At 45.1% G+C, this 144,179-nt stretch overlaps 5 protein-coding genes across 6 annotated transcripts; 1 reads left to right on the top strand and 4 right to left on the bottom strand.

Moving 5' to 3' along the window:
- Positions 1-78,134: 78,134 nt before the first annotated feature.
- Positions 78,135-79,127, bottom strand: LOC147985203 (uncharacterized). The gene is made up of 2 exons (XM_087541464.1): positions 78,355-79,127; positions 78,135-78,216 (listed from the first exon to the last, which is right to left on the bottom strand). Exons 1-2 carry the CDS (start codon positions 79,125-79,127, stop codon positions 78,135-78,137), a joined length of 855 nt encoding a protein of 284 aa, XP_087397590.1.
- A 153-nt stretch (positions 79,128-79,280) lies between these two features.
- LOC147985202 (uncharacterized) lies at positions 79,281-80,710 on the bottom strand. The gene is made up of 2 exons (XM_087541463.1): positions 79,640-80,710; positions 79,281-79,546 (listed from the first exon to the last, which is right to left on the bottom strand). Exons 1-2 carry the CDS (start codon positions 79,917-79,919, stop codon positions 79,281-79,283), a joined length of 546 nt encoding a protein of 181 aa, XP_087397589.1. The 5' UTR covers positions 79,920-80,710.
- Positions 80,711-106,349: 25,639 nt separating this feature from the next.
- LOC125537413 (uncharacterized) lies at positions 106,350-108,531 on the top strand. Its single transcript, XM_048700730.2, has 4 exons — positions 106,350-106,597; positions 106,674-106,766; positions 107,510-107,883; positions 107,998-108,531. Exons 1-4 carry the CDS (start codon positions 106,505-106,507, stop codon positions 108,188-108,190), a joined length of 753 nt encoding a protein of 250 aa, XP_048556687.2. The 5' UTR covers positions 106,350-106,504; the 3' UTR covers positions 108,191-108,531.
- A 494-nt stretch (positions 108,532-109,025) lies between these two features.
- Positions 109,026-114,876, bottom strand: GHR1 (Leucine-rich receptor-like protein kinase family protein). 2 transcript variants are annotated; one of them, XM_087543961.1, is made up of 4 exons: positions 114,510-114,876; positions 112,913-114,212; positions 110,002-111,552; positions 109,026-109,867 (listed from the first exon to the last, which is right to left on the bottom strand). In XM_087543961.1, exons 2-4 carry the CDS (start codon positions 113,982-113,984, stop codon positions 109,284-109,286), a joined length of 3,207 nt encoding a protein of 1,068 aa, XP_087400087.1. In that variant the 5' UTR covers positions 113,985-114,212; positions 114,510-114,876; the 3' UTR covers positions 109,026-109,283. The 2 variants fall into 2 exon arrangements, with proteins under 2 accessions (XP_087400087.1, XP_048556686.2); XM_048700729.2 differs by having other exon boundaries at positions 114,602-114,876.
- Positions 114,877-116,942: 2,066 nt separating this feature from the next.
- Positions 116,943-117,524, bottom strand: LOC147985201 (AP2-like ethylene-responsive transcription factor TOE2). Its single transcript, XM_087541462.1, has 2 exons — positions 117,300-117,524; positions 116,943-117,242 (listed from the first exon to the last, which is right to left on the bottom strand). Exons 1-2 carry the CDS (start codon positions 117,522-117,524, stop codon positions 116,943-116,945), a joined length of 525 nt encoding a protein of 174 aa, XP_087397588.1.
- Positions 117,525-144,179: the final 26,655 nt, after the last annotated feature.

Genomic DNA, 144,179 nt, shown 5'->3' with positions numbered 1-144,179 from the left:
ATGACATGGGGACCAGCCAAGCAGTCGAAGAAGAGGTAACTATCATTTCATCCGACTCAGAGCCTTTGCCAAGACAGAAAATTCGACAGGTAACCCAGAAAGTAAGCTTTTCACACCCCTTAGCTCATTTGGATCCTCACTTTCTTTTGAAGCAACAGCAGCACGAGAGCCGGTGACAAACTTGGACCAGTGGAGGTGCAGAGTTATCGTCCGGCTTACCAAATACTCCAGCTCCACGGAAACGTCAAAATGAGGTCTTTCCAAACTTACTCTTTTTACCCACTGGCGGGTCTCATTCGCCAGCCACTTAATCCTTCCGATTCAAACTATCGGGAGGTTTCTCGCTCTTCCTCCGGCGACTCATCTCAAACCCAGCTGCCGGCTTTCAAGACTTCCCCTGGGTAACATCACTTTTATTCTATATCTCCTTATGCTCTTATACTTGTATTGATCCCTAATAACCTATGCAGTGGGCAAGCAAAGCCTAGCAAGAAGGCAAAGGTGACCAAGCGGGTTGAAGATCCTAAAGTCCATGAACCGGAGCAGCAAGTCCCAGCATCAGACGTTTCTGAAAAACAACCAGAAGAACCTGACCATGATGCCCCGCCAGAAACTCCCGATCTCTCCCATGACCAAACAAATATCAATGTTTTGAACACCGAATCATCAAGCCCACTTAAACCGTCAGAAGAGCATAATGAAGATGTTATGATCACTGGCAGCAGCTTCAAAGAACCAGGGCAACCTACCATCTTGGCCAAGCACTCCGCCAAAGAAGAATTCATTGAAAAGCGGAAAGTGAGATTCGACATTACTGATTATTCTCAACTAAGTGTCAGTGAAGTATTCTCTGGTTATCTCAACAAAGTACATACCAGCCGTGACCTTGAGATTGACATGGTGAAGCAGATGCACCAGAAATATGAGGTATAAATTCTGGCTTAAATACATTATGCATATCCTACCAGCCCCCAAGTCTACTGTGTATAATAGAATTGAATATGTTGTAGACTTAAAATAGCAATGAGTATAAAGCATCTTTGACAAAAAAACTTCAAAAAGTCGTCTTTCACTTAAACCGGATTTTAATGATCAACATTGCATCCGTAGCCCCCAAGGGCCGGTTTAATCAGCATGAATGAACCGGTACTTATCATTGTTTAAAGATCAAAACTTACTCATGTAGCCCCAATGAACCGGTTGTGGTTGTCTGCGGCACTGCCGGGTCATCATAAAGTAGTAACGAAATATGAGCAAATATGCATTAGCCCCCAAGTGCTAAGTAGTGTTGCTTGCAAAGTGCTTGGGACTTAGTCATATTGTAACACCCCAAAATTCTAAATTTTGGAATGTTATGATAAATAGATAGATTTGATTGATTATTTGATTGATTGACTGAAAGTGAGTGAAATTCGAAGCTTTTGAAAGTTAAATGAGAGGGAATAAAAGGACTTTCCCAAAATTTCACATTTGCATTTTATGATCTCCTGAATTCAAATTATTTTCAACTACAAAACCCTAGAGAGAAGATTATATGACTTCTTCCATTTAATTAAATGAAAAGGGTTTTTGAAAATATTTGAATTCCATTTGGAAACATTTCCAATTCAGAAATTTTATGCAACTCAATGATTTTCATGAGAGAAGATAAAATGACTTCTTCAAATACATGAAATATGAGTTGGAAGTTTCAAAGAAATCCAATTTAACGTCGTTTTGAAAATAAATTTCAATTTGGATGTAAACATATGGATTATTCATTTGCATTCTTTATTTTTATGCATTTTGTTTTATTTGATTTGGTGATCCAGAAAACCTAAGCAACTCAAGGGCCAACATGAGAGAGTTGGGGTTTTATTTAAAATTCATTTTGAACTTAATTCAAATATGAAACTGGATCTATTTTGACCGTATTAAATTCTTTCCGATTATTTCTCAAAATAAAATAAAGAGAGAGGATAATAGGACTTCCTCAAAAATACTTGAGAAATATTGGAAAAGTAATTTAGAGTCAAAATAATTTTATTGGATTTTTATTCGGATTTTATTCAGAGTTTATTTTATTAGTTTAGGAAAAAAAATGCATTTTTCAAATATTAATTTTGGTCCGGAAAAATGTTCACTTAGTCGTAAATATTTTTAGAAGACCATAGAAAATTATTTCATAATTTTTGGACTCCGTTTGATATTTCTTTTCTTTGTTTTACCTCTTTCCAAATTAAAAAAAAGTGAACCGACCTACACAGCGTGCCCGGGCCGGACTCCTCCCACCCGAGGCCTTTATAAGCCGCCCCCGGGCGCTAGTTTTGCACCTCGCCCCGCCCTTGCCCTGTAGCAGCGCCGCCGCCGCCGCCGGCGGTGATCGCCGGAATAGTGAAGGTAATATATATATATATATATATATATATACATATATATATATTGATAGGGACCTATCCGCAATTATTTTTGTCACAGATTAGTCCCTGATCTTAAAACCTTCGTATCTTTTTGCTCGTTTGTCCAAACGCAGTGAAACCAACGCCTAAATCTTTGTCTCGAGCCCCTCTAAAAATTAAACCAACTTGAACAAGATTTTGAAAACTTTTTGAATCTGTTTCAAACAGATTTGATTCGAAACTTCTTTTGATCATATCTTTTTATCCGTAACTCCGTTTGAGTTGATTCTTTTTGCAGATTAAAGCTCTTGACCTAAACTTTCTGATAAGGCCAAATTCACATAATTTTGGTACTGTTAGAAATTGTTTTATGTTGCAAGAGCTATTTTCTTGGTTTTAATGTTTTCCGAATCGACTTCTTCGATCTTTCTAGTCTTTTGAGTGATTGCTTATGTGTGGTTACTATTGCTTGATTACGATAGATTGACCGGAGTTTGACGAGTAGAGCTATTAAGATTTTTGAGTGTGAATCATCTTCATCAACATTGCAAGCAAGTTCACACTTTGATCATACCTCTTTCATACCCAGTTTTTATTGCATTAGATCAAACCTCAAACATTGCATGATTAGGATCTAATTAAATTGTGGGATGGGAAGTAGTTGAGGTAGTACCTGTTACCTGTTTATTATCAAACCCTTGGGAGTTACTATTACGTTATGCTTACATTGCCATGCTATGCTCGTAGACGTGGATTGGGTTTTGAGAGTATTCATGACAGATGTGAGATTTTTAATTAATGGTTTACTTAAGGTGGCAACTTAAACACACATCTGGGTGGATTGGGGCACCTGGGTAGACCAGGATTGCCTGTTTTTTTGGAACACCACCCAGGCTCAAAGGGATCATGAGATTATTCATACTAGAAACTTCTGTGTGCAGCCACAAGCTACTATGGGCTCTAGCATAGTTGACTAAGTCATGCGAACTCTTACAGTGGTAGACTAGCAGATGTAGGGGATGTAGGTGGTACGGTCTACCCGATCGTAAGGTGCTAGCACTTCTGAAAGACTATGTCTCGGTCATCCGTTTCTCAAACACCATGTAGTGCGAGAAATCCAACGGAGGCGATCGAGTCTTGTGGGGAAAAGTGCGCAACCTCTGCAGAGTGTATAAACTAATCATGATTAGCCGTGTCCCCGGTTATGGACGTCTTGAGTATCTAGTACCTGGATTATCATGTGAATCCCATCAAGTTACTTTAAATGGATATTGTTGGGTTTTAATGATGATGCTTAATTGGGATTGAGAATGCTGTCCACCATTCTCAATGTTTAACAACCACCATGATAGTTAAATAAAATTTATTCCTTTGCAGTAGGGAAAAATTGGCTTTTCGCAAAAACCTTATAACCCTAGAGCTTTTCCACCAGCCATATATGCATGTAGTGATAGCCATTATTCATCATTGCTCTACAGTGTGAATTTGCCAGTACATTCAATGTACTGACCCTTTGTGGCTGCAACGTCTCATGTTGCAGGATTATCTTACGACGAATAAGTGATACGTTAGGGTTACGATTTCTACACTCAACTTTGCCGTTGGTGTTGATGGGAATCCACAACCTTGTTACTTCTGCTATTTGGATCGAGGTAATAGTATTTACGTTATTTTATACATGTGATTTACCTCTGTTATAAATCCTCGAGTACTGTGTGTGTCAGCATACCGATCCAGGGATGACACTTAAGCACAGAGACTTGATCCATTCGGATCGGGTCGCTACAAGATGGTATCAGAGCACATGTTGACTGTAGGACGTGACCCTAGAAACTGGCAAGCCCATAGAAAGGATTTTCTCTAAAACTTTCTTTTTCAAAAGGATCTTTTACCTCTCTTCTCTTCTGAGCTTATTCGAATATTCTCTTTAGTGAGACTATACCCTTTCCCCCTTTTGACCACACGAAGATTCGACGGATGAGACCACTTCAAGAAGTATAAGATATCGGACAACTAAGACCATTTGGAATGAAGAGGATTTTACCATACATTATGATAATGGAAACTACAGTGGTTGAAGACTCCGAAGACTTGGAGATTTGAAGGATCTGAAGAATTCCCAGATTTTTATGGCCTAGGAAGGCTACCCTTATGGAACTTGGCAGACTATGGAAGTTGTCAATACCCGAGATCAAGGTGTATCGGAGAAAGACCGGAGCATGTAGAGTTAAGAACTCAAGGATTTGTCAAGAAAACCCTAAGGCAGGAGATATCAACTATGGAATGATAGCTCATGGAAATGACAAGAGCAGAAACACAGCTATCCATGAAGTTATCTCCCGCTTATGCTATTGTCACCATGCTGAGTTAAGCATGTATATGCATGGAAGGATTGGATGGTAGAAGGCTTATGGAGCACCCATCAGCAATATGAAGTTTTAACCTTAGCCGGTGTATCACCAAGATCTGGAGTATTACATCAAGAAGTTAAGATGGAGCCACAAGAAGCCGTATTTGAAAGGAAGCATTTCGTAAAGAACTCGGGACCTAGAAGCTGAAAGTAGCCAAGCTGGAGGAGCAAAACCTCGAGATACAGGAGATTAGTCAGGAACGGAAGGACCGTAGTGCCATGGTTCATGTCAAGGATGTTGAAACCCGGAAGGTTGGAACACAACTCCAAAAATATTAAAGGAGGTCATGAAAGACTTCGCGTCAACAGAGATGATCTAGCAAAAAGGACTTGAGAAAGACAAGCATGATCGGAACAAGCCATTGGAGGCATGAACAAGACTTGAAGAGTTTGGCGGTTTTGAAGATTTATTGACTTTAGAAGACCAAACCCCTGTTATACCTACGTTAAATGCGACGTTTGTGAGCTGTCATTTGTTTGTTGTTTTCCGACAGCCACAATAAAATCTACCTTTTCAAAACTGTTGTTTGTATTGTGTGTATCCCTCTCGACCTCTCTTATCCCACCCCAAAACCCATGGACCCAATAGAGGATGAATAGAGATGAACCCATATGTTTTTGGACCAAGGACTCAACTGGAGACGGGCCGATGGATTCAGAACATGGAGGATCACATGGAGAATAACACTATAGCCAGAAAGGACATGGCCCAGCATGCTATTCAGTGCTTTGTAAGAGTTGTTGCTACTTGGTGGAGGATGTACCAAACCATCAATGGATGGCAAAGAGTAACCACTTGGGAAGAATTTAAGTTGACTCTGCAAATATCTCGTCTTGTGTCCCAGAAGTTGAGGCCTTATGGAAAGGATATGGAGAAACCTTGTGCAGACAAGCTTTGAGGAGAAATAGGACACAACCATAAAAAAACAAGGACGAATACCCTCATAATTAGAGGATTAACAAAGGAGTTAGCCGAGGATCTCAGGGAACTTCAGTTGGAGATTGTTCCCAAAGGTTTTGTTGCAGTAATGGAAGTTCAGTCTACATTGTTGGGAAAGATCCGTGAAGCTCAGAAGGATGACAAAGAGATTGCTGATGTAAAAGAGAGGATGAGCAAAGGAAAGGCCAAAGGTTTTCGTAAGGATGAGCACGACACCTTATGGATCGAGGACCATGTATATGTGCCCAACAATGCAAAGATCAGGAAGTTAATACTTCAGGAGGCTCATGACTCACCATACTCGATACACCCCGAAAACACCAAGATGTATTTGGATTTGAAGGAACGTTTCTGGTGGACGGGGATGAAGAAGGATATTGCCGAGTATGTAGCCGTATGTGATGTATGTTAGAGAGTGAAGGCAGAGCATCAAAAGCCAGCCGGATTGTTACAGCCTATGCCGATACCCGAATGGAAGAGGGATAAACTTGGCATGGATTTTTTTTACCGGAATTCCTAGAACCCGAACGGGACATGATTCTATCTGGGTAGTAGTTGATTCGCTTGACCAAAGTGGCTCACTTTATCCCAGTAAAAACCACCTATACAAATGAGAAGTTGGCCAAGATATATTTGACCAGGATCGTATGTCTGCATGGAGTTCCGAGGACCATCATATCAGATAGAGGAACAAAGTTTACCTCAAAATTTTGGAATCAGCAGCACCAGAACTTGGGTAATAGGCTAGAGTTCAGTACACCCTTTCATCCGCAGACAGAAGGATAAATCGAGAGAGTCAAACAGATTCTGGAGGACATGTTGGGAGCTTGTGCATTAGATTATGGATCCAGTTGGGATAATAATTTTCCTTACACGGAGTCCTCATACAACAACAGTTACCAAGCCAGTTTGAAGATGGCCCCTTTTGAAGCTTTGTATGGGAGAAGGAGCCAGACACCGTTGATGTGGGATGAAGTTGGAGACCGTCAGTTGTTTGGACCAAATGTGATCAAGGAGTCAGAAGAAAATGATAAGTTGATTCGAGATAAACTGAAGGTAGCTTAGTCCAGACAGAAGAGTTATGCAGACTCAAAAATGCAAGGAGGTAGTCTATGAAATTGGAGACAGAGCATGTCTTCGTGTGTCCCCTCTGCGAGGAGTTAATAGATTTGGATTTAAGGGAAAGTTAGCCCCGAGATTTGTAGGACCATACCGAGTTTTGGAGAGTATGGGACAAGTGGCCAACAAGTTGGAGTCACCCGAAGGACTGTCAAGAGTTCATGATGTGTTTCACGTTTCCCAGTTGAAGAAGTGCTATGCATGAGATTTTAGTAATTAGAGGACCAATAAAGTTAGCATCCTTAGTACTGATTGGATCTTATGAGTTGTTACTCTGTGAAGGAAGATTTTGACCGTTTTCGAGGATATGAGAAATATGGTCTATGGATGAGTTTGTGTCATTTTAAGGGTGGTAGTACCCTGTGAGGACACTTGACCCATGGAAAGGAGAATTATATACCACGAAGTGGATTTTTGACAAAATAAGAATGAGTCTTGTTTCGGTATGTGGGATATTCCACGAGAAGGAAGAGATGAATTACTATTGGATATAAAGGAGGTATGATGTTGGAAATATGGATCAATGGAAATTCCATGATGAGTCTGAGTAATCACGTCTTAGTTTGGTACCAACAAAAGGAAGGAAGACAGTACAACTGGATGCATTTTAGTATACTAGGAAGCTGGAAGTTGGATGTTGGATTAGAGATCCATTGCCCCGATGATGAGTTCAAGGTTTGCAAGTGATGAGATGGGCCATAACCCACAGGCCCCAGAACCTGCCAAGAAGCAAGCACACTCTTGCTGAAGGAAAAACCCTGGAAGGAGTTACGTTTTATCAATAGACAATCTTATAGGAATTACGCAAAACCTGAGAGTTGTGAAGGAACGATAGATGGTTGTTTGGCTTGCAGAATCTATGGATTTATCCGAACTTGGTTCGTTGACAAGAGAAATTCTGAAATGCTTGTGAGGATGACCGAGTGTTAGAATGCGAGATTCGCTAAACCATATACAAGGTAATGATTTGGGTGCGGGATGGATTGATCACCACACCGACTTACTCTTATTATTCGCCTTGCTATGTGGGATGGTAAATCTGAGTGACTTACCTATAGTAAAGAGACGATGATCAAAACCCTGTTTAAACTTAGAATGGTATAAGTATTTTCCCTTGTACACGGCAGTTGTTGCCAACCGTAGGTTATACGGTGAGGTTCATCCCAAACCCATTTCCTGCAGGAGAAACCATAAATTGTTGACCACCATGAGATATCGATAGTTGTTTAGTTTTGGCGCCAGACCCGTCAGCTAAGAAGACCCAATCTCGGAATAACCTTACCAAGAGGAAAGGACAGAAGAATTGAGGAAAAGGTTATGCCACTACCGGAAGAGCCCAGAGAAGGAATTTGCCGAGAATCTGAGAAGACCGGCCCCGTCAAGAATAAGGATGGAGTATATGATTATTGATGGGACCGTAACAATGTTTCTAAGGGTGGTAGCACCCCAGACCCCCTGTGATTATCGATGGATTTTGAGAAGACCCCAAACCAACCTATTTATTTCTAGCCTCTCCGAATCTCGAGGATGAGATTCATTTTAAGGGTGGTAGGTTTGTAACATCCCAAAATTCTAAATTTTGGAATGTTATGATAAATAGATAGATTTGATTGATTGTTTGATTGATTGACTGAAAGTGAGTGAAATTCGAAGCTTTTGAAAGTTAAACGAGAGGGAATAAAAGGACTTTCCCAAACTTTCACATTTGCATTTTATGATCTCCTGAATTCAAATTATTTTCAACTACAAAACCCTAGAGAGAAGATGATATGACTTCTTCCATTTAATTAAATGAAAAGGGTTTTTGAAAATATTTGAATTCCATTTGGAAACATTTCCAATTCAGAAATTTTATGCAACTCAATGATTTTCATGAGAGAAGATAAAATGACTTCTTCAAATTATATGAAATATGAGTTGGAAGTTTCAAAGAAATCCAATTTAACGTCCTTTTGAAAATAAATTTCAATTTGGATGTTACCATATGGATTATTCATTTGCATTCTTTATTTTTATGCATTTTGTTTTATTTGATTTGGTGATCCAGAAAACCTAAGCAACTCAAGGACCAACATGAGAGAGTTGGGGTTTTATTTAAAATTCATTTTGAACTTAATTCAAATATGAAACTGGATCTATTTTGACCGTATTAAATTCTTTTCGATTATTTCTCAAAATAAAATAAAGAGAGAGGATAATAGGACTTCCTCAAAAATACCTGAGAAATATTGGAAAAGTAATTTAGAGTCAAAATAATTTTATTGGATTTTTATTCGGATTTTATTCACAGTTTATTTTATTAATTTAGGAAAAAATGCATTTGCCAAAGTATTTATTTTGGTCTGGAAAAATGTTCACTTAGTCGTAAATATTTCTAGAAGACCATAGAAATTTATTTCATAATTTTTGGACTCCGTTTGATATTTCTTTTCTCTGTTTTACCTCTTTCCGAATTAAAAAAAAGTGAACCGGCCTACACAGCGTGCCCGGGCCGGACTCCTCCCACCCGGGGCCTTTATAAGCCGCCCCCGGGCGCTAGTTTTGCACCTCGCCCCGCCCTTGCCCTGTAGCAGCGCCGCCGCCTCTCGCTAGCGCCGCCGCCGCCGGCGACGGTGATCGCCGGAATAGTGAAGGTAGAAAAAAATATATTTTTTTGACAGGGACCTATCCGCTATTATTTTTGTCGCAGATTAGTCCCTGATCTTAAAACCTTCGTATCTTTTTGCTCGTTTGTCCAAACGCAGTGAAACCAATGCCTAAATCTTCGTCTCGAGCCCCTCTACAAATTAAACCAACTTGAACAAGATTTTGAAAACTTTTTGAATCTTTTTCAAATAGATATGATTCGAATCTTCTTTTGATCATATCTTTTTATCTATAACTCCGTTTGAGTTGATTCTTTTTGCATATTAAAGCTCTTGACCAAAACTTTCTGATAAGGCCAAATTCACATAATTTTGGTACTGTTAGAAATTGTTTTATGTTGCAAGAGCTATTTGCTTGGTTTTAATGTTTTCCGAATCGACTTCTTCGATCTTTCTGGTTTTTTGAGTGATTGCTTATGTGTGGTTACTATTGCTTGATTACGATAGATTGACCGGAGTGTGACGAGTAGAGCTATCAAGATTTTTGAGTGCGAATCATCTTCATCAACATTGCAGGCAAGTTCACACTTTGATCATACCTCTTTCATACCCAGTTTTTATTGCATTAGATCAAACCTCAAACATTCCATGATTAGGATCTAATTAAATTGTGGGATGGGAAGTAGTTGAGGTAGTACCTATTACCTGTTTATTATCAAACCCTTGGGAGTTACTATTACGTTATGCTTACATTGCCATGCTATGCTCGTAGACGTGGATTGGGTTTTGAGAGTATTCATGACAGATGTGAGATTGTTAATTAATGGTTTACTTAAGGTGGCAACTTAAACACGCATCTAGGTGGATTGAGGCACCTGGGTATTCCAGGATTGCCTGTCTAGGCACCTGGGTAGACCAGGATTGCCTGTTTTTTTTGGACCGCCACCCAGGCTCAAAGGGATCATGAGATTATTCATACTAGAAACTTCCGTGTGCAGCCACAAGCTACTATGGGCTCTAGCATAGTTGACTAAGTCGTGCGAACTCTTACAGTGGTAGACTAGCAGATGTAGGGGATGTAGGTGGTACGGTCTACCTGATCGTAAGGTGCTAGCGCTTCTGAAAGACTATGTCTCGGTCATCCGCTTCTCAAACACCATGTAGTGCGAGAAATCCAACGGAGGCGATCGAGTCTTGTGGGGAAAAGTGCACAACCTCTGCAGAGTGTATAAACTAATCATGATTAGCCGTGTCCCCGGTTATGGACGTCTTGAGTATCTAGTACCTGGATTATCATGTGAATCTCATCACGTTACTTTAAATGGATATTGTTGGGTTTTAATGATGATGCTTAATTGGGATTGAGAATGTTGTCAACCATTCTCAATGTTTAACAACCACCATGATAGTTAAATAAAATTTATTCCTTTGCAGTAGGGAAAAATTGGCTTTTCACAAAAACCTTATAACCATAGAGCTTTTCCACCAGCCATATATTCATGTAGTGATAGCCATTATTCATCATCGCTCTACAGTGTGAATTTTCCAGTACATTCAATGTACTGACCCTTTGTGGTTGCAACGTCTCATGTTGCAGGATTATCTTATGACGAATAAGTGATACATTAGGGTTACGATTTCTACACTCAACTTTGCCGTTGGTGTTGATGGGAATCCACAACCTTGTTATTTCCGCTATTTGGATCGAGGTAATAGTATTTACGTTATTTTATACATGTGATTTACCTCTGTTATAAATCCTCGAGTACTGTGTGTGTCAGCATACCGATCTAGGGATGACACTTAAGTACAGAGACTTGATCCATTCGGATCGGGTCACTACACATATAAGCCGTTGTAGGAAGAATTCTTTGTTAGGCATTAGCCCCCAAGTGCCAAGTGTTGTTGCTTGCAAAAGGCTTGGGACTTATATTTCTGTAACCCAGATATAAATGTGTTTGTAACTCTGTGTTTGTACAGGATGCCACTGCTGAACTTCAATTACAATTGGCTGATGCAAAGACCCGACTGGAGAATCAAGAATCTGAGACCCAGAAAGTGGATTCAAAATTCCAATTTAGCATGGCTGAAACGGAAAAGCTGAAGACTAGTTTTGGGGCTGAAAGAAACGCCTGGGCTGAGGAAAAGACTACTTTGATGGAGCGGGCTAAAAAAGTTGAAGCGGCTCTTCAAGAGGTGACCACTGAGCTTACCAGTTTAAAGCACCGTGTATCCCAGATGATTTCTGCTATCTTTGGTGAGTCATCGTGTTAATAATGAAATTGAATCTCTTCCTTGATGGTATAAATCGCCTCTAACCAATTCATAATTATTACTCAGGTCCCAGGAGCCGCAACCTTGACCAAGAGATGCTTGTGAAGCTCAAGGATGTTTATACACTTGTTGAACAACTATATAGTGGAGCTCGGCGCACGCTAGCCACAATTTCTCCAACAGATCAAGGACCCAATCTGCTGAGCGACGTCTTGAAGAAATTGTCAATTCTGCCTGCGAGGATTCAAGAGATAAAACGGTCATGTGCAAGAGTCGGCGCCGTGACGGCCTTGAGCCGTGCCAAGGCATAGGTACCAGAGCTAGACTCGGCTGAGGTAGCTACTAGGTATCCAAGTTTCAAAGAAGATGGCCCTTCTTTTGATCAAAAAGACTTCGCTGCCTGTGTGAAGGAAATACGTCCTATGGCGACCCTGATTGCTGATGAGACAAATCTATCAAAATTTCAGCCGCCTTATGATGCAGAAAATCAGAAGAAGCCCACGCTGGCTTATAAAGTGATGGATCTGATTCCCCCAATCCATAAGCATACTTCCGCCCCTGAAGTTGACCCGTCCGATCTTATAGATGATGAGGCTGAATTCCATGCCTTACGTGGCATTGATTGGTCGTGACCAAACTTCCAGACGGCAGAGGAGGACAAAGAATCGGAGAAGGATGATCCAGAAGCTGCAAGTCGCCAAGACCAAGAAGATTAATCCGCTGGGCGGTTCAAATATTTGAACTTCGGAAAACACTTGATCTTTTTGGCTCACTGAGTCATGTAATAGGCCAGTGAAACTTTGATCTGTCATGCCATCATGCACGTTTTTGGTTTGTGCAACACTTTTTGATCCGCCATTTGGGAATATTACCACTTTGTACTTATGGTAACGTCCATTGATGCAGATGAGATTTATCATTACCCTGCACACAAGTAAATCACAATTGCCCTGGCGGTTTACTGCAGGCAGGTCATAATACCCCATATAAAACCGCTGGTGAAAAACAATTCATAACCAGAGTCGGTATAATCATGATGATAAAAAAGAATATCATACCTATGATATGTGATTAAAAACTGCCGGCTTACCATTGTAGTAAGGGTGATAACTCAAAACTTAGAAGACGATACTTCCAAGTATTTAATATCATCATATACTGGCGTCTTATACAGCAAGGGGTAGCAATGCTATGTTCTCTTAGGTGAAGACACCTATGTTTGAACAGGAAGCCCCCAAGTGTTTTGTAAGCATGGCGTAGAAGACGATACTTCCAAGTATTTAATATCATCATATACTGGCGTCTTATACAGCAAGGGGTAGCAATGCTATGTTCTCTTAGGTGAAGACACCTATGTTTGAACAGGAAGCCCCCAAGTGTTTTGTAAGCATGGCGTATGAACCAGACCAAGAGGGACATTTACAACTATCCTTTAAATATGAGCAAGAAGCCCCCAAGTGGTTATAACCTGGTTTGAAAACCAGTTCCTGCAATATAAACCAGTATATCCATGCATATATGATGCATGTTATGATGATGTAGTGATGATGCAATATATGATGATGTATGTGTATGATGACAGAATACTTCAATGAAACTAGCATGATAGCCACTGGAGTACTCATAGCTATGCTTCAAATATGAGCAGGAAGCCCCCAAGCGGTCTGTGAGCATAGCGTATGAACCGAACCAAGAGGGATATTTACAGCTATGCTTCAAATACGAGCAGGAAGCCCCCAAGTGGTCATAATTGTGACATTGCGCCGATCAAGAGGGATTATTCACAGCTATGCTTCGAATATGAGTAGGAAGCAACCAAGTGACCATAATTGTGGCATTGCACTGATCAAGAGGGATTATTCACTGCTATGCTTCGCATACGAGCAGGAATGTAACACCCCGGATGTAACTTTCCCAATTTGTACTCCACTCTTGCCGTTTCGGCGTTAAGTTACATTTATTTTCTCGGGTTCGGGTCTTTGTCTCCATGTGTTGTGTCATTGTCTGGAATCTCATATCATGTCATCATGTGCATTGCTTTTGCATACGTGTTCATCTCATGCATTCGAGCATTTTCCCCGTTGTCCGTTTTGCATTCCGGCGCTTCGTTCTCCTCCAGTGGTCTTTTCTAGCTTTCTTTCGTGTGTGGGGATTAAACATTTCCGGATTGGACCGAGACTTGCCAAGCGGCCTTAGTTTACCACCGGTAGACCGCCTGTCAAGTTTCGTATCATTTGGACTTCGTTTGATACTCCAACGGTTAACCGAGGGACCGAAAAGGCCTCGTGTGTGTTGCAGCCCAACACCCCTCCAATTTGGCCCAAAACCCACCTAAACCCGCTCCATCATCTAGAGCGTTCGATCACGATCGCGTGGCCGAAAACCGCACCTCATTTGGACTCTCCTAGCTCCTCCTATGCCTATTTAAAGACCCCTTCCCCGAAATCTGGATCTCCCTCTCCGAAACCCTAAATTTCCACCTCACGCGGCCGGACATGTCCGTTCCGGCCGGACGCACCGCCGCCGCCGCCCGCAGCCACTGAGGGGCTGCCACGTGCCAAGCCGCCGCCGCCACCGCCCGCGGCCCGCAGTCGGCCCTCCCCGCCACCCGACCGGGCCTCTCGCCGCCCCGCCGCCTGAGGGAGTCGCGTCGCCCCGCGCCTCTCTTCCCCGCAGCAGGTCACCGCGCCGGCCACCGCGCCCCTCGCCGATGAGCTCCGCCGACGCGTCCCGACGCCGGCGCACCGCTCCGTCCCGCGCGCCTCGCCGCCTAAAGCCGCCGCGGCCGAACCCCCGCCTCCGCCGGCCGCCTCATCGCCGGTGGGAAGCCCGGCCGCTCCATCCGCGCCCGCCGCCGCCGTTGTCTACAGTGTCTCTGGCGAGATCCGACGCCGCCTCGGGAAGCGTGCAAATCTGGATCTGAAGATATTTCTCGGTTGACTTTTGTTCCTAACCCCAGTCCAAGTGACCATGTTCGTAGCTCCGTAACTTTGCATCTGTAGCTCTGATTCATCCATATAGCATATCAAAATGTTCATCTCAGAGAGTACATCATTTCGTTCCATTGCATCATTTTCATTTGAGTTCATCTTGATGCCCGAAATGCTGTTAGAAGAGGCCTACTTGAGTTAATTGTCAGATCTGCTACTCCATTTAGGTTTTTGTCATTTTTGCCATGATTAATGTGTGCATGCTATGCCCATGAGTTCTACATATGTTTTGTTGAGGGTTTTGCCATCTTTCCATAGGTGCAACCCATGTATTTTTGTGATGTGTGTGTGGACTAGTGCAAGCTTGCAAAGTGGTGCACTTGCTAATTCTGTTTTCAGGGACTTAGCATTTCCACTAAGTCCTTGATCTGTTTAGCTCATGATGCCACATGTTCTTGTTGTTTCCTAGTGATCCGTGCCTCTTTTGAGGATGATCAGTAAGGATGTTTTGTTAATATTGTAGTGCTCTATCCATCCATGTCTTTGTTTGCAATTATGGAGCACCCTAGCTTGAGTCAATCGAGCTCTACTTTTGCTACTTTGTGAATCTGGGCAGATTGTCAACTTGTTTGCAATTTTGCTGATGATGTTGTAGTTGATCCGTGAATGCTATGCTATTGTTCTTGCCATGTCTAGCTTGCATTTTGTGCCTTCTTGATGGATGTATGCTTTTCTTGCCATGACTTGCACCGTAGTGAGTGCATCGAGCTCGTAAACATGCCTACTTGAGTTATGTTTCAGCATGCTCCAGTTTTCACTAAGTCTGTGATCTGATTATGTTTTTGTTATGTTCACATGCTTGCAATTGTATTTTATGATCCCTTTTGGCTCAAGGTCACTAAGGGACTTTTGTTAAGCTCTTTGAGTAGCTCCATGCCATGCTTTACTTTGCCATGTTCAGGTCCTGTAGCATGTAGTTTTGTTGCTCCGAAGAGTGCTACCTGATCTGAAATTCCAGACTAGTGTTAATTTCACTAAGTCTGAGATATGTTTGCCATATGCATTTTTGCCATGCTTGTTTGAACCTGTTAATGGATGGATTGGCCGTAGCTCAGTGCTAGACTTTTGTTAAGAATCTTGAATGCATCCCTTCCATGTATTTTGTTGTCATGTTTGGTTGCTGTAGCATGTTCATCTCATTGCATTTAGATGCCTACTTGCTGTAAATCGCAGACCGGTGCCATTTTTGAATCGCTTGCCATTTCCAAACCGTAACTCCGTTTCCGGCGTTCTTTATATCGTTTTCAAGCGATTTCATCTCATCTTTCTAGTGGAACACTTGGATTTCCAAGTTGAGGCCAGGTTCATGCATTTTCTATCATATCTTGCATTTTGCATCCCGCATCGCATCCCGCATAGCATATCATCATTGCATCATCTTGTTTGATCCTTGCACGTGGTTGATTGTGTTCCGTTTGTTTGTTTGTCTTGTTTGGGTAGAGTCGGGAGACGAGTTCGCTAATGAGGAGCCCATTGAGTTTGATTTCGAGGATCCAGCCAACTCTGACAACTGTGCAGGCAAGATGATCATACCCTCTAAATCACTAGTATCTTTGCTATGCTAGTCTGCTCGCTCTTTTGCTATGCCATTGCTACGATGCCTACCACTTGCTTTCAAGCCTCCCAAATTTCCATGTCAAAACTCTAACCCACCATTGTCCTAGCAAACCGTTGATTGGCTATGTTACCGCTTTGCTCAGCCCCTCTTATAGCGTTGCTAGTTGCAGGTGAAGATTGGAAGGCCGTTCCTTGTTGGAAAATTTATTTACTTGTTGGGATATCATTATATTATCTTGTTATCTTAATGCACCTATATACTTGGTAAAGGGTGGAAGGCTCGGCCTCTCGCCTAGTGTTTTGTTCCACTCTTGCCGCCCTAGTTTCCGTCATATCGGTGTTATGTTCCTGGATTTTGCGTTCCTTACGCGGTTGGGTTATAATGGGAACCCCTTGATAGTTCGCCTTGATTAAAGATTTTACAGTAATGCCCAACCTTGGTTTTACCATTTGCCACCTAGCCTCTTTTCCCTTGGGTTTCCGGAGCCCAGGGGTCATCTTATTTAAACCCCCCCTGGGCCAGTGCTCCTCTGAGTGTTGGTCCAACCGAGTAGACTGCGGGGCCACCTCGGGGCAACTTGAGGGTTGGTTTTACTCGTAGGATGTCCCATCTGAGTGTGCCCTGAGAAAGAGATATGTGCAGCTCCTATCGGGATTTGTCGACACATTCGGGCGGTGTTGCTGGTCTTGTTTTAACCTGTCGAAGTGTCTTGAATTATCGAGATACCGAGTCTGATCGGAACGTCTTGGGAGGAGGTCTATTCCTTCGTTGACCGTGAGAGCTTGTCATGGGCTAAGTTGGGACTCCCCTGCAGGGATTTGAACTTTCGAAAGCCGTGCCCGCGGTTATGGGCAGATGGGAATTTGTTAATGTCCGGTTGTAGATAACTTGAACCTTAACCTAATTAAAATGAATCAACTGAGTGTGTTACCGTGATGGCCTTTTCTCGGCGGAGTCCGGGAAGTGGACACGATGTTGGAGTAATGTTTGCGCAGGTTGCTCTCTAGTTTCTCGCTCGTGCTTTGCCCCCTCTTCTCGCTCTCTTTTGCGATTAAGTTAGCCACCATATTTTGCTAGTCGCTTGCTGCAGCTCCACTTATATTTACCTTGCCATACCTATAAGCTTAAATAGTCTTGATCGTGAGGGTGCGAGATTGCTGAGTCCCTGTGGCTCACAGATTACTATTACACCAGATGCAGGGCCTGATGATTCCGCTCCAGGAGACACGTTTGAGCTCAAGTGGGAGTTCGACGAAGACTCTCAACGTTACTATGTTGCCTTTCCCGATGATCAGTAGTGGTGCCCAGTTGGGGGTGATTGGGACCGTGTCCCGTGTTGGGTTCTCTTTTATTTTGGCGCCGTAGTCGGGCCATGAGTGTTTGGATGATGTAATGTTATTTATGTACTTGATTGACGTGGCGAGTGTAAGCCAACTATGTTATCTCCCCTTTTATTATTATATTACATGGGATGTTTGTGAAGATTTCCTAACTTGCGACATATGGCTTCAATGCGATTTTGTCTCCAAGTCGTGCCTCGACACGTGGGAGCTATAGTCGCATCGAGGGTGTTATAAGTTGGTATCAGAGCCTTCCCCGACCTTAGGATCCCCATTGCTTGATCGTTTTTAGCGGCCGAGTTGTGTCTAGAAAAATGTTTTGAGTCATCTAGGAATTATATATCGGAGAGTTTAGGAATTCTGTTTACTTCCCAGTCTCCTCATCGCTCTGGTAAGGCATCCTGATGTAGAGTTTTGACTCTTCTCTTCTCAAATTTCACTAAAAAAAAATTTGGATCACGCGGGTATCTTGGAATCGTTCCGATGGTGTTATGATGAGAACATTGTCTTGGTGCCTCCTGTCAGGGGTTTACTAGAAGTGTCCCGGGGAGTTGAGCTCTGAGGTGTTGTCATCATAATTTTATCGTTGCAGTTCTGGAATACCTGAGTTTAGTACGCCGACATCGAAAATCTCTTTTGTGCAGTTCGTTGGTGAGATAACCTCGACGCCACCCAGTACTGGGGCGGGAGTTCGGGAGTATCGCCATAACTTGTATAACGGATGCTTTTCGAAGGTTGAGGTAGTTGGTTTCCGAAGGTTTCTTGGTTATGTGTTGAAGGATGGATACAGCTGGATGTAGGATTTGCTAGATTTGGGTGAGATATTATGCTTCCCCTGTATCCCCAACACCTGATTGCATAACCGGAAAGGTTCGGGAGTTTCATAGGTGGGAATTCTAGTAGCTCTAGTTCTTCTTCCACGGATATTGGTTTGAGATTGGGATTTCTTACCGATTATTCGTTCTTGATCCGTACCTTGTTGATTTATTTCTCTACCTTAATTCTACGTGGCTTCTCAATTTATGGATATGTGACCATTTCAAGAGGAATGCATTCGTTCATTTTGTTCGGATGTGAAGACTATATGTTGCAATTTTCATTCCGTTGGATTCAGCTTCAATATTTGTCTGTCAATGTGCTAATGGTGGTCAACCTCTTCAGGATGGCTCCTCCAACGCGCACGACTCCGAATCCCGATCCGCCACCACCTCCACCTCCTCCGGAGGCATGGCAAGCTGTGATGGCCGCAACCAATGCAAACACACAGTTGATCATGCAAATTCTTCAAGAGCGCAATCAAGGCAACCAAGGGAATCAAGGCAGCAATCAGAATCACTTTGCTACACTCAACCAGTTCCTTCCTAATGGGCCAAAGACTTTCAGCAATTGTGTTGAGGCAACCGATGCTGACGATTGGCTTGTGGATCTGTGCAAGCATTTCGAGTGCAGTAACGTCAGGCATGAGGACTTTGTTAAGTTCGCTTCCTTCCAACTCAAAGATCAAGCTGCAGAATGGTTCCAGCAGTACAAGGACTCCAGAGGTGGACGTGTTATCACTTGGGATGATTTCCGTTGAGATTTCCGAGCTCATCATATTCCTCAAAGCATGGTTGAAAGCAAGCGTGAGGAATTACGCAATATGAAGCAAGGCTCTTTGTCTGTCTATGACTACAACAAGTTGTTCCAGAAGCTCGCCCGCTTTGCCAAGCAGGACGTCCCTGATGAGAAGAGCATGATATATCAGTTCAGGGGTGGTCTCAGAGAAGAAATTTAGCTAGCTCTTGTTCTCTTTGAGCCCTTGAGATACGATGAGTTCTACAACATGGCATTGAAGCAAGAGGCTGCTCAGTTGAGGTGTGATGCTTCCAAGAAGCGAGTCAGAGATGTTACTCCTTCTTCCTCTACTCAAGTGGCCAAGCATCAGAAGTTTTAGCTTCCTCCTCCTCCGTTCCGTCAGCCGTATCAGCAGAAGACCAAAGGTGGCAGTGGTTCTTCCCACCCACCCAACCCTGGCTTTCAGAACAAGACTTCGTCTCAAGCTCCAAGATCGAGTGCTCCGTATCACCGTCCGCTTTCAGAGGTCACGTGCAACAAGTGCCAACAGAAGGGTCACTATGCCAACAAGTGTTTCAACCAGAGGCGTCTTCCTCCTCCTCCTCCTATCAGATCGGCAAGTACAGCTGTGGTCAAGCATAACCCCAAGTATGCCAAGGTCAATTTGATGAATGCAGCTTAGGCAGAGGACTCGTCAGATGTCATCATGGGTAACCTTCCTGTTAACGATGTTCCTGCAAAAGTTCTTTTTGACACTGGTGCATCTCATTCCTTTTTGTCATGCCCTTTTGCATCGAAGCACAATGTTGATACTGAGATTATGCCCAAAGTTATGCAAGTTGTTTCTCTCGACAAGCTCTTGACTTCTAGTTTGGTTGCTCCCGATATCTCTATCACATTGGGTGATTACAAGTTTCTCTCTTCTCCGGTGGTTCTTGGTAACTCGTATATTGATCTTATTCTCGGGATGGATTGGCTTTCTAAGCACAAGGCTCATCTTGATTGTGCTGCCAGGCAGATTCAATTGACTCATTCGTCTGAGGATGTAATTGTCTGTGCCGCTCGGGATAATACCATCTGTCTGTTTTCTCTCAATGAGAAGGGTGAATTGGATGCTATATCTCAAATTCCAGTCATTTGCGAATATCAAGATGTCTTTTCGGAAGAGCTTCCAGGAATGCCTCCGCACCGGCCAGTTGAATTCGTTATTGATCTTGAGCCTGGCACGGAACCTGTATGAAAGCGTCCTTACAAGCTCGGACCTGAAGAGTTGAAGGAGCTGAAGAAGCAACTTGATATTCAAGAGAAAATGGGTCTTATCCGGCCTAGTTCTTCTCCGTGGGGTTGTGGTGTTCTTTTTGTGAAGAAGAAGGATGGAATGGACTGACTTTGTGTTGATTACCGTCCAGTGAACAAGAAGGCCATCAAGAACAAATACCCACTTCCCAACATCAATGAGCTGTTCGAACAACTCAAAGGTGCTGGAGTATTCTCCAAGCTTGATCTCCGTATGGGTTATCATTAGATTCGAATCCGTGAGCAAGATATCCCCAAGACGGCTTTCAGGACAAGCTTTGGTTCATATGAATACAATGTCATGTCTTTTGGCCTCGTCAACGCTCCTCCGACGTTTTCTCGCATGATGAACTTCATCTTCAACGCCTACACCAATGACTTCGTTTTGGTCTATCTCGACGACATTCTGGTTTTCTCGAAGAACAAGGAAGATCATGTCAAGCACTTGCGTTTGGTTCTTGATAAGCTCAGGGAACATCAGTTCTACGCCAAGTTCTCCAAGTGTGAATTTTGGCTAGATGAGGTTCTTTATCTTGCTCATATCATCTCTGCCAAGGGCATTGCCGTGAATCCTGAGAAGGTGTCTGCAATTGTGAATTGGGAACCTCCTCAGAACGTGAAGCAACTCCGTAGCTTCCTCGGTCTTGCAAGCTATTGCCGAAGATTCGTTGAAAACTTTTCTAAGATCGCGAAGCCTCTCTGAAATCTTCTTCTGAAGCACGTCAAGTACGTTTGGTCTCCGGAGTGTGATATTGCTTTCAACACTTTGAAAGAGAAATTGATCGCTGCTCCAGTTCTCACTCCGCCTGATGAATCCAAGTCGTACGAGGTCTTTTGTGATGCCTCTCTCCAAGGTCTTGGCATAGTATTGATGCAAGAGAAGAAAGTTGTTGCTTATACCTCTCGCCAGTTGAAGCCGAATGAAAAGAACTACCCCACTCATGATCTCGAGTTGGTGGCAGTTGTGCATGATCTTTTGACTTGGAGACATCTTCTATTGGGAAGAAAAGTGGACATTTTCACTGATCACAAGAGTCTCAAGTACATCTTCACTCAGCCTAATCTCAACCTCGGCAAACTCGATGGGTCGAAATGATTCAAGAGTATAATCCGAGTATTGAGTATACTCCAGGCAAGGCCAATGTGATTGCTGACGCTTTGAGCAGGAAAGCTTACTGCAATAGTCTGATTCTCCAGCCTTATCAACCCGAGCTTTGTGAAGCTTTCCGCAAACTTAATCTGCAAGTTGTTCCTCAAGGTTTCCTCGCCAACCTTCAAGTCTCTCCTACCTTGGAAGACCAAATTCGCCAAGCCCAGCTTCTTGATGCTATGGTGAAAAAGGTGAAGATTGGGATTGCCAAGAGTCAGTCCAAGTACAAGTGCTACCACCTTGACGACAAGGATACTCTCTTCTTCGAGGATCGTATTGTTGTACCCAAAGGTGAACTTCATAAAGTGATCTTGAACGAGGCTCACAATTCTCTTCTCTCCATCCACCCTGGGAGCACGAAGATGTATCAGGACCTCAAGCAGGCTTATTCGTGGACTCGAATGAAGCGCGAGATCGCTCAATTCGTGAATGAATGTGATGTCTGCAGAAGAGTGAAAGCAGAACACCAAAGGCCAGCAGGTCTCCTCCAACCTCTTGCCATTCCAGAATGGTAGTTTGACCACATTGAAATGGACTTCGTGACTGGGTTTCCAAAGTCCAAGCGTGGCAATGATGCTATATTCGTTGTCATCGACAAACTCACCAAAGTGGCTCATTTTCTGCCTATCAAAGAGTCGATCACTGCAGCTCAATTGGCGGAACTCTATACCTCTCGTATTGTCTCTCTTCACGGTATTCCACAAGTGATCTCTTCAGACCGTGGCAGCATCTTTACATCCAAGTTTTGGGATTCTTTGCAGAAGGCCATGGGCACCAACATCCGCTTCAGCACAGCTTTCCATCCTCAAACTAGCGGTCAAGTTGAGCGTGTCAACCAGATTCTTGAAGATATGCTCAGGGCTTGTGTGATCTCCTTCGGCATGAAGTGTGAGGATTGTCTTCCTTATGCTGAATTCTCCTACAACAACAGTTTTCAAGCAAGTTCGGGCAAGGCCCCATTTGAAATTTTGTATGGCAGGAAGTGCCATACCCCTCTCAACTGGTCTGAAACCGGTGAACATCAGCTTTTGGGTAATGACTTAATCACAGAGGCAGAAGAAATGTGCAAAGTCATTCGTGATAACCTCAAAGCAGCCCAATCCCGCCAGAAGAGCTACTATGATAGTAAGCACCGTGATTTGGCTTTCGAGATCGGAGATCATGTTTACCTCCGCGTCTCTCCTATGAAAGGTACTCGTCGCTTCGATATCAAAGGGAAGCTTGCCCCTAGATACGTGGGACCTTTCAGGATTGTCAGCAAGAGAGGCGACCTCGCCTATCAACTCGAGCTTCCTTCAAACTTTGCAAATGTTCATGACATGTTCCATGTCTCTCAGCTTCGAAAGTGCTTCAAGACTCCTGACCGCACCGTCAACTTCGAGGACATTGAGCTCCAAGAAGATCTCTCTTACCGTGAGCACCCCGTTGCTATCCTTGAAGAGACTGAACGCAAGACTCGCAACAAGTCAATCAAATTTCTCAAAGTCAAGTGGTCACACCATTCCGACTGTGAAGTTACCTGGGAACGCTAGGATCACCTCCGTTCTGAGTACACGGCATTCTTTCAGTCCTAGATCTCGGGACGAGATCCTTTCGTAGTGGTGGAGTGTTGTAACACCCCGGATGTAACTTTCCCAATTTGTACTCCACTCTTGCCGTTTCGGCATTAAGTTATATTTATTTTCTCGGGTTCGGGTCTTTGTCTCCGTGTGTTGTGTCGTTGTCTAGCATCTCATATCATGTCATCATGTGCATTGCTTTTGCATACGTGTTCATCTCATGCATTCGAGCATTTTCCCCGTTGTCCGTTTTGCATTCCGGCGCTTCGTTCTCCTCCGGTGGTCTTTTCTAGCTTTCTTTCGTGTGTGGGGATTAAACATTTCCAGATTGGACCGAGACTTGCCAAGCGGCCTTGGTTTACTACCGGTAGACCGCCTGTCAAGTTTCGTATCATTTGGACTTCGTTTGATACTCCAACGGTTAACCGAGGGACCGAAAAGGCCTCGTGTGTGTTGCTGCCCAACACCCCTACAATTTGGCCCAAAACCCACCTAAACCTTCTCCATCATCTAGAGCGTTCGATCACGATCGCGTGGCCGAAAACCGCACCTCATTTGGACTCTCCTAGCTCCTCCTATGCCTATTTAAAGACCCCTTCCCCGAAATCCGGATCTCCCTCTCCGAAACCCTAAATTTCCACCTCGCGCGGCCGGACATGTCCTTTCCGGCCGGACGCACCGCCGCCGCCGCCCGCAGCCACTGAGGGGCTGCCACGTGGCAAGCCGCCGCCGCCACCGCCCGCGGCCCGGCCGGCCCGCAGTCGGCCCTCCCCGCCGCCCGACCGGGCCTCTCGCCGCCCCGCCGCCTGAGGGAGTCGCGCCGCCCCGCGCCTCTCTTCCCCGCAGCAGGTCACCGCGCCGGCCACCGCGCCCCTCGCCGACAAGCTCCGCCGACGCGTCCCGACGCCGGCGCACCGCTCCGTCCCGCGCGCCTCGCCGCCTAAAGCCGCCGCGGCCGAACCCCCGCCTCCGCCGGCCGCCTCATCGCCGGTGGGAAGCCCGGCCGCTCCATCCGCGCCCGCCGCCGCCGTCGTCTACAGTGTCTCTGGCGAGATCCGACGCCGCCTCGGGAAGCGTGCAAATCTGGATCTGAAGATATTTCTCGGTTGACTTTTGTTCCTAACCCCAGTCCAAGTGACCATGTTCGTAGCTCCGTAACTTTGCATCTGTAGCTCTGATTCATCCATATAGCATATCAAAATGTTCATCTCAGAGAGTACATCATTTCGTTCCATTGCATCATTTTCATTTGAGTTCATCTTGATGCCCGAAATGCTGTTAGAAGAGGCCTACTTGAGTTAATTGTCAGATCTGCTACTCCATTTAGGTTTTTGTCATTTTTGCCATGATTAATGTGTGCATGCTATGCCCATGAGTTCTACATATGTTTTGTTGAGGGTTTTGCCATCTTTCCAGAGGTGCAACCCATGTATTTTTGTGATGTGTGTGTGGACTAGTGCAAGCTTGCAAAGTGGTGCACTTGCTAATTCTGTTTTCAGGGACTTAGCATTTCCACTAAGTCCTTGATCTGTTTAGCTCATGATGCCACATGTTCTTGTTGTTTCCTAGTGATCCGTGCCTCTTTTGAGGATGATCAGTAAGGATGTTTTGTTAATATTGTAGTGCTCTATCCATCCATGTCTTTGTTTGCAATTATGGAGCACCCTAGCTTGAGTCAATCGAGCTCTACTTTTGCTACTTTGTGAATCTGGGCAGATTGTCAACTTGTTTGCAATTTTCCTGATGATGTTGTAGTTGATCCGTGAATGCTATGCTATTGTTCTTGCCATGTCTAGCTTGCATTTTGTGCCTTATTGATGGATGTATGCTTTTCTTGCCATGACTTGCACCGTAGTGAGTGCATCGAGCTCGTAAACATGCCTACTTGAGTTATGTTTCAGCATGCTCCAGTTTTCACTAAGTCTGTGATCTGATTATGTTTTTGTTATGTTCACATGCTTGCAATTGTATTTTATGATCCCTTTTGGCTCAAGGTCACTAAGGGACTTTTGTTAAGCTCTTTGAGTAGCTCCATGCCATGCTTTACTTTGCCATGTTCAGGTCCTGTAGCATGTAGTTTTGTTGCTCCGAAGAGTGCTACCTGATCTGAAATTCCAGACTAGTGTTAATTTCACTAAGTCTGAGATATGTTTGCCATATGCATTTTTTCCATGCTTGTTTGAACCTGTTAATGGATGGATTGGCCGTAGCTCAGTGCCAGACTTTTGTTAAGCATCTTGAATGCATCCCTTCCATGTATTTTGTTGTCATGTTTGGTTGCTGTAGCATGTTCATCTCATTGCATTTAGATGCCTACTTGCTGTAAATCACAGACCGGTGCCATTTTTGAATCGCTTGCCATTTCCAAACCGTAACTCCGTTTCCGGCGTTCTTTATATCGTTTTCAAGCGATTTCATCTCATCTTTCCAGTGGCACACTTGGATTTCCAAGTTGAGGCCAGGTTCATGCATTTTCTGTCATATCTTGCATTTTGCATCCCGCATCGCATCCCACATAGCATATCATCATTGCATCATCTTGTTTGATCCTTGCACGTGGTTGATTGTGTTCCGTTTGTTTGTTTGTCTTGTTTGGGTAGAGCCGGGAGACGAGTTCGCTAATGAGGAGCCCATTGAGTTTGATTTCGAGGATCTAGCCAACTCTGACAACTGTGCAGGCAAGATGATCATACCCTCGAAATCACTAGTATCTTTGCTATGCTAGTCTGCTCGCTCTTTTGCTATGCCATTGCTACGATGCCTACCACTTGCTTTCAAGCCTCCCAAATTTCCATGTCAAAACTCTAACCCACCATTGTCCTAGCAAACCGTTGATTGGCTATGTTACCGCTTTGCTCAGCCCCTCTTATAGCGTTGCTAGTTGCAGGTGAAGATTGGAAGGCCGTTCCTTGTTGGAAAATTTATTTACTTGTTGGGATATCATTATATTATCTTGTTATCTTAATGCACCTATATACTTGGTAAAGGGTGGAAGGCTCGGCCTCTCGCCTAGTGTTTTGTTCCACTCTTGCCGCCCTAGTTTCCGTCATATCGGTGTTATGTTCCTGGATTTTGCGTTCCTTACGCGGTTGGGTTATAATGGGAACCCCTTGATAGTTCTCCTTGATTAAAGCTTATACAGTAATGCCCAACCTTGGTTTTACCATTTGCCACCTAGCCTCTTTTCCTTTGGGTTTCCGGAGCCCAGGGGTCATCTTATTTAAACCCCCCCTGGGCCAGTGCTCCTCTGAGTGTTGGTCCAACCGAGTAGACTGCGGGGCCACCTCGGGGCAACTTGAGGGTTGGTTTTACTCGTAGGATGTCTCATCTGAGTGTGCCCTGAGAAAGAGATATGTGCAGCTCCTATCGGGATTTGTCGACACATTCGGGCGGTGTTGCTGGTCTTGTTTTAACCTGTCGAAGTGTCTTGAATTATCGAGATACCGAGTCTGATCGGAACGTCTTGGGAGGAGGTCTATTCCTTCGTTGACCGTGAGAGCTTGTCATGGGCTAAGTTGGGACTCCCCTGCAGGGATTTGAACTTTCGAAAGCCGTGCCCGCGGTTATGGGCAGATGGGAATTTGTTAATGTCCGGTTGTAGATAACTTGAACCTTAACCTAATTAAAATGAATCAACTGAGTGTGTTACCGTGATGGCCTTTTCTCGGCGGAGTCCGGGAAGTGGACACGATGTTGGAGTAATGTTTGCGCAGGTTGCTCTCTAGTTTCTCGCTCGTGCTTTGCCCCCTCTTCTCGCTCTCTTTTGCGATTAAGTTAGCCACCATATTTTGCTAGTCGCTTGCTGCAGCTCCACTTATATTTACCTTGCCATACCTATAAGCTTAAATAGTCTTGATCGCGAGGGTGCGAGATTGCTGAGTCCCTGTGGCTCACAGATTACTATTACACCAGATGCAGGGCCTGATGATTCCGCTCCAGGAGACGCGTTTGAGCTCAAGTGGGAGTTCGACGAAGACTCTCAACGTTACTATGTTGCCTTTCCCGATGATCAGTAGTGGTGCCCAGTTGGGGGTGATTGGGACCGTGTCGCGTGTTGGGTTCTCTTTTATTTTGGCGCCGTAGTCGGGCCATGAGTGTTTGGATGATGTAATGTTATTTATGTACTTGATTGACGTGGCGAGTGTAAGCCAACTATGTTATCTCCCCTTTTATTATTATATTACATGGGATGTTTGTGAAGATTTCCTAACTTGCGACATATGGCTTCAATGCGATTATGTCTCCAAGTCGTGCCTCGACACGTGGGAGCTATAGTCGCATCGAGGGTGTTATAAGTTGGTATCAGAGCCTTCCCCGACCTTAGGATCCCCATTGCTTGATCGTTTTTAGCGGCCGAGTTGTGTCTAGAAAAATGTTTTGAGTCATCTAGGAATTATATATCGGAGAGTTTAGGAATTCTGTTTACTTCCCAGTCTCCTCATCGCTCTGGTAAGGCATCCTGATGTAGAGTTTTGACTCTTCTCTTCTCAAATTTCACTAAAAAAAATTTTGGATCACGCGGGTATCTTGGAATCGTTCCGATGGTGTTATGATGAGAACATTGTCTTGGTGCCTCCTGTCAGGGGTTTACTAGAAGTGTCCCGGGGAGTTGAGCTTTGAGGTGTTGTCATCATAATTTTATCGTTGCAGTTCTGGAATACCTGAGTTTAGTACGCCGACATCGAAAATCTCTTTTGTGCAGTTCGTTGGTGAGATAACCTCGACGCCACCCAGTACTGGGGCGGGAGTTCGGGAGTATCGCCATAACTTGTATAACGGATGCTTTTCGAAGGTTGAGGTAGTTGGTTTCCGAAGGTTTCTTGGTTATGTGTTGAAGGATGGATACAGCTGGATGTAGGATTTGCTAGATTTGGGTGAGATATTATGCTTCCCCTGTATCCCCAACACCTGATTGCATAACCGGAAAGGTTCGGGAGTTTCATAGGTGGGAATTCTAGTAGCTATAGTTCTTCTTCCACGGATATTGGTTTGAGATTGGGATTTCTTACCGATTATTCGTTCTTGATCCGTACCTTGTTGATTTATTTCTCTACCTTAATTCTACGTGGCTTCTCAATTTATGGATATGTGACCATTTCAAGAGGAATGCATTCGTTCATTTTGTTCGGATGTGAAGACTATATGTTGCAATTTTCATTCCGTTGGATTCAGCTTCAATATTTGTCTGTCAATGTGCTAATGGTGGTCAACCTCTTCAGGATGGCTCCTCCAACGCGCACGACTCCGAATCCCGATCCGCCACCACCTCCACCTCCTCCGGAGGCATGGCAAGCTGTGATGGCCGCAACCAATGCAAACACACAGTTGATCATGCAAATTCTTCAAGAGCGCAATCAAGGCAACCAAGGGAATCAAGGCAGCAATCAGAATCACTTTGCTACACTCAACCAGTTCCTTCCTAATGGGCCAAAGACTTTCAGCAATTGTGTTGAGGCAACCGATGCTGACGATTGGCTTGTGGATCTGTGCAAGCATTTCGAGTGCAGTAACGTCAGGCATGAGGACTTTGTTAAGTTCGCTTCCTTCCAACTCAAAGATCAAGCTGCAGAATGGTTCCAGCAGTACAAGGACTCCAGAGGTGGACGTGTTATCACTTGGGATGATTTCCGTCGAGAGTTCCGAGCTCATCATATTCCTCAAAGCATGGTTGAAAGAAAGCGTGAGGAATTTCGCAATCTGAAGCAAGGCTCTTTGTCTGTCTATGACTACAACAAGTTGTTCCAGAAGCTCGCCCGCTTTTCCAAGCAGGACGTCCCTGATGAGAAGAGCATGATATATCAGTTCAGGGGTGGTCTCAGAGAAGAAATTCAGCTAGCTCTTGTTCTCTTTGAGCCCTTGAGATACGATGAGTTCTACAACATGGCATTGAAGCAAGAGGCTGCTCAGTTGAGGTGTGATGCTTCCAAGAAGCGAGTCAGAGATGTTACTCCTTCTTCCTCTACTCAAGTGGCCAAGCAGTAGAAGTTTTGGCTTCCTCCTCCTCTGTTCCGTCAGCCGTATCAGCAGAAGACCAAAGGTGGCAGTGGTTCTTCCCACCCACCCAACCCTGGCTTTCAGAACAAGACTTCGTCTCAAGCTCCAAGATCGAGTGCTCCGTATCACCGTCCGCTTTCAGAGGTCACGTGCAACAAGTGCCAACAGAAGGGTCACTATGCCAACAAGTGTTTCAACCAGAGGCGTCTTCCTCCTCCTCCTATTAGATCGGCAAGTACAGCTGTGGTCAAGCATAACCCCAAGTATGCCAAGGTCAATTTGATGAATGCAGATCAGGCAGAGGACTCGTCAGATGTCATCATGGGTAACCTTCCTGTTAACGATGTTCCTGCAAAAGTTCTTTTTGACACTGGTGCATCGCATTCCTTTTTGTCATGCCCTTTTGCATCGAAGCACAATGTTGATACTGAGATTATGCCCAAAGTCATGCAAGTTGTTTCTCCCGGCAAGCTCTTGACTTCTAGTTTGGTTGCTCCCGATATCTCTATCACATTGGGTGATTACAAGTTTCTCTCTTCTCCGGTGGTTCTTGGTAACTCGTATATTGAAATTATTCTCGGGATGGATTGGCTTTCTAAGCACAAGGCTCATCTTGATTGTGCTGCCAGGCAGATTCAATTGACTCATTCGTCTGAGGATGTAATTGTCTTTGCCGCTCGGGATAATACCATCCGTCTGTTTTCTCTCAATGAGAAGGGTGAATTGGATGCTATATCTCAAATTCCAGTCATTTGCGAATATCAAGATGTCTTTCCGGAAGAGCTTCCAGGAATGCCTCCGCACCGCCCAGTTGAATTCGTTATTGATCTTGAGCCTGGCACGGAACCTGTATGAAAGCGTCCTTACAAGCTCGGACCTGAAGAGTTGAAGGAGCTGAAGAAGCAACTTGATATTCAATAGAAAATGGGTCTTATCCGGCCTAGTTCTTCTCCGTGGGGTTGTGGTGTTCTTTTTGTGAAGAAGAAGGATGGAACGGACCGACTTTGTGTTGATTACCGTCCAGTGAACAAGAAAGCCATCAAGAACAAATACCCACTTCCCAACATCAATGAGCTGTTCGAACAACTCAAAGGTGCTGGAGTATTCTCCAAGCTTGATCTCCGTATGGGTTATCATTAGATTCGAATCCGTGAGCAAGATATCCCCAAGATGGCTTTCAGGACAAGCTTTGGTTCATATGAATACACTGTCATGTCTTTTGGCCTCGTCAACGCTCCTCCGACGTTTTCTCGCATGATGAACTTCATCTTCAACGCCTACACCAATGACTTCGTTTTGGTCTATCTCGACGACATTCTGGTTTTCTCGAAGAACAAGGAAGATCATGTCAAGCACTTGCGTTTGGTTCTTGATAAGCTCAAGGAACATCAGTTCTACGCCAAGTTCTCCAAGTGTGAATTTTGGCTAGATGAGGTTCTTTATCTTGGTCATATCATCTCTGCCAAGGGCATTGCCGTGAATCCTGAGAAGGTGTCTGCAATTGTGAATTGGGAACCTCCTCAGAACGTGAAGCAACTCCGTAGCTTCCTCGGTCTTGCAAGCTATTGTCGAAGATTCATTGAAAACTTTTCTAAGACCGCGAAGCCTCTCTCAAATCTTCTTCAGAAGCACGTCAAGTACGTTTGGTCTTCGGAGTATGATATTGCTTTCAACACTTTGAAAGAGAAATTGATCACTGCTCCAGTTCTCACTCCGCCTGATGAATCCAAGCCGTACGAGGTCTTTTGTGATGCCTCTCTCCAAGGTCTTGGCGTAGTATTGATGCAAGAGAAGAAAGTTGTTGCTTATACCTCTCGCCATTTGAAGCCGAATGAAAAGAACTACCCCACTCATGATCTCGAGTTGGCGGCAGTTGTGCATGCTCTTTTGACTTGGAGACATCTTCTATTGGGAAGAAAAGTGGACATTTTCACTGATCACAAGAGTCTCAAGTACATCTTCACTCAGCCTAATCTCAACCTAAGGCAAACTCGATGGGTCTAAATGATTCAAGAGTATAATCCGAGTATTGAGTATACTCCAAGCAAGGCCAATGTGATTGCTGACGCTTTGAGCAGGAAAGCTTACTGCAACAGTCTGATTCTCCAGCCTTATCAACCCGAGCTTTGTGAAGCTTTCCGCAAACTTAATCTGCAAGTTGTTCCTCAAGGTTTCCTCGCCAACCTTCAAGTCTCTCCTACCTTGGAAGACCAGATTCGCCAAGCCCAGCTTCTTGATGCTATGGTGAAAAAGGTGAAGATTGGGATTGCCAAGAGTCAGTCCAAGTACAAGTGCTACCACCTTGACGACAAGGATACTCTCTTCTTCGAGGATCGTATTGTTGTACCCAAAGGTGAACTTCATAAAGTGATCTTGAACGAGGCTCACAATTCTCTCCTCTCCATCCACCCTGGGAGCACGAAGATGTATCAGGACCTTAAGCAGGCTTATTCGTGGACTCGAATGAAGCGCGAGATCGCTCAATTCGTGAGTGAATGTGATGTCTGCAGAAGAGTGAAAGCAGAACACCAAAGGCCAGCAGGTCTCCCCCAACCTCTTGCCATTCCAGAATGGAAGTTTGACCACATTGAAATGGACTTCGTGACTGGGTTTCCAAAGTCCAAGCATGGCAATGATGCTATATTCGTTGTCATCGACAAACTCACCAAAGTGGCTCATTTTCTGCCTATCAAAGAGTCGATCACTGCAGCTCAATTGGCGGAACTCTATACCTCTCGTATTGTCTCTCTTCACGGTATTCCACAAGTGATCTCTTCAGACCGTGGCAGCATCTTTACATCCAAGTTTTGGGATTCTTTTCAGAAGGCCATGGGCACTAACATCCGCTTCAGCACAGCATTCCATCCTCAAACTAGCGGTCAAGTCGAGTGTGTCAACCAGATTCTTGAAGATATGCTGAGGGCTTGTGTGATCTCCTTCAGCATGAAGTGTGAGGATTGTCTTCCTTATGCTGAATTCTCCTACAACAACAGTTTTCAAGCAAGTTCTGGCAAGGCCCCATTTGAAATTTTGTATGGCAGGAAGTGCCATACCCCTCTCAACTGATCTAAAACCGGTGAACATCAGCTTTTGGGTAATGACTTAATCACAGAGGCAGAAGAAATGTGCAAAGTCATTCGTGATAACCTCAAAGCAGCCCAATCCCGCCAGAAGAGCTACTATGATAGTAAGCACCGTGATTTGGCTTTCGAGATCAGAGATCATGTTTACCTCCGCGTCTCTCCTATGAAAGGTACTCGTCGCTTCGATATCAAAGGGAAGCTTGCCCCTAGATACGTGGGACCTTTCAGGATTGTCAGCAAGAGAGGCGACCTCGCCTATCAACTCGAGCTTCCTTCAAACTTTGCAAATGTTCATGACATGTTCCATGTCTCTCAGCTTCGAAAGTGCTTCAAGACTCCTGACCGCACCGTCAACTTCGAGGACATTGAGCTCCAAGAAGATCTCTATTACCGTGAGCACCCCGTTGCTATCCTTGAAGAGACTGAACGCAAGACTCGCAACAAGTCAATCAAATTTCTCAAAGTCAAGTGGTCACACCATTCTGACCGTGAAGTTACCTGGGAACGCGAGGATCACCTCCGATCTGAGTACCCGGCATTCTTTCAGTCCTAGATCTCGGGACGAGATCCTTTCGTAGTGGTGGAGTGTTGTAACACCCCGGATGTAACTTTCCCAATTTATACTCCACTCTTGCCGTTTCGGCGTTAAGTTATATTTATTTTCTCGGGTTCGGGTCTTTGTCTCCGTGTGTTGTGTCGTTGTCTGGCATCTCATATCGTGTCATCATGTGCATTGCTTTTGCATACGTGTTCATCTCATGCATTCGAGCATTTTCCCCGTTGTCCGTTTTGCATTCCGGCGCTTCGTTCTCCTCCGGTGGTCTTTTCTAGCTTTCTTTCGTGTGTGGGGATTAAACATTTCCAGATTGGACCGAGACTTGCCAAGCGGCCTTGGTTTACTACCGGTAGTCCGCCTGTCAAGTTTCGTATCATTTGGACTTCGTTTGATACTCCAACGGTTAACCGAGGGACCGAAAAGGCCTCGTGTGTGTTGCAGCCCAACACCCCTCCAATTTGGCCCAAAACCCACCTAAACCTGCTCCATCATCTAGAGCGTTCGATCACGATCGCGTGGCCGAAAACCGCACCTCATTTGGACTCTCCTAGTTCCTCCTATGCCTATTTAAAGACCCCTTCCCCGAAATCCGGATCTCCCTCTCCGAAACCCTAAATTTCCACCTCGCGCGGCCGGACATGTCCGTTCCGGCCGCCGCCCGCAGCCACTGAGGGGCTGCCACGTGACAAGCCGCCGCCGCCACCGCCCATGTCCCGGCCGGCCCGCAGTCGGCCCTCCCCGCCGCCCGACCGGGCCTCTCGCCGCCCCGCCGCCTGAGGGAGTCGCGCCGCCCCGCGCCTCTCTTCCCCGCCGCAGGTCGCCGCGCCAGCCACCGCGCCCCTCGCCGGCGAGCTCCGCCGACGCGTCCCGACGCCGGCGCGCCGCTCCGTCCCGCGCGCCTCGCCGCCCAAAGCCGCCGCGGCCGAACCCCCGCCTCCGCCGGCCGCCTCATCGCCGGTGGGAAGCCCGGCCACTCCATCCGCGCCCGCCGCCGCCGTCGTCTACGGTGTCTCTGGCGAGATCCGCCGCCGCCTCGGGAAGCATGCAAATCTGGATCTGAAGATATTTCTCGGTTGACTTTTGTTCCTAACCCTAGTCCAAGTGACCATGTTCGTAGCTCCGTAACTTTGCATCCGTAGCTCCGATTCATCCATATAGCATATCAAAATGTTCAACTCAGAGAGTACATCATTTCATTCCATTGCATCATTTTCATTTGAGTTCATCTTGATGCCCGAAATGCTTTTAGAAGAGACCTACTTGAGTTAATTGTCAGATCTGCTACTCCATTTAGGTTTTTGTCATTTTTGCCATGATTAATGTGTGCATGCTATGCCCATGAGTTCTACATATGTTTTGTTGAGGGTTTTGCCATCTTTCTAGAGGTGTAACCCATGTATTTTTGTGATGTGTGTGTGGACTAGTGCAAGCTTGCAAAGTGGTGCACTTGCTAATTCTGTTTTCAGGGACTTAGCATTTCCACTAAGTCCTTGATCTATTTAGCTCATGATGCCACATGTTCTTGTTTTTTCCTAGTGATCCGTGCCTCTTTTGAGGATGATAAGTAAGGATGTTTTGTTAATATTGTAGTGCTCTATCCATCCATGTCTTTGTTTGCAATTATGGAGCACCCTAGCTTGAGTCAATCGAGCTCTACTTTTTCTACTTTGTGAATCCGGGCAGATTGTCAACTTGTTTGCAATTTTGCTGATGATGTTGTAGTTGATCCGTGAATGCTATGCTATTGTTCTTGCCATGTCTAGCTTGCATTTTGTGCCTTCTTGATGGATGTATGATTTTCTTGCCATGACTTGCACCTTAGTGAGTGCATCGAGCTCGTAAACATGCCTACTTGAGTTATGTTTCAGCATGCTCTAGTTTTCACTAAGTCTGTGATCTGATTATGTTTTTGCTATGTTCACATGCTTGCAATTGTATTGTCTGATCCCTTTTGGCTCAAGGTCACTAAGGGACATTTGTTAAGCTCTTTGAGTAGCTCCATGTCATGCTTTACTTTGCCATGTTCAGGTCATGTAGCATGTAGTTTTGTTGCTCTGAAGAGTGCTACCTGATCTGAAATTCCAGACTAGTGTTAATTTCACTAAGTCTGAGATATGTTTGCCATATGCATTTTTGCCATGCTTGTTTGAACCTGTTAATGGATGGATTGGCCGTAGCTCAGTGCTAGACTTTTGTTAAGCATCTTGAATGCATCCCTTCCATGTATTTTGTTGTCATGTTTGGTTGCTGTAGCATGTTCATCTCATTGCATTTAAATGCCTACTTGCTGTAAATCGCAGACCGGTGCCATTTTTGAATCGCTTGCCATTTCCAAACCGTAACTCCGTTTCCGGCGTTCTTTATATCGTTTTCAAGCGATTTCATCTCATCTTTCCAGTGGCACACTTGGATTTCCAAGTTGAGGCCAGGTTCATGCATTTCTGTCATATCTTGCATTTTGCATCCTGCATCGCATCCCGCATAGCATATCATCATTGCATCATCTTGTTTGATCCTTGCACGTGGTTGATTGTGTTCCGTTTGTTTGTTTGTCTTGCTTGGGTAGAGCCTGGAGACGAGTTCTCTAACAAGGAGCCCGTTGAGTTTGCTTTCGAGGATCCAGCCAACTCTGACAACTGTGCAGGCAAGATGATCATACCCTCGAAATCACTACTCTCTTTGCTATGCTAGTCTGCTCGCTCTTTTGCTATGCCATTGATATGATGCCTACCACTTGCTTTCAAGCCTCCCAAATTGCCATGTCAAAACTCTAACTCACCATTGTCCTAGCAAACCGTTGATTGGCTATGTTACCGCTTTGCTCAGCCCCTCTTATAGCGTTGCTAGTTGCAGGTGAAGATTGGAAGGCCGTTCCTTGTTGGAACATTTATTTACTTGTTGGGATATCATTATATTATCTTGTTATCTTAATGCACCTATATACTTGGTAAAGGGTGGAAGGCTCGGCCTCTCGCCTAGTGTTTTGTTCCACTCTTGCCGCCCTAGTTTCCGTCATATCGGTGTTATGTTCCCAGATTTTGCGTTCTTACGCGGTTGGGTTATAATGGGAACCCCTTGATAGTTCGCCTTGATTAAAGCTTTTCCAGAAATGCCCAACCTTGGTTTTACCATTTGCCACCTAGCCTCTTTTCCCTTGGGTTTCCGAAGCCCAGGGGTCATCTTATTTAAACCCCCCCTGGGCCAGTGCTCCTCTGAGTGTTGGTCCGACCGAGTAGACTGCGGGGCCACCTCGGGGCAACTTGAGGGTTGGTTTTACTCGTAGGATGTCTCATCTGAGTGTGCCCTGAGCAAGAGATATGTGCAGCTCCTATCGGGATTTGTCGGCACATTCGGGCGGTGTTGCTGGTCTTGTTTTAACCTGTCGAAGTGTCTTGAATTACCGAGATACCGAGTCTGATCGGAACGTCTTGGGAAGAGGTCTATTCCTTCGTTGACCGTGAGAGCTTGTCATGGGCTAAGTTGGGACTCCCCTGCAGGGATTTGAACTTTCGAAAGCCGTGCCCGCGGTTATGGGCAGATGGGAATTTGTTAATGTCCGGTTGTAGATAACTTGAACCTTAACCTAATTAAAATGAATCAACTAAGTGTGTTACCGTGATGGCCTTTTCTCGGAGGAGTCCGGGAAGTGGAGACGGTGTTGGAGTAATGTTTGCGCAGGTTGCTCTCTAGTTTCTCGCTCGTGCTTTGCCCCCTCTTCTCGCTCTCTTTTGCGATTAAGTTAGCCACCATATTTTGCTAGTCGCTTGCTGCAGCTCCACTTATATTTACCTTACCATACCTATAAGCTTAAATAGTCTTGATCGCGAGGGTGCGAAATTGCTGAGTCCCTGTGGCTCACAGATTACTATTACACCAGATGCAGGGCCTGATGATTCCGCTCCAGGAGACGCGTTTGAGCTCAAGTGGGAGTTCGACGAAGACTCTCAACGTTACTATGTTGCCTTTCTCGATGATCAGTAGTGGTGCCCAGTTGGGGGTGATTGGGACCGTGTTGCATGTTGGGTTCTCTTTTATTTTGGCACCGTAGTCGGGCCATGAGTGTTTGGATGATGTAATGTTATTTATGTACTTGATTGACGTGGCGAGTGTAAGACAACTATGTTATCTCCCCTTTTATTATTATATTACATGGGATGTTTGTGACGATTACCTAACTTGCGACATATGCCTTCAATGCGATTATGTCTCAAAGTCGTGCCTCGACACGTGGGAGCTATAATCGCATCGAGGGTGTTATAAGGAAGCCCCCAAGTGACCATAATTGTGGCATTGCGCCGATCAAGAGGGATTATTTACAGCTATGCTTTGAATACGAGCAGGAAGCCCCCAAGTGACCACAATTGTGGCATTGCGCCGATCAAGAGGGGTTATTCACAGCTATGCTTCGAATTCGAGCAGGAAGCCCCCAAGTGACCATAATTGAGGCATTGCGCCGATCAAGAGGGATTATTCACAGCTATGCTTCGAATACGAGCAGGAAGCCCCCAATTGACCATAATTGTGGCATTGCGCCGATCAAGAGGGATTATTCACAGCTATGCTTCGAGTACGAGCAGGAAGCCCCTAAGTGACCATAATTGTGGTATTGCATCGATCAAGAGGAATTATTCACAGCTATGCTTCAAATACGAGAAGGAAGCCCCCAAATGACCATTGGTAGTAAAAAACCTTATTATCCTTTGAGATGAAATGAAGAGAGACCCTGTATTAGCAGGGATGCCATCTTTATTATAATCATCATAATATATATACATTGGCAAGATATGTACATTGTAAGAGCCAGCGGCTCAAGTGTAGTAAGGCCGAAGATGAGCAATATTCCATGGCCAACGGGTCTCCTCCTCCGACGTGTGTGAGTCCTTGTGGTCTCGAACATCGACAAGGTAGTATGATCCATTGTTTAGATTCTTGCTGACCACGAAAGGCCCTTCCCAAGGTGGGGATAACTTATGCATATCAGTTTGATCCTGAATAAGCCAGAGCACCAAGTCACCTTCTTGAAAGGTTGTGGTCTTAACCCGGCGGCTATGATAACAACGCAAATCTTGCTGATAAATCGCCGATAGAGCCTCCACGAGGTCACGCTCCTCATCTAATAGGTCAAGTGCATCTTGACGTTCCTTTTCATTATCAGCTTCAACGTAAGCCGCCACACAAGGTGAATCGTGATGGATGTCACTGGGGAGAACCGCCTCTACTCCACAGACCATGAAAAAAGGTGTGTGACCCGTAGATCTGTTGGGGTGGTATTAATGCTCCATAACACGAAAGGTAACTCCTCCGCCTAACAACCCGGCGTCCTCTATAAGGGAGCCATAAGCCGGGGCTTGATGCCTTTCAGGATCTCTTGATTAGCTCTCTCGGCTTGACCATTAGACTGGGGGTGAGCCACTGATGATACATCAAGCCGGATGTGCTCACGTTGACAAAATTCCTCCATGGCACACTTGGATAGATTAGTGCCATTATCAGTTATAATACTGTGGGGAAAACCAAAATGTCACCTTTTTCATGAATTGAACCGTCGTTGCCGTGTCACATTTACTGACTGGCTCTACTTCAACCTACTTTGTAAACTTATCAACCGCCACCAGGAGGTGCATCTTTTTGTCCTTGGACCTTTTGAAAGGCCCAACCATATCAAGCCCCCAGACTGCAAACGGCAAAGTAATTGGAATCATCCTCAATTCTTGAGCCGGCACATGAGCGTGAAAACTTCTGACAACCGTCACATCTACTGACTAGATCCTCCGCATCAGCATGCGCCGTCAGCCAATAGAACCCATGACGAAAAGCCTTGGCTACAAGAGATTTAGACCTGTCATGATGACCACAATACCCTTCATGAATCTCTCGTAGAATCCCACAACCTTCTTCAGGAGAAACACAGCGTTGAAACGCCCCTATGACACTACGATGATGCAATTCTCCATTGTCAATGGTCATTGACTTAGACCGCCGGGTTATCTGTCTGGCCAAAGTTTCATCCTCAGGTAACTCGCCCCGGGTCATGTAAGCCAAATAGGGAACTATCCAATCAGGAATAGCATGAAGAGCCGCCACCAGTTGTGCCTCTGGGTCAGGAATAGCAAGATCCTCCTCTGTAAGCAATTTGACAGAAGGGTTATGTAGAATATCTAGGAAAGTGTTAGGTGGCCCCGGCTTATGCTGAGACCCTAACCGGCTTAAAGCATCAGCCGCCTCATTTTTCCTGCGATCAACATGTTCAACTTCATAACCCTGGAAGTGACCTGCGATAGCATCGAACTCTCGACGATAAGCCGCCATGAGTGGATCTTTAGAGTCCCAAGTGCCAGAAACTTGCCGAGCTGCCAGATCTGAGTTGCCCAAGCACCTCACCTGGCTATATTCATCTCCTTAGCCATCCGAGTGATGAAAGTTGTCTTCTCCTGGTCCTTAACTACCATCTTGATATGATGATAACCAGAATAAGCATCCAAAAAACTCAAACGCTCACAACCCGCCGTAGCATCAATAATCTGATCAATACGTGGGAGAGCAAAGGGATTAGCTGGACAAGCCTTATTTAAGTCTGTGTAATCCACACACATACACCAAGTGCCGTTCTTCTTAAGCACCAGCACCGGGTTAGCCAACCACTCAAGATGAAAAACTTCAACAATGAAACCAGCCGCCAAGAGCCGGGCCACTTCTTCACCAATGGCCTTACTCCTCTCTTCATTAAAACGGCGAAGAAACAACTTGAATGGTTTAAAATTTGGATCAATATTAAGAGTGTGCTCAGTGAGTTCCCTCGGTACACCTGGCATGTCAGAAGATTTCCATGCAAATATGTCCCGGTTAAGGATGAACTCGATGAGAGCGCTTTCCTATTTCGGATCCAGATTAGCACTGATGCTGAACTGCTTGGATGAATCGCCAGGAATGTAATCAACCAGCTTGGTGTCATCTGCCGACTTAAACTTCAAGACCGGATCATGCTCCGTAGTTGGCTTTTTCAAAGAGGTCATATATGCCGGGTCAACATTGTCTTTATAAAACTCCAACTCCTCTGTTGCGCAGACAGAGTCAGCGTAAGCAGCGTCACCTTCTTCACACTCCAAGGCTATCTTGCGACTCCCATGCACTGTTATAGTGCCCTTGTGACCCGGCATCTTTAGCTGCAAGTAAACATAACAAGGCTTTGCCATAAACTTCGCATAAACCGGCCGCCCAAACAGAGCATGATAAGGGCTCTTGATCTTAACCACTTCAAAGGTCAGCGTCTCAGATCTGGAATCGTAATCATCTCCAAAAGCAACCTCCAGGGCTATCTTACCAACTGGGTATGCCGACTTACCAGGCACCACACCGTGAAAGACAGTGTTCGACGGTTTAAGATTTTTATCAGTCAATCCCATGCAATGGAAAGTTTCATAATAAAGGATATTGATGTTGCTACCTCCGTCCATGAGTATCTTAGTGAATTTATATCCTCCAACCTGAGGCGCCACCACCAAAGCCAAGTGACCCGGATTATCAACCCGAGGCGGGTGATCCTCATGACTCCACACAATGGGTTTTTCAGACCAGCGTAAGTAACGGGGAACTGCCGGCTCAATGGCTTTCACAGCCCTTTTATGGAGCTTCTGATCCCGCTTGCATAAACTTGCGTTGAAGACATGGTACTGCCCACTATTCAATTGCTTCGGGTTACTCTGATACCTAGATTGTTGTTGCTGATTCCCCTAATCGGACTGTTGATGATAACCACTCTGATTGCCTTGATTGCTTGGGTGACCCTGGAAACCGTAATTAGAACCGCCACCACCATAACCCGGACCATGAGAGCCGGAACCTGAGCCGCCGCCCGGCCCATGATTGTTCTGGAAAAAATTTGCATTTTTGAACTCCTTCATAATTCGGCAGTCTTTCCAGAGGTGACTGGACGGTCTTTCCCACGTACCATGCTTTGGGCAAGGCTCATTCATCATCTGCTCAAGATTGATAGTGCCCCCTCCTCCCCGAGGCGGTGGCTTTCCCTTACGACGCTGACCATTATCCTGTGTGTTGGTGTTGGCCACAAAATCTAAATTACCATCTGCTTTGCGCTTTCCATTGCCCCCCTGACTCGCCGGGTTATGATGCTGGCCCTTGGTGTTGTCACTCTTCTTTACTTTTCTCATCTTTTCATCATTAGACTCGGAGTCCTTGGTACTATCAGAGTCGGCGTATTTAATCAGAGCTGCCATCAGTTCCCCCATGTCATTGCAGTGGCGCTTGAGTCATCCTAGATTCTGTTTAAGAGGCAAAAAAACGGCAATTTTTCTCCAACATTAGGACCGCTGAGCCAGCATTAATGTTATCCGACGAGTGCAAGATGGCTTTGACCCGGCGCACCCAATGAGTCGTTGACTCGCCCTCTTCTTAAGCATATGCATCCAAATCCACAATTGACATGGGCTGTTTGCACGTATCTTTGAAATTATGGATGAACTGGCCCTTTAACTCAGCCCACGACCCAATGGAATTGGCAGGCAGTCCCTTTAACCAAGTAAGGGCCGTCCCCTCCAGCATCATGGTAAAGTATTTGGCACAAGCAACATCGCTAACTTCCAGCAGCTCCATGGCCATCTCGTAACTCTCAATCCACGCCTCGGGGGGTTAGTCGGCTGTGTAGTTGGGTACCTTATGAGGTCCTTTTAAATCCTTGGGCAGACGCTCATTACGCAGAGCCGGCACTAAACATGGTACACCCGTGCTTCTAGTGGCCGCGCCTGCCTCCACCGAAGTTGTCAGATAAACCGGATATGGTTGATGAGTCGCGTACTAAGCCGCTAGCTCAGCCTCCCGACATGCTCTATCCTGATCCATTAGGGCCTGAGTATTACGGGGAGGGTCATGTCCACGGGGCGGTTTACGACACTGCTCACTGCTTGACACCACCGGGGAGTCCATGTGTCTGCTATAACTCCGGCTTGGGCGAGGGGTTGAATGGATTCTCTCACGTCTGTAAGAATAATCCTCCTGCTACACCAATGCTGTCTAAAGAAGCTCTCTAGCCCTCCGTGTTTCAATCGCAGCCGGAGATTCGCCTTCAATTGGGAGAGCCGCCAATCATGACGCCGCAGCAATCACGTTGTCCAAAGGGTTAGAATAATGAATCGGTGGCGTCGGCACATGTTATGGCGGGATATTATTCTGACGAGATGGGTCCGTCATGCGTGGCTGAACCGGTGCTCCAGTCCCAGGTGCAGCTACTTCCCGGTTTACCCCTGGCAGGTCACTGGTCCCTGCACCATGTGTGTTGAAGACGTTCCTCGCCTCGTAAACCAAGGGCAGACAACTTCAGTGCCTTCTCCTCACGACGTCATTTGAAGCATTCTGATCCAATGAAAGCCGGAAGGAATCAGCCTCGATCCGTTGTGCATGAGCATCGAGAGCAGCTCGCTCCGCAGTCATCCTTGCGTCCTCAGCTGCCAAATCTTCCTTGGCCTGAGCTATCTCATCCTGCAGCTTTGCAACTTCCGCGTTATGCTGAGTTTGATTTGCCGGGTTAACCTCTGCTGTCAACAATGTTGACAAAGTGTCCAATAAGTCGGGATAGGACCTGAGCTGGCGGGCGCACAGGGCCTCCTGCCCCGAATGCGTCACCGTTGCTGACTGGAAACCATCGCCGCTGCAGTCGAAGAATTCTGCACTAATTGCATACCGGCCATGAAGATCGCAACCTGGTTCGGCAGCTCATAGGGGTCTGCAATACTGTCACCATCAGAACAGCCCCCAAGCCCGTCGTCTTGCAGCTGATACAATGAAGTAGTCTCGCCTGTGGATGACTCACCATCGGAATAGATGGTCGTCTCACCACCAGACATGGATCCTTCCTCAAATTCCGCCCCATGGATGAATCCAACAAAGGTGTGCTTCACGGCGGTTTGAACCCGGGTGGGTCGTGCACGCTAATCCCTCTCGATGATTTCAGTGCAGATGTCCGGCTCATGGCCCGGTTCACGGATCTTGCCGATGAAAACATGAATTCCGCCGAAGGGGACCCGGTACCCGTACTCAATTGAGCCGGCCTCGGGGCCCCATCCTGCATCGTTGATGTAGAGCTTGCCGCGGTGACTCTTGGTCATCCGGCCCATAGTGTATCCCTTGATCCCTTCGAAGTTGCCCTTTAAGAACTCAAAACCGCCATGCGCTGGCCCCACGGTGGGCGCCAACTGTCGTGGAATTGTCATGGTAGATGTCCTAGCAAAAGGACTTAGTCATGGAGCCATTGCGACAGGGTTAGCTTAAAGGGGTTAAACGGGACAAAGGACACAAAGAGTTTATACTGGTTCGGCCCCTTGCGATGAAGGTAAAGGCCTAATCTAGTTTGAGGTGGTATTACTTATGTCTCGATTACCAGGGAGCGAAAATACTTGACCTAGCTTTCGATCTGTTGTCTCTTTCCCTAAACCGCCGCAGGGTCGTCCCTTTATATACTCAGGTTGACGCCATGCGGTTTACAGAGTCCCGGCCGGTTCATAACAACGTGACCGGCTCAGTGACCAAATACACATGCCTTACAATACAGGTCATACATATATGGTGGCTTACACCTATGGGCTTTAAGCCGCCTTTGGGCCTTGGGCTCTTAACAAGTCATCTTCATGAACCGCCATCTTCAATACCTTCATGGGCTTTTGTTATAGTGAACCGCCGTTGGTATAAACCGGCCCCTCCTAGGCGTGTCATACCTAATAATTATATCCCCAATAGCGGCTATCTTTAATTTCTGACCTTCACAAATGATTTGAGCAGATATGGGTATATCTACTTGATGAAACATAAGTCTGAAACATTTGAAAAGTTCAAAGAATTTCAGAGTGAAGTGGAAATTCATCGTAACAAGAAAATAAAGTTTCTACGATATGATCGCGGAGACGAATATTTGAGTTACGAATTTGGTCTTCATTTGAAACAATGTGGAATAGTTTCGCAACTCACGCCACCTGGAACACCACAACATAATGGTGTGTCCGAACGTCATAACCGTACTTTATTAGATATGGTGCGATCTATGATGTCTCTTACCGATTTATCACTATCGTTTTGGGGTTATGCATTAGAGACATCTGCATTCACATTAAATAGGGGACCATCTAAATCCGTTGAGATGACACCATATGAACTGTGGCTTAGCAAGATACCTAAGTAGTCATTTCTTAAAGTTTGGGGCTATGATGCTTATGTGAAAAAATTTCAACCTGATAAGCTCAAACCCAAATCGGAGAAATGCGTCTTCATAGGATACCCAAAGGAAACTGTTGGGTACACCTTCTATCACAGATCCGAAGGCAAGATATTCGTTAAGAATGGATCCTTTCTAGAGAAGAAGTTTCTCTCGAAAGAAGTGAGTGGGAGGAATGTAGAACTTGATGGGGTAATTGTACCTTCTCCCGAATTGGAAAGTAGTTCATCACAGAAATCAGTTCTAGTGATTCCTATGCCGATTAGTGAGGAAGCTAATGATGATGATCATGAAACTTCAGATCAAGTTACTACCGGACCTCATAGGTCAACCAGAGTATGGTCCGCACCAGAGTGGTATGGTAATCCTTTCTGGAAGTCATGTTACTAGACCATGATGAACCTATGAACTACGAGGAAGCGATGATGAGCCCAGATTCCGCAAAATGGCTTGAGGCCATGAATCTAAGATGGGATCCATGTATGAGAACAAAGTGTGGACTTTGGTTGACTTGCCCAATGATCGGCAAGCCATTGAGAATAAATGGATCTTCAAGAGGAAGACAGACGCTGATAGTAGTATTACGATATAGAAAGCTTGAATTGTCGCATATGGTTTTCGACAAGTTCAAGATGTTGACTACGATGAGATTTTTTCACTCGTAGCGATGCTTAAGTCTGTCCGAATCATGTTAGCAATTGCCACATTTTATGAAATCTAGCAAATGGATGTCAAAAATGCATTCCTTAATGGATTTTTAAAGAAGAGTTGTATATGATGCAACAAGAAGGTTTTATCAATCCTAAAGGTGCTAACAAAGTGTGCAAGCTCCAGCGATCCATCTATGGACTGGTGCAAGCATCTCGGAGTTGGAATATATGCTTTGATAAAGTGATCAAAGCATATGGTTTTATACAGACTTGCGGTGAAGCCTGTATTTACAAGAAAGTGAGTGGGAGCACTACAGCCTTTCTGATAAGTATATGTGAATGACATATTGTTGATCAAAAATGATGTAGAATTTTCTGGAAAGCATAAAGGAGTGTTTGAAAGGAGTTCTTCAAAGAAGGACCTCGGTGAAGCTACTTACATATTGAGCATCAAGATCTATAGAGATAGATCAAGACGCTTGATATATTTTTCAATGAGTACATACCTTGACAAGATTTTGAAGTAGTTCAAAATGGAACAGTCAAAGAAGGATTTCTTGCTTGTGTTGCAAGGTGTGAAGTTGAGTAAAGACACAAAAGCCGACCATGGCAGAAAATTGAAAGAGAATGAAAAGTCATTCCCTATGCCTCAGCCATAGATTCTATAAAGTATGCTATGTTGTGTACCAGACCTATTGTGTACCTCACCAAGAGTTTGACAAGAGGGTACAATAGTGATCCAGGAGTGGATCACTAGACATCGGTCAAAATTATCCTTAGTGGAATAAGGATATGTTTCTCGGTTATGGAGGTGACAAAAAGTTCGTCGTAAAGAGTTACGTTGATGCAAGTATTGACACCGATCTGGACGACTCTGAGTCTCAATCTGGATACATATTGAAAATGGGAGCAATTAGCTAGAGTAGCTCTGTGCAAAGCATTGTAGACATAATTTTTTTAAAAAAATACATACGGCTCTGAATGTGGCAGACCCATTGACTAAATTTCTCTCACAAGCAAAACATGATCACTCTTTGGGTGTTAATCACATCGCGATGTGAACTACTCCCTCCGTCCAATAATATAAGAACGTTTTTGGTACTATATTAGTGTAAAAAATGTTCTTATATTATGAGATAGAGGGAGTAGATTATTGACTCTAGTAAACCCTTTGGGTATTAGTCACATGGAGATGTGAACTAATCACATAAAGATGTGAACTATTGGTGTTAAATCACATGACAATGTGAACTAGATTATTGACTCTCGTGCAAGTGTAAGACTGAAGGAAATATGCCCTAGAGGCAATAATAAAGTTGTTATTTATATTTCCTTATATCATGATAAATGTTTATTATTCATGCTAGAATTGTATAAACTGAAAACTTGATACATGTGTGAATACATAGACAAACAGAGTGTCCTAGTATGCCTCTACTTGACTAGCTCGTTAATCAGAGATGGTTGAGTTTCCTAGCCATAGACATGTGTTGTCATTTGATGAACGGGATCACATCATTAGAGAATGATGTGATGGACAAGACCCATCCATTAGCTTAGCACTATCATCGTTTAGTTTGTTGCTATTGCTTTCTTCATGACTTATACATGTTCCTATGACTATGAGATTATGCAACTCCCGAATGCCGGAGGAACACTTAGTGTGTTATCAAACGTCACAACGTAACTGGGTGATTATAAAGATGCACTACAGGTGTCTCTGATGGTATTTGTTGAGTTGGCATAGATTGAGATTAGGATCTTTCACTCCGATTGTCGGTGAGGTATCTCTGGGCCCTCTCGGTAATGCTCACGGGATGATGCATTACGAAACAAGTAAATAGACTTGTTGGTAACAAGATTGAACTAGGTATGAGGATATCGACGATCGAATCTCGGGCAAGTAACATACCGATGACAAAGGGAACAACGTATGTTGTTATGCGGTTTGACAGATAAAGATCTTCGTAGAATATGTAGGAGCCAATATGAGCATCCAGGTTCCGCTATTGGTTATTGACCGGAGATGTGTCTCGGTCCTGTCTATAATGTTCTCGAACCCGTAGGGTCCGCACGCTTAATGTTTGATGACGATCAGTATTATGAGTTTATGTGTTTTGATGTACCGAAGGTAGTTCGGAGTCCCGGATGTGATCACAAAGATGACGAGGAGTCTTGAAATGGTTGGGAAATAAAGATTGATATATTGGACGATGTTATTCAGACACCGGATGAGTTCCGGGGTCACCGATATATATCGGAGTGCCGGAGGGTTATCGGAAACCCCGGGGGAACTAATGGGCCAACATGGGCCTTGTGTGAGAGAGAGAGAGGAGAGGGTCCTAGGGCTGCCCCCCTTGAGGAGTCCTAAATGGACTAGGAGGGGGCGGCGCCTCCCTCCCTTTCCTTCTCCCTCTCTCCCCCTCCTTCCTTCCCCCTCTCTTCCCTTGTTGGAAATCTACTAGGAATAGGATTCCTATTCCTAGTAGGAATCCTACTTGGGGCGCGCCCCATGAGGGCCGGTCGGCCTCCCCCTTGCTCCTTTATATACGAGGGTAGGGGCACCCTAGAACACACAAGTTGACAGTTGTCTTAGCCGTGTGTGGTGCACCCCTCCACAGATTTCCACCTCGGTCATATCATTGTAGTGCTTAGGCGAAGCCCTGCATCGGTAAATTCATCATCACCGTCATCACGCCGCCGTGCTGACGAAACTCTCCCTCGGCCTCAACTGGATCAAGAGTACGAGGGACGTCACCGAGCTGAACGTGTGCAGATCACGGAGGTGCCGTGCGTTCAGTACTTGATCGGTTGGATTGCGAAGACATTCGACTACATCAACCGCATTTCTTAACGCTTTCGCTTTCGGTCTATGAGGGTACGTGGACACACTCTTCCCTCTCATTGCTATGCATCTCCTAGATAGATTTTGCGTGATCGTAGGAATTTTTTTGGAAATACTGCGTTCCCCAACAAAGATGACTTTTCTCCCATTAACTTTGATAGACCTTTCTTGAACACCGTTAATGCTAAAATAGATTGTGAGAAACAAACTGTCGGTGTTAGTTTTGGTGATGAGTCTCATGAGTTTAATTTTTCTAAGTTTAGTAGAAAGCATCATAAGGTAGAATTGCCTAGTGGGGATGAAATAATTTGTCTTGCTTCTATAGTTATGCCTCCTACTGATCCACTAGAAAAATATTTGCTAGACCATTAGAATGATATGCATATGCATGATAGAAATTAAAAAGATAAAAAAATTATTTAAACAACGTCCTCTGCTAAATAGAATTTTCCTATTGAAACTTTAGGAGGTCCTCGTCCACCTAAAGGTGATCCTATGTTTGAATTAAAACAATTGCCAGACACTTTGAAATATGCTTATCTTGATGAGAAGAAGATATATCCTGTTATTATAAGTGCTAACCTTTCAGAACATGAAGAAGAAGGATTATTAAAGGTTTTGAAGAAGCACCGAGCTGTTATTGGGTATACTCTTGATGAGTTAATGGGCATTAGTCCCACTCTTTGTTAGCACAAAATTAATATGGAGCCTGATGCTAAACCCGTTGTTGATCACCAACGACGTTTAAATCCTAAAATGAAAGAAGTGGTAAGAACTAAAATACTGAAGCTTCTGGAAGTAGGTATAATCTATCCTATAGCTAGTAGTAGATGGGTAAGTCATGTTCGTTGTGTCCCTAAGAAGGGAGGTATTACCGTTGTTCCTAATGATAAGAATGAACTTATTCCACAAAGAATTGTGACTGGCTATAGAATGGTAATTGATTTTAGAAAATTAAACAAAGCTACTAGAAAAGATCATTACCCTCTACCTTTTATTGATCAAATGCTAGAAAGATTGTCAAAGCACACACATTTTTGCTTCCTTGATGGATATTCTAGTTTTTCTCAAATACCTATCTCACAACCTAGTCAAGAGAAAACCACCTTTACTTGTCCTTTTGGAACTTATGCTTATAAACGTATGACTTTTGGTTTATGTAATGCACCTATTATCTTTTAAACATGTATGACTGCTATATTCTCTCATTTTTGTGAAAAGATTGTTGAGGTTTTCATAGGTGATTTTTCCATTTATGGAACTTCTTTTGATGATTTCTTGATCAACCTTGATCGAGTTTTGTAGAGATGCGAGAAGACTAATCTTGTCTTGAATTGGGAGAAGTGTCACTTTATGGTTAATGAAGGTATTGTATCGAGACACAAAATTTCTGAACGAGGTATTGAAGTGGATAAAGCTAAAGTTGATGCAATTGAGAAAATGCCATGTCCTAAAGATATCAAAGGTATTCGTAGTTTCCTCGATCATGCTACTTTCTATAGGAGGTTTACTAAAGACTTCTCTAAAATTTCTAGGCCTCTTACGAATCTTTTACAAAAGGATGTTCCATTTGTTTTTGATGATGATTGTGTAGAAGCCTTTGAAACACTTAAGAGAGCCTTAATTTCTGCACCTATTGTTCAACCACCTGATTGTAACTTGCCTTTTCAAATTATGTGTGATGCTAGTGATTATGCTGTTGGTGCTGTCCTAGGACAAAGAGTTGATAAGAAACTAAATGTTATTCATTATGCTAGTAAAACTTTAGATGGTGCTCAACACTACAAAAAAAGACACATCCGTGACATTTTGGGCCGAACGATTTTTTTCTATCATGCTTATGACACTTCTATGACGATAATTGTGACAAAACCCGGTATCATCATAGATGTGGTGGGCTCCTCTTCTATGACAGAAAATCATGACAGAAAATGGGCTTTTTGTCCTGGGCAGGCTGGAGACGTAGCTGCATGAAATTCTTTGGGCCGTCCATGAAGGAAAAAACCTTGGTAGAAGCAAGGGCGAGGAAAATATCGGGGAGTTCTCGGTTACGGTGGGTGGTCGGGGCCGAGCGATCACGGAGGGATTGCGCGTTTCTCTCGTGCACGTACGCGCGTGGGTGTGAGGCGTTGGGCTCTAACTGAACCTGAGCGAGGCGTTTGCCTACTGAACCCGAGTGATTGCATTGGCTACGCATTTCTGAACCTGAGCGATCGATCGATCCTTGGCTGTTAACTGAACCCGATCGAGTGATTCCTTCGCTACTACTGCCAAATGAAGCCGATCGAACCTGCTGCCTCTTGATGAACAGTGAACGTTGTTGGGTGTTGGTTGAACGAGTTGAGGCGTACGTGGTTGGGGTTGGATGAACAGTTCCCGGTGGGGGTTGGATGAACAGGACCCTAGGCCGTTGCCGCTGGATGAACAGGACCCCGAGAGGAGAGCCGCCATAGCTGAGCTGGTTGGGTGTGGATGAACAGGACCTCGTGGAGGGCTGGTTGAACAGTAGCCGGTGGAGGGCTGGACGAACAGTAACCCATGGGTGACCAGTAGCTAGTGGAGGCAGGAGGAAGACGCGGTGGATGAACAGTGCATGTGCAGGCTGAAGGAAGTCGACGGTGGGTGAACAATAGCCCATGGAGTCCCGTTTTGCGATAAGCCACACCCCTCCGATAAACAGGACCCCCGTTTCGACCGTAGCGCTGCAACACAAGTCGGTTTCCTCCGTGTTGCGGTACGCCACACCCCTCCCGATGAACAGGACCCCTGTTTCGACCGTAGCGCTCCAACACAAGTCTGTTTCCTCCGTTTTGTGGTATGCCACACCCCTCCCGATGAATAGGACCCCCGTCTCGACCGTAGCCGGTCGAATAGAAGGATGTTTCCTCCGTACTACGGTACGCCAGACCCCGTTTCGGTTGTTCCATCCAAGCCAATTGGCTCCCATTGAACATGACGCATTCCGACCCAGTCTATTGCCTCCCGATGAACAGGACATTGTTTCTCCATTTCAACCCAGCCGGTTGGCTACCCGATGAACAGGACGCCGTTGCTGCCATTCGTTGCATCTCCATGTACACGAGCCCTCGCCATACGTATGAGAGAGTAGGCGTTCGAGACCCCGCCCGTATGTACGTATGTGACCGTATTTTTTGGCATGTGGTTGTACTTACGTGTACACGGTTTACAAGGGACCGCTTGAACTACTATGTCGGGGGCTCAACTACTACATGTGTCGCTGCTTGCTCGGCTACGGTTCATCGTTGCAGAGAGACCGATCGACCAGTATTGTAACATCCCAATTTTCAATTTGGATGTTATACATAGGTCATCATATGCATATCATATTTTATTTGCATATTGGTTGTCATCCTAGAAATCTTAAGCAACTCGAGGAGAGAGTTGGAGATTTCTTTTATTTTCATATTTGAATTTTCTCAAATTTGAAAAAGGATCATTTTGATTTTTAATAATTTTTCTCTCCGAAATACTTCCAATATTAAAATAAATGAGTGGATATAAAATGACTTCTCCAAATAAGAGGGGAATATTGGAGGAAAATATTAAAATCAAATAAATATTTTATTTGGAATTTTATTGCCATTTTATTTGAATTAGAAAAATATGCATTTTTCAAAATTGCATTTTTAGGCCAGGAAAATGTTCACCTTGTTCTAAATATTTTATTTAGACGGTGAAAATTGTTTTTGGCATTTTAGAATTTTTTTATATTTTATTAGGATTTTTGGTTTTCGGTGGAATTTATTTAAAAAAAATCGGGCGCCGAACTGGCCCGGCCCAGCTTGGAGCCAGGCCTCGGCCCAGCGCCGCACCGCCTCGCGCCGGACTCCGGCGAGGAGTCTGGATCGCCGCCGCCTAGCGCCCCTCGCCCAAGTCGGACCCCCCGGGGCCCCTTTATATACGGCCGACCTCGGCCCCTCCTCACCAAGTCACCGCCGCCTCCACCAAGCCGCGTCGCTGCCGCACTTGCTCGCCGCCGCCGCCGCTAGCTGTTGTCGTGTCGCCGCCGCCTCCTCCCGCTGCAGCCGCCGCCGCCCTGCACCTACCCGGCACCGCCGCACCCCGCAGCCCCCGCCAGAGCCGCCGCACCCCGCCCGCTGACGCTGCCGTTGACCGGTATAGAAACCGCCCGGTTCGCCGGTTCGTTCGTTTTTCCAGTTTTAGATCTAGATCTGGTTTTCTCGGTTTTCTCAGTTTTTTCGATCGATTCTATTTAGCGTCGTTCGCCCGAACGTCTCTGTTCGCGAACGCATTCATTCATTTGTCTCTGAAAACGAACGTTCGTTCGTTAGTCTTTTCTTTTTATTTTATTTTTCGGTCAGGGACCTATCCGCGATTATTTTTATCGTAGATTAGCCCCTGATCTTCAAACGCTCGCAAATTTTTAACTGTTTGTCCAAATCCAATGAAACCAACGCCAAAATCTTCGTCTCGGACCCCTCTTTCTAGTTAAACAACTTGAACATGATTTTGAAAATTTAAAATTTGGTTTCAAGCACATTTGAATTCGATTTTCTTTTGATGGTAGTTTGAGTTTCGTAGCTCCGATTTGATTGATTCTTTTTGCAAATCGAAGCTTTTCAGTTGAACTTTCGGTTTGGATCTTTTCTCTTGAGTTTTACCCTTGCATCTTATGCTTGAGTGCTTATGTATGCTATTGTTTATTTACGATAGAGTTTCCGGAGTGCGAAGCATGCTACTACGAGTCACTAGGGTTTTCAGATCGTCAGCAAGGAAAGTAACGCTTTGATCATACCCCTTTATTACCCAGTATAATGCATTAGTTTCAACCCTCAAACATTGCATGTTTAGGATCTGTTTAACATGTGGGTATTGGGAAGTAGTTGTTGAGGTAGTACCTATTGCCCTTTTCATTCAAACCCTGGGAGTTACTTCTACGTTATGCTTACACCGCTATGCTATGCTCGTAGACGTGGTTTGGTTTGAGTGATTCATGATGGTTGTGAGTATTATTATGAACTGAAGGTTTATTTAAGGTGGCTACTTTAACACACATCTGGGTGGATTGTTTGTGGGCACCTGGGGCAATCCGGTGATATCCAAGGAGATCTCGGGGAATCCGTGTGATCATCCTATGGTTCGCCACCCAGGCTCAAAGGGATCATATTGTTATTCATGCTAGAAACTTCCGTGTGTAGCCACAAGGCATTATGGGCTCTGGCATAGTTGATTATGTTGTGTGACCTCTTTCAGTGGTAAACTAGCAGATGTAGGGGATGTAGGTGGTACGGTTTACCCGTCGAAAGGGCTAATGCTTCTGAAAGACTGTGTCTCGGTCATCCGTTTCTCAAACATCATTTAGTGCGAGAAATCAACGGAGGAGATCGAGTCTTGTGGGAAAAGTGTGCAAACCTCTGCAGAGTGTACAAACTAATCATGATTAGCCGTGTCCCCGGTTATGGACATCTTGAGTATCCGGTGCTTGAATTATTATGTTGCTCTCATCGATTTACTTAATTAATTTGTTGGGTTAATGATTATTAATTTGGGATTGAGATGGGGTTATCATTCTCAATGTTTTCAACAAACTTTGTAGTTAAATAGAATATATTCCTTTGTTGTAGGAAAAACTAGCTTTCTGCAAAAATAACCATAGAGCCTCCACCAGCCAAATATGCATATATTTATAGCTGTTGCACGTTCATTGCTCTACAATGTTATTTTGCCAGCATATTCCTTGTGCTGACCCGTTTCGGGCTGCAACGTATTATGTTGCAGACTTTTCAGATGAAGAGTAAGGTGTGCTAGGTCATTGTCTAGCACTCAGCTACGCTGTTGTAGTTGATGGACTCATTTTACCTTCGAAGCCTTCCGCTGTTATCTTCATTAGATGGCCTTCGGCCATATTATTGTAATAAGTACTCTCTTTTGAGATATTCGATGTAATAAGTGTGTGATTGCGCTCTGTTATAAATCCTTCAATTACTGTGTGCGTCAGGATTACCGATCCAGGGATGACACTTATGCACAAAGATTTGACCGTTTGAGGTCGGATCGCTACAAGATGGTATCAGAGCACACGCTGACTGTAGGACGCGACCACTAAGATAAGAGTTAGGTCACTCTTCTCTACTCATTTCTAACTCTTCTCCACTTTCCACTCTATAGATGGCAGATTCAAGGAACGAGTTTGCTCAACCGGATGAAGACACCCCTTTTGGACGACACTTGAAGGAGGCCACTAGATACCTGAACATCGGAATACCAAGTTTCACTGGGATGTACACCGCCACTCTACCGGAAGAAGAGGGCTGGACCATTCGAGTACATGTTTCAGGAAGAACATTCATACCAGAGACTGAGCCCATAGAGTTTTCCTTTGATGCACCAACCTGGAGTCTAGGAAAGAGTATGGCAGCACACATCACCATGGGACGCATCAGAGAAGTTTACCACAAGGATCTTAAGGACACCATCTACCAGAGATGCGGACGCTGAGATGAGCAATGGGAGATGATCAGCACCAAGAGGGACAAGTCCATTGCAGCCTACATCCAGGAGTTAAACCAACACATTCATCAACAGGAGAACCAGATGTGCGCCAGCATGATAGACCTGAAGAAGGTGATGACCAGGAACATGGAGCTAGAAGAGGAACTCAAGTCTACACGCGATGGATATGAAGAGGAAATTGCAGTGCTACTGGAGAAGAATGAAGACCTGAAGAAGAAACTAGGAGTATTCATGGGAGACCCTGCGCCAGGAGGTGATGACCATCCTGAGGACTACATCATCATCGACGACACTGACTCCGACCCCGACAGTAGTGATGATGATTACGAGGACGAAGCTAGAGCAGATATCATGGAGTCTTCTTCCGATCAAAATTTCTAGTCGGCCACCATATTATCAGTAGTATTTCCCCCATGTATATAGTAGTAGTCTGAATATTTGTAACGATAGCTAGATCAATTGTATTCCCTTGTTTAAATTGAGTGGTGTGTTATGATTCTGTTTGTCTCATGTGAATATGGGTGGTGATTTTCTCCTTAGACCTCATTCTATTCTAATCTCTTCCCTCTAAACCCATCAGATGCCTCCGAGACGTGACCCCAGATTTTTCTTCCCACCGGAGCTCACTCAGTTGATACAGTAGCAGAATGCCTTGATGCAGCTACTAGTTCGGAACCAAGGCAACAACAACAACCCACCGCCACCACCTCCAGTTGACAACTTAGCCCGTTTTCTGACGCTGAATCCGTCGGTGTTTTCCAGTAGCACCGAGCCGATTGTTGCTGACGACTAGCTCCGCAGGATTGGAAGGGAGTTGACCACCACAGGTTGCACAAATGCTGAGAAGGTGCGCTTTGCCACACATCAATTGGATGGACCAGCAACCTCATGGTGGGAGAATTACACAACCACTTTTCCCATAGCCAATGTCACATGGGATCAGTTTCAGCAAGCTTTCCGCACAGCCCATGTCTCAACTGGAGCTATGAATATGAAGAAGTGTGAGTTCCACAACTTACGCCAGGGAAATCGTACTATGGGGCAGTACGTAGATTAGTTTAGCAAGTTAGCCCGCCATGCCCCAGATGATGTGGCCACAGATGTCGCGAAGCAGGAGAAGTTTATGGAAGGTCTGAATGATGAGATGAGTATGAAGTTGATGGTGGCAACATTCACTAACTATCAGGAGTTGGTAGACCGGGCCCTTATGATTGAAAGCAAACAACCAGCAGATAGAGAGCCGCAAACGGAAGTATGGACATGGGAAGTACAATTCTGGAGATTAGCAGAAGCCTCGCTTTACCCCTAACCCCGGAGGTTACGCCCATAATCATGGAGGCCATACTCAGAATGGAGGAAGTTCCCATAACCACAGTGGGCCTAAAAATGGAAACATGAATGGAGCAAGCAGTAGCCAGAACCGCCCCAACCCAGCAACGCCCGCCAAGAAAGACCTGAGCCATGTTACCTGTTACAAGTGCGGGAAGACTGGGCACTACACCAACGATTGTTCTGAGTCGAAGAATGGCAATGGAAATGGAGACTCTGGGAAGAAGCCCAATCCCTTCGCCAGAGGTCAAGTGAACCACATCAACGTGGAGGAGGTTGAAGATTAGCCCGATGCAGTGATCGGTAAGTTTTTTATTAAGTCATTTACCGTACTCGTTCTTTTCGATACTGGTGCATCACATTCATACATATCAAGGGGATTTGTGGACAATTTTAAGTTACCAACCTTAGCCCTTAGGACGCCCATGTTAGTAAGCTCGCCAGGAGCGGAGTATATGGCCAGCCGATGGTGTGATCGGTTACCCTTAACCATTGGTAGCTATATTTTCCCCTCAGACCTAATAATTCTGGAGTCTCAAGGATTGGGTATAATAATAGGCATGGATTGGTTATCGAAGTATGGAGGAAACATCGATTGTGTTAGTAAGTCCATTTTACTCACCACCCCGGAAGGAAAAAGGATCGAGTATGTATCTAGACATGCGTCAAGGAGTACCCAAGTGAATTATATTTCGGGGGTTATTCAGGAAGAGTGCCTATTCTGAAGGATTACTCGGATGTATTTCCAGAGGAACTACCAGGCATGCCACCAGATCGAGACATAGAATTTTTGATAGAGCTGTTGCCAGGCACCGGACCAATATCAAAGAGTCCATACCGGATGCCCGCAAATGATCTGGAGGAAATTAAGAAGCAGATTAAGGAGTTATTGGAGAAAGGTTACATTCGACGAAGTTCGTCCCCGTGGGGAGCCCTAGTGCTCTTGGTTGAGAAGAAGGATGGATCTTTGAGAATGGTTGTTGATTATCGAGCATTGAATGAAGTGACGATCAAGAACAAGTACCCACTACCGATGATCAACGATTTGTTTGACCAGCTGCAAGGAGCTAAAGTATTTTCCAAGATCGATCTGCGATCAGGATACCACCAGTTGAAGATCCAAGAAAAGGATATACCTAAGACGGCTTTCACCACAAGGTATGGGCTTTATGAGTACACGGTCATGTCATTTGGATTGACCAACGCCCCTGCCTACTTCATGAGTATGATGAATAAGGTGTTCATGGAGTTTTTGGATAAGTTTGTAGTGGTGTTCATTGATGATATTTTGGTATACTGGAGGAATGAAGAGGAACACAAGGAACACTTGTGCTTAGTTCTCGAGAAACTCAGGGAACATCAGCTATATGCCAAGTTTGGCAAGTGTGAGTTTTGGCTGAAGGAAGTTGGATTTCTTGGGCATGTTATATCAGGAGAAGGTATAGCAGTAGACCCCACCAAGGTTCAGTCTATCACTGAGTGGTTGGCACACACCTCAGTTGGAGAGATCCGTAGTTTTCTCGGACTCACGGGATTTTACAGGAGGTTCATTGAGAATTTCTCCAAGTTTGCGAAACCCATGACAGAGTTGTTGAAGAAGGACACCAAGTTCAAATGGACTGAAGATTGTGAGGCCAGTTTTTAGGAGTTGAAGAAACGTTTGGTAACAGCCCCAGTGCTAATTCTTCCGGATATACGCAAGGATTTCCAAGTGTATTGCGACGCTTCTCGCTTAGGACTTGGAGGAGTACTTATGCAGGACGGAAGAGTTGTTTCGTATGCCTCACGAAAGCTTCGACCTCATGAGTTGAATTATGCCACCCATGATTTGGAGTTAGTAGCCTTAGTGCATGCGCTTAAGACCTCGAGACATTTTTTGATTGGAAACAGATGTGATGTGTACACGGATCACAAGAGTTTGAATTACATTTTCACGCAGAAGGAGTTGAATCTTAGGGAAAGGATATGGTTGGAGCTTATAAAGGATTCGACATGAAGTTGCACTATCACCCAGGAAAGTCCAATGTTGTAGCTGACGCTTTGAGCCGAAAGAGATATGCCAATACCCTTGTAAGCGGAGGATTACCGCAGGAGTTAGTCGAGGATCTCAAGGAGCTTCGTCTAGAGATAGTTCCAAGAGGTTTTGTGGCAACAATGGAGGTTCAGTCTACACTATTGGGGAAGATTCGAGAAGCTGAGAAGGATGATAAGGAAATCGCAGAGATAAAGAAGATGAGCAAGGGAAAGACCAAGGGTTTCCATGAGGATGAGCACGAGACCTTATGGTTTGAGGATCGTATATATGTGCCCAATAATGCTGAGATTAGGAAGTTAATACTTCAGGAAGCTCATGACTCGCCATACTCGATTCACCCCGGACACCAAAATGTATTTGGATTTGAAGGAGCGTTTCTGGTGGACGAGTATGAAGAAGGATATTTCCGAGTATGTAGCAGTGTGTGATGTATGTCAGAGAGTGAAGGCAGAACATCAGAAACCAGCAGGATTACTGCAGCCTATGTCGATACCCGAATGGAAGTGGGACAAGCTTGGCATGGATTTCATCACTGGATTACCCATGACCCGATTGGGATACGATTCAATCTGGGTAGTAGTTGATCGTTTGACAAAAGTAGCTCACTTTTATCCTAGTGAAAACCACCTATACAAGCGCGAAGTTGGCCAAGATATATATGACCACGATCGTATATCTGCATGGAGTTCCGAGGACCATCATATCAGATAGAGGTACACAGTTTACCTCGAAGTTTTGGAATCAATTGCACTAGTCTTTGGGTACTAGACTAGAGTTAAGTACAACCTTTCATCCGCAGACAGATGGACAGACCGAGAGAGTCAATCAGATTCTGGAGGACATGTTAAGAGCTTGTGCACTAGATTATGGATCCAGTTGGGATGACAATTTACCTTACGCAGAGTTCTCCTACAACAACAATTATCAGGCTAGTTTGAAGATGGCACCTTTCGAAGCTTTGTATGGAAGAAGGTGCAGGACGCCGTTAATGTGGGATGAAGTTGGAGACCGTCGGTTATTTGGACCAGATTAAGATAGCTCAGTCCAGGCAGAAGAGTTATGCAGATACTAAACGCAAGGAGGTAGTCTATGAGATTGGAGACCGAGCATATCTTCGTGTGTCACCACTGCGAGGAGTTAAACGTTTTGGAGTTAAGGGAAAGTTATCCCCGAGATTGGTAGGACCGTACCAAGTTTTGGAACGTATGGGAGAGGTTGCCTACAAGTTGGAATTACCCGAAGGATTGTCAGGAGTTCATGATGTGTTTCATGTTTCCCAGTTGAAGAAGTGACATGCAGAGATGGCTGATATTCCTCTAAGAGATACAGTGCCCCTGAAAGCAATTCAGTTGGATAGTGATCTGACCTACGAGGAGAAACCCGTCAAGATTCTTGAATTTGCCAGCCGAGTTACGCGCAGTAAGGTTATCAAGTTTTGCAAAGTTCAGTGGAGCCACCATACCGAGGATGAAGCCACCTGGGAATGAGAATAAGACCTACGGAAAGACCACCCACACCTATTTTCTAGCCAACCCGAATCTCGAGGGCGAGATTCACCTTAAGGGGGGTAGGTTTGTAACATCCCAATTTTCAATTTGGATGTTATACATAGGTCATCATATGCATATCATATTTTATTTGCATTTTGGTTGTGATCCTAGAAATCTTAAGCAACTCAAGGACCCGGGGAGAGAGTTGGAGATTTCTTTTATTTTCATATTTGAATTTTCTCAAGTTTGAAAAAAGGATCATTTTGATTTTTAATAATTTTTCTCTCTGAAATATTTCCAATATTAAAATAAATGAGTGGAGATAAAATGACTTCTCCAAATAAGAGGGGAATACTGGAGGAAAATATTAACATCAAATAAATATTTTATTTGGAATTTTATTTCCATTTTATTTGAATTAGAAAATATGCATTTTTCAAAATTGCATTTTTAGGCCAGAAAAAAGTACACCTTGTTCTAAATATTTTATTTAGACGGTGATAATTGTTTTTGGCATTTTAGAATTTTTTCATATTTTATTAAGATTTTTGGTTTTTGACGGAATTTATTTTAAAAAAAATCGCGCGCCAAACTGGGCCGGCCCAGCTGGGAGCCAGGCCTCGGCCCAGCGCCGCACCGCCTCGCGCCGTGCCCGTGTCCACGCCGGACTCCGGTGAGGAGTCCGGATCGCCGCCGCCTAGCGCCCCCTCGCCCAAGTCGGACCCCCCGGGGCCCCTTTATATACGGCCGACCCCGGCCCCTTCTCACCAAGTCGCCGCCACCTCCACCAAGTCGCGCCGCCGCCAGACTTCCTCGCCGCCGCCGCTAGCTGTTGCCGTGCCGCCGTCGCCTCCTCCCGCTGCAGCCGCCGCTGCCCTGCACCTGTCCGGCGCCGCCGCACCCCGCCCGCCGACGCCGCCGTTGACCGCCGCCTGTTGACCGGTATAGAAACCGCCCGGTTCGCTGGTTTGTTCATTTTTTCGGCTTTAGATCTAGATCGGGTTTTCTCGGTTTTCTCGGTTTTTTTGATCAGTTCTATTTAGCGGTCGTTCGCCCGAACATCTCTATTTGCGAACGCATTCATTCGTTTGTCTCTGAAAACGAACGTTCGTTCGTTAGTCTTTCCTTTTTAATTTTTTCGGCCAGGGATCTATCCGCGATTATTTTTATCGCAGATTAGCCCCTGATCTTCAAACGCTCGCAACTTTTTAACTATTTGTCCAAATCCAGTGAAACCAACGCCAAAATCTTCGTCTCGAACCCCTCTTTCCAGTTAACCAACTTGAACATGATTTTGATAATTTGAAATTTGGTTTCAAGCACATTTGAATTCGATTTTCTTTTGATGGTAGTTTGAGTTTCGTAGCTCCGATTTGATTGATTCTTTTTGCAAATCGAAACTCTTCAGTTGAACTTTCGGTTTGGATTTTTTTATCTTGAGTTTTACCCTTGCATCTTATGCTTGAGTGCTTATGTATGCTATTGTTTGTTTACGATAGAGTTTCCGGAGTGCGAAGCGTGCTACTACGAGTCACTAGGGTTTCCAGATCATCAGCAAGGCAAGTAACACTTTGATCATACCCCTTTATTACCCAGTTTTATGCATTAGTTTCAACCCTCAAACATTGCATGTTTAGGATCTGTTTAACATGTGGGTATTGGGAAGTAGTTGTTGAGGTAGTACCTATTGCTCTTTTCATTCAAACCCTGGGAGTTACGTCTACATTATGCTTACACTGCTATGCTATGCTCGTAGACGTGGTTTGGTTTGAGTGATTCATGACGGTTGTGAGTATTATGATGAACTGAAGGTTTATTTAAGGTGGCTACTTTAACATACATCTGGGTGGATTGTTTGTGGGCACCTGGGGCAATCCAGTGATGTCCAAGGAGATCCCGGGGAATCCGTGTGATCATCCTATGGTTCGCCACCCAGGCTCAAAGGGATCATATTGCTATTCATGCTAGAAACTTCCGTGTGCAGCCACAAGGCATTATGGGCTCTGGCATAGTTGAGGATGCCGTGTGACCTCTTTCAGTGGTAAACTAGCAGATGTAGGGGATGTAGGTGGTACGGTTTACCCGTCGAAACGGCTAATGCTTCTGAAAGACTGTGTCTCGGTCATCCGTTTCTCAAACATCATGTAGTGTGAGAAATCAATGGAGGAGATCGAGTCTTGTGGGAAAAGTGTGCAAACCTCTGCAGAGTGTACAAACTAATCATGATTAGCCGTGTCCCCGGTTATGGACATCTTGAGTATCTGGTGCTTGAATTATTATGTTGATCTCATCGCTTTACTTAATTAATTTGTTGGGTTAATGGTTATTAATTTGGGATTGAGATGGGGTTACCATTCTCAATGTTTTCAACAAACTTTGTAGTTAAATAGAATATATTCCTTTGTTGTAGGGAAAAACTAGCTTTCTGCAAAAATAACCATAGAGCCTCCACCAGCCAAATATGCATATAGTTATAGCTGTTGCTTGTTTATTGCTCTACAATGTTATTTTGCCAGCATATTCCTTGTGCTGACCCATTTCGGGCTGCAACGTATTATGTTGCAGACTTTTCAGACGAAGAGTAAGGTGCTCTGTTATAAATCCTTCAAGTATTGTGTGTGTCCACATTACTGATCCAGGAAGGACACTTATGCACAGAGATTTGACCGTTTGAGGTCGGATCACTACAAGTATGTATGTACACGTTCGCGACAACGCTACGTACGCTTCGACCAGGTCGGTCCCGGCTATCAGGGAGGATGAGGAGGCACTTCCTTGCATGTGAAGTTATTGATGGTGGGTCAGAGCTGTCAGGGGGAGGATTCATCTTTTTTCGCGCCTAATATGGAGGCATTTCCTTATGTGCGAAGATGTAGCTGGTGGGTCCATCTATCAGCCTCCCCGCGTACACTACTCTTTCGATGGCTGTCGGTCGTTGACCACATTGACCACGCCGTGCGGACAGCACCCAGGCGGTGGAAGACGACAAGGCCTAGGAAGGGAACGACGCTTAGCCAGGGAAGATGAGGCAGGTGGATGCCCATGCGGAGGGAAGTATAAGGGTTCACTGGTTCGGCTGTTGTGTAAGGCTGTCATCGTCGGAGAATAACAGGGGGTGTGGGTGAGTAGAGGGAAGGCCTGGCCAGTAGCAGTATGGTCAGGCGGTGAGGCCTTCGCGGCAGCACAGCCGGCCACGGGAGGCTGGAGCAGGCGGTACGGAGGGTGCAGGTTTGGGCGGATGGAGCAAGAGGACCAGAGGTTGAAGACACGGCTTGGCCATTGGATTTACATCCAACAGTCAGTGCAGCTAGAATCATTTATTGACGTTGACAAAGCACTGAGTACACATTAACTTAGTAGGCCCACAAGTCAGCCTCCAAATCTGGTGGGTCCCAGGTAGCTAGGGGAATCATATTTTTTCGCATAATAAGGTGGCACTTCCTTGCGTGCGAAGATGTTTTCTGTTTTTTTAGTTCTTCTTTTTCGGGTTGGAATAAAAAGAAAACAATTTAGCATCTTCGGTACAATCTATATTTTCACGAAAAGGAACATAATAAAACTGGTGGGTCCCAGCTGTAAGGGAGAGGAAACTTTTTATTTCCCACATCTTTCTAAAGAAGGATTAGATTGTGTTATTAGGCGTTGTGTACCTAAGCATGAACAGGAACAGATCTTACGCAAGTGTCACTCCGAAGCTTATGGAGGACACCACGCTGGAGATAGAACTGCACATAAGGTATTGCAATCCGGTTTTTATTGGCCTACTCTCTTCAAGGATGCCCGTAAGTTTGTCTTATCTTGTGATGAATGTCAAAGAATTGGTAATATTAGAAGACGTCAAGAAATGCCTATGAATTATTCACTTGTTATTGAACCATTTGATGTTTGGGGCTTTGATTATATGGGACCTTTTCCTGCCTCTAATGGGTATACACATATTTTAGTTGCTGTTGATTACGTTACTAAGTGGGTAGAAGCTATTCCCACTAGAAGTGCTGATCATAACACCTCTATCAAGATGCTTAAAGAAGTTATTTTTCTGAGGTTTGGGGTCCCTAGATATTTAATGACTGATGGTGGTTCGCATTTTATTCATGGTGCTTTCCGTAAAATGCTTGCTAAGTATGATGTTAATCATAGAATTGCATCTCCTTATCACCCACTGTCTAGTGGTCAAGTAGAATTGAGTAATAGAGAACTCAAATTAATTTTGCAAAAGACTGTTAATAGATCTAGAAAGAATTGGTTCAAGAAACTTGATGATGCATTATGGGCCTATAGAACTGCATATAAAAATCCTATGGGTATGTCTCCGTATAAATTGGTTTATGGAAAAGCATGTCACTTACCTCTCGAACTAGAACATAAGGCTTATTGGGCTATTAAAGAACTCAATTATGATTTCAAACTTGCCGGTGAGAAAAGGTTATTTGACATTAGCTCGCTCGATGAATGGAGAACCCAAGCCTATGAGAATGCCAAATTGTTTAAAGAAAAAGTTAAAAGATGGCATGACAAAAGGATACAAAAGCGTGAGTTTAATGTAGGTGATTATGTATTGCTATACAACTCTCGTTTAAGATTTTTTGCAGGAAAACTTCTCTCTAAATGGGAAGGTCCTTACGTTATCGAGGAGGTCTATCGTTCCGGTGCCATAAAAATCAACAACTTCGAAGGCACAAATCCGAAGGTGGTGAACGGTCAAAGAATCAAACATTATATCTCAGGTAATCCTATAAATGTTGAAACAAATGTTATTGAAACCGTAACCCCAGTGGAATACATAAGGGATACTTTCCGGAACGTTTCAGACTCCGAAAAGGAATAGGTATGTGGTATGGTAAGTAAACCGACTCCAAAACAGTTCTAATGGCAATTTTTCTCCTTTTTGGAATTTTTAGAAAAATAGAAAAATAAGAAGCAGTCCGGGAAGGACACGAGGGCTCCACGAGGGTGGAGGGCGTGCCCCCTACCTCGTGGGCACCTCGTGTGCTCTCCGGATTCCGTTTTCTTGCATGATATGTATTTTGGTCGGTAAAAATTCACTATATAATCTCCCGAAGGTTTTGACTCCTGTATCACGCAAATATCTCATGTATTTGTTTCGAGCTGTCCTGCTGCAGATTAGAGCAACATGTCGTCCCAGGATTCAGAAGGAGAAAGCTATGTGGCTGATACCTTGCAGATCCTAAGGTCTATGGGGATGTGGAGCATTGAGGTTGGACTATGGAAGAAGAAGAGGACTATGAACCCAAGGGAAGGGAGGAGACGAGCTCAGAAGAAGAAGAAGTCCCATTACCTCAACCTGGGGACATGCATGTGGAGTTCAAAAAGTCAAGCCTCCCGGATAGAGTAAAGAAACCTAAGATCGAGTTTATCCCTTTTCGCCTCTTGCAGGAAAACAAGCAGGAACTATGCAAAAAGATACTGAACCTGGAGCAGGAGATCGATGATCTAAGGGACCAAAATTCTGTCCTCAAGCGCAAATTAAGGAAGAATCCTACGCCATCAACAAAACCATCACCTTCTTCACCAACAAAGAAGAACTGAGCATCGGGTATGGGCACTCCCCTTGGCAACTGCCAAGCTTGGGGGAGGTGCCCCGGTATCGTATCACCATCACACTCCTATCTTTACCGTTTTTCTTAGTTCGATCCTTTTAGTAATATCTTGATCTAGTAGAATAAATTTTTTGGTATGATCTATTTTTGAGTTTTGCTTTATGATCCCTTTATGTAATCGAGTCTGTGAGCTATATAATAAAGATTAGTGTTGAGTCAAGGGCTTGATGATTTTGCTATGATCTTGAGTGAATAAAAGAAAAGAGAAAGAATAGAAGAAATAAAAGAGATCATATGGATCTTATGGAGAGTAATGAGCTCACATATAAAGAGTATGATGAATAAAAGTTGTTGAGAGTTGACAAACATAGTTTTGGTCATCGCTGCAATTAATAGGAAGTAATAAAGAAAGAGAGGTCTTCACATATAAATACACTATCTTGGACATCTTTTATGATTGTGAGCACTCATTAAAATATGACATGCTAAAGAGTTGACATTGGACAAGGAAGACAACGTAATGGGTTATGTTTTCTTACATCTAAGATAAATTATATTGTCATGGATCATAAAACATGATTGAGCTTGCCTTTCCCCTCATGCTAGCCAAATTCTTTGCACCAAGTAGAGATACTACTTGTGCCTCCAAATATCCCTAAACCCAGTTTTTCCATGAGAGTCCACCATATCTACCTATGGATTGAGTAAGATCCTTCAAGTAAGTTGTCATCATTGCAAGCAACAAAAATTGCTCTCTAAATATGTATGATTGATTGGTGTGGAGGAAATAAGCTTTATACAATGTTGTGATGTGGAAGAAATAAAAGCGACGGACTGCATAATAAAGGTCTATATCATAAGTGGCAATATAAAGTGACGTTCTTTCGCATTAAGATTTTGTGCATCCAACCATAAAAGCGCATGACAACCTCTGCTTCCCTCTGCAAAGGGCCTATCTTTTACTTTTATCTCCTACCTTACATAAGAGTCATGGTGATCTTCACCTTTCCTTTTTTACATTTTATCTTTTGGCAGGCACAATATGTTGGAAAGATCCTGATATATATAGCTAATTGGATGTGAGTCTTCATGAACAATTATTGTTGAAATTACCCTTGAGGTAAAATGTTGGGAGGCAAAATTATAAGCCCCTATCTTTCTCTGTGTCCGATTAAAACTTCATACCTATAAATATCGCATGAGTGTTAGCAATTGTGAAATACTATATGATAGTTCAGTATGTGGACTTGATGAAAAGCTCTTATATTGACTCTTTCCTATGTTATGATAAATTGCAATTGGTTCAATGACTGAGATTATAGTTTGTTAGTTTTCAATAAAGTTTACGATTCATACTTGAAATTGTGATTGAATTGTTACTCAAGCATAAGAGATCATATGACAATAATTATATAAGCTGGTGTTCTCAGAATGATCATGATGCCCTCATGTCCGTATTTTATTTTTATCGACACCTCTATCTCTAAACATGTGGACATATTTTTCGATTTTTGCTTTCGCTTGAGGACAAGCGAGGTCTAAGCTTGGGTGAGTTGATACGTCCATTTTGCATCATGCTTTTATATCGATATTTATTGCATTATGGGTTGTTACTACACATTATGTCACAATACTTATGCCTATTCTCTCTTATTTTACAAGGTTTACATAAAGAGGGAGAATGCCGGTAGCTGGGATTCTGGGCTGGAAAAGGAGCAAATATTAGAGACCTATTCTGCACAGCTCCAAAAGTCCTGAAACTTCACGGAAGTTATTTTCAGAATGTATAAAAAATACTGAGCGCAAGAAGTACCAGAGGGGGGCCACTCACTAGCCACGAGGGTGGGGGGCACGCCCTACCCCCCCCCTAGGCGTGCCCCCTGCCTCGTGGGCCCCCTGGTGGCCCTCCGATGCCCATCTTCTGCTATATGGAGTCCTTCGTTGAGGAAAAAATCATAAGCAAGCTTTCAGGACGAGACTTCGCCGCCACGAGGCGGAACCAATCTAGGGCTCCGGCGGAGCTGTTCTGCCGGGAAAACTTCCCTCCGGGAGGGGCAAATCATCACCAACGATCCTCTCATCGGGAGGGGGTCAATCTCCATCAACATCTTCACCAGCACCATCTCCCCTCAAACCCTAGTTCATCTCTTGTATCCAATTCTTGTCTCTAAGTCTGGGGTTGGTACCTGTAGGTTGCTAGTAGTGTTGATTACTCCTCGTAGTTGATGCTAGTTGATTTATTTGGTGGAAGATCATATGTTCAGATCCTATATGCATATTAATACCCCTCTGATTATGAACATGAATATGCTTTGTGAGTAGTTATGTTCATTCCTGAGGACATGGGAGAAGTCTTGCTATTAGTAGTCATGTGAATTTGGTATTCGTTCGATATTTTGATGAGATGTATGTTGTCTCTCCTCTAGTGGTGTTATGTGAACGTCGACTACATGAAACTTCACCATTATTTGGGCCTAGAGGAAGGCATTGGGAAGTAATAAGTAGATGATGGGTTGCTAGAGTGACAGAAGCTTAAACCCTAGTTTATGTGTTGCTTCATAAGGGGCTGATTTGGATCCATATGTTTCATGCTATGGTTAGGTTTACCTTAATACTTCTGTTGTAGCTGCGGATGCTTGCAATGGGGATTAATCATAAGTGGGATGCTTGTCCAAGTAAGGACAGCAACCAAGTACCGGTCCACCCACATATCAAATTATCAAAGTACCGAACGCGAATCATATGAACGTGATGAAAACTAGCTTGACGGTAATTCCCATGTGTCCTCGGGAGCGCTTTCTTCTATATAAGAGTTTGTCCAGGCTTGTCCTTTGCTACAAAAAGGATTGGGCCACCATGCTGCACCTTATTTACTTTTGTTACTTGTTGCTCGTTACAAATTATCTTATCACAAAACTATCTGTTACCTATAATTTCAGTGCTTGCAGAGAATACCTTGATGAAAGCCGCTTATCATTTCCTTCTGCTCCTCGTTGGGTTCAACACTCTTACTTATCGAAAGGACAATGATAGATCCCCTATACTTGTGGGTCATCACCTCCCAACAAGCGCTATCGTTTAATGCCCCTAGCTAGGCATGATAATTTCAATGATGCTCACATAAAAGATAATAATTGTAACATAAAGAGAGCATCATGAAGAATATGACTAGCACATTTAAGTCTAACCCACTTCCTATGCATAGGGATTTTGTGAGCAAACAACTTGTTGGAACAAGAATCAACTTGCATAGGAAGGTAAAAAAGGATAACTTTAAAACTTTAAGCACATAGAGAGGAAACTTGATATTATTGCAACTCCTATAAGCATATATTCCTCCCTCATAATAAATTTCAGTAGCATCATGAATGAATTCAACAATATAACCATCACATAAAGCATTCTTTTCATGATCTACAAGCATAGAAATTTTATTACTCTCCACACAAGCAAAATTCTTCTCATGAATAGTAGTGGGAGCAAACTCAACAAAATAACTATCATGCGAGGCATAATCCAATTGAAAATTAAAATCATGATGAAAAGTTTCATGGTTATCATTAATCTTTACGGCATACAAGTCATCACAATAATCACCATAGATAGCAACTTTGTTCGCATAATCAATTGGAACCTCTTCTGAAATAGTGGATTCATCACTAAATAAAGTCATGATCTCTCCAAATCCACTTTCATAATAATCACAATAAGATTCAACACCCTCCAAAATAGTGGGATCATTACTTCCTAAAGTTGACACTCTTCCAAACCCACTTTCATCAATATAATGATCATAAATAGGAGGCATGCTATCATCAAAATAAATTTGCTCATCAAAACTTGGGGGACAAAAAATATCATCTTCATTAAACATAGCATCCCCAAGCTTGTGGCTTTGCATATCATTAGCATCATGGATATTCAAAGTATTCGTACTAACAACATTGCAATCATGCTCATCATTCAAAGATTTAGTGCCAAACATTTTAATGCATTCTTCTTCTAACACTTTGGCACAATTATCGGAATCCTTATTTTCATGAAAGACATTAAAAAGATGAAGCATATGCGGTAACCTCAATTCCATTTTTTTGTAATTTTCTTTTATAGACTAAACTAGTGATAAAACAAGAAACAAAAAGATTCGATTGCAAGATCTAAAGATATACCTTCAAGTGCTAACCTCCCCGGCAACGGCGCCAGAAAAGAGCTTGATGTCTACTACACAACCTTCTTCTTGTAGACGTTGTTGGGCCTCCAAGTGCAGAGGTTTGTAGGATAGTAGCAAATTTCCCTAAGTGGATAACCTAAGGTTTATCAATCCGTGGGAGGTGTAGGATGAAGATGGTATCTCTCAAGCAACCTTGCAACCAAATAACAAAGAGTCTCTTGTGTCCCCAACACACCCAATATAGTGGTAAATTGTATAGGTGCACTAGTTCGGCGAAGAGATGGTGATACAAGTGGTATATGGATAGTAGATAAAGGTATTTGTAATCTGAAATATAAAAACAGCAAGGTAACTAATGGTAAAGGTGAGCGTAAATGGTATTGCAATGATAGGAAATAAGGCCTAGGGTTCATACTTTCGCTAGTGTAAGTTCCCTCAACAATACTAACATAATTGGATCACATAACTATCCCTCAACATGCAAAAAAGAGTCACTCCAAATTCACTAATAGCAGAGAACAAACGAAGAGATTATGGTAGGGTATGAAACCACCTCAAAGTTATTATTTCCAATCAATCCGTTGGGCTATTCCTATAAGTGTCACAAACAGCCCTAGAGTTCGTAGTAAAATAACACCTTAAGACGCAAATCAACCAAAACCCTAATGTCACCTAGATACTCCAATGTCACCTCAAGTATCCGTGGGTATGATTATACGATATGAATCACACAATCTCCAATTCATCTATACAACCAACACAAAGTACTTCAAAGAGTGCCCCAAAGTTTCTATCGGAGAGTCAAGACGAAAACATGTGCCAACCCCTATGCATAAGTTCACGAGGTCACGGAACTCGCAAGTTGATCACCAAAACATACATCAAGTGGATCACGTGATATCCCGTTGTCACCACAGATAAGCACATGCAAGACATACATCAAGTGTTCTCAAATCCTTAAAGACTCAATCCAATAAGATAACTTCAAAGGGAAAACTCAATTCATCACAAGAGAGTAGAGGGGGAGAAACATCATAAGATCCAACTATAATAGCAAAGCTCACGATACATCAAGATCGTTCCGAATCAAGAACACGATAGAGAGAGAGACATCAAACACATAGCTACTGGTACATACCCTCAGCCCCGAGGGTGAACTACTCCCTCCTCATCATGGAGAGTGCCGGGATGATGAAGATGGCCACCGATGAGGGATCCCCCCCTCCGGCAGGGTGCCGGAACAGGGTCCTGATTGGTTTTCGGTGGCTACGGAGGCTTCTGGCGGCGGAACTCCCGATCTATTCTGCTCCCTGATGTTTTTAGGGTATATGGACATATATAGGCGAAAGAAGTCGGTCAAGGGAGCCACGAGGGGCCCACGAGGGTGGGGCGCGCTTAGGGGGGTAGGGCACGCCTCCCTGCCTCGTGGCTTCCTCGAAGCTTCCCTGACGTCTACTCCAAGTCTCCTGGATTGCTTCCGTTCCAAAAATAACTCTCCCAAAGGTTTCATTCTGTTTGGACTCCATTTGATATTCCTTTTCTTCGAAACACTAAAATAGGCAAGAAAACAACAATTTGGGTTGGGCCTCCGGTTAATAGGTTAGTCCCAAAAAATAATATAAAAGTGTTTAGTAAAGCCCATAAACATCCAAAACAGATAATATAATAGCATGAATACTTCATAAATTATAGATACGTTGGAGACGTATCAAGGCCTCTGCTAGCAAGCCTAAGAAGTCTATGCCAAAGAAGCCTGCTCACAAGCCCGGTTCCTCAGCTGCTATGCCCTCACGGCCTGTTCCTCAAGCTACTTCCTCAAAAGCAGCTCCAGTCCCCACTACAAAATCCTCAGCAACTGCTACAAAGTCCTCGGCACCTGCGCATCTTGCCTCTTGCCAAAGGACCATTGGGATATCTATTACTTCAGGAGTCTCTGCAAGTTCTTCTGCTCCTCCTCAGTCCTCAACCGGTCCCACGTTGCTGAAGAAAAAGGCAACTACTGGACGAGGCACAAGACCAAGTCCTCACAAGAAGCAGGGTGCTTTTCAAGTACCATCCAGTGAAGACGAAGCTGATGATGAAGAACTAGCTGAAATCATCAGAGACAGACAGCAAAGGGCCACTAGAGCCAAAGGCAGTAATGTGCCACTCATGTTGGATCCAAAGTTGATCCTCGACTTCATTGACCTATGGCACAAGGACCCCAATACTCCTTTGCCTGAGCTGAACCTCACTCCTGGCCAAAGTCTTGTGTTGACGGCCTTTATTGATGAGGAAAAATGGAAATTTGAACAAGGGAGGAAAGTCAAGAAAGATCAGTACAAGAAAGAGCGCTTTCTGAAGAACATTGTTCTGAAACTATCTCATGATGAACTTGTATCTCTGCAAATAGAGATCAAGGTCCTCAATGATGAATTTGACATATACTATGCTGATTGGCTGGGAGCCAGAGTCAGATTCGTCAAGCTGACCAAGACCTTCACTCCAAATGTTGCAGCCTCATCACAACATGAAATTCCTTAGGTTGAGACATCTGCTCAGCCTACTGAAGAACATGCAAGCACAGCTAATGAAAATAGACTTTTGATGATTCTGAAAGTACCAGGGCTGCTGAAGAAATTTCAGCCTCTGAAGAAATTGCCAGGGCAACCTCAAATGTTGCGCCTGAAGAACAAGCCAGGTCGGTTGAAGAAACTGGTACTGTGCCTGAGGAATCTGAACATGTCAGGGCAACTGCATCAGTTGCGCCTGAAGAAATTGAACCAATCTCGTTTGCTCCTCCTGTTAAGTCATCTCACATGACAAGAACCAACCTTCCTTCTGCATCAGAAGCGAAGAAGACCAAAGCTGCAGAGAAGGCAACAGTGAAGAAAAGGAAAGCATATACAACCTCAGAGTCTTCAGCTCCCAAGAAAGTGAAGACTTTGACGAGCTCTTATGCAAACTCAATAGATGCTGCTCCAATATTAAGCATGCCATCAAAGGAGATTGATCCCTTTGGTGAGGAATATGTCATTCCAGATGACAATGCTGAGGAAAACACCTTTGCTGCTTCATCAGAGCAGCTGGATGAAGAAATTAAAGTGGATGATATCCCTTCAACCCCACTAGTATCATTGCTCATGCCTCAGTTCACAGCTGAAGAGGCAGGCATTGAAGAAATTGATGAAGAAGACGAGGATGTGGACATTGGGTCAACTACTCCTATTCTGAATGATGACTATTGGGAAAGTTATCACCCCAATTCACCTCTGACTACACCTCTGCAACAACTTCCTCAGTCCCCGGTCCAAACCTAAGAAATTCATACGGTCTCTGAAGGACATCAAGCCTCCCTTGTTTCTATTCCTAAAGAAGTTCCAGCCACTAGTGCTGAAAAAATGGAGGCCAAGGCTACTGCTGATGAAACTGCTCCTGAAATTCCTCAGCCTGTGGCTCCAGAGGCTATGCGTCAAGAGGCTACGAAGACTTCAACTACTAACCTTCAGCCCAAGCCACAAAATCCTCACACCAAGAAGCAGAAGTTCAAAGCTGATGAGTTCTTTGGTAAGCATCATTTCTTCACTGACTACAATCCATATGACTCTGCTCGACTTCGTCGCAAGCGTTTTTAGATTGCCTGCCAGATCAACTTCTATTCCTCGCTGTTGTTTGATAAGGACAAGATCTTTGACCATGAGCAAATTCATCATGTGGATATGGAGTCTCTTCCATGCTTCACCCCAGTCCTCAGTGTTCTTCATGACGCTGGGCTGCTCAACTTCTACACTGACATCTGCGATTGGAATGAAGAACTCATTCTTCAATTCTTCGACACGCTGCACATCACAGGAAATGTTGAAGATGTGAATTCATGGGTGCTTGACTGGATGACTGAAAACACTCACTACAAAGCTCCGGCCTCTGAATTGCTTCACGCCGTCCCAGTCAGTCCTCCCACTGAAGGTGCAAGGCTCGTCTATGCTGAATCTGAACTCTCAAATCATCTGATGCAAGTGTTGATGAAGCCATTGAAGCCTGGCTAAGCTCCAAGTACCACATTCCTCGTCAAGGAACTGCTTTATGTGCCAAGGACAGTATACAGAATATTGACCAAAATCCTTAGTCCGATCAAGGGCCACAACTCTGATGAAGAAGAGGTTGTTGGCATAATGAAGAATCTGTTGTTCAATATCATACATGTATTCCTATCAACTACCACGATTTCTTCATGAGGACTTTGGCCAATGTAGCTATGTCACCATTTGAGTTGAAGCCTTACGCTCCCTGGATTATGAGATTCATCAGATGAAGGTCTTCAATCAACTATAAGGTTTACTGTCAAAATCATCTCAACTACTTGTCACTGATTTAAGTCCTCAAAAAGACCATTTCCTCAACTAATGAGAAGGGCAAGGCTGTTGTCATTAATGAAGGCACTCGTCCATTGGATGGATAGTTTCGCAAAGCTGCCTCATATTCCACCAATGATGACTCTGCCACACATGATACTACCACAAATGCTTCAAAGCAATATCCTCAAGCCACTGCTCCGCATGTGATGACTGATCGTGAGCTTCTCCTCAGTCTTCATCAGAAGGTCGATCGCAACCACAAGTGGGTCAAGCGTCAGTTTGGTTCAATTCTTCAGAACATGACGATCACACAAAACACTATGAAGAAGAACCATTACTACTTGCATGAAGTTTTTGATCGCACTTGGGCTGTATTGTCTCACCTCTACGGTGATGAAGATCTCAAGCAGATGGGCTTCAAACAGGACTTTGACTGGTCACAGCCACCTTTGAAGAAATTCAAGAAGGTCAAAGTTCCTCACTTGGTTGCCAGTTCATATTCTTCATCACGCGAGACGGATGAAGTTGAAGACTTGAACGACACCGCAGCAGGCCCTACACCAACGGACGATCCCAACAACGCTGGCGCTCCTCCATCAACTTCGTGATGATATTCTTCACGGACGTTAGTCCGCATTTTTCGTCCCTTTTGGTCATTCGATAACAAAGGGGGAGAAATTTGAGTTAGACTTCAAGCGGGTCAATATATGGGCGTTTTTTTGTTAAGTTACAACTCTCGCTCTTCTGAAGTGTTTGTTGATTGGAGTAAATTGCACAGAAGTACCACAATTGGGGCATTGGAAGCAGATTGGTATCAAGATTGGTAATTTTTACGTGTCAGTACCAAGTTTGGGGCGAGACATTGCAAAAGAGGCTAAAAGTGTGTTTTATACGTATTGACAGGTATTCTGACCGGTTGGGCCTGCCCGTCAGGCGCCACGCTGGCCAGTTAGCGCGTGCCCGCGCACTGACTCGGACGAGCCAGTTTAGGCACGGCTGGTGCGGCCCGAGCCAGACCCCGCTCATTCCCCCCGCTCTGCTCTGCCTTCTTCTTCCTTCTCTTCGCCTCGCCACCGCCTGCGCCCGCCCCTGCCGGCCGCCACGTGACGTCGCCGCAGCCATGGTTTTGGAGGACGAGAGCAGCGATGACAACTCAAGCCTACCGTACATGCACTCCGAAACCTCCACCGATGGGCTCAACCAGGTCAGCTACTCCATTGGAGCTAGGGTTAGGGTTAGGTTTAGAAAATTTGGGGATTTTCTGTGTAGGTGGTCTTTGTTTTGAGGATTTCATTTGATTTGCTTTGTCCTCGTCCTCTGCACATGATGGTAACTTGGATTTTGGTTGGGCAGGTGCCTTTCTCTCTTGAGGACCCAGATTACAAGGGTCTTGAGCTATATCTGATAGTGTTGTGCGAGAAGCATGGGAAGCCATTAGAGAGGCTTGTTGCATTTGAAGGAACAATGACTGGGAGAAGGTTCTTAGCATGTGCAGAGCTGGTACTTTTCTTGCCTTATTGATTATGCACAGGATGTGTTGAGTATATAGTCTTGTTTGCCAAGTGTGATTCAGTTATGTCTATGGTAATTTTGTTAGTCATATATGCCCTACTGTAGTGCTCATTGTAGGAATGCTGAATATTATGTTCAGTGGAGTGCATTTTTGCTAAATATAGGCTCAAGCATGCTCTATTGTGTGCACATTCCATTTATTTATACTTGTATGTAGTGTTGCTTAGTACTCACATTAGCCCCTCCATTAGCTGACTAATAAGTAACTATTGCTTACTGCTGATAGTAGGTATTGTCATTAGCTAGTTTGTTGCTGCAGGCTAATGTAGTGTATTTAGCTAGGCTAATGTAGTCTGGTTTAATAACTCTTCATTCAGTGATGCCTATGTTCCATTTGTTAGTGATATATGGCAAAGTAGTTAACTGGTAGATTGGTAGTGCACATTGTAGGATTCCATTATATTAATGGCCAATTCTAAGTTGGTTATTATGCTAAGTTGAATGGAGTGTTACTCTGCTAAATATATACTGATCACCTATTGTAGGATTACATTAAGTTATTTTACAATGTGCTCCTGTTGCTTAGCACATGGCTGTGCAAATTCAGTGTTGGTCAGTACCAACATTAGCTACTGCCATGAACTAACTGTTGCTTACTACTCATAGTAGTTGTATTGTACTAAATTTTTCCCTTGTTATTTTTCTAGGAAGGTTAGAATTGTGGGTTTGTTCAGTGGGTTGATGAGTAGTGGCCCCCAATAATGGAGAATGCATTGTTGAAGCTTTGGTCAATGGTTGAAGAGAGCAAGTGTGCTAGGGTGAATGATAATCTTGAAAGTGCTTTAACTATTCACCATTTGACATAAGAAAAGAACAAACTGGATGCAGACTATGACAAGTTAGTGAAAGATGTGCATCAACTTGTGGACTTTCAGGAGGAGAGGGTTGTGGATTTCAGTTATCTGCAGTCCAACATCACATATCAGCACCAATGTAGAGCTGAATTGGTGGCTGGTATGAAGGCAGAAATGGCAAAGAAAGATGCAGTTACAGAGAAGCTTCAACAGAAGTATGAACTCCTGTGCAACCTGACAAGTGCTCAAGCAACTACCATCCAGAACCTGAAGTTGAAGAATATGAAAGAGAAGGAATTGCTTAGTGAGGCTAGGATGAATTTGGAATTGAAGAATGCAGAGTTCACAAAGTTTGAGGAGAAGCTGACCCCAAGAGAAGCTAGAGTTGAAGTTTCAGGTTGCTGATCTGCTGAAGCTCAAGGAAAACCATAATGAAGAGAAGTACATGCAAGAGCTTAAGATTTGTGAGCTCATGAAGGCAGAGGAGAAGCTTAAGGAGAAGATCAAGGGGATCCGGGCCATCTTATAGAACTGAAGAAGATGAAGTGAGATTAGTGGGCATTGTAGACCTTTTGGGAAGGATGGATGTGCAATGACCTAGTAACTTAGAATTATGGTTGTGTAATGTATGGTTCTAGTAATTGTGAACTCTGGCTATTTCTCTACCTAGTAGTTATGCTATTCATCCTTTTGTGAGAAAAGGATGGATTGTGCATTTGAACTCCACTATGTATTGTGAACAATGGTTGTGTATGCCTATAATGTGTTGAACTACAGTAAGTATTGTTTTCTTATGTTATACTGATGCTGAAAATGGTTGCTAGTTTGTTGCTGAAAATGGTTGCTAGTTTGTTGCTGAAAATGGTTGCTAGTTTGTTGCTGTAAATGATGACATACAAAGCATTGGAAAATGCTTATGTTACACTGATGCTTAAATGCTTAGATGCATTTGCAAAAGGAATAGTTTCTTATGCTTAAATGCTTCCTCATCATTCTTTTGTTATGTTGCCACCCAAAACCCTAATTGATTATTTTAGGTGGTTTCGTCGACCCCGAGCCACCCTAAGCATTTAGGTTTAGGTGTTTTTTGTCGACCCCAAGCCACCAAAACCCTAATTGATAGGTTTAGGTGGTTTCGTCGACCCCGAGCCACCCTAGAGCCTAGATGATAGGTTTAGGTGGTTTCGTCGACCCCGAGCCACCAAAACCCTAATTGATAGGTTTAGGTGGTTTCATCGACCCTGATCCACCCTAGAGCCTAGATGATAGGTTTACGTGGTTTCGTCGACCCCGAGCTACCAAAACCCTAATTGATAGGTTTAGGTGGTTTCGTCGACCCCGAGCCACCCTAGAGCCTAGATGATAGGTTTAGGTGGTTTTGTCGACCCCGAGCCACCAAAACCCTAATTGATAGGTTTAAGTGGTTTCGTCGACCCCGAGCCACCCTAGAGCCTAGATGATAGGTTTAGGTGGTTTCGTCGACCCCAAGCCACCAAAACCCTAATTGATAGGTTTAGGTGGTTTCGTAGACCCCGAGCCACCCTAGAGCCTAGATGATAGGTTTAGGTGGTTTCGTCGACCCCGAGCCACCAAAACCCTAATTGATAGGTTTAGGTGTTTTCGTCGACCCCGAGCCACCGTAGAGCCTAGATGATAGGTTTAGGTGGTTTCGTCGACCCCGAGCCACCGTAGAGCCTGGATGATAGGTTTAGGTGGTTTCGTCAACCCCGAGCCACCAAAACCCTAATTGATAGGTTTAGGTGTTTTTGTCGACCCCGAGCCATCCTAGAGCCTAGATGATAGGTTTAGGTGTTTTTGTCGATCTCGAGCCACCAAAACCCTAATTGATAGGTTTAGGTGGTTTCATCAACCCCGAGCGACCCTAGAGCCTAGATGATAGGTTTAGGTGGTTTCATCGACCCCAAGCCACCAAAACCCTAATTGATAGGTTTAGGTGGTTTCATGACCCCGAGCCACCCTAGAGCTTAGATGATAGGTTTAGGTGGTTTCATCGACCCCGAGCGACCCTAGAGCCTAGATGATAGGTTTAGGTGTTTTTGTCGACCCCAAGCCACCAAAACCCTAATTGATAGGTTTAGGTGGTTTCGTCAACCCTGAGCCACCAAAACCCTAATTGATAGGTTTAGGTGGTACTCTATCCAACTTGCTTGATCATGAAGCCACCAAAACCGTAACAACATATCCAACAATAGAGTTACTCTATCCAATAGTATGCACCATTGTCATGAACATATCAATCATAGAAATATATAAAAAGAACCATCCACATGAACATAGTCCATTCCATGCATTGATTAACTAATAAATAGCAAGATCACATCAATCCACATGAACAAAAGCCAGCTCCAGAAATGGCATTAACTAATAAATAGATCCATCCATCCACATGAACAAAAGCCATATATGGCATTGATTCTTGAAGTACACCAGCAGAGTACAATAAGAGCACCAGCAAAGTACACTGAGAGCACCGGCAACATCACATTGTACCATAGGATGCAAGAACACACATAAAGTATCTAGTTTTCAACATTACATGGCAGATGTGCCATTTAGTGGTTACCACTTGCATAGAAGTAGGCTCTCCATCCTCTGCTTCTACCACTAGAAGGTGGAGGAGCAGTAGATGTAGAGTGAGCAGTAGATGTGGAGGGAGCAGATTGCCTCGGGGCATAGAATGCACCTCTCCCTCTCCCAGCACCTCTCCCACCACCTGGTGCAGCACCTCTCCCAGCACCTGTTGTAGCACCTCTCCCAGCAGCTGCAGCTGGAGCACCTCTCCTAGCACCTCTCCCTCTCCCTCTCCCAGCTCCTCCTGTTGTAGCAGTTGGTGCTATTGTAGGAGCTGGATGAGAAGCTCTTGCTGCTGGTGTAGGAGGAGCAGCAGCACCAGCACTTGAATTCCTTGCAAGAGGCTGGCAGAAACATGGAAATGAGTTAGCAAATAGTAAAATAAAGAAGGAAAATATGTTAGTACTTAAAAGAGGTTTACCACATGTTTGTTCTTCCTCAAAGGCAGCTCAGGCTTCAACTATTTCATGCAGCTTGTGTACCTATGTCCTTGTAGTCCACAATTGCCACATGTTATAGTCCCCATTCTTGATGTGTCCTTTGGCTTTGGAACTTCAAACTTCCCCTTGATCCTCTTCTCTTTATTTCTTCCCCTCTTCACTTTAAATGCAGGTGGGTCAATGTCTGGACCAGTGGTCCTTATCCAATCATGCTCACCAGAAACTAGATAGATCATTGGTTCATAAGCTGCCACATAGAATTGTTTCTTGAAGAAATTGCTGACATAATCCCCTGGTTTTCTTTTGCCCTTGTTTATTGCTGAGATGGCATGGTTACATGGGATGCCAGTGAAGTCCCATTTTCTGCAACCACATGTGTGAAGTTGCAAGTTAACAGCATGGGTTTGTTTCCCACTTGTAACTTGCCACAAATCCACACCAGCTTGAATAGGTTTGCAAAATTTGGCCCTCTCCTTCTCAACCTCTAGCCTCTCACTATAATGGGGTGTTATCTCCCATCTAGATTTCTTTCCAATCTCCCTATTCCTATGCCACCTCACCATCTGCTTATCATTTATTCCATCACACATTGTCCTAATTGGTTTCTTCCTAACATCTAGTACATACTTGTTGAACACCTCAGACAAATTGTTAACTACAAGGTCAGTCTTGCAGTTTGTGTCAAATGCATGCCTTGCCCATGTTTTGTTGGGTACAGCACTAAGCCACTTCCAAGCTTCCTCACATTCAGTTCTCATGTCATTCATTGCAATGTTAAATTTGTGTTCACTATATGCATAGGCAGCATTATCCATATACTTCTACAGATCTTCCCCCCTAAACCCAGTAGTTTGGAAGTTTGCATATATATATGCCTAAGGCAGAACCTTTGGTTGCACTTAGGAAATACTGCATTCACTGCATTTAGTAGGCCCTGGGACACATAGTTAAACTAGCTAAGCTACTATCTAGAACAAAACAACCATATAACAACAAGGTGAGATGATGCAAGTACATACCTTTTGTCTATCTGACATTATTGTATATGGACCAAACTGTCCCACTTCTCCTCCTAGGTAGATTTTTAGTTGGTGTAGAAACCAACACCATCTAGGTGTGTCCTCTTGCCCAACAATACCAAATGCTAGTGGGTATATATTGTTGTTGCCATCTCTACCAGTGGTAGCAAGTAGTTGAGCACTAGTAGTTAACTTGATGAAGCACCCATCAACACATGAATGTGCAAGAAAATTAAATATCTAAAACATTCAAATGCATTTAAAGATAAAACAATATGTAAGTAATGCAAAAGGTGAAAAAAACTGACCAATGAAGGGTCTGCACCCATTGAGAAACCCCTCCCTTGCTCCATTGATGCAATAGAACATGGCATGGAATCTTGGGCCTGGATGGGGGATTTTTTCAGTGGGTGTTGGAGTTACAGTAGTGACTACTACTCTACTCCCAGGGTTTGTATCCATCACTATCTGAGCATAGTCTTTCAATCTAGGGTATTGCTTTTTGTGGTCTCCTAACACATCATCAATAGCTAGGTTCTTTGCCCTATATGACATTGACCTGGGCACATCCACACCATACTTCTCCATGCAGGTGTAATCAAAGTCTGAATGCCAGTTGTTAGATCAGATCTGAACAGTGACTCATACTTGTTGGCAAGCCACTTGTCACTTACCCTTGTTATCTCTGTACTAATAGGGCAAGTGTGCCAAATTCTCATCTTCTTAATTACAAAAGTAGTTTCACCTTTTATAATTGCTGCCACCATAAAGAAGTTGCAATATTTTTGGTTGCATTCTACAATTATCCTTTGATCTGAGTTCCTGTGATATTTGAAGTTTTTGCCTTGAGTGATGTGTAAGTTCAACAAAGCCTCTCTAAATTGATGTTGATCCTTGAAACACATCTTTAGACATAATTGCTCATGTGGTGCCTCCATTTTCTCATTGTACAATTTCCTAGGAGGCCTCTGCTTTGCCCTGCTCTTCCTTTTCTTTGGCAGCACAAATGACAATGGCTCAAAACCATCATCATCAGCCTCCTTCAACAATCCTTTCTCTTCTTCATCAGATGAAGGTCGGAAATCAGGCTCATCCTCTTGTACTACACTGGAATGTGACCTTGTTGTTGGCCCTCTCCTAACTGGAAGCTTCTGTTTCTTCTTATTCTTCTCTCCGTGTACAATTATAGTTTCTTCATCCTCTAAAACAACTTTGTCATCTTCATCCATTTGAAAAAGTTCCTCAACCTCTGTGTCACCCTCATAATGCAACACTTCTTCCTCCTCAGATTCTTCATCATCTAATTCTTCCTCTTCTATTTCATCATACTCTCTCTGTCTCTTTCCCTCATCCATCTCTATGTCATCAGCATCACCCATATAAAAAGGGTTTCCATCACTGTCATCTTCACCTTCACAATCAGAACCACCACTGCCCTCATATCCCTCTTCTTCTTCTAGTTCCAAAACAGCTTTCATCTTTCCTTCTACATTCTTGCTCTCTTGTGTGCAAACACCAGTACCATGAGCTGCACTGCAGCTGCTACTCTGACTTTCAAAGACAACTCATTCTTGATCGACAGCATAGATGGGTGGCTCACTGAGATCATATAACACAGGCTCTTCATACATAACTGTGGACAATTCTTGCCTCTCAAACTGGCTGCAAGGAGGTGGACATTCCCTCACTAGCAAATTTATAACCTTACACTCCTGAACCTGCCTCTTTACTCTTTGCAACTCAGCATTACTCTCTACCATATCCAATCCTTTCTCCCCTAAATCTGGATTTTCAATGTGAAACAACAAATCATATTCACTAAATCCTTGGGTTTCCATCACTGCAATCATATTCAGATATGTTACATCTGAACTGCAGAGCTTCAGCTCAAACATTTCTAAAGCATCAAAATGGAACCTAACATCCAAAATGTCATCATACAAACTGCAAAATGAAATAACAGACAAAAATGGTTAACAATTTAACCATGGCTAATAAACAGTTTTAATTAACAGATAGGTTAACAAGGATTTTTTAACTATTCAGTACCCAAGTTTAACTTAAGCATAAAACAATTTTTTAGTTAACATTTAAGCTTTGTTTTACTATTCTTAGATATGTTAACATATAAACACTTTTTTAGTTAACATATAAACAAAGCTTTGTTTAAGTTAACATATGAACAAAGCTTTTATTTACCCTTAGCCCTAGTCAACAATTCCAATAAACACAATTACTACAAATCAAACATATTATGAATAAAATAAGAATATGAGAGCAAAGCATAATGATAGTATACGATGTAAACAACATGGAGGCAGTAAACCCTAATCCCCAATTTTGTAGTTAACCCTATGACAACAAACTGATGTTTCGTATTTTCATAGAAGTAGTTAACAGAATATTGTTGCTCTGCTCTAGTTAGGTAACACCTAATCCCAATTTGGACTCAGAAATAACAATGTAAATCATATACAGCAGTAGCAATTGCAGTGATCAACATGGAGGCAGTAAACCCTAATTTCCAATTTTAGTTAGCAAAAATTGAAGAGTGGAGAACTTACAGAACACCACCGATGCCATGAGTCCACTGATGGGCGGTGCTGGGGTTGGCCACCCAAATTCGCGCCATCTGCAGCCTCTGCTCCATCAACAACGCCGGCTCCGAAAAATCAACATCGTTGCTACTGTACTCCGACATGGAGTAGCCGCCACTGCCGTCGACGCCTAAGCGGGGGAGGAGGAGGCCGCTACCACAGTCATCGCCCCGGCCTTCGCCGCCTGCCGGAGTGGCCGATGCCATCGTCTCCTAGGGCACAATAGTCGCGGGGGAGAGGAGGGCACGGGGGAGGAGCAGCCGCGAGGGAGAGAGAGGACAGCGCCTAAGCAGTTTGAGCCATGGCTGCGGCGGCATGGTGTGGTGGCCGGCGGGGAGGGCGGGGAGGGAGGCGGCGGCGAGGGAGCGAGGAGGAGGAAGAGGGCAGCGTACGGGTCGGGGTCTGGCTCGGGCCGCACCAGCCGTCGCTCAACGGTTTGACCCGGGCTCGTCCGAGTCAGCACACGGGCACGCGCTCACTGGCCAGCGTGGCGCCTGACGGGCGGGCCCAACCGGTCAGAATACCTGTCAATACGTATAAAACCCACTTTTAGCCTATTTTGCAATGTCTCGCCCCAAACTTGGTACTGACACGTAAAAATTACCAATCTTGGTACCAATCTGCTTCCAATGCCCCAATTGTGGTACTTCTGTGCAATTTACTCTGTTGATCAAGTTGTAAACTTAAGTCCTATGGTGGTCTGATACTTTTGCTCTGTTTTTTGCATGCTATTTCCTCAGTTCATTAATGCACGCATGCTGAATTTCGTCAGACACCATGTATGAATTACAAGATATAGGGGGAGATCTCCATGATTCTAATCTACAATGTGCATTTGCTATTCAAAGCAAATTCCTCAAATATGCACATCTTCAGGGGGGTTCTTCTATATCTTGCAATCAAATTCCTCAATATCAGTATATACACCTCATATGTTTATCCCCGTTGAAAACAACATATATTTTCACCAATCACCAAAAAAAGGGAGATTGTAACTGCATCTAGTGTCCCTTAGTGATTTTGGTGTATTGAAGACTTATAGGTTAAGGGACTAATGAGTTTGTGAGTGTACACAGGTCTATAATTCTATAAGGAGTTTGATATTTATGATGAAAGTCGACCCCTAAAAATGAATGTGTTCAGCTGAAGACTTTGGTTTTCATGAAGACTTTGAAAGTGAAGAAATTGGTGTGACCATGAAGACTTGATATTCATGCGAGGATTATGAAGCGTGAAGACTTTTGTTTTTGTAATTTCATTTTCTCTTTCTTGAGTCATAGGAAACACCGTATTGTTAAAGGGGGTCGAGGTAAAAGTAAGGAAAAGTTTCCAAGTGATGCTCATCTCAAAATCCTACACCTACCCAATCATTTCGAGTGAAGCCATTGGAAATCTCATATGGTCCAGTCAATTTCTTTAGTGACAGAGACGAAGATCTTCTGGTCTCTGAGGAATTTGTTCTGGCTGAGGAATTAGGAATTCGCCAGTGCGGATTGCCTACAAGTGAGGAACATGATAGCCCTGAGGAATTTGATACTCAAATATCCGACCGTTGTTGTGCTATGCGCCAGCTGTCCCAAAATATCTACCCACCTAATGGTCATATCATTGAAGGGCATTTATGTCTTATCATGTCAGGTTGTTCCCTAGGCTATAAATAGCCGCCCCCTACAACAACTAGTTGGTTGGCTGCTCCGAGAGAAACTGACACTTATCATTGAGAGCATCCCATCCTCCGAGGACTTTGAGCGAAAATCATCAAGTGAGGAAAACCCAAACCCAAAGTGATTGAGCATCACTGAAGAGATTGTTCCCGTGTGGAACCAAAGCTTGTTACCTTTGAGGATTGTGCATCCTCCAGACGGTTAGGCGTCATGGTCTAGAGCATCCAAGAGGAAATTGTGGATCACCGAGTGACCAAGTCTGTGAAGGTTAGGAAGTCACCTGAAGACTTACCACGAGTGATTCAGCGAGGGCTGTGTGACCTTAGCTCAAGGAGAATACAGTGAGGACTGTGTGTCCTCCGGTTTAAATACCTAGCCGCTCCAACCAGACATACGACTATCATAGCAGTTGGAACTGGTCTACCAAATCATCGTCTTCACCAAGCTACCGGTTCTATTTCCTCAACCCTTCATTTCCTCATTCATGTGTTAATGAACTTGATCATTACTGTTTTAAGACTTTGACTGAAGACTTTCTCGATTTCCTCAATTCAAATTCTTCAGTCACTTTGTCTTCAGCCTGCTTATCCTGTTTATACGCTTCTTGTACTTTGTGCTTGTTTTCATTTCATCATGATGACTGTGCTATTACTCTGTTATGCTTGCATCTGAGTACTTATTCCACTTCTAGTTGTTCGTGACTTAGGAATTTTCTCACCAAGAAATTCCTCAGTGACGAATTTGTAAAAATCGCCTATTCACCCCCCTCTAGTCGATATAACGCACTTTCAGCTTCCAGTAACGTTCTCCTCTTTATTCTCATGTTGAACCCTTGCGTAACTGAGGGGAACGAGGGGTCAGCGGACTCTATATAAGCCGCCCCTCTCCTCCTGCACAAGGATTCGCACCCCCTGTAACTCAACACTCCAAACAAACAAAGATCCTACAGCATCGAGACGTAGGGCTATTACGTCCTCTGAGAGGGGCCTGAACTCGTAAATTCGAGTGTACAATCTCGTCGTAGCTAGGATCTTCCCTCTCCTACGTACCCCCTACCTCTACTGTCAGATCCGTTCCCATGACAGTCAGCGCCTCCTCCACCACATCCGGCCACCTAGCTGGAGCTCGCTCTGAAGCAGGCTGGGGTGGCAGAGTTACCCTGGCTCTTCCCATGGTGGCGGCTAGAATACTCAGCTCCTGGTGCCTTAGCGGCTCCGGAACCGTTTTCAGGGAGAGCTTGGATTGACCAAGATCCCCCTCTTTGTTCTCCAGAGGGGTCATCCCCTCCTGGTTTTCGGCGGTCGAGGTATTCACGTCGACCATAATGTCATCTGAAAGTGCGTTATATCGACTAGAGGGGGGGTGAATAGGCAATTTTTATGAAATTCTTCACTGAGGAAGTTGCCGGTGAAAAAAATCCTTAGCGAAGAACTACTAGCAGCGGAATGAGTACTCAAAAGTAAACATAACAGAATACAAGCATAGTCATCATGACGAAATAAAGACACGCACATAGTACAGAAGCGTAAGCATAGGATAACACAGGATGAAGACAAACAGACTAAAGAAATTGAACTGAGGAAATTGAGAGTCTTCAGTCCAAGTCTTCAAACACAGATATGAACAAGCACGCAACACAGTTATGAGGAAATGGAAGAGTTGAGGAAATAGAACCAATAAGCTTGGTGAAGACAATGATTTGGCAGACCAGTTCCAACTGTTGTCTCAGTTGTACGTCTCATTGGAGCGGATGAGTATTTAAACTCGAGGACACACAGTCCTGAACACTCAGCTCAGGACACCCAATCCTCACCGTATTCTCCTTGAACTAAGGTCACACAGACCTCGTCCAATCACTCGTGGTAAGTCTTCAGGCGACTTCCAAACCTTCACAAACTCGGTCACTCGGCGATCCACAATTCCTCTTGGATGCTCTAGACCATGACGCCTAACCGTCTGAAAGAAGCACAGTCTTCAAAGGTAACAAGCGTCGGATCCATGCAGGATCAATCTCTTCAGTGGTGCTCAATCACTTGGGGTTTGTAGGTGTTTGGGTTTTGGTTTTTCCTCACTTGATGATTTTCGCTCAAAGTCCTCGGAGGATGGGTTGCTCTCAAATTACAAGTGTCAGTTTCTCTCGGAGCAGCCAACCAACTAGTGGTTGTAGGGGCGGCTATTTATAGCCTAAGGAGCAGCCCGACATGATAAGACATAAATGCCCTTCAATGATATGACCGTTAGGTGGATAGATATTTTGGGACGGCTGGCGCATAGCACAGCAACGGTCGGAATTTTGAGTAGCAAAATCCTCAGGGCTATCATGTTCCTCACTGTGTAGGCAATCCGCACTGGCGAATTCCTAACTCCTCAGTCAGGACAAATTCCTCAGAGACCAGAAGAACTTCGTCTCTGTCACTGAAGTTGACTGAACTGTATGAGATTTCCAATGGCTTCACTCGAAGGGATTGGTAGGTGTAGGATTTTGAGTTGAGCATCACTTGGAAATTTTTCCTTAGTATTTCCTCGACCCCCTTTAACAGTACGGTGTTTCCTATGACTCAAAAAAGAGAAAATGAAACTACGAAAACAAAAGTCTTCACGCTTAATGTTCCTCGAATGAATACCAAGTCTTCAAGGTCACACCAATTTCTTCACTTTCAAAGTCTTCAGAAATACAAAGTCTTCAGTCGAAGAACTTCATTTGTAGGGCTCGACTTTCTCTGTAAATATTAAACTCCTAATAGACTTATAGACCTGTGTACACTCACAAACGCACTAGTCCCTTAACCTATAAGTCTTCAATACACCAAAATCACTAAGGGGCACTAGATGCACTTACAATCTCCCCCTTTTTGGTGATTGATGACAATATAGGTTAAGTTTTCAACGGGGATAAACATATGAAGTGTAACTACTGATATTCAGGAATTTGATTGCAAGATATAGAAGAACTCCCCCTGAAGATGTGCATAGTGAGGAATTTGCTTTTGAAGCAATGCACTCTTGAAGAGTTGAATCATGGAGATCTCCCCCTATATCTTGTAATTCATACACGCATTTGACATATCACAATGAAGAATTTGAAGGAAATCGTTAACTGGTAGCTGCTCGGTTGGCTGGCGAGTAGGGGATTAATAGGCTAATCGGCAAGTTAATCGGCCATTTAATCAATTACTCGGGTGATTAATCGGTTAATCGGCTACTCGGTGACCCTACGAGTAGGGATTAATCGGCAAGTTAACTGGTTAATCGGATGAATTCTTGAACAGGGATGAAATATGGTGACTGATGTAATTCAGCATGCATGCATTAGCATATATGAGGAATAAGCATGCATCAAAACATATCAAAAGTATCAGAGCACCATCGGGTTTAAGTTTACAACTCGATCCAATAAAGTCTCAGAAGAACGAGAGTTGTAACTTAACAAAAAAACGCCCATATAGAAAGACCCGCTTGAAGACTAACTCAAAATTCTCCCCCTTTGTCATCAAATGACCAAAAGGATCGAATATGAGGACTAACGCCCCTGAAGAATATCAAGTTGATGAAGGAGCGCCAGCGTTGTTGGGGTCATTTGTCGTAGTAGGGCATGCCGCAGTGTCGTCCAAGTCTTCATTTTCATTAGTGTCGCGCGATGAAGAATATGAGCTGGCCACCAGAGAAGGAACCTTGACCTTCTTGAATTTCTTCGGTGGAGGTGCATACCAGTCAAAATCTTCTTTGAGACCCATTTTCTTCAGATCTTCTTCACCATACAGATGTGACAGGATTGCCCAGGTGCGACCGAAGACTTGATGGAGGTAGTAGTGGTTTTTCTTCACTGCATTGTGTGTGGCAGTCATGTTGTGAAGAAGTGAACCAAACTGACGCTTAACCCATTTGTGATTTCGATCCACCTTCTGGTGAAGACTAAGTAGAAGTTCACGGTCAGTCATCACGCGCGGAGCAGTGGCTTGAGGAGTGGACTTGGGTGCATTGGCAGAGTCATGTGTGGCAGAGTCATCATTGGTGGAATAAGATGCAGCTTTGCAAAACTGACCATCCAATGGACGAATGCCTTCATCTATTACAGCTGGTGCCTTGCCCTTTCCATCAACTGAGGAGTATGTCTGCTTGAGGACTTCAATTGGGGGCAAGTAGCTGAGGTGATTCTGGAAATCAACTTTGTAGTTGAGTGAAGACCTTGTCCTGAGGAATCTGATAATCCAAGGTGCATAAGGCTTCAGCTCAAACGGAGACAGTGCAACATTTGCCATAATCCTCATGAAGAAATCATGATAATTGACAGGAATGCCATGAACGATGTTGAATACCAAATTCTTCATGATGCCAACAATTTCCTCATCAGATGAGTCGTGGCCTTTGATAGGACTGATTGTCCTCGTAAGAATACGATAGACAGTTTTGGGCACGTACAGTAATTCCTTCATGAGGAATTTGGTTCTTGGTGCTTGACCTGGCTTCAAAGGTTTCATCAGCACCTGCATGTAATGATGTGTGAGCTCAGGTTCACTGTAGATGCAGCGAGCTTCTTCAAGGGGAGGACTGAGTGGTAGAGCACGAAGCAATTCAGAGGCTGGTGCAGTGTAGTGAGTGTTTTCAGACATCCAGTCCAGCACCCATGAATTCACATCTTCGGCATCTCCGGTGATGTGTAGCGTTGCATAGAATTGAAGAATCAGTTCTTCATTCCAATCGCAGATGTCAGAGCAAAAGTTTAGCAGTCCAGCGTCGTGAAGAACATTGAGGACTGGTGCGAAGCACGGCAGAGATTCCATATCCACGTGAGGAATATGCTCATGGTAGAAGATCTTCTCCTTGTTGAACAGCACTGAGGAATAGAAATTGGCTTGACTAGCAGTCCAGAAACGCCTCTTCCTAATGCGAGCAGAGTTATATGGGTTGTAATCTTCGAAGAATACATGCTTGCCGAAGAAATCATCAGCCTTGAACTTTTGCTTGCGTGAGAATGGATCCTTTGGCTTCGGCAGAGGAGTGTCAGTGAGTTGCATCACGACCTCAGGAATCTCAATCGCAGGTTCTTCAGGCTGAGGAATTTCTGGTTCCTCCTCAGTGGCAGTCTGTGTCGTTGGTTGTTCAGCAGCAGCAGTTTCTTCAGCGCTAGTGGCTGGAATTTCCTCATGGACAGATGCAGTGGGATGAGTTTCTTCATAGCCCATTTGTACAGTTTGTGTGGGGGGCTGAGGAATTTGCTGTAAAGGGGTGAACATTGGAGAGTTTGGATGCTGACCTTCCCAGAATTCATCACTGATTACAAGTGTGGAGCAGCCAACGTCCACTTCTTCATCTTCCATTTCTTCAACGCCAGCCTCTTCAGTTGTGAACTGAGGCATAGGCGAGGAGATGATAGGTGTTGAAGGGATCGCATCCACTTCTATTTCTTCATCCAACGGTTCAAACGAAGCAGCAGAAGGAGTTTCTTCATCAAATCCGCTGGGGATCACATATTCTTCATCAAAAGGAACAAGGTCCTTTGATGGCCTGGTTGAGATGGGAACAACATCAATCGGATTTGCAAATGAACTTGTCATAGGCTTCATTTTCTTCGAAGCTGAAGAATCTGAAGCAACTGATGCTTTCCTTTTCTTCACTGCAGCATGCTCTGCAGCCTTGGTCTTCTTCACATCTGATGCAGATGGAGGGATTGGAGTTGAAGTTGGTGCAGGAGCAGCTGAGGAATCTGGTTGATGTTCTTCAAGCACAACTGATGCAGTTGCCCTGAGTCCTTCAGTTTCTTTAGGCGCACCACTAGTGGGTGCCCTGGCAATTTCTTCAGTGGCTAGAATGCAGTCATCAGTCCCGGAACTCACATTTTCTTCAGAAGCCTGCTTGTCATCAGCGGTGCTGGCATTTTCTTCAGTAGGCTGAGCAGATGCTTCAGCCTGAGGAATTTCCTGTTGCGTTGGGGCTGCAACATTGGAAGTGAAGTTATCCGCAAGTTTCACAAAACGAACCTTGGCTCCAAGCCAATCAGCGCGATATGCGTCAAAGTCATCACTGAGTTTCTTGATCTCAGTCTGAATAGTGACAAGTTCTTCAATTGTCATAGAGACAATGTTTTTCTTCAGATAGCTCTCTTTCTTGTATTGAGCTTTCTTGATCTGCCTGGCCTTCTCAAATTTCCACTTTTCTTCTTGAATGAAGTGGGTCAGCATGGGACTTTGGCCAGGAGTCAGCTTGAAGTCAGGCATGGGAGTGTTGGGGTCCTTGTGCCAGACATCAATGTAGTCGAGGATCAACTTGGGATCCAAAAGCAGTGGCACCTCTGATCCTTTGGCTCTAGCGGCCCTGGCTTGCCTGTCTCTGATGATTTCTGCAAGTTCATCATCATCAGCTTCGTCCTCTTCAGACGGTACTTGGAAAGCGACTTGTTTCTTTTGAGGACTTGGGCGAGGACCTCGTCCAGCAGTGGCCTTTGTCTTCAGCGGTGAGGGGCCAGCTGAGGAACTTGGTGCAACTGAGGAACTAGCTGAGACACCTGAGGCAATGGAGATGCATGCAGTCCTTTGGCATGAGGCGAGATGCACAGGTGCTGAGGATTTAGTCGGAACAGCTGAGGGCTTAGGTGGAGGAGCTGAGGACTTTGGAGGAACAGGAGCAGCATGAGTAATTGGCCGTGAGGGCTTTGAGGATTCTGGCCGTGAGGGCATTGCTGAGGGACTTGGCCTTGAGGGCATTGTTGGTGAAGCACTTGGCTTGCGCGCAGACTTCTTTGACATAGCCTTCTTTGGCTTGATAGCAAAGGCCTCAGCAGAGGCAGCAGCAGCAACAGAGTCTTCATTGAATTTCCTCACTGCTTCTCTGGCTTGCTTAGCCAACTTGGCTTGGCGCTTGGCCCATTCATCAGGATAGTCCTCACCGTGCTTGAGGCTGGTGGGATCAGCGATTTGGCCAGGTGCCAATGGAGCTCTTGGGCATGGAGGATTAAGTGCGAATTTCTTCATATACTTAGGAGTGACATATCTGTACTCCCTCCATTCTCTTGCCCATCTCCTCTCTATCTTCTGAATGCGCACTTTGCGCTCATTCTTGGTTTCCTCGGTAGGTGTGCAGTACCCAGCATATATTTCATCAGGGATCTCAAACGATGTATTTACATCAGGCCTCTTTCCTCCCTTCTGTGGCTTCTTACCGTCAGCCATTTTCTTCAGTTGAGGAATTTGAACAATTGAATTCTCTGAAGAAGTATGCAACTTTTCTTCGAGGAATGCTGCAAATGAGTTAAGTTGATGAGAACCTAGTGATTCAGCAGCTGACATGTGTACCTGTGAACAGAGTATAGTTGCGAGGAATTTGGAGAGGTCATATGTATTCTCAGAGGGTTTTTTAAAAGAACAAGTTTGAGGAATTTGACCAGATGAGTCTTGAAGAATTTCACTAAGCGTTCTTTGTCTTAGGTTCCAGAGTTGTATAGATCGAAGATCCACACAATTGAGGAATCTTGAAGAAAAATGATGCTTAGAGAAACGAATCAAGAACAGATGACTTGTGAGGTGTTTAGTGTGTGAAACTATGAAAAAAAACACCTTTGAAGATTTTGAAGATAATCATTCGAATCAACGAGGGCAGTAAAAGTAAATTTTAATTACCCTGGACGAAGAACAGGACGAACTGGAGTGAGGAGATGTGAAGTTCGTCTATGCAGATCTTCCACGCCCTAACTTGGCGGAGGAAGACGGCTACGGCGGCGGCGGAGTGAAGATTTCCGCAGTCGGCGCGAGTACGTCGGCGACGAGGTCGAGGCAGTGAAGCTCTTCCTCACCGGCGGTGATGAAGTAGCGGCGGTGCTAGGGTTTGAGAAGCTCGAGCTGGAGAGAGAGATCGAGCGGAGTAAAAGAAGTGAGGAAGGGAAGGAGGGGTATTTATAGCCACGGTGAAAAACTGCTCGCCCGAAGAAATTGGACGAATGTGCCCCTGACCCTTCTCATTCGCTTAACATATGTCACCCACGTACTGAGAGGTGGAGATCGTGTGCGATCATGGGTGAGTGGATAAGTATAACATGGGATGCGGAACGGTTTGAGTGGCAAAGCCGAAATTTTTGATAAGATAGGTTTTAAAGTTCCGTTCGCAATTTCTTCAGCTGACAAGGACACAGTGAAGATTTTGAACGAGTTCCAAATAGAACGCACATGAAGAATTTGTGAATAGATTGGGTTGAGTATAGCATAGAGGGGGAAGGGTCCGATCACATTCACTTAGCAGAAAAACCAACTTGAAGAATTAGCAATAAGTGAATGCTGTAGAGGACATAAACTTATATATATATATATAGTCAACGAAGAAAAACGACGGAAGCAGTGAAGACAATGCAAAGTTGAAGAATATGAATAATTGAGGAATTTCAACTTTTGGTGGTGGCATGACCCACCGTATAAGAATGATGATTTCAGACACCACGTACAATTATCGTAGGGTTCTGAAAATCAAATTCTTCGTTAATTTCTTCACACTAAGAATGTGGTTCTTCATTGAATTGAAGAAAAACGTTTCTTCATGTGTTGCACATCTAAGTCATCAATTTTGCATAAGTGTTAGGATGAGTGTCCTTTTCAAAGAACATTCAAAGATTCTAGGATATTTAGCTCACACCGCAACTTGCTAAATCTCTTCTCATCCAAGGGCTTTGTGAAGATATCGGCTAGTTGTTCTTCAGTCTTCACGTGCTCAATAGAAATGTCGCCCTTCAACACATGATCATGAAGAAAATGATGACGAATCTAAATGTGCTTTGTCTTCGAGTGCTGAACTGGGCTATGAGCAATCTTGATGGCACTCTCATTGTCACAGAAGAGAGGCACATTCTTCATGTTGACACCGTAGTCCTTGAGAGTTTGCTTCATCCATAGCAATTGGGCACAGCAAGAACCAGCGGCAATGTACTCAGCTTCAGTAGTAGATAGTGATACGCAGTTCTGTTTCTTTGAGGACCAACAAACCAAAGATCGTCCGAGGAAATGGCATGTACCAGATGTTGAATTGCGGTCCACATGATCACCAGCATAGTCAGAGTCAGAATATCCAATGAGATCAAAAGCCGAGCCCTTGGGGTACCATGATCCAAGTGTTGGTGTGTGAGCTAGATATCGAAGAATATGCTTCACAGCCTTATGGTGTGATTCCTTCGGTGTAGCTTGAAATCGGGCACACATGCAAACACTAAGCATTATATCTGGCCTAAATGCACATAAGTATAATAAAGAACCAATCATGGAGCGGTATACCTTATGATCGAAGTCAATACCATTTTCATCAGTGCACAGATGGCCATTTGTGGGCATAGGAATTTTGACGCCTTTGCAATCTTGCATGCCGAATTTCCTCAGTACATCATTGAGGTATTGCTCCTGAGATATGAATATGCCATTGCGTTGTTGATGAATTTGAAGACCTAAGAAGAATTTCAACTCTCCCATCATAGACATTTGGTATTCTTCACTCATCATAGAGGCAAATTCATCACTGTAACGTTGGTCAGTACAGCCAAAGATAATATCATCAACATATATTTGGCACACAAACAATTCACCATCATAAGATTTAGTGAAAAGGGTAGGGTCGAGTGAACTGGGTTTGAAGCCTTTCGTCATGAGGAATTCCTTCAAAGTATCATCCCACGCCCGTGGGGCCTGCTTGAGGCCATAGAGGGCCTTGTTGAGTATGAAGACTTTGTTAGGATTCTTTGGATCTTCAAAACCTGGGGGTTGAGCAACATATACTTCTTCCTCAAGCTTACCATTGAGGAATGCACTTTTCACATCCATTTGATATAAAGTGATATCATGATGGTTAGCATAAGCAAGTAATATGCGAATAGCCTCAAGTCTAGCAACAGGTGCAAACGTTTCATTGAAATCAATTCCTTCAACCTGTGTGTAGCCTTGAGCTACAAGCTGTGCCTTATTTCTCACCACAAGGCCATTTTCATCTTGCTTGTTGCGGTAGATCCACTTTGTGCCGATGATATTGTGCTTGCGAGGATCTGGACGTTTGACTAGTTCCCAGACATTGTTGAGCTCAAACTGATGTAATTCTTCTTGCATGGCCTGAATCCACTCTGCTCCAGAAATGCTTCATCTACTTTAGTGGGCTCTGTAATAGAGACAAAAGCATAGTGCCCACAAAAGTTAGACAAATGTGAAGCTTTTGAGCGTGTGAGAGGACCTGGCGCTTTGATGTCATTGATGATCTTTTCAACTTGCACTTCTTTTGCAATGCGAGGATGAGCTGGTTGTCATTGAAGAATTTGATCAGCGTTTTCTTCAGCACCATTTTCTTCAACATTTTCTTCAGGTGCATTAGCTCGGCGTTCTTCATGTTCTGGAATGAATTCTTCAGCAGATTCTTCAGTGGGAATGACATCCTCAGTAGCCTTGAACTTGATAGTTCCTCAGGTGCTGGTTCATCTATCACAGTAGGTAGGTGCTCTCTTTGCGAGCCATTAGTTTCATCGAACCGCACATCTACAGTTTCAACAACCTTGTCAAGAACGTTGTTGAAGACTCTGTAGGTGTGCGAGTCCTTTCCGTAACCAAGCATAAAACCTTCATGTGCTTTCGGTGCAAATTTTGAGTTGTGATGAGGATCTCTAATCCAACATTTAGCACCGAAGACTTTGAAATAACTTACATTGGGTTTCTTATCAGTGAGGAGTTCATAGGCAGTTTTCTTGAAGAATTTGTGAAGATATACTCTGTTGATGATGTGGCATGCAGTATCAATTGCCTTGCCTCAGTCCAGAACCGACGAGGCGTTTTGTATTCATCAAGCATAGTGCAAGCCATCTCAGCAAGAGTCCTGTTCTTACGCTCCACAACGCCGTTCTGCTGAGGAGTATAAGGAGCAGATAACTCATGAGTAATACCAAGTTCATCAAGATAGTCATCGAGACCAGAATTCTTGAACTCAGTGCCATTGTCACTTCTGATGTGCTTCATCTTCACACCAAAGTTGGTTGAAGCCCTCGAGGAAAATTGTTTGAAGACTTCCTGCACTTCATGTTTGTAAGTAACAAGGTGTACCCATGTGTAGCGAGAATAATCATCAACAATAACAAAGCCATATTGAGATGCTTCATTTGAAATAGCAGAATAATGATTAGGACCAAAGAGATCCATGTGAAGCAATTCAAATGGGCGAGTGGTGGTCATGACAGTCTTCGCTGGATGCTTGGCCTTCGTCATCTTCCCAGCTTCACAGGCTCCGCATAGGTGATCCTTGAGGAATTTGACATTTTCGATGCCAATGACATGCTTCTTCTTCGCAAGCATGTGCAAATTCCTCATGCCTGCATGACCAAGTCGTCGATGCCAGAGCCACCCTTCTGAAGCTTTTGCAAGTAAGCACACGGCTGGTTTTGGTCCTGTAGAGAAATCAACAATATACAGGTCTCCTCTCCTAAAGCCTTCGAAGACTTTGGAATTGTCAGCTTCCATAACCACAACACAACGGTACTTGCCAAAGACAACAACCATATCAAGATCACAAAGCATTGAGACAGACATAAGGTTGTATCCTAAGGACTCAACAAGCATGACTTTGTCCATGTGTCGATCCTTTGTGATCGCAACCTTACCTAGACCCAATACCTGACTTTTGCCTTTGTCAGCAAAGATGATATGCTTCAGATGCGACGGAGATAATGGAGCATCCATCAATAGATTCTTGTCACCAGTCATGTGGTTTGTACATCCACTATCGAGGACCCACTTGCTGGCTTTGGGTTGATCATCCTACAGATGAATTAGTGCAGCTTACAAAATCATATACTTCATCAGTGAAGAATATGACATCAATTCATCAGATCAATTTCATCGAGCAAAAGAACAGATAAAGCAATATGAGGACTGAGAAATGAAAGTTCATTTCTTCATGATTAGCCTGCGTCCTATCAGGCATGCTCGGGTCTCCAGCAAATTCTTCAGACGATTACGTACGTTTGGAGACCTGACCCTGCAGAAGAGATTAGTTCTTTTTCTTCACCACCCACATCTGAAGGGGTGGCAACGAGTTCATCATTCTGCGAGCTCCATACGAGAAGGATGGTATAGAAGCCAGTCCATTTCGTTTCACATAAGAGGGGTTAGAATAAGCATACGAGTAAGCACAGAAATTCTTCGAGGACTTATGGACATAATGATTTGAAGAATAATGCACATATCCATAATCCTTAGATCTTCCCTGTGAAACAGACGGGTTAGCACGATGATGTTCATTTGAGGACTTTGATCCTTTTGAGGAATTTGATCCATGTGAGGAGTTTGGTCCGTATGAGGACTTGGATCCATATGAAGAATTTGGTCCATATGAAGAATTTGATCTGGGGTTCCTATTCTTCACAGGTGGCGTCATGATGACATTCACCTGAAGATTTTCAAGGCAACTTTTGGGAACCCAGATTTTCTTCATAGGGGGACCGTTCCTGCAGTTAGTGCCAACATATCTAGCAAATACTTCACCATTCTGATTTTTGAACAGTTTGTAGTTGGAGTCAAATGACTCAACATCAGAATGAGGAGATTCACATGCATATCCAGATAGGTTAGATGGATCAACTGGAGGTCCCTTTGCATCAACCCATGTAGTTTTGGGGTACTGCTCAGGCTTCCAATATGTACCATCAGCGTTGAGTTTCCTCTCAAAGGCAATACCCTCTTTCCTAGGGTTCCTGTTGAGGATCTGCTTTTTAAGCACATCACAAAGAGCCTGATGCCCTTTGAGGCTTTTGTACATGCCCGTCATGTACAATTCCTTCAGCCCTGCATCGTCAGTGATACTAGCAATGTCCTCAGATGAGGAATTAGTGATAGCAGAGGCATGTGAAGAATTTGAAACATTAGCAGCATTCGAACATTCAGGTGAAGAATTAGCAGATTCATGTTCAATGCACTTCAAGCATGGAGGAACAAATTCTTCCTGAGATGCGCTGATTTGTTGAGCAAGTAATGAATCGTGCTCCTTCTGAAGATCTTCATAACTCACTCTTAGCTTTTCAAGATCTTGCTTTCTTTGAAGAAATTCATAAGAAAGCTTCTCATGATTGGATAAGAGAGTGTTATGATGACTTTGAAGATTGTCAAACCTAGTCTGAAATCTCTGAAGATTTTCAGTCAAGGCTTTAGTGCGATCCATTTCTTCACCAACATATCATCACTTTTGTCTAGCATGTTTTGAACCTTTTCTAAAGCCCTTTGTTGTTTTACAGCAATCTTAGCAAGTTTAGAATAGCTGGGCTTAAGATTTTCATCAGATTCATTCTCACTTGATTCAGATGAGGTATATTTGAGTACCTTGGCACCCTTTGCCATGAAGCAATAGGTGGGAGCGTAGTCATCATCCCCTTCATCAACTTTGTTGGTGAGGTTATTTTCTTCAGTGTTGAAGATAGACTTGCTGACGAATGCAGTAGCGAGAGCTAGGCTCGCCACTCCGGATTCAGACTCCTCAGATGACTCCTCTTCCTCATTTTCTTCAGATTCAGCCTCAGAGTCCATTTCCTTGCCAATGAATGCCCTGGCCTTCTTGGAGCTGCTCTTCTTATGATATGAAGGCCTTGAGGATTTTGATGATGAGGATTTTGTGGATTTCTTCTTTTTCTTCGCATCATCAGAACTGTAATCCTTGTATTTCTTCTTCTTTGATTCCTTTTCCCATTGAGGACAATCTTGAATGTAATGTCCAGGCTTCTTGCATTTGTGGCAGAGCCTCCTCTTGTAGTCACTGGATGAGGAATCACTGCTCCTTGAGGGTCTTCCAAGGCGACCACGTCTTGATAACTTTTGGAACTTCTTCACAAGCAGAGCCAGATAATGGCTTAGTTCTTCAGGATCACCAAGGCTGCTACCAGAGTCTTCATCTTAGGACTCAGATACTGCCTTGGCCTTCAGTGCACGTGTTCTGCCATAGCTTGAACCATAGAGATCTCTCTTTTTAGCAAGTTGGAACTCATGAGTATTTAACCTTTCGAGAATATCAGCGGGATCAAGTGACTTGTAATCAGCACGTTCTTGTATCATCAATGCCAGAGTGTCAAATGAGGAATCAAGCGATCTCAGCAACTTCTTCACCACCTCATGGTCGGTGATGTCAGTGGCACCAAGTGCTTGAAGCTCATTTGAGATGTCAGTGAGGCGATCGAAGGTTTGTTGAACATTTTCATTGTCGAGTCTTTTGAAGCAGTTGAAGAGATTGCGAAGAACATCAACTCAAGAGTCACGCTGAGTTGAGACTCCTTCATTCACTTAGGACAACCTGTCCCAGATAAGCTTCACTGTCTCCAAAGCACTCACTCTGCCATACTGTCCTTTGCTCAGATGGCCACATATGATATTCTTCGCTTGAGAGTCGAGTTGCTTGAATCTCTTCACATCAGCAGCATTCAGAGAAGGTGTGACTGAGGGAACACCATTTTCCACAACATACCAGAGATCGTTATCAATTGCTTCAAGATGCATTCGCATCTTATTCTTCTAGTAGGGGTAGTCCGTCCCATCGAAGGTAGGACACCCAGCAGAGACCTTGATCATACCTGCGGTCGACATAACTAAAACTCCAGGCGGTTAAACCAAAATCACACAGAACAAGGGAGTACCTTGCTCTGATACCAATTGAAAGTGCGTTATATCGACTAGAGAGGGGGTGAATAGGCGATTTTTATGAAATTCTTCACTGACGAATTTGCCGGTGAGGAAATTCCTTAGCGAAGAACTACTAGCAGCGGAATGAGTACTCAAAAGTAAACGTAACAGAATACAAGCATAGTCATCATGATGAAATGAAGACAGGCATAGAGTACAGAAGCGTAAGCATAAGATAACACAGGATGAAGACAAACAGACTAAAGAAATTGAACTGAGGAAATTGAGAGTCTTCAGTCAAATTCTTCAAACACAGATATGAACAAGCACGCAACACAGTTATGAGGAAATGGAAGAGTTGAGGAAATAGAACCAGTAAGCTTGGTGAAGACAATGATTTGGTAGACCAGTTCCAACTGTTGTCTCAGTTGTATGTCTGGTTGGAGCGGCTGAGTATTTAAACTTGAGGACACACGGTCCTGGACACTCAGCTCAGGACACCCAGTCCTCACCGTATTCTCCTTGAACAAAGGTCACACAGACCTCGTCCAATCACTCGTGGTAAGTCTTCAGGCGACTTCCAAACCTTCACAAACTCGGTCACTCGGCGATCCACAATTCCTCTTGGATGCTCTAGACCATGACGCCTAACCGTCTGGAAGAAGCACAGTCTTCAAAGGTAACAAGCGTCGGATCTACGCAGGATCAATCTCTTCAGTGATGCTCAATCACCTGGGGTTTGTAGGTGTTTGGGTTTTGGGTTTTTCCTCACTTGATGATTTTCGCTCAAAGTCCTCGGAGGATGGGCTGTTCTCAAATTTCTCTCAGAGCAGCCAACCAACTAGTGGTTGTAGGGGGCGGCTATTTATAGCCTAGGGAGCACCCCGACATGATAAGACATAAATGCCCTTCAATGATATGACCGTTAGGTGGATAGATATTTTGGGACAGCTGGCGCATAGCACAGCAACGGTCGGAATTTTGAGTAGCAAAATCCTCAGGGCTATCATGTTCCTCACTATGTAGGCAATCCGCACTGGCGAATTCCTAACTCCACAGTCAGGACAAATTCCTCAGAGACCAGAAGAACTTCGTCTCTGTCACTGAAGAAATTGACTGAACTGTATGAGATTTCCAATGGCTTCACTCGAAGGGATTGGTAGGTGTAGGATTGTAACACCCTCGATGCGGCTATAGCTCCCACGTGTCGAGGCATGACTTAGATACATAATCGCATTGAAGGCATATGTCGCAAGTTAGGCAATCATCACAATATCCCATGTAATATAGATAATAAAAGGGGAGATAACATAGTTGGCTTACACTCGCCACATCAATCAAGTACATAAAAATAGCATTACATCATCCAAACACTCATGGCCCGACTACGGCGCCAAAATGAAAGATAACCCAACATGCGACACGGTCCCGATCACCCCAACTGGGAACCACTACTGATCATCAGGGAAAGACACGTAGTATCGTTGAGAGTCCTCGTCGAACTCCCACTTGAGCTCAAGCGCGCCATCTGGAGCGGAATCATCAGGCTCTGCATCTGGTGTAATAGTAATATGTGAGCCACAGGGACTCAGCAATCTCGCACCCTCGCGATCAAGACTATTTAAGCTTAATAGGTAAGGTAAGGTAAAAATATGTGGAGCTGCAGCAAGCGACTAGCATGTATGGTGGCTAACCTGTTCGCAAAAGAGAGTGAGAAGAGGAGGCAAAGCGCGAGCGAGAAACTAGAGAACAACCTGCGCAAGCATTACTCCAACACCGTGTTCACTTCCCGGACTCCGCCGAGAAGAGACCATCACGGTAACTCACACTGTTGATTCATTTTAATTAAGTTAAGGTTCAAGTTATCTACAACCGGACATTAACAAATTCCCATCTGCCCATAACCGCGGGCACGGCTTTCGAAAGTTCAAATCCCTGCAGGGGAGTCCCAACTTAGCCCATGACAAGCTCTCACGGTCAACGAAGGAATAGACCTCCTCCCGAGACATTCCGATCAGACTCGGTATCCCGGTTCTTCAAGACAACTCCGACAATGGTAAAACAAGTCCAGCAACACCACCCGCTGTGCCGACAAATCCAGATAGGAGCTGCACATATCTCGTTCTCAGGGCACACTGGATAAGCTAAGCGTACGGGAGCCAACGTAACCCAAGTTGCCAAGGGACAGCCCGACACGGTGCTCTAGGTTGGAACAACGCTCAGAGGAGCACTGGCCCGGGGGGGTTTAAAATAAGATGACCCTTGAGTCCGCGAAACCCAAGGGAAAAGGCTAGGTGGCAAATGGTAAAACCAAGGTTGGGCATTGCTGGAGGATTTTTATTCAAGGCGGACTGTCAAGGGGTTCCCATTATAACCCAACCGCGTAAGGAACGCAAAATCCGGGAACATAACACCGATATGACGGAAAACTAGGGCAGCAAGAGTGGAACAAAACACTAGGCGAGAGGCCGAGCCTTCCACCCTTTACCAAGTATATAGATGCATTAAGATAACATGGCAATATAATGATATCCCAACAAGTAAATAATGTTCCAACAAAGAACGGCCTCCAATCTTCACCTGCAACTAGCAACGCTATAAGAGGGGCTGAGCAAAGCGGTAACATAGCCAATCAACGGTTTGCTAGGACATGGTGGGTTAGAGGTTTGACATGGCAATTTGGGAGGCTTGAAAGCAAGTGGTAGGCATCGTAGCATGGCATAGCAAAAGAGCGAGCATCTAGCAAAGCAAAGATAGTAGTGATTTCGAGGGTATGATCATCTTGCCTGCAAAGTTGTCAGAGTTGACTGGATCCTCGAAAGCAAACTCAACGGGCTCCTCGTTAGCAAACTCATCTCCCGGCTCTACCCAAACAATACAAACAAGCAAACGGAACACAATCAACCACGTGCAAAGCTCAAACAATATGATGCAAGGATGGTATGCTACGCGGGATGCGATGCGGGATGCATATACAAGATTTGACAAGGAATGCAAGAACCTGGCCTCAACTTGGAAAACCAAGTGTGCCACTGGAAAGATGATATGAAATCGCTTGAAGACGATATAAAGATCACCGGAATCGGAGTTACGGTTTGGAAATGGCAAGCAATTCAATTATGACCACGTTCTGCGATTTACAGCAAGTAGCCATCTAAATGCAACAAGATGAACATGCTACAGCACCCAAACATGGCATAAAAATACATGGCAGTAATCCATACATGATGCTTAACAAAAGTCTAGCACTAAGCTACGGCCAATTCATCCATTAACAGGTTCAAACAAGCATGGCAAAAATGCATATGACAAACAGATCTCAGACTTAGTGAAATTAACACTTGTCTGGAATTTCAGATCAGGTAGCACACTTCGGAGCAACAAAACTATATGCTACAGGACCTGAACATGGCAAAGTAAAGTGTGGCATGGAGCTACTCAAAGAGCTTAACAAAAGTCCCTTAGTGACCTTGAGCCAAAAGGGATCAGAAAATACATTTGCGAGCATGTGAACATGGCAAAAACATAATCAGATCACAGACTTAGTGAAAACTGGAGCATGCTGAAAACAGATATCAAGTAGGCATGTTTACGAGCTCGATGCACTCACTACAGAGCAATTCATGACAAGCTAAGTATACACCCATCAAGAATACACAAAATACAAGCTAGACATGGCAAGAACAATAACATAGCATGCACGGATCAACTACAACATCCTCGGCAAAATCGCTAACAAGTAGACAATCTGCTCAGATTCACGAAATAGTAAAAGTAGAGCTCGAGTGACTCAAGCTAGGGTGCTCCATAATTGCAAACAAAGACATGGATGGATAGAGCACTACAAGATTAACAAAACATCCTTACTGATCATCCTCAAAAGAGGCACGGATCACTAGGAAACAACATGAACATATGGCCATATGAAATAAACAGCTCAAGGACTTAGTGGAAATGCTAAGTCCCTGAAATCAGCATTACCAAGTGCCTCACTTTGCAAGCTTGTGCTAGTCACCACACACATCACAAAAATATATGGGTTGCATCTCTGGAAAGATGGCAAAACCCTTAACAAAACATATGTAGAGAACCAGGGCATATCATGCACACATTAATCATGGCAAAAATGACAAATAGCTAAGTGGAGCAGCAGATCTGACAATTAACTCAAATAGCACTCTTCTAACAGCATTTCGGGCATCAAGATGAACTCAAATGAAAATGATGCAATGAGATGAAATGATGTGCTCTCTGAGGCGAACATTTTGATATGCTATATGCCCAAAACGGAGCTACGGATGAGGAGTTACGGCACGACGAACATAGGCAAAAAAATTAGGGTTAGGGACGGAAAGTCAACCCGAGACAAATCCGGATCTGGATCTACTGTTCACGCGCGGAACAAGGATCACCGGAGACGGAGTCGAGGTCGCCGGAGAAGAAGAGTCCGGCCGGGGCGGCGCTTGCCGGCGACGAGGGGCGGCGAGGAGGCGGCGCCGGCGGGCACAGACGCCGAGGTGGCCGCGGGCGGCGTCTCCCGGTGCGAGGAGGCGATGAGGCGGCGTCTTGGTGGCGGCGGCCGGCGAGCTGGCGGGCAGCGGAGGCGGTCGACGACCTGCGCGCGGTGGTGGGGTGCGTCGGCGTTGAGGAAGGCGGCGGCGGGGCGAAGGCGCGGGATGGCGCGCCTCTTCGGACCGCGGGGGCCGGCCTCGGGCCGGGCGGGCCGCGGCGGTGGGAGGCGGCGGCAGGCCACGTGTCACCTTAGGATAGGCTGCGGGCGGTGCCGGAGGTAGAAACGGACATGTCCGCCGGCGATGCTTTTGTCCGGCGCGCGAGGAGAGGGAGGGATCTAGGGTTTCATCCGAAATTTCGGGGAGAGACCTTTATATAGGCATAGAGGGAGCTAGGAGAGTCCAAATGAGGTGCGGTTTTCGGCCATGCGATCGTGATCGAACGCTTAGATGATGGAGAGGGTTTGGTGGGTTTTTGGGCCAAAATGGAAGGGTGTTGGGCTGCAACACACACGAGGCCTTTTCGGTCCCTCGGTTAACCGTTGGAGTATCAAACGAAGTCCAAATAATACGAAACTTGACAGGCGGTCTATCGGTAGTAAACCAAGGCCGCTTGGCAAGTCTCGGTCCAATCCGGAAATGTTTAATCCCCACACACGAAAGAAAGGTAGAAATGACCACCGGAAGAGAACGAAGTGCCGGAATGCAAAACGGACAACGGGGAAAATGGTCGAATGCATGAGATGAACACGTATGCAAATGCAATGCACATGATGACATGATATGAGATGCATGACAATGAGAACAACACACGGAGACAAAAACCCGAACCCGAGAAAATAAAATAACTTAAGGCCGGAAACAGCAAGAGTTGGAATACATATTGGGAAAATCATATCCGGGGTGTTACAAGGATTTTGAGTTGAGCATCACTTGGAAATTTTTCCTTAGTATTTCCTCGACCCCCTTTAACAGTACGGTGTTTCCTATGACTCAAAAAAGAGAAAATGAAACTACGAAAACAAAAGTCTTCATGCTTCATGTTCCTCGAATGAATACCAAGTCTTCAAGGTCACACCAATTTCTTCACTTTCAAAGTCTTCAGAAAGTCTTCAGAAATACAAAGTCTTCAGTCGAAGAACCTCATTTGTAGGGGTCGACTTTCTCTGTAAATATTAAACTCCTCATAGACTTATAGACCTGTGTACACTCACAAACGCATTAGTCCCTTAACCTATAAGTCTTCAATACACCAAAATCACTAAGGGGCACTAGATGCACTTACATCATCACCCCCGCCCCTAGTGATTGGCCCCGCAGGGGTCTTCTGGGACAACACCTTCCTAGTATCCTTGACGACCAGAGGAGGCGTGGTCCGTGACGCGGTCCCGCTCTCCGCTAGCTCGGCTGGTGGAGAATCCCCCTATGAGACCCGATCGATGGGGAAATCGCGAGGAGGGATGTGATATTAAACACATGCATATGGCTAGTGATGAACTTAGTATGGATACACTGGAATGTCTTTAGATACGTACCTCTAGGCGGGAGGCTTGACCCTGGGGTTCCTTTGGGGAACCTCTTCGGAAGCCCCAGACTCCTCCGCGGAGTTCGAGATGTCGTCAGACAGGGCCATCTTGGCCATGCACTACCTCTTCGGAGCAGGAGGAGGCTGATCCTCCTCAGCGTCATATGACGCCGCCCTCTTCGTTGTTTGGGAAGAGTCACTATCCTTCCCCTCCTCTCCCTGCTCTCCATCATGAGCGGAGGGGGCTTGGGTTTCCCCGGATTTAGTGTCCGGGAGTCCTCTAGGGTGGAGGCCCTCTCGGGCCTCCCTCTTTTCACCATTTTTCTTCTCCTTCTTCTGTGGTGCCTTGTACGGCACCACGGCCAATATTTCTGTTAGCAGGACCATCCTGGGGGCCTCAGGCAGCAGGGCTGAGCTATCGATCTACATAGCTTTCTTCAGCCATCTCTGTGCGAAGGAGAAGGAAGAAATAAGTACCTCATCAAAAAAGGAATATCCGAACATAATGGTAAAGTTTGTCATACCTCCCGAGGAGGCGTCACGGCATCTAGGCCGATGTCCTCCGTGGCTGGCCAGTCTGTTTGAGGCTTGAACATCACCTTCCACAACTTTTCATGGGAGGTGTGGTAGTAGCGGAGCACGGTGACAGGGCCTTCGGGCTTGTAGGACCACATGGGGACGGCCCGGTCTTGATAGGGCAGGAGTCGTCGGTGAAGCATGATCTGAATTACGTTGGGTAACTCGACCTTCTTCTTCATCATCTTGGATATCCGGCTCTGAAGCGACTCCACCTCTATGGTGGACCCCTAGTCTAGGCCTTTCTTGGTCCATGAGACCAGCCTAGTGGGGATCTGGATCGGAAGGCGAGGATCTCCGCCTAAGCCGCACCTCGCGGTTTCGTGATGTAGAACCACTTCTTCTGCCAGATCTTGACGGTTTCTATGAAAGTACCGTCTGGCCACTCAACCCCGGGGAGCTTGCTGACCATGCCCACCCACCCCCCCACCCCCGCCCCGCAGTCCGCCTGTTGGCCGTCAACAATCTTGGACTTTGTTGAACACCTTTAGCCCGAAATCACTAGTTGAGGGGGTACTCGTTTCAAAGATCACTCCAACTCCCCCTGGTTGCGACAAGTGGCGCACATGCAGCGCGCCACTTGTTGCAACATGGGAGTTTTCCCTTTTTTTCGTAGATTTGTTTATTCAAAACGTTTTATCTCTCAAACCGTGCGTCCAAATATCGAACCGTTTTCACTGTTGGATTCCTCGCATTGAGATCTTCAAAACTAGATCCATGTTGATAGGTTCTTACGAACTTTTTTTCACGAAAAAAACAACCGAAAAAAATCAGACGAAAAAACCGAACCGGGAGCACGGGTTTTTTCCCTTTCCGAAAGAGGCACGCTCGTGCCTCTCGCGGAAGGAGAAAAAAGAGAACACGTTTTTTTTCGTTTCCGAGGAGGCACGGTCGTGACTCTCGCGAAAGCACAATCGTGCCTCTCGCGGAAGCAAAATCGTGACTCTCGCGAAAGGAAAAAAAACAGAAAACGCGTTTTTTCGTTTCCGAGAGGCACGGTCGTGACTCTCGCAAAAGTAAAACCGTGACTCTCGCGGAAGAAAAAAACACGTGTTTTTTCGTTTCCGAGAGACACGGACGTGACTCTTGCGGAAGCAAAACTGTGACTCTCACGAAAGAGAAAAAAGTTAAAAAACGCTTTTTTCATTTTCGACAGGCACGGCCGTGACTCTCGCGAAAACACACCTGTGCCTCTCGCGGAAGCAAAACCGTAACTTTCACGAAAGAAAAACAAAACAAAAAACGTGTTTTTTTCGTTTCCGAGAGGCACGGCCGTGACTCTCGCGAAAGCAAAACCGTGACTCTCACGAAAGAAAAAAACGCGTTTTTTCGTGCAAAAAAAATTACATCTTTTTTATCAAAAAGCTAAAGAAAACCGGTGGAAAACCGTTTTAAAAACCGAAAATGCGTGCGAAAAAATAAAAAAATCAAAAAAAATGCCCAAAGCATGACACCTGATGAATGACTGAGAGCGCGCAAATGGCGCTAATCCTTGCTTGATTTAATGTGGCCGGGCCTGAAGAAAGGCTTTGCAGATGGTGATGAAGGCCGAGCTTCAGGCCTCCAACCAAACACACCTCCGGCAGGTCTCGAGGCAAAATTTGGTCAGGGTGGCAACCAAGCAGCCCTTCTCCAAACATAGTTTCAGAACTGTGTATCGAAGGTGCAGGCGTGACAGGCGCCTCCACGCGGCGGCGATCATGGCCGCGGCCCTCCGCCCCCTGCTCCGCCGGCACGCAGTTCTGCCGCCATCTTCGATGCTGCGCTGTCTATTCCCCGCACCGTACTCCAAGGTAAGATGGTTTCGCTGCTTGATTTCCCTTGGGCCCTCGCCTCGACTGGACGCGCTGACTTCGCTCCCCTCTCCAGGCCGCCGCCAGACCCCCAGCCGTGTGCCACGCGCCCCTGCCGCCTCCCCTTCTGAGGGAGGTTACTCCAAGGAGGGCTCCTCCAATTCCAAAGGTAATGATCTGCATATAGTCAGCTAGAAAAGTAAAGGGCTCCGACCTCCCAAATCCACCGAAATTGCTGGTCGCTTTCCCGAGCTCGGAGAGGTTAGAAGGAGTTGGGGGTGGAAATTTTTATTTGCTTGCTTTATCCCCCAACATTTAGAGGTTGGGAGATATGTCAATCCAAGCCCTGTCTCTGTCCCTCTGCTTGTTCGAGACTGCCTTGATTTCATTTCTTTTATCTGCAACCTGATGCCCACGCTGGACTGACTGTCGAAAACCCTTGAATTTCTTGCCTTCCATGATTCAATGCATAGCTCAGGCAGCAACGTCAGTTGGCAAGTATGTACCTTCAGTGTAGCTATGGGGCCGTACGGATTCTCTGTAATTTTGCTTCAACTGGAGGCAGCATGATTCAGCGAGAGCACTCTCCAAACATGTCGCGTCAATAATTTACAGCAGAGCCAGAGCGCCATGTGATCGGTTTCGCTCGACGCCAGTGCAATGGACACTGCCCACGTCATGTTCCCGGGATATTGTCGTTTGTATTTAGCCTTCCTTCAAAGGCCAAGCAGAGAAATACCTACACCTGAGGAATCACTTTAATCCAAATGTAGCTGTCTGATTTCCTATAAATGCAGAAATATGAAGTTGATATTGATTAAGTGTGTTCTTTTTGTTAACATGATTTGAATGGTTTACATTTGACATTGATGTATCATCTACTTTTTTTTACTGAAGTCGATTAAAATGCAGGGTGAACCACGCTGCTGCACTGCTGTTCAAAGTACAAAGTCGTTGCTGGATAAACTGAAGGATCTCAAGGACAGTAAGAAGCCACTGGACAACATGGAAAAGAATATTAAGGAGCGTAGGGAAATGATAAAGAAAGCGCTGCATGACTCTAGGGTTGCTAATTCTATGTTTAGGGTAAGACTGGATGGCCTTAGGAAACTTCTTGCCAAAATACGTGATGGCCGAGAGGATTCCGCCAGAATCAATGCAATATACCGCAGATTGGAGGATGACTATGACAAAGATTGGGCCATCCATGAGTCTAAGGGTCGCTTGATTGACGAACAGATGAAAATGTTATGGAAGGATGGAGATGACTATATCAATGCTTTGAGGTAAAGGGATTATAACAATCTGTTCTCTTTGGCGTAAGAAGCAATTTACTACTGTTAGTTTTGATAACTCGTGTTGATCCAAACATGTATATCTCTTTGTGTCTATTTTGGAAGGGAGTATCATGAATTGCAAATATCCATCCTGAAGCATGCGGAGGAGGTGGAGGAGGCGGAGAAGGTGGAGGAGGTAGAGAGCATGGAGAGGGTGGAGGAGGTAGAGAACATGGAGAAGGTGAAGAAGGTTGCAAAAGTGTGTGCCGCTGCTGGCCTCATGGGAGGGCTTCTGTTTATACTGGGAAAGATCTAGATTGGTCTTGTGTAGAACTGAGATGACAGATATGACTAGGCTGAGCTGGTATTTGGAGTAGCAGAGTAACATTTTACTATTTCTTGGTTTCTCTCTGTGTGCCGTTGTAATGGTGCATTCGTGGGAAGGCTTGCACGGATACTAGCAAAGATCTGGATTAGAGGAACATGGAGTCCTTCTTTTTGTTTTGGAGTGGCCAGATGACTATGTTGAGCTGGTATTTGGTGTAGTGTGGTAGTTATTGACTGTTTCCTTGGTTAGTAGTGTATGTGCCGTTTGTGGTGCTTGTTAGAACCTGCAAGAGAAGCTATAAGAGAAAGCCAAGTGATAGGATTGTCATATTGCAGTCGTCTCAAAGTAACACTAGAATACAACTCATTTTATGCGCCCTGAAGGCTTGGCTGAGAAAAAGATGTGTTGGCTTACCGTTTGGTATCCTTATCTACGAATGAGGTTTGGTTTTGTGATGAATCTGAGCACCTGCAATACTTGGAGAAGAATTTTGTAGACTTGACTAGTTGATATTATGAAGCATGAACAGCTGTGATTGGAGGGTAACGTTTTTCACTGAATCTTACTTATGGCGTGAGCCTTTCTTCTTTTGAAAACGGTTTCCCTCCAATTCAGTGAACACAAGTTGGCTACAGATTCATCCCCTTCTAAAAGAAATTTGCCTTTTCTTCCACGAAATAAAGTAATGAAATTAAATAGTGTCTTTGCTTGTTTAGCTTTCTAGATTTGATAAGCACTGCTGGCAAATCAATGTGCAGGTTGCTGCATGAATCTCTATATGAAACTACAGAAGTGACGTGCGGATCAGTACACCTGACAGGAGTAAACTACAGAAGAACTTCGTATTTCAAAAGACAGGTGAGGGCACTCCCCTAAAGTTGGCTAATCTACTTGCAAAAGCAGATTCCATAATAAACAATGTAAGTACAACACGGCGGCACTAGGCAACCAATGAGACATTGCCATCTGAACTTGCAGGCATCAAGTTGATGCCACACACCTACAGAAACACTAGAGTTTGAGGCACAAACTAACAGCACATGAGCATCCAACTCTAAAGCTACAGAATGATGGTGGCTAGCTAGATTGATGAAAGATCCTCGTACACAGACTTGATCCCAGGCCTTTCGGAGACCGGTCGGATGCATCTCAACGCAATGCCCAGCACCTCCTTCATGCCCTTCACCCCCTGCGGGTTCTCCGAGTCCGAAGCCATGGCCGGGTCAAAGCACTCCGATTCTTGGCCTTCCGCCACCCGCAGCTGCACCCAGTCGGTCAGGTCGACGCCACCTTCAGACCCCGTGATGACGTCGCCCGCGCATCGGCCAGTCAGGAGCTCAAGCAGCGCAACACCAAAGGCGTAGACGTCAGACTTGAACGAGGGGGATGGCTTCTTGGATGCCGCCAGCTCCGGGGCACGGTAACCCAGCACCCCCAGGTCGACAATCTGCTCGACAACGCCGGCCTGGGTCATCAGGCGGTGCAGGCAGTAGTCCGCGACACGGGCATTCAGGTCAAGGCCGTCCAGCAAGATGTTGGTGGCCTTGAGGTTCCCATGAGGCATTGCACGGTCGAAATGGAGGTAATTCAGGCCACGTGCCACATCAACCGCGATCTTGAGCCGCTGCGCCCAGGTCAGTGGAGGGCCTCTCCTCCCCGGCCGATCTGCTCAGTAACATACACACAGGAAGGTTGAGTTAATGACTCAATAAGTTTATAGAATGAGGAGGTTCTTTATTAGATTATTAATGCATCTGCAGAAATTGGAAATCAATGAACTGAGAGCATTACAGTCTTACCGTACAAAAAGCTAGCCAGACTTCCCGGCGAAACATAGTCTGACAGGATGAGTTTCTCATGTGGTGTTGGACCCCAGTAGTATCCACGCAAGCCAACTACATTGGGATGCCGGATGTTTGCAAATTTCTTGGCCTCCTTGGTGAACTCTTTCTTGGGCCTCGCAACACCTTCTCTCAGCCACTTCACTGTCAAGAATACACCATTCTCCAACGTTGCCCTGTACGAAGTTCCGTGGCTGCTCCTCCCAAGCACTTCAGCTGGCGCCCTTGACAGCTCCTCCGGTGTGAGCGTGATGGTCTCATCCAGGAAGTGCAGCTCCCCTGCTAACCTGTCAGGTGACCTGACGTCCAGCCGTGCTAGGCCTTCCTGTCCATACGCCTCTCCAGAATCCGGTGACCAAGAGAAGCGGCTCCCCTTGGATGGTGAAAATGCCCCCACACCTGACAACTTCTCTTCTTGGCTCGGTGCTTCAGATGTGGAGCCCTTTCGAGGAGCACCAAGATCATCCGCCGACACCTCCGAACTACCTTTGTTGTCCTTTCTTTTCATGCTCTCAATGTCTTTAGTAGCCCTGTGGAGGTTCTTGTCAGAGACCTTCTCTGAGCTAGGGAACTGCCGTGAGATCCGCTTGTAGTGGCATACAATAGCAATAAGGATAAGGATGACAAGAAGAACAATGCTAGCTGCTACAAGTCCTATTTTAGCACCTGTGCTGAGTGATTTGCCACCTGCTGAACCAGAGTGGGAATTGCCGGATCCAGATGAGCTAGCAGGATACTCTAATCTCGAGTTCCCAGGATGGAAAGAAGATTCTGGGAACTTTCTCAAGTTCACAGGCACGACACCAGATAGGTCATTATAAGAGGCATTGAGGGACTGAAGAGTATCCGGAAGTGCGTCTGGCAGTGGCCCCGTGAACTGGTTCGTTGATATGTCAAGTGCAGTAAGTGCTGCAAGCTTAGTGACAGTGGCTGGTAAAGCTCCGGAGAAGTTGTTTGAGGATATGTCAAGGACACGGAGGCCAGACAAGGATACTACATCATCAGGGAGGCTGCCACTAAAATGGTTTCCAGAAATATCAAGCACTTCAAGACTCAAATTTTTGGACCAGGATCCTGGGAACGACACGCCACCAGTAAGCATGTTATCCTGGATGTAGAGCTCATGCAGCATGGAGGAAGAGAGTAGATTAGCAGGAATAGGACCGCTAAACTGATTGGAGCTGAGGTCAAGGACAGTAAGTTTGGGATGCAAAACAACAGCTTCAGGTATGGTATCAGCTAGAGAATTATGAGAAAGGTTCAGGTAGTTTAGGCGAAGGAATTGTGAGCTCACATCAGGCATACTCCCAGTTAGATTGTTCTGGCTGAGGTCAACATATTCCAAGTCATTGCTCCATTTGGTAAAAACTGATAAATTTCCTCGAAACTGGTTATTTGATAGATCTAACACAGTGCAGCTCCCAGCAAGCAATGGTAGATCCCCAAAAAGAGCATTTGAGGACAAATTAAGGATCTGCAAGGTAGTTGATGTGATCATATTGATATGACCTGCACAGCACAGAGAACTACAGTTAGTAGGAAAAAACTAACACTTAGAAACTGATGGGCAGATACTGACAGATTATCATCGTAGACAATGCCATGCTACAAAAGTAAAACTGCAGATAATTATGCATGCATTTACACATGGATTTTCCACATTTTTCTAATGCTGAGAAAAGGAAAGATAATTTTACATCAGACGCATCTGTGAAGCATCAGATGCCAGTGCCATAATTATGAAATGGAACTGTACGACACAACCATAGCTTAGCTCTGTACTGCATAGGGCTAGCCAACAACACATGGCCTAGCGCTGTCCTGCATACTGTAGGCCACTCTGCCTTACAGTGGTAAATGATCTACCAAGAAAGGTGAATGAAGCATGGCATCTGATAGGAAATTAACCCAGCAGAAGATTACTAATGGTAATACACATGAACTGCTACTCTCATGCAATATGTACTGACAACAGAAATGCATATTGCAGTTTATTTAAACAAAATCGTTTGGTTTGTTGGGTCATCCCCCTTCACTTCTCCTTCAGGATATATATCCTAACTAACCTGCTTCTCATCATGTCAAAAATATGCACATAATTATCAGCAATCTAATAGGTTTGGTGAGATGCATGAAATGCATAGCATACTTAATTTCACTCACATAACTTCTCCATATCATCTGTAGTGTTATGCCATATCATCAACTCCCAACTATGCTAATGGGATATATATCTCTGTAACAACTTGACTCTGCACGCCCAAACTTTATCATGCGAGCAATCCCCAATCAAGTAGTTGCAAAGGAGGAAATCGATTTAGTTTGTAGGCAATGCCACAGTAGACAGCAATATGTACATCCATTTGCGCATAGAAATGTGATTCTGAACAGACAATTTGCTATATAGAATTGACAAACTGGTACCATACTAAGTCAACCACTGACCAGTGAGAGATCAACTTGTTTCCAGTAATCACCAGCTAAGATCATATTTGTCATAACAAAATCAGCTGACATAAGAAGGGGAGCCTTGGCGCAGTGGTAAAGCTGCTGCCTTGTGACCATGAGGTCATGGGTTCAAGTGCTGGAAACAGCCTCTTACAGAAATGTAGGGAAAGGCTGCGTACTATAGACCCAAAGTGGTCGGACCCTTCCCTGGACCCTGCGCAAGCGGGAGCTACATGCACCAGGTTGCCCTTTTTTTAAAAAAAATCAGCTGACATAAATAAAGAAAGAAACCAGGTGCGAGATAAAAACCCAAAAATAGATGGATCAAACTTCCAATATAATCAGAATGAGCATTGCATGCCATGCATAAAATGAAATAGCAAGGGGATCAAAAACATAAATTCTGAATTAGAGCTTATACCTGTCAGGTTATTTGCACTAAGGTCCAGTTGGTTCAACACCAGAGAATCTCCCTTTAGAAGTCCACTAGGTACAAACCCAGTGAATCCATTGTTTGCAAGGCGCAAAACTTCAAGATCATAAACATAATTGAATCCTGGGAGGTCTCCAGACAGCTCATTACTACTCAGATCAAGCACCTTCAACCTCCCAAAAGTTGAGAGCTCAACTCCATCTATCAGTGACCCAGTCAACTTGTTGTTGCTAAGGTTCAGATATACAACTGTCTCTGAAATGTCTGCGAGAAACTTGAGTTCTTTGGGGGTGGTGCTGGTGAGCAAGTTTCCACTGAAGTCAACATGAGTAACAGTTGACTCAATCAAGAATTTCCAATCGACACCACCATCCAATTGATTCCAGCTCAGATCCACAGACTGGAGGTTCACAAGGAGGCCAAGCCCAGCAGGAATGCCCTTTGTGAAGGCATTATATGAGAGGTTCAGAGCAACCATGCTCCGAAGACCTTTCAGAGCCACCGGCAATGGGCCAGACAGAGCATTGCCGCTCACATCCAGCGACTGAAGCGACGCGAGCCCGTCAATGGAATCAGGCAATGTGCCTGAGAAGTTGTTCCCGGCAAGCGACATGTTCTGCAGGCTCCGGAGACTGCCAATATCATCAGGGATTGGACCCGAGAACCGGTTGTTGGAGATGTCGAGGAACTTCAAGCTCTTGAGACTGGCCACATTGCTAGGGAGGCTCCCGGAGAGATTGTTATTGGCCATGGAGAGCTTGACAAGCATGGTCAGGTTGGCAAACACGGAGAGATCGGCAACACCGGAGATCCGATGGCCGTCAAGCACAACTCCAGCCACGCTGGCGCCATTGCACACGACACCGTTCCAGGAGGCCGGGCAGCCATTGAAGTCAATTGACTCGTCATTCCAGGAGTCTGTGACGAAACCGGCAGGGTCATGAGTGATTCCCTTCTTGAAGGCCAGGAGCGCGAGGATGTCCTGCGACGGCAGTTGGCCCAAGGCAGGGGTGGTGACCACCAGCAAGAGCAAAAACAAAAATCTGCCAACAAACCCCATCGGATTGACGCTCCTTCACGGGAAAGACTGGAAGCTAGCAGGCCTCAAGAACGCAGCACCTGAGGCATTTCCCGGGGCGAAATATGGGCTGAGCTTGTGACTGTACCTACTATCACACAGGACTCCACAGGTACTAGTAGACACAGCTAGCACTTGTCCCTTTCAGCTTGATCTGCGCCAGACAGCAGCCCACGCTCACGGAAAAGCAACAAATGAACTCCTTGGAACCTGAAATGGACACAGAAATGGCAAGTTAACCACAGGTCCTGCTTTCACGGTGCACTAATTTAAGAGCCAAATCTTTGAGCATCCAGGTAATAATAGGAAAACTAAGAACCTAGGTGTAACACTTAACTGTCAAAGAAAGAACACAAGGACAGTTAATAAAAACCCACAGCTTTTAACCTCCAATAACGCAGGTAGAAGAGGACTAAAAAGTGCCGAGCCCCGCCCACTAAACGCATCCACCCACCAGAGCTTCAGCCATGAACACAACACAGCTCAAAAGCAGCAGAAAGTCATTACCCCTCCCTCCAAGAAAGTGAGAAACCAATCCTCGAAATGCAGGGCGGCGGCGGAGAAAACAACTGGCAGCAGCTGCGTATGCATCTCCTTACCGCGCAAATGACAAGAACTCGGAAGCAAAGCGCCGGCACCGGCACGCAGGGCGCCTCCGGGGATGATTGGGCTGATTGGGCTGAGCTGGGTTGCAGGAGAGGCAAGGCAAGGCAACGCAATGCCGTGGGGCTGAGCGGGGGCCGTGGGTGAGAGGGCAAATGCGGAACCCTAACCCTAGCAGCCGGGGGTGGGAGAGCGGCTGCCGAGAAGAGGGAAGAGGAGAGTGGGGCGGAGGAGGGGGAGAGTGGAGTGGCAAGGGGGCAGTGGGGAATGGGGGTGTCTTTTCTCTGTGTTTGGCCGCGCAACCAAGAGTTTTTTGTTTTTCTGCTTGCGCCACTTTATTGTGTCTTTTGCGTTATGGTCCTTACAAGAGGTTTACTTCGTGAGCGTTGGGGCCTTGGGGGTGTTTATGTGTCATATTTTGGCGCATCTCCAACAGGCCCATAATAGGGCAGTTGCCCAAGAAACCGCCCCTTCCCGCGCGTGTTTTCTTCCCTCACCCGGGAGGCATTACCACGAAATCCGCTGGCTCAGGCCACCGCACCGCCCCATCGCGACTCGTCGTCACAGATCTAGCACCCCCCCTCCCCCCCACACACACACAGACACCTCTTTTGCCGTCACGAAATTCGATTGCCCATGCCCCACCTGTAAGGAATCTGGCGCCATCAGCCATCCATGCGGCAGATCCACCCCCTCCCCTGCCTCTCTTCAGTCGTCGGCACAATCATATCTGCCTCCATGAAATCCGCAGCCCGCGTTGACCCTTCAAGCGGCAGTTCCACTACCATCTCTCCTCTTCGGTCATCCTCAACCTCCGCAATGTTGCCCGCCACCGACCGAGGAGCTCCATCGGCTTCCACGACGTTCATCGACGGGACTCCCATCGTTTCCCGAATGAGATCACGCACGAGGGCTTACGATATTGGATCAGCACGTACAACGAGCCAGACGTCACCGCCCACGCCTTTGACAAAACGTGTTGGCGGCTCGGGCCACCAAATCGGGACAACTTCTCAAAGATCGAGACTGAGGCCAATGTGAAGTTCATCGGTTCCGACATAGAGATGACGACAGTCGCGGAGAAGAAGGAGATTCAAATCATTCTTGATTAGTGTGACCTTCGTCGGTGAGATGAGTCTGCCGTGGCGAGGTTTGTGTCATGAGTGGCTTTGACACATCTGGGCTTAAAAAGGATGGCTAGCAAGATCCATGTGAAATCTAGCAAAAAGTCAAATTTCCTCGTTATCTCCTTGGTGTAAATGAGAAGAGAAACGTGTTGGTTATCATATTATCATTATTTTTGGTTATCTTGGCATCTTCTTCTATGAATATATGATACGCATGCTCGTATGTATTCTAGAAAAAAAATATTAACAATTATTTTTTATGACAGTGTTGGTTACCATATAGTAGTATTATGTTTGTAGAGAAGTTGAAGGTGCTTTGACGCGTAGAAGAGGCACGATAACAGAACGGGGGGAACCCTCAACGCGACTAGCAGTAGTACGTGAGATGTGGGTGGGGGTTCAAAACGTGAAACGGCAGCGAAAAGGTATCCTGGGCTTTTCTTTCCCGCGGTGTCGCCGGAGCCGCACCCGCCAAAAACCAGCGGCCTCGGGTCCTCTCTCTCTTTCTCCCTCGCGGACCCCAAACCCGCGGCTCAAGTGCAGCTCACTGCCCCGCCTCCACGCACGCACACCGTCAAAAGGGGTCGTTCCACTGTGGGCCCCGCTCCGCAGATCCCGGTCTCCGCGGTAGCTCCGCTTCGGCTCGACTTAATTAATGGTCTCGGCGTCCGACCCCAGAGCAGTTTTCCCTCCTTGCTCGCGCTCGCGCCAGATCCCTTCGAGAGTGCCTGCCCTGCGTGCCGCCGTGTCCCTTATTTTTCCCTTTCGCGCGTCCGGCCTTTGATGAACGAAAGTAGCAGAAAAATGAAACAAATCTTCTTGATCCTTTCAGAAAAGGAAAAAAAACTCTTCTTGCATAGCAAATCTTATTAGAGCAACTTTAATGAAGCGACCCATTTCGTCCATGGCCATCCGTTTGGATCGGCGCGGACAAAAAAGCCGGTCCAACGCGCCGATCCAAACGGACACACGTCCGCTTTCGTCCGCCTGCCGACTCATTTCCGGTTCATTTTTGAGCCTGATTTGCGTCGGCGCGGGCACAAAACGGACGCGCGCGTGCCCGCCTTTTTTCCTCACCGGGCCCGCTGGTCGGTGGCACATTGGATTCACACTCTCGCCCGCCTGCTACGTCGCCGACGCCGCCGGCCATTTTTTCAGATAAAAATGGATTCATAGATAATTCTAGCGTACACAGATAAAAAAAAGACCACTACTCGTCGACTTCTGACTCCGACTCGGTAATGTCCTCCTCCGACGTCTGAATGTAGGTGTCAGCATACGCCTCGTCTTCAAAGTTCCAACCCGCCGTTTCTCGTAGCTTCAATTTCATTTGAGCTGTCTGCTTCCGCGAACGCTTGTCCTCCCGATAGGCGGCTCGCTCCCTCCTCCTCGCGTCCCTCTCCAACCTCCTTTGCTTGTAAAACTGGCGCTCGTCGACGATGTCCTGCGGGAAGCCTCCGCGCCACACCACCAAGACTTCCACGTCCTTCTCCGCGATGGCGAGGCGACGCTGTCACCTCCGGTGGACACGACGATCCTCGTCGGTGAAAAGCCGCGGGAGAGGCACCAGATCCTGCGCCCGCTGGCTCGACACGTTGGGAAAATTCATATCCCGACGAGGCCTCAGGAGGCGCCACGCCGCCGCATCATGCGCGCGGGCCGCCTCCTCTGCGGTGTCGAAGGTGCCGAGGATGAGACGTTTCTCGCGAAACCATATCTCGGAGGAGAAGGCGCCGGAGCGGCGCTCGCGGACTCCGCGAAAATCCGAAGCGCCTAGGCGGCGGATCAACATGGTGGCGCAGAGGCGGCGAGAGTGGGCGGCGAGCAGAGGCGGCGAGAGTGGGCGGCGGACAGAGTGTGGAGGGAGTACCTTCTTTATAACGAGCGCCGGCCGCGGCGCGCGAGCGAACCTTTCCCGCGCGCTCGAGCGCCAAAACTAGCGCGCGCTAGGCCGCTTTCCTCTGCGCGTGCACGAACCTTTCCCGACGCTAGTGCGCCAAAATCAGGGCGACTGCATGATCTAAAACATGCGCGGTCATGAAATGGGTCGGCCCGTTGGGCGCACTGCTGACCCAAAACTAAAAGAGGGCGAACGGCGGGCGGCCGGCCGACCCAAATGAATAAAAAGCGAACAAAAACGCCATCCGTTTGGGTCGGCCCGTTGGAGTTGCTCTTATACCTTGCTATCTACTCCTTTCGTCTTGTAATATAAGAGCGTTTTTTATACTAATGGAAGTACTGTATTTTTTAACACACTATGCTCATATGTGCGCACAAGCACTCACCTCTACGAATGCACTCACACACACCCTACTCTACAAGCACCTTCGAGAGATTGAGTCGACACATTATTTTGAGATTGATAAAGCCGTCACAAACACATTTGTAGTCGATGGGAACATCTACTCGCTCTACACATCGTTGGAATACCTAAAATAAATTCAGAAAAATGCGAGCAGCGTCGTCAAGTGTAGGATTTGAACCCTGATGGGTTGGGATACCACTATCCTCCTACCATCCAACTCCAACCACATATTGGTTTGCACTACCTAGTGTATTTGTCTTGTATGCTTGTTGGTTTGCTATTTAGTTTATTGCATAACCCACTTTATCCACATTATCATAAATTGGAAGTTAACCTTCAAATTTATAGTCTCCTATTCACCCTTCGTCTAGTCGACCTCTAGATCCTTTCAAACGATGACGACCCGCAACCTCTGATCCCTTACACGGCGATAGCGGCTCCTTCGGCACCACCTAGGGCCTCTTCCTCCTCCCATTGCCGCACTAGAGTGAGCCGGCGTCACCCATCGCCACAACCACCGCACATGTTTAGCAAAATGACCGGAAGGTAAAAAAAACCTTTTTCCTACATTTATTATTGATTCCTGTGCTTGTAAAATTATATGCAATTGTGATGTGATGTGTATTTTCTTCAATTTTGATGTATGTAGTGTGGATGATTTTTTTATAATCCGCTTGTGTTGCATCTTGTAACGCCCTCGATGCGGCTATATCTCCTACGTGTCGAAGCATGACTTAGAGGCATAACCGCATTGAAAGCAATGTCGCAAGTGAGGTAATCTTCACAACAACCCGTGTAAATAAATAAAGGAGAAAGGTACATAGTTGGCTTACACTCGCCACGTCACACAAATACATAAATAACATTAAATTCATCCAATACACTCAAGGTCCGACTACGGAACCAAAATGAAGATAAACCCCAAATGCAACATAGTCCCCGATCGCCCCAACTGGGCACCACTACTGATCATCTGGGAAAGACACGTAGTATCGATGAGAGTCTTCATCGAACTCCCACTTAAGCTCGGTCATATCATCTGGAACGGTAACATCGGTACCTGCATCTGGTTTGAAAGTAATTTCGCACCCTCGCGATCAAGACTATTTAAACTTATAGGTAAGGTAAAGGTATGGTGTGGAGCTGCAGCAAGCGACTAGCATATATGGTGGCTAACATATTCGCAAAAGAGAGCGAGAAGAGAAGGCAAAAGCACGGTCGAACCACTAATGATCAAGAAGTGATCCTAGAACAACCTACGTCAAGCATTACTCCAACACCGTGTTCACTTCCAGGACTCCGCCGAGAAGAGACCATCACGGTTACACACGCGGTAGGTGCATTTTAATTAAGTTTAGTTCAAGTCTTCTACAACCGGACATTAACAAATTCCCATCTGCTCATAACCGCGGGCACGGCTTTCAGAAGTTCAAATCCCTGCAGGGGAGTCCCAACTTAGCCCATCACAAGCTCTCACGGTCAACGAAGGATATTCCTTCTCCCAAGACAATCCGATCAGACTCGGCATCCCGGTTACAAGACATCCTCAACAATGGTAAAACAAGTCCAGAAACACCGCCCGAATGTGCCGACAAATCCCGATAGGAGCTGCACATATCTCGTTCTCAGGGCACACTCAGATTGTCCAAACTTCCGGTAGGCCAGCCCAGAGTTGCCCCTGGTGGCCACCGGCGGCTGACAAGGTGGACCAACACTCAGAGGAGCACTGGCCCCGAGGGGGGGGTTAAATAAAGATGACCCTTGGGCTCCGGAAACCCAAGGGAAAAAGAGGCTAGGTGGCAAATGGTAAAACCAAGGTTGGGTATTGCTGGAGGAGTTTTATTCAAGGCGAACTGTCAAGGGGTTCCCATTATAACCCAACCGTGTAAGGAACGCGAAATCCGGGAACATAACACCGATATGACGGAAACTAGGGCGGCAAGAGTGGAACAAAACACCAGGCATAAGGCTAAGCCTTCCACCCTTTACCAAGTATATAGATGCATTAAGTAAATAAGATATATTGGTGATATCCCAACAATAAACATGTTCCAATAAGGAACGATCTCCAATCTTCACCTGCAACTAGCAACGCTATAAGAGGGGTTGAGCAAAACGGTAACATAGCCAAACAACGGTTTGCTAGGACATGGTGGGTTAGAGGTTTGACATGGTAATTTGGGAGGCATGATAAGCAAGTGGTAGGTATCGTAGCATAGGCATAGCAAAAGAGCGAGCATCTAGCAAGCAAAGATAGAAGTGATTTCGAGGGTATGGTCATCTTGCCTGCAAAGTTCTCAGAGTTGCCTTGATCCTCGTAAGCATACTCAACGGGCTCCTCGTTCACATACTCGTCTCCCGGCTCTACCCAAGCAAGAACAACAAGCAAAAAGGAACACAATCAACCACGTGCAAAGCTCAAGCAACATGATGCAAACATGTTATGATATGCGGGATGCGATATGTGATGCATATGCATGATTTGGAAAGGAATGATTGAACCTGGCCTCAACTTGGAAATCCAAGAGTGCCACTGTAAAGGGGAGTTGATTTCGGTTGAAATCGATAAAAAGATCACCGGAATCGGATGCACGGTTTGGAAATGGCAAGCAAAACAAATATGGCACCAGTCTGCGATAATCAGCAAGTGACCAACTAAATGCAATAAGATAAATATGTTACATCACTCAAACATGACAACAAAATACATGGCAGGGATCCACTCATGATGCTTGACAAAAGATGAACACTGAGCTACGGCTAATTCACTCATTACCAGGTTCAAACAAGCATGGCAAAAGTGCAAATGATAACAGGTTACAGACTTAGTGGAATAACAACAAATCAGGAATTTATCATCAGGAAGCAATTTTAGAGCACGAAAACTACAAGTTACAGGAACACATCATGGCAAAGCAAGGCATGGCATGAAGCTACTCAAAGCATATAACAAAAATCCCTTAGTGACGATGAGCCAAAAGGGATCAGAAAATACAATTGCAAGCATGTGAACATAGAAAAAACATAAACATATTCAGACTTGGTGAAAAACTGGAGCATGCAAAACAGATTAACAAGTAGGCATGTTTACGAGCTCGATGCACTCACTACGAGGCATTGCATGACAAACTAAGCATACACCCATCAAGAAGACATAACATATAAGCTAGACATGGCAAGAACAACAACATAGCATGCACGGATCAACAACAACAAGCCCGGCAAAATCGCTAAACATGTTAACAATCTGTCAGGAACATTTTATAGCAAAAGTAGAGCTCGATTGACTCAAGCTAGGGTGCTCCATAAATGAAAACAAAGACATGGATAAATATATCACAACAATATTAACAAAACATCCTTACTGATCATCCTCAAAAGAGGCACGGATCACTAGGAAACAACATGAACATATGGCATAAAAGTAAGGACAGGGCAAGGACTTAGAGAAACTCTAAGTCCCTGAAATCAGCATCATTGAGTAAGCTACTTTGCATGCTTGTGCTAGTCACCACAGAGATCACAAAAATACATGGCATACACCCCTGTAAAGATGGCATGGCATACATCCAAACACATGTAGAGCTCAGGATCATAGCATGCACACATTAATCATGGCAAAAATGACAAAGGTTATGGCATGGCCCTCTTCCAACGGCATTTCGGGCATCAAGATGAGCTCAAATGAAAAAGATGCAATGAGATGAAATGATGTACTCGTCGAGACGAATATTTTGATATGCTACACGCATGAATCGGAGCTACGAATGCAGAGTTATGTCTTGTCAAAGAATGCTAAAAAATACTGAGATAGAGGGGGAAAGTCAACCGATCCGGATCTAGGGTTTGCGTGTAGATCGAGGTTCGTCGCCGGTGAGCACTATAGATGGCCGGAGAGTCGCCGGAGTTCGAGGAAGAGGGGCCCCGAGGCTCTCCCGGGCCGGATCTCGCCGGATCCGGTCACCGGCGAGTCGGAGAGGCGGCGGGGAGGCGCGGCGACGTTGGAGAAGGCACGGGGCAGCGAGGCACTCCGGCGATGGCGTGCGGCGGCGTCGGCCGGCGAAGGGCGGCACGTAGCGTCGGGCGCGAGGAAGAGGCGCGGGGATGATGGGCGCGGGCGGCGCTGTAGCAACGGGCCGCGGGGACCTCCCGCGGGCCGGGCGGCGGCGCGGCAAAGTGGGGCTCCCGCGCGCCACGTGTCAGCTTCCGGTTGGTGGCGGCGGCGATGTCCGGCGCGCCCGGACGTTGTCCGGCGCGCTGTGGGGGAAATATCTAGGGTTAGGGGGAAGGAGACCCGGGATTTCATGGAGGGATCTATTTATAGAGGTAGAGGGAGCTAGGAAGCTCCAAATGAGGTGCAGTTTGCGGCCACGCGATCGTGATCGAATGCTCTAGGTGATAGAAGGGGTTTAGGTGGGTTTTGGACCAATTTGGAAGGGTGTTGGGCTGCAACAGACACGAGGCCTTTTCGGTCCCTCGGTTAACCGTTGGAGTATCAAACGAAGTTCAAATGGTACGAAACTTGACATGTGGTCTACCGGTAGTAAACCAAGGCCGCATGACAAGTCTCGGTCCAATCCGAAAACGTTTAACACCCGCACACGAAAAAAGGTAGAAAGGGCCACCGGAGGACATAGGAGCGCCGGAATGCAAAGCGGACAACGGGGAAAATGCTCGGATGCATAAGACAAACACGTATGCAAATGCAATGCACATGATGACATGATATGAGATGCATGACAAAGACAAAAACACATGGAGGAAAAAACCCAACAACAATGAAATAAAATAACTTAGTGCCGGAAACGGCAAGAGTTGGAATACAAATAAGGTAAATTACATCTGGGGTGTTACAACACTCCACCACTACGAAAGGATCTCGTCCCGAGATCTAGGACTGGAAAAACTCCGGGTACTCAAAACGGAGGTGATCCGCGCGTTCCCAGGTGGCTTCACGGTCGGAATGATGTGACCACTTGACTTTGAGGAATTTGATTGACTTGTTGCGAGTCTTGCGCTCAGTTTCTTCAAGCATAGCAACGGGGTGCTCACGATAAGACAGGTCTTCTTGGAGATCAATGTCTTCGAAGTTGACGGTGCGGTCAGGAGTCTTGAAGCACTTGCAGAGTTGAGACACGTGAAACACGTCGTGCACGTTTGCAAAGTTGGAGGGAAGCTCAAGTTGATAGGCGAGATCGCCTCTCTTGCTGACGATCTTGAAAGGACCCACGTATCTAGCGGCAAACTTCCCTTTGATACCGAAGCGACGAGTACCTTTCATTGGAGAGACGCAGAGGTAGACATGGTCTCCGATCTCGAAAGCCAAGTCGCGATGCTTGCTATCATAGTAACTCTTCTGGCGCGATTGCGCGGCTTTGAGATTATCACGAATGACTTTGCACATCTCTTCTGCCTCTGTGATCAAGTCATTTCCAAGAAGTTGACGTTCACCAGTCTCTAACCAGTTAAGAGGAGTACGGCACTTCCTGCCATAGAGGATTTCAAATGGGGCCTTGCCCGAACTCGCTTGAAAGCTGTTGTTGTAGGAGAACTTGGCATATGGAAGACAATCTTCCCACTTCATACCAAAAGAGATGACGCAAGCCCTAAGCATATCTTCAAGAATCTGATTTACTCGCTCGACTTAGCCACTAGTTTGGGGATGAAAAGCTGTGCTGAAATGGATGTTGGTGCCCATGGCCTTCTGAAAAGAATCCCAAAACTTGGAGGTAAAGATGCTGCCACGATCTGAAGAAATCAACTATGGAATGCCGTGCAGAGAGACAATCCGGGAGGTATATAGCTCTGCCAATTGAGCTGCTGTGATAGATTCTTTGATAGGAAGGAAATGAGCCACTTTAGTGAGTTTGTCGATGACAACGAAGATAGCATTATTGCCACGCTTGGACTTTGGAAATCCAGTCACGAAGTCTATCTCAATGTGGTCAAACTTCCATTCTGGAATGGCAAGAGGTTGGAGGAGACCAGTTGGTCGTTGGTGTTCTGCTTTCACTCTTCTACAGACATCACATTCGTTCACGAACTGAGCAATCTCACGCTTCATTCGAGTCCACCAATACGACTGCTTGAGGTCATGGTACATCTTTGTACTTTCAGGGTGGATGGAGAGGAGTGAATTGTGAGCCTCGTTCATAATGACTTTACGAAGGTCACCTTTAGGCACAACAATGCGATCCTCGAAGAATAGAGTATCCTTGTCATCAAGGCGATAACACTTGTACTTGGATTGACTCTTGGCAATCCCAATCTTCACCTTCTTCACCATAGCATCACAGAGTTGGGCCTCGCGAATCTGATCTTCCAAAGTAGGAGAGACTTGGAGGTTGGCGAGGAAACCTTGAGGAAAAACTTGTAGATTGAGTTTGCGGAAAGCTTCACAAAGCTCGGGTTGGTAAGGCTTGAGAATCAAACTGTTGCAGTAAGCCTTCCTGCTCAATGCGTCAGCAATTACATTGGCCTTGCCTGGAGTATATTCGATACTCGAATTATACTCTTGAATCATTTCGACCCAACGAGTCTGTCTGAGGTTGAGGTTAGGCTGAGTGAAGATGTACTTGAGACTCTTATGATCAGTGAAGATGTCCACTTTTCGTCCCAATAAGAGATGTCTCCAAGTTAAAAGAGCATGCACAACTGCCGCCAACTCGAGGTCGTGAGTGGGGTAGTTCTTTTCGTTGGGCTTCAACTGGCGAGAGGTATAGGCCACAACTTTCTTCTCTTGCATCAACACTTCACCAAGACCTTGAAGAGAGGCATCACAGAAGACCTCGAACGGTTTGGATTCATCAGGGGGAGTCAGAACTGGAGCAGTGACTAACTTCTCTTTCAGGGTGTTGAAAGCGATGTCATATTCAAGAGACCAAACATACTTCACGTGCTTCTAGAGAAGGTTGGAAAGAGGCTTCGCGATCTTAGAGAAGTTCTCAACGAACCTTCAACAATAACTTGCGAGACCAAGGAAGCTGCGGAGTTGCTTCACATTCTGAGGTGGTTCCCAATTCACAATTGCAGACACCTTCTCAGGATTCACCAATATGCCCTTGGCAGAGATGATATGCCCAAGGTAGAGAACCTCATCGAGCCAAAACTCGCACTTTGAAAACTTGGCATAGAACTGATGTTCTCTGAGTTTATCCAGCACCAAACGCAAGTGCTTGGCATGATCCTCCTTGTTCTTGGAAAAGACCAAAATGTCATCGAGGTAGACCAAGACGAAGTCATTTGTGTAGGCGTTGAAGATGAAGTTCATCATGCGAGAGAATGTTGGCGGAGCGTTGACGAGGCTGAAATACATGACAGTGTATTCATATGAACCATAGCTTGTTCTGAATGCTGTCTTAGGGATATCCTCTTCACGAATGCGAATCTGATGATAGCCCATACGAAGATCAAGCTTGGAGAATACTTGAGCACCTTTGAGTTATTCAAACAGCCCGTTGATGTTGGGAAGTGGGTACTTGTTCTTTATGGTCTTCTTGTTCAATGGACGGTAGTCGACAAAAAGTCGGTCCATTCCATCCTTCTTCTTCACAAAAAGAATACCACAACCCCATGGAGAAGAACTGGGTCGGATGAGACCCATTCGCTCTTGAATATCGAGTTGTTTCTTCAGCTCCTTCAACTCTTCAGGTCCAAGCTTGTAAGGACGTTTGCAAACAGGTTTCGTGCCAGGCTCAAGATAGATGACAAATTCAACTGGCCGGTGTGGAGGCATTCCTGGAAGCTCTTCTGGAAAGACGTCTTGATATTCGCAAACAACTAGAATTTGAGAGATGTCATCCAGCTCGCCCTTCTCATTGAGAGAAAACAGACGGATGGTATTATCCCTTGCAGCAAAGACAATTACATCCTTAGACGAATGAGTCAATTGAATCTGCCTGGCGGCACAATCAAGCTGAGCCTTGTGCTTAGAAAGCCAGTCCATTCCGAGAATAAAATCAATATCCGAGTTACCAAGGACAATTGGAGAAGCCAGAAACTTGAAGTCGCCCATCATGATAGAAATATCCGGAACCTCGTAGTTTGCGAGCAAGCATTTACCCGGTGATACAACTGCTAGCGGTTTATGCAAAACTTGGGAAGACAACTCATGCTTAGATGCAAAAGGTCTCAAGATGAAACAATGTGATGCACTAGTGTCAAAAAGAACTTTTGCAGGAACATCGTTAGCAGGAAGGTTACCCATGATGACATCTGACGAGTCCTCTGCCTGAGCTACATTCATCAAGTTGACCTTGGCGTGCTTGGGGTTATGCTTGACCACTGCGGTACTTGCCGATCTCACAGGAGGAGGAGGAAGAAGACGCCTCTAATTGAAGCATTTGTTGGCATAGTGACCCTTCTGTTGGCACTTGTTGCACGTGACCTCTAAAAGCGGACGGTGATACGGAGCACTTGATCTTGGAGCTTGAGACGGAGTCTTGTTCTGAAAGCCTGGGTTGGGTGGGTGGGAAGATCCACTGCCACTCTTGTTCTTCTGTTGATAAGGCTGACGGAACGGAGGAGGAGGAAGCCAATACTTTTGCTGCTTAGAAACCACTTGAGTTGAGGAAGAAGAAGCCACATCTCTGACTCGCTTCTTGGAAGCATCGCACTTCAGTTGGGCAGCCTCTTACTTCATTGCCATGTTGTAAAACTCATCGTACTTCTTGGGCTCAAAGAGGACGAGAGCTAACTGGAGTTCTTCTCTAAGACCACCCCTGAACTGGTATATCATGCTCTTCTCGTCAGGGACGTCTTGCTTAGCGAAACAGGCGAGCTTCTGAAACATGATGTTGTACTGGTACACAGACAAAGAGCCTTGCTTCAGGTTGCGGAATTCCTCACGCTTGCTTTCAACAACACTTTGAGGAATGTGATGAGCTTTGAAGTCTTGACGGAATTCATCCAAGGTAATCACACGGTCTCCTCTGGAATCTTTGTATTGCTGAAACCATTCTGCAGCTTGGTCTTTGAGTTGGAAGGAGGCAAATTTGACAAAGTCCTCAGGCCTGACGTTACTGCACTCGAAATGCTTGCATATATCCACGAGCCAATCATCAGTGTCTGAGGCCTCGACACAGTTGCTGAAGGTCTTTGGCTGGTTTGCAAGGAACTAGTTGAGTGTAGCAAACTGATTCTGATTGTTGCCATGGCCTTGGTTGCGCTCTTGTAGAATTTGCATGATCAGCTGCGTGTTTGCATTGGTAGCGGCCATCACAGCTTGCCATGCCTCCGGAGGTGGAGGTGGTGGTGGCGGATCCTGATTCTGATTGTTGCCCTTTGCAGGAGCCATCCTGAAGAGGGTGACATCCGTTAGCATCTTGACACACAAATATTGAAGTTGAATCGAAAAGGATCGAAATTGCAACATAAAGTCTTCACATCCGAACAAAATGAACGAAGGCATTCCAATTGAAATAGTCACATTTCCATAAATTGAGAAGCCACTTAGATAGAGGTAGAAGAATAAAAAAACAAGGTACGGACAAGAACAAATACTTGGTGAGGATTACCCAATCTCAAACCAAATATCCGCGGAAGAAGAACTAGAGCTACAAGAATTCCCACCTATGAAACTCCCGAACCTTTCCGGTTATGCAATCAGGTGTTGGGGATACAGGGGAAGCATAATATCTCACCCAAAGCTAGCAAATCCTACATCCAGCTGTATCCATCCTTCAACACATAACCAAGAAAACTTCGGAAATCATTTACCTCAACCTTCGAAAAGCATCCGTTATACGAGTTATGGCAATACTCCCGAACTCCCGCCCCAGTACTGGGTGGCGTCGAGGTTATCTCACCAACAACTGCATAAAAGAGATTTTCGATGTCGGCAAAACTCAGGTATTCGAGAATCTCAACGATAAAATTGTGACGACAACACCTCGGAGCTCAACTCCCCGGGACATTGCCACAACCCCTAAATGTCAGGAGGCACCAAGAACAATGTTCTCGTCACAAAACCATCGGAATAATTCCAAGATACCCGCGTGATCCTAATTTTTTTTAGTGAAATTTGAGAAGAGAATAGTCAAAACTCTACGTCAGGATGCCTCACCAGAGCAATGAAGGGACTGAGGAGTAAAAAGAATTCCTAACTCTCCGATATATATAATCCTAAATGACTCAAAACATTTTTCTAGACTCAACAACGCCGACGATTCGATCAAGCAGGGGGCTCCTAAGGTCGGGGAAGGCTCTGATTACTAACTTGTAACGCCCTTGATGCGGCTATATCTCCTACGTGTCGAAGCACGACTTAGAGGCATAACCGCATTGAAAGCAATGTCGCAAGTGAGGTAATCTTCACAACAACCCATGTAAATAAATAAAGGGGAAAGGTACATAGTTGGCTTACACTCGCCACGTCACACAAATACATAAATAACATTACATTCATCCAATACACTCAAGGTCCGACTACGGAACCAAAATGAAGATAAACCCCAAATGCAACATAGTCCCTGATCGCCCCAACTGGGCACCACTACTGATCATCTGGGAAAGACACGTAGTATCGACGAGAGTCTTCATCGAACTCCCACTTGAGCTCGGTCATATCATCTGGATCGGTAACATCGGTCCCTGCATCTAGTTTGGAAGTAATCTGTGAGTCACGGGGACTCCGCAATCTCGCACCCTCGCAATCAAGACTATTTAAGCTTATAGGTAAGGTAAAGGTATGGTGTGGAGCTGCAGCAAGCGACTAGCATATATGGTGGCTAACATATTCGCAAAAGAGAGCGAGAAGAGAAGGCAAAAGCACGGTCGAACCACTAATGATCAAGAAGTGATCCTAGAACAACCTACGTCAAGCATTACTCCAACACCGTGTTCACTTCCCGGACTCTGCCGAGAAGAGACCATCACGGTTACACACGCGGTAGGTGCATTTTAATTAAGTTTAGTTCAAGTCTTCTACAACCGGACATTAACAAATTCCCATCTGCCCATAACCGCGGGCACGGCTTTCGAAAGTTCAAATCCCTGCAGGGGAGTCCCAACTTAGCCCATCACAAGCTCTCACGGTCAACGAAGGATATTCCTTCTCCCAAGACAATCTGATCAGACTCGGCATCCCGGTTACAAGACATCATCGACAATGGTAAAACAAGTCCAGGAACACCGCCCGAATGTGCCGACAAATCCCGATAGGAGCTGCACATATCTCGTTCTTAGGGCACACTCAGATTGTCCAAACTTCCGGTAGGCCAGCCCAGAGTTGCCCCTGGTGGCCACCGGCGGCTGACAAGGTGGACCAACACTCAAAGAAGCACTGGCCCGGGGGGGTGTTTAAATAAAGATGACCCTTGGGCTTCGGAAACCCAAGGGAAAAAGAGGCTAGGTGACAAATGGTAAAACCAAGGTTGGGTATTGCTGGAGGAGTTTTATTCAAGGCGAACTATCAAGGGGTTCCCATTATAACCCAACCGTGTAAGGAACGCAAAATCCGGGAACATAACACCGATATGACAGAAACTAGGATGGTAAGAGTGGAACAAAACACCAGGCATAAGGCCGAGCCTTCCACCCTTTACCAAGTATATAGATTCATTAAGTAAATAAGATATATTGGTGATATCCCAACAATAAACATGTTTCAATAAGGAACGATCTCCAATCTTCACCTGCAACTAGCAACGCTATAAGAGGGGCTGAGCAAAGCGGTAACATAGCCACACAACGGTTTGCTAGGACATGGTGGGTTAGAGGTTTGACATGGCAATTTGGGAGGCATGATAAGCAAGTGGTAGGTATCGTAGCATAGGCATAGCAAAAGAGCGAGCATCTAGCAAGCAAAGATAGAAGTGATTTCAAGGGTATGGCCATCTTGCCTGCAAAGTTCTCAGAGTTGCCTTGATCCTCGTAAGCATACTCAATGGGCTCCTCGTTCACATACTCGTCTCCCGGCTCTACCCAAGCAAGAACAACAAGCAAAAAGGAACACAATCAACCACGTGCAAAGCTCAAGCAACATGATGCAAACATGTTATGATATGCGGGATGCGATATGTGATGCATATGCATGATTTGGAAAGGAATGATTGAACCTGGCCTCAACTTGGAAATCCAAGAGTGCCACTATAAAGGGGAGTTGATTTAGGTTGAAATCGATAAAAAGATCACCGGAATCGGATGCATGGTTTGGAAATGGCAAGCAAAACAAATATGGCACCAGTCTGCGATAATCAGCAAGTGACCAACTAAATGCAACAAGATAAATATGTTACAGCACTCAAACATGACAACAAAATACATGGCAGGGATCCACTCATGATGCTTGACAAAAGATGAACACTGAGCTACGGCTAATTCACTCATTACCAGGTTCAAACAAGCATGGCAAAAGTGCAAATGATAACAGGTTACAGACTTAGTGGAATAACAACAAATCAGGAATTTATCATCAGGAAGCAATTTTAGAGCACGAAAACTACAAGTTACAGGAACACATCATGGCAAAGCAAGGCATGGCATGAAGCTACTCAAAGCATATAACAAAAATCCCTTAGTGACGATGAGCCAAAAGGGATCAGAAAATACAATTGCAAGCATGTGAACATAGAAAAAACATAAACATATTCAGACTTGGTGAAAAACTGGAGCATGCAAAACAGATTAACAAGTAGGCATGTTTACGAGCTCGATGCACTCACTACGAGGCATTGCATGACAAAATAAGCATACACCCATCAAGAAGACATGGCATAGAAGCTAGACATGGCAAGCACAACAACATAGCATGCACGGATCAACAACAACAAGCCCGGCAAAATCGCTAAACATGTTAACAATCTGCCAGGAACATTTTATAGCAAAAGTAGAGCTCGATTGACTCAAGCTAGGGTGCTCCATAAATGCAAACAAAGACATCGATGGATAGAGCACAACAATATTAACAAAATATCCTTACTGATCATCCTCAAAAGAGGCACGGATCACTAGGAAACAACATGAACATATGGCATAAAAATAAGGACAGGGCAAGGACTTAGAGAAATTCTAAGTCCCTGAAATCAGCATCATTGAGTAAGCTACTTTGCATGCTTGTGCTAGTCACCACAGAGATCACAAAAATACATGGCATACACCCCTGTAAGGATGGCATGGCATACATCAAAATACATGTAGAGCTCTGGATCATAGCATGCACACATTAATCATGGCAAAAATGACAAACGTCCATTTGCTGAAATAGATCTGAAATAATCCTCACATAGCCCCCTTCCAACAGCATTTTAGGCATCAAGATGAGCTCAAATGAAAAAGATGCAATGAGATGAAATGATGTACTCGTCGAGACGAATATTTTGATATGCTACACGCATGAATCGGAGCTACGAATGCAGAGTTATGTCTTGTCAAAGAATGCTAAAAAATACTGAGATAGAGGGGGAAAGTCAACCGATCCGGATCTAGGGTTTGCGTGTAGATCGAGGTTCGTCGCCGGTGAGCACTATAGATGGCCGGAGAGTCGCCGGAGTTCGAGGAAGAGGGGGCCCGAGGCTCTCCCGGGCCGGATCTCGCCGGATCCGGTCACCGGCGAGTCGGAGAGGCAGCGGGGAGGCGCGGCGACGTCAGAGAAGGCGCGGGGCGGCGAGGCGCTCCGGTGATGGCGTGCAGCGGCGCCGGCCGGCGAAGAGCGGCGCGCGGCGTCGGGCGCGAGGAAGACGCGCAGGGATGATGGGCGCGTGCGGCGCTGTAGCAACGGGCCGAGGGGGCCTCCCGCGGGCCGAGCAGGCCGGGCGGCGGCGCGGCGAAGTGGGGCTCCCGCGTGCCACGTGTCAGCTTCCGGTTGGTGGCGGCGGCGATGTCCGGCGCGCCCGGACGTTGTCCGGCGCGCTGCAGGGGAAAATATCTAGGGTTAGGGGGAAGGAGACCCGGGATTTCATGGAGGGATCTATTTATAGAGGTAGAGGAAGTTAGGAAGCTCCAAATGAGGTGCGGTTTGCGGCCACACGATCGTGATCGAACGCTCTAGGTGATTGAAGGGGTTTAGGTGGGTTTTGGGCCAGCTTTGAAGGGTGTTGGGCTATAACGCACACGAGGCCTTTTCGGTCCCTCGGTTAACCGTTGGAGTATCAAACGAAGTTCAAATGGTACGAAACTTGACAGGCGGTCTACCGGTAGTAAACCAAGGCCGCATGACAAGTCTCGGTCCAATCCGAAAACGTTTAACACCCGCACACAAAAAAAGATAGAAAGGGCCACCATAGGACATAGGAGCGCCGGAATGCAAAACGGACAACGGGGAAAATGCTCGGATGCATGAGACGAACACGTATGCAAATGCAATGCACATGATGACATGATATGAGATGCATGACAAAGGCAAAAACACACGGAGGCAAAAACCCGACAACGATGAAATAAAATAACTTAGTTCCGGAAACGGCAAGAGTTGGAATACAAATAAGGTAAATTACATCCGGGGTTTTACACATCTCAAGAATATCCATCACAATAAATTCAAATAAACAATATGCATCGCAAGAAGAGCATGTACTTGACATGGAAGACGAGGACTTTGTTGATGCAACTCCAAAAGGGAGAGGTGCAAACTACACTACCAAAGAATTTGAACCGTTGTTGACCATGTGTGTTGTGATGTTGCAAAGTTTAATTACCATTACATAGGTTACTCCAATATATGTATGAAATAATGGAGTAAAGAAGAAGAATGCCAAAATATAGGGCGCCAGTTTTAGGGTTTGTTGGAAAACCAAAAACTTTTTTGGTGCCCCAAACATTCTCTCTTCGCACTAAAACTAATTTTACGACACCAAATTCTAGGGCTGCTCTCTTATATGCCAAGGGGCTCATTCCATGACATATGGACCCATAGGATCTTGTCTAACAAGTGGTGCTAGCTAACCTTGCTTGCCCACTGCAATTGTCAGTCCGCCCACTGTCACTGCCTAGCTAGCCCACTGTCACTCCCTAGCTAGCTCACTGTCACTCCCTAGCTAAGACCTCTTACAATGCATTGGTACTTAGGTGAGGTGTTAAGTGCATTAAAAGACTTATCAACACTAGTCTTTCCAATGCATAGGGGTTTAATTTTTGTAATTGAGCTTTCTTCATTTAATTTTTTAGCAACTAAACTTTTCTATGCATGGGTTGTTAGGCATTTTACATAGGTCTGTGTGCTTGATATATTTGCTTACCGCGTCAGTAAAGTGCTCTCTCTCTTTCTTAATTGCCTTGACACAACAACTTTTTGCCTACGTGGCATTCTTAGTATTCGTACACCATGAAGCAATAAAAAAGGCCTAAAATGTTGAAGCTAGCAACATACGCCATTGAAATAACATGCACCCATGATTTGGTTAAACGGGGTAAAAGATCAACAAGGCTTGGCCTCATCAAGATCGGGTTATTACTACCACCTATACCTGTACAACATCACCTATGAGGTCCACATGAGCTCAAAAATAGAGTTTGGTGTGACTGCATGTACTACTTTCTCTGTCCATGTTTATTAGTCCACTGTATTTCGAGTCAAACATTGGATATATCCATAAAAGTAGTACTCTCTCCGTCCGTGAAGAGTGTACATCTAAAAAAATTAGGACAAATTATGAACTTGAGTAAAAAATGCATTGGAAGGTGCAAGTCATTATCTCTCTTTAATTACCCAACCCCCAATGAGCTAAGTGCATGTAGAAATTAAGAAGATCATGTGTAAATTGCTATTAGTCTTGGTTACCGTCTGATGAGAGAGAAGTATTTTTTCCTACTTTAAAGTGCATTGGGAGATAGAAGTACACCGTTTTATGTACAAATTTTGAAGCTAGATGTACATTCTTCACTAGACGGGGGAGTACCATTGAAAAGTTCTTTCAAATAAGAATTCAACAATATATTTCTGTGACATACAACTACTCCCTTCGTCCCAGAATAAGTGGCTAAACTTTGTACTAGCGTTGGTCCCGTTGGTGTGCCCAAGGAAAGCGCGCGGGTGATTGGCTCTCCACTGGGCCAGGGCCCATTGTTGGTGGAAAGCATGGTTGGCCCACGAGACGCGCAGGCTTGCCCATGCTCGATGTGTGATTCCGCCGTTGGTACTGTTGGGGAATGCAATATTTCAAAAAATTTACTTACGATCACGCAAGATCTATCTAGGAGATGCATAGCAACGAGACAGGAGAGTGTGTCTACGTACCCTCGTAGACCGAAACCGGAAGCGTTTAGTAACGCGGTTGATGTAGTCGAACGTCTTCGCGATCCAACCGATCCAAGTACCGAACGCATGGCACCTCCGCGATCAGCACATGTTCAGCTCGATGACGTCCCTCGAACTCTTGATCCAGTTGAGGCCGAGGGAGAGTTTTGTCAGCATGACGGTGTGGTGACAGTGATGATGAAGTTACCGACGCAGGGCTTCGCCTAAGCACTACAACGATATGACCGAGGTGTGTAACTATGGAGGAGGCACCGCACACGGCTAAAAGATCAACTTGTGTGTCTTTGGGGTGCTCCGTCCTCACGTATATAACGGGGGGAGGAGGAGGAGGCCGGCCAAGGTGTGGCGCGCCAAGGGGGGGAGTCCTACTTTAACTCCCGGTCCAAGTAGGATTCACCCCCCTTTCCTATTCCTACAAGGAGAAGGGGAGAAGGAGAGAAGGAGAGAAGGAAAGGGGGGCCGCCCCCCACCCAACCCTAACCCAATTTGGATTGGGCTTGGGGGGCGCGCGCCTCCACCTGGTCGTCGCCTCCTCTCTTCCACTAGGGCCCATGAAGGCCCATTAACCCCTCTCGGGAAAATGCCCGAACCTATCTGAAACCATTCTGGTGTCCAAACATACCCTTCCAATATATCAATCTTTATGTCTCGACCATTTCGAGACTTCCCGTCATGTCCGTGATCTCATCCGGGACTCCGAACAAACTTCGGTTCATCAAAACACGAAACTCATAATACAAATCGTCATCGAACATTAACCGTGCGGACCCTACGAGTTCGAGAACTATGCAGACATGACCGAGACATATCTCCGATCAATAACCAATAGCGCAACCTGGATGCTCATATTGGTTCTTACATATTCTACGAAGATCTTTATCGGTCAAACCGCATAACAACATACATTGTTCCCTTTGTCATCGGTATGTTACTTACCCGAGATTCGATCGTCGGTATCACCATACCTAGTTCAATCTCGTCACCGGCAAGTCTCTTTACTTGTTTCTTAATGCATCATCCCGTGGCTAACTCATTAGACACATTGCTTGCAAGGCTCATAGTGATGTGTATTACCGAGAGGGCCCAGAGATACCTCTCTGATACTCGGAGTGAAAAATCCTAATCTTGATCTATGCCAACTCAACAAACACCATCGGAGACACCTGTAGAGCATCTTTATAATCACCTAGTTACGTTGTGATGTTGATAGCACACAAGGAGTTCCTCCGGTATTCCGGAGTTGCATAATCTCATAGTCTGAGGAACATGTATAAGTCATGAAGAGAGCAATAGCAGAAAAACTAAACGATCATTATGCTAAGCTAACGGATGGGTCTTGTCCATCACATCGTTCTCTAATGATGTGATCCCGTTCATCAAATGACAACACATGTCTATGGCTAGGAAACTTAACCATCTTTGATTAACGAGCTAGTCAAGTAGAGGCATACAAGGGATACTCTGTTTGTCTATGTATTTACACATGTACTAAGTTTCCGGTTAATACAATCCTAGCATGAATAATAAACACTTATCATGATATAAGGAAATATAAATAACAACTTTATTATTGCCTCTAGAGCATATTTCCTTCAGTCTCCCACTTGCACTAGAGTCAATAATCTAGATTGCATAGTAATGATTCTAACACCCATGGAGTATTGGTGTTGATCATGTTTTGCTCGTGAGAGAGTCTTAGTCAATGGGTCTGCAACATTCAGATCCATATGTATCTTGCAAATCTCTATGTCTCCCTCCTTGACTTGATCACAGATGGAATTGAAGCGTCTTTTGATGTGCTTGGTTCTCTTGTGAAATCTGGATTCCTTTGCCAAGGCAATTGCACCGGTATTGTCCCAAAAGATTTTCATTGGAACGATGCACTAGGTATTACACCTAGATCGGATATGAACTCCTTCATCCAGACTCCTTCATTTGCTTCTTCTGAAGAAGCTATGTACTCCTTCACATGTAGATCCCGCCACGACGCTCTGCTTAGAACTACACCAACTGACAGCTCCACCATTCAATAAAAATACGTATCCGGTTTGTGACTTAGAGTCTTCCGGATCAGTGTCAAAGCTTGCATCGACATAACCGTTTACGACAAGCTCTTTGTCACCTCCATAAACGAGAAACATATCCTTAGTCCTTTTCAGGTATTTTAGGATGTTTTTGACCGCTGTCCAGTGATCCACTCCTGGATTACTTTGGTACCTCCCTGCTAAACTAATAGGCAGGAAGGCACACATCAGGTCTGGTACACAATATTGCATACATGATAGAACCTATGGCTGAGGCATAGGGAATGACTTTCATTTTCTCTCTATCTTCTGCAGTGGTCGGGCATTGAGTCTGACTCAACTTCACACCTTGTAACACAGGCAAGAACCCTTTCTTTGAATGGTCCATTTTGAACTTCTTCAAAACTTTATCAAGTTATGTGCTTTGTGAAAGTCCAATTAAGTGTCTTGATCTATCTCTATAGATCTTGATGCCCAATATATAAGCAGCTTCACCGAGGTCTTTAATTGAAAAATTCTTATTCAAGTATCCTTTTATGTTATTCAGAAATTTAGTATCATTTCTGATCAACAATATGTCATCCACATATAATATTAGAAATGCTACGGAGCTCCCACTCACTTTCTTGTAAATACAGGCTTCTCCAAAAGTCTGTATAAAACCATATGCTTTGATCACACTGTCAAAGCGTATATTCCAACTTCGAGAGGCTTGCACCAGTCCATAAATGGATCGCTGGAGCTTGCACACTTTGTTAGAACCTTTAGGATCGACAAAACCTTCTGGTTGCATCATATACAACTCTTCTTTGAGATATCCATTAAGGAATGCAGTTTTGACATGCATTTGCCAAATTTCATAATCATAAAATGCGGCAATTGCTAACATGATTCGGATAGACTTAAGCATCGCTACGTGTGAGAAGGTCTCATCGTAGTCAACTCCTTAAACTTGTCAAAAACCTTTCGCAACAAATCAAGCTTTGTAGACAGTAATATTACCGTCAGCATCAGTCTTCTTCTTGAAGATCCATGTATTCTCCATGGCTTGTCGATCATCGGGCAAGTCAACCAAAGTCCAGAATTTATTCTCATACATGGATCCCATCTCAGATTTCATGGCCTCTAGCCATTTTGCGGAATCTGGGCTCATCATCGCTTCCTCATAGTTCGTAGGTTTGCCATGGTCAAGTAACATGACCTCCAGAACAGGATTACCATACCACTCTTGTCGTGGATTTGTCACGGCAGAAGTCCTTAGTGCCAGGACTTAGTCGCGAGGCCAACGCATCTATGTGGCAGCTTGAGAGGGGTTGAGCGGGACGAGAGACGCGGTGTTTTACCCAGATTCGGCCCCTCACGGTGGAGGTAAAAGCCTACATCCTGCTTCATTGATATTGATGATGATGATCATGGTTACAAGAGTGCTCTATCTCGAGAGCTATTGTCTAAACCTAACTTGTCCAACTTGTGGAACTTGTGAATCTTGTCCCTTTTTGGGAGCCCTGCCCCTCCTTATATATGTTGGAGGGGCGGGTTACATGTAGAGTCCTATTAGGATTAGGACTAGTCTATCTCTAATACAAACCGGATACAAGTCCAGGTCTTAACTCTTTGTAAGATAAATGTTCCTCATGCTTTTCCTCTTAAACCGGCCCACCATAGTATGAACCGGCCTTCATGAACCGCCCGTTGGGCCACCGGGTCTTGTTGCTCCTCTGACCCGCTTGCCGGATTACCAATGAATCATAAACCGCCAGGTCCAAACGGGTCACCAGTGAATCGTCAAGTCTTAGCCGGGCCTCAAGTAAACCGCCAAGTCCGGTCGGGTTATACTTCCGGCCGGTTTACGCCGCGGGGTATATCCCCAACAACTCTGGTGCGGATCTTACTCTGGTTGACCTATGAGGTTCGGTAGTAACTTGATCATAAGTTTCATGATCATGATCATTATCTTCCTCACTAATTGGTGTAGGAATCACTGGAACTGATTTCTGTGATGAACTAGTTTCCAATAAGCGAGAAGGTACAGTTACCTCATCAAGTTCTACTTTCCTCCCACTCACTTCTTTCGAGAGAAACTCCTTCTCTAGAAAGGATCCATTCTTAGCAACGTATATCTTGCCTTCGGATCTATGATAGAAGGTGTACCCAACAATCTCCTTTGGGTATCCTATGAAGACACATTTCTCCGATTTGGGTTCGAGCTTATCAGGTTGAAACTTTTTCACATAAGCATCGCAGCCCCAAACTTTAAGAAACGACAACTTGGGTTTCTTGCCAAACTACAATTCATATGGTGTCATCTCGACGGATTTCAATGGTGCCCTATTTAACGTGAATGCAGCCGTCTCTAAAGCATAACCCTAAAATGATAGCGGTAAATCAATAAGAGACATCATAGATCGCACCATATCTAATAAAGCGCGGTTACGACATTCGGACACACCATTACGCTGTGGTGTTCCAGGTGGCATGAGCTGCGAAACTATTCCGCATTATTTCAAATGAAGACCAAACTCATAACTCAAATATTCACCTCCATGATCAAATCTTAGAAACTTAATTTTCTTGTTACGATGATTCCCCACTTCACTCTGAAATTCTTTGAACTTTTCAAATGTTTCAGACTTACATTTCATCAAGTAGATATACCCATATCTGCTCAAATCATCTATGAATGTCAGAAAATAACGATACCCGCCGCGAGCATCAACACTCATCAGACCGCATACATCAGTATGTATTATTTCCAGTAAGTCTGTTGCTCGCTCCATTGTTCTGGAGAACGGAGTCTTAGTCATCTTTGTTGGGGAACGTAGTAATTTCAAAAAATTTCCTACGCACACGCAAGATCATGGTGATGCATAGCAACAAGAGGGGAGAGTGTTGTCTACGTACCCTCGTAGACCGGAAGTGGAAGCGTTAGCACAACGCGGTTGATGTAGTCGTACGTCTTCACGATCCGACCGATCAAGTACCGAACGCACGGCACCTCCGAGTTCTGCACACGTTCAACTCGATGACGTCCCTCGAACTCCGATCCAGCCGAGTGTTGAGGGAGAGTTTCGTCAGCACGACGGCATGGTGAAGATGATGATGTTCTACCGACGCAGGGCTTCGCCTAAGCACCACTACGATATGATCAAGGTGGATTATGGTGGAGGGGGGCACCGCACACGGCTAAGAGAACGATCACGAAGATTAACTTGTGTATCTATGGGGTGCCCCCTGGCCACGTATATAAAGGAGTGGAGGAGGGGAGAGAGGGCCGGCCCCTATGGCGCGCCCTGGAGGAGTCCTACTCCCACCGGGAGTAGGATTCCCCCCCCTTCCAAGTAGTAGGAGTAGGAGTCAACGCAAGGGAAGGGAGAAGAGAAGGAAGGAGGGGGCACAGCCCCTCCCCCTAGTCCAATACGGACTAGGCCTTGGGGGGCGCCCAACCTCTCCTCTCTCTTTCCCCTAAAGCCCAATAAGGCCCATATACTCCCCGGCGAATTCCCGTAACTCTTCGGTACTCCGAAAAATACCCGAATCACTCGGAACCTTTCCGATGTCCGAATATAGTCGTCCAATATATCGATCTTTATGTCTCGACCATTTCGAGACTCCTCGTCATGTCCCCGATCTCATCCGGGACACCGAACTCCTTCGGTACATCAAAACATATAAACTCATAATATAACCATAATCGTAGCGTTAAGCGTGCGGGCCCTACGGGTTCGAGAACTATGTAGACATGACCGAGACACGTCTCCGGTCAATAACCAATAGCGGAACCTGGATGCTCATATTGGCTCCTACATATTCTACGAAGATCTTTATCGGTCAGACCGCAAAACAACATACGTTGTTCCCTTTGTCATCGGTATGTTACTTGCCCGAGATTCGATCGTCGGTATCTCAATACCTAGTTCAATCTCGTTACCGGCAAGTCTCTTTACTCGTTCCGTAATACATCATCTCGCAACTAACTCACTAGTTGCAATTCTTGCAAGGCTTAGGTGATGTGCATTACCGAGAGGGCCCAGAGATACCTCTCCGACAATCAAAGTGACAAATCCTAATCTCGAAATACGCCAACCCAACAAGTACCTTCGGAGACACCTGTAGAGCACCTTTATAATCACCCAGTTACGTTGTGACGTTTGGTGGCACACAAAGTGTTCCTCCGGTAAATGGGAGTTGCATAATCTCATAGTCATAGGAACATGTATAAGTCATGAAGAAAGCAATAGCAACAAACTAAACGATCAAGTGCTATGCTAACGGAATGGGTCAAGTCAATCACATCATTCTCCTAATGATGTGATCCCATTAATCAAATGACAACTCATGTATATGGTTAGGAAACATAACCATCTTTGATCAACGAGCTAGTCAAGTAGAGGCATACTAGTGACACTCTGTTTGTCTATGTATTCACACATGTATTATGTTTCCGGTTAATACAATTCTAGCATGAATAATAAACATTTATCATGATATAAGGAAATAAATAATAACTTTATTATTTCCTCTAGGGCATATTTCCTTTAGTCTCCCACTTGCACTAGAGTCAATAATCTAGTTCACATCACCATGTGATTTAATACCAATAGTTCACATCACCATGTGATTAACACCCATAGTTCACATCGACATGTGACCAACACCCAAAGGGTTTACTAGAGTCAATAATCTAGTTCACATCGCTATGTGATTAATACCCAAAGAGTACTAAGGTGTGATCATGTTTTGCTTGTGAGAGAAGTTTAGTCAACGGGTCTGCTACATTCAGATCCGTAAGTATTTTGCAAATTTCTATGTCAACAACGCTCTGCACAGAGCTACTCTAGCTAATTGCTCCCACTTTCAATATGTATCCAGATTGAGATTTAGAGTCATCTGGATCAGTGTCAAAATTTGCATCGACGTAACCCTTTATGACGAACCTTTTGTCACTTCCATAATCGAGAAACATATCCTTATTCCACTAAGGATAATTTTGACCAATGTCTAGTGATCTACTCCTAGATCACTAATGTACTCCTTTGCCAAACTCAGGACAGGGTATACAATAGGTCTGGTACACAGCATGGCATACTTTATAGAACCTATGGCTGAGGCATAGGGAATGACTCTCATTCTCTCTCTATCTTCTACCGTGGTCGGGTTTTGAGTCTTACTCAACTTCACACCTTGTAAGACAGGCAAGAACTTCTTCTTTGACTGTTCTATTTTGAACTACTTCAAAATCTTGTCAAGGTATGTACTCATTGAAAAAACTTATCAAGCATCTTGATCTATCTCTATAGATCTTGATGCTCAATATGTAAGTAGCTTCACCGAGGTCTTTCTTTGGAAAACTCCTTTCAAATATTCCTTTATGCTTTGCAGAATAATTCTACATTATCTCCGATCAACAATATGTCTTTCACATATACTTATCAGAAATGTTGTAGTGCTCCCAGTCACTTTCTTGTAAATACAGGCTTCACCGCAAGTCTGTATAAAACTATATGCTTGATCAACTTATCAAAGCGTATATTCCAACTCCGAGATGGTTGCACTAGTCCATAGATGGATCGCTGGAGCTTGCATATTTTGTTAGTACCTTTAGGATTGACAAAACCTTCTGGTTGCATCATATACAACTCTTCTTTAATAAATCCATTAAGGAATGCGGTTTTGTTTATCCATTTGCCAGATTTCATAAAATGCAGCAATTGCTAACATGATTCGGACAGACTTAAGCATAGATACGAGTGAGAAACTCTCATCGTAGTCAACACCTTGAACTTGTCGAAAACCTTTTTGCGACAATTCTAGCTTTGTAGATAGTAACACTACTATCAGCGTCTGTCTTCCTCTTGAAGATCCATTTAATCTCAATGGCTTACCGATCATTGGGCAAGTGAATCAGAGTCCATACTTTGTTCTCATACATGGATCTCATCTCAGATTTCATGGCCTCAAGCCATTTTGCGGAATCTGGGCTCATCATCGCTTCCTCATAGTTCGTAGGCTCGTCATGGTCAAGTAACATGACCTCCAGAACAGGATTACCGTACCACTCTGGTGTGGATCTCACTCTGGTTTACCTATGAGGTTCGGTAGTAACTTGATCTGAAGTTACATGATCATCATCATTAGCTTCCTCATTAATAGTAGTCACATGAACAGATTTCTGTGATGAACTACTTTCCAACAATGGAGCAGGTACAGTTACCTCATCAAGTTCTACTTTCCTCCCACTCACTTCTTTCGAGAGAAGCTCCTTCTCTGGAAAGGATCCATTCTCAGCAACGAATATCTTGCCTTTCGGATCTGTGATAGAAGGTGTACCCAACATATTCTTTTGGGTATCCTATGAAGACACACTTCTCCGATTTGGGTTTGAGCTTATCAGGTTGAAACTTTTTCACATAAGCATTGCAACCTCAAACTTTAAGAAACGACAGCTTAGGTTTCTTGCCAAACCATAGTTCATACGGTGTCGTCTCAACGGATTTAGATGGTGCCCTATTTATCGTGAATGCAGCTGTCTCTAATGCATAACCCCAAAACGATAGTGGTAATCGGTAAGAGACATCATAGATCGCTCCATATCTAATAAAGCACGATTACGATGTTCGGACACACCATTACACTGTGGTGTTCCAGGTGGCGTGAGTAGTGAAACTATTTCACATTGTTTTAACTGAAGGCCAAACTCGTAACTCAAATATTTTACTTCTGCGATCATATCGTAGAAACTTTTATTTTTGTTACGATGATTCTCCACTTCACTTTGAACTTTTCAAATGTTTCAGACTTGTGTTTCATTAAGTAGATATACTCATATCTGCTCAAATCATCTGTGAAGATCAGAAAATAATGATACCTGCTGCGAGCCTCAATATTCACTGGACCACATACATCAGTATGCATGATTTCCAACAAATCTGTTGCTTGCTGCATTGTTCCGGAGAACGGAGTCTTAGTCATCTTTCCCATGAGGCATGGTTCGTAAGCATCAACTGATTCATAATCAAGTTATTCCAAAAGTCCATCAGCATGGAGTTTCTTCATGCGCTTTACACCAATATGACCTAAACGGCAGTGCCACAAATAAGTTGCACTATCATTATTAACTTTGTTGGGGAACGTAGTAGAAATTCAAAAATTTTCCTACGTGTCACCAAGATCTATCTATGGAGAGACCAGCAACGAGGGGAAGGAGAGTGCATCTACATACCCTTGTAGATCGCTAAGCGGAAGCGTTCAAGTGAACGGGGTTGATGGAGTCGTACTCGTCGTGATTCAGATCACCGATGATCCTAGTGCCGAACGGAGGGCACCTCCGCGTTCAACACACGTACAGCCCGGTGACGTCTCCCACGCCTTGATCCAGCAAGGAGAGAGGGAGAGGTTGAGGAAGACTCCATCCAGCAGCAGCACAACGGCGTGGTGGTGATGGAGGAGCGTGGCAATCCTGCAGGGCTTCGCCAAGCACCACGGGAGAGGAGAAGAACTTGGGAGAGAGGGAGGGCTGCACCAAAGGCATAAGGGGTGTCTCAAGAGGCCCTCCTACCCTCACTATATATAGGGAGCCCAAGGGGGGGGGTGCGCCAGCCCTAGGAGATCCAATCTCCTAGGGGGCGGCGGCTAGGGGAGGTTTCCCTCCCCCCCAAGGCACCTAGGAGGTGCCTTCCCTCCTTGGGACTCTTCCTTAGGGTTCCCCTTTCACCCTAGGCGCATGGGCCCTAGGGGAAGTGGCGCCCCAGCCCACTTTGGGCTGGATCCCTTATCACTTCAGCCCATGGGACCCTCCGGGATAGGTGGCCCCACCCGGTGGGCCCCCGGGACCCTTCCGGTGGTCCCGGTACAATACCGATGACCCCGAAACTTGCCCCGATGGCCGAAATAGGACTTCCTATATATAAATCTTTACCTCCGGACCAT

The sequence above is a fragment of the Triticum urartu genome, chromosome 2A (assembly GCF_056163025.1).
Source record: "Triticum urartu cultivar PI428250 chromosome 2A, HENAU_Tu73, whole genome shotgun sequence".
Taxonomy (NCBI): Eukaryota; Viridiplantae; Streptophyta; class Magnoliopsida; order Poales; family Poaceae; genus Triticum; species Triticum urartu.
This window is presented reverse-complemented; position numbering and strand designations above follow the sequence as displayed.

Excerpts from the sequence above, each read along its gene's own strand:
- LOC147985203 (XM_087541464.1), bottom strand. The coding sequence starts at position 79,127 with ATGGATAATGCTGCCTATGCATATAGTGAACACAAATTTAACATTGCA. Across the intron at positions 78,217-78,354 it reads TGTGGACTACAAGGACATAG|CCTCTTGCAAGGAATTCAAG; the intron begins GTACACAAGCTG and ends TGTTTCTGCCAG.
- LOC147985202 (XM_087541463.1), bottom strand. The coding sequence starts at position 79,919 with ATGGAGAAGTATGGTGTGGATGTGCCCAGGTCAATGTCATATAGGGCA. Across the intron at positions 79,547-79,639 it reads TGGGTGCAGACCCTTCATTG|GTGTTGATGGGTGCTTCATC; the intron begins GTCAGTTTTTTT and ends TTGCACATTCAT.
- LOC125537413 (XM_048700730.2), top strand. The coding sequence starts at position 106,505 with ATGGCCGCGGCCCTCCGCCCCCTGCTCCGCCGGCACGCAGTTCTGCCG. Across the intron at positions 106,767-107,509 it reads GGGCTCCTCCAATTCCAAAG|GGTGAACCACGCTGCTGCAC; the intron begins GTAATGATCTGC and ends ATTAAAATGCAG. Across the intron at positions 107,884-107,997 it reads GACTATATCAATGCTTTGAG|GGAGTATCATGAATTGCAAA; the intron begins GTAAAGGGATTA and ends CTATTTTGGAAG.
- GHR1 (XM_087543961.1), bottom strand. The coding sequence starts at position 113,984 with ATGGGGTTTGTTGGCAGATTTTTGTTTTTGCTCTTGCTGGTGGTCACC. Across the intron at positions 111,553-112,912 it reads TAGTGCAAATAACCTGACAG|GTCATATCAATATGATCACA; the intron begins GTATAAGCTCTA and ends TGTGCTGTGCAG. Across the intron at positions 109,868-110,001 it reads TCTGGCTAGCTTTTTGTACG|ATCGGCCGGGGAGGAGAGGC; the intron begins GTAAGACTGTAA and ends GTTACTGAGCAG.
- LOC147985201 (XM_087541462.1), bottom strand. The coding sequence starts at position 117,524 with ATGTTGATCCGCCGCCTAGGCGCTTCGGATTTTCGCGGAGTCCGCGAG. Across the intron at positions 117,243-117,299 it reads GCCAGCGGGCGCAGGATCTG|CGTCGCCTCGCCATCGCGGA; the intron begins GTGCCTCTCCCG and ends CGGAGGTGACAG.